The following is a 138,743-nucleotide window of genomic DNA, read 5'->3' as shown; positions in this document are numbered from 1 at the left end:
AGCCTTCCTCTGGGGGCACTTTTGGATGGGCGAATTAGGCTTTTAACGCATTTTCTGTGGCCCGAGTTTTCAGTCGACTGCCAGGCGGGCCAGGGCTATATTTAGGGTTGCTGTGAAAGAGTGAACACGGAGGGTCCAGTTGCATGTGGTGCTGCGTAAAGGCTCCCCTGGGGAGTTCAGATGTACCCAAAGCCTTCCTTTGGGGGCACTTTTGGATGGGCGAATGGGGCTCGTAACACATTTTCTGTGGCCCGAGTTTTCAGTCTTCTGCCATGCTGGCTAGGGTTATATTTAGGGTTGCTGTAAAGAGCGAACATGGAGGGTCCAGTTGCATGTGGGGCTGCATAAAGGCTCCCCTGGGGAGTTCAGATGTACCCAAAGCCTTCCTTTGGAGGCACTTTTGAAAGGGCGAATGGGGCTCGTAACACATTTTCTGTGGCACGAGCTCTCAGTCGACTGCCAGGCGTGCTAGGGTTATATTTAGGCTTGCGGTGAAAGAGTGAACCCGGAGGGTCCAGTTGCATGTGGGGCTGTATAAAGGCTCCCCTGGGGAGTTCACCTGTACCCAAAGCCTTCCTCTGGGGCACTTTTGGATGGGCGAATTAGGCTTGAAACGCATTTTCTGGGGCCCGAGTTTTCAGTCTTCTGCCATGGTGGCTAGGGGTATATTTAGGGTTGCTCGTAAACAGTGAACAAGGAGGGTCCAGTTGCATGTGGGGCTGCGTAAAGGCTCCCCTGGGGAGTTCAGTTGTACCCAAAGCCTTCCTCTGGGGGCACTTTTGGATGGGCGAATTAGGCTTTTAATGCATTTTCTGGGGCCCGAGTTTTCAGTCGACTGCCAGGCGGGCCAGGGCTATATTTAGGGTTGCTGTGAAAGAGCGAATACGGAGGGTCCAGTTGCATGTGGGGCTGCCTTAAGGCTCCCCTGGGGAGTCCAGTTGTACCCAAAGCCTTCCTTTGGGGGCACTTTTGGTTGGTCAAGGGGAATCTCAATGCGTTTTCTGAGGCCCGCTTTTTCAGTCTTCTCCCATTGCGCCGAGGGCTATATTTAGGCTTGCGGTGAAGGAGTGAACCCGGAGGGTCCAGTTGCATGTGGGGCTGCATAAAGGCTCCCCTGGGGAGTTCAGTTGTACCCAAAGCCTTCCTTTGGGGGCACTTCTGGATGGGTGAATGGGGCTTGAAACGCATTTTCTGGAGCCCGAGTTTTCAGTCGACTGCCATGGTGGCTAGGGGTATATTTAGGGTTGCTCGTAAACAGTGAACAAGGAGGGTCCAGTTGCATGTGGGGCTGCGTAAAGGCTCCCCTGGGGAGTTCACTTGTACCCAAAGCCTTCCTCTGGGGGCACTTTTGGATGGGCGAATTAGGCTTTTAACGCATTTTCTGGGGCCCGAGTTTTCAGTTGACTGCCAGGCGGGCCAGGGCTATATTTAGGGTTGCTGTGAAAGAGCAAATACGGAGGGTCCAGTTGCATGTGGGGCTGCGTAAAGGCTCCCCTGGGGAGTTCAGATGTACCCAAAGCCTTCCTCTGGGGGCACTTTTGGATGGTCGAAATGGCCTCGTAACACAATTTCTGTGGCCCGAACTTTCAGTCGACTGCCAGGTGTGCTAGGGCTATATTTAGGGTTGCTGTGAAAGAGTGAACCCGGAGGGTCCAGTTGCATGTGGGGCTGCGTTAAGGCTCCCCTGGGGAGTCCAGTTGTACCCAAAGCCTTCCTTTGGGGGCACTTTGGGATGGTCCAAGGGGAATCGCAATGCGTTTTCTGAGGCCCGCTTTTTCAGTCTTCTCCCATTGCGCCGAGGGCTATATTTAGGCTTGCGGTGAAAGAGTGAACCCGGAGGGTCCAGTTGCATGTGGGGCTGCATAAAGGCTCCCCTGGGGAGTTCAGTTGTACCCAAAGCCTTCCTCTGGGGGCACTTTTGGATGGGCGAATTAGGCTTTTAATGCATTTTCTGGGGCCCGAGTTTTCAGTCGACTGCCAGGCGGGCCAGGGCTATATTTAGGGTTGCTGTGAAAGAGTGAACACGGAGGGTCCAGTTGCATGTGGTGCTGCAAAATGGCTCCCCTGGGGAGTTCACTTGTACCCAAAGCCTTCCTTTGGGGACACTTTTGTATGTTCGAATTGGGCTTGTAGCACGTTTTATGGGGCCCGAGCTTTCAGTCGTCTGCCATGCGGGCCAGGGTTATATTTAGGGTTGCTGTAAAAGAGCGAATACGGAGGGTCCAGTTGCATGTGGGGCTGCATAAAGGCTCCCCTGGGGAGTTCACTTGTACCCAAAGCCTTCCTTTGGGGGCACTTCTGGATGGGCGAAAGGGGCTTGAAACGCTTTTCCTGTGGCCCGAGTTTTCAGTCTTCTGCCATGCTGGCTAGGGTTATATTTAGGGTTGCTGTAAAGAGCGAATACGGAGGGTCCAGTTGCATGTGGGGCTGCGTAAAGGCTCCCCTGGGGAGTTCAGATGCACACAAAGCCTTCCTCTGGGGGCACTTTTGGATGGGCTAATTAGGCTTTTATTGCATTTTCTGGGGCCCGAGTTTTCAGTCGACTGCCAGGAGGGCCCGGGCTATATTTAGGGTTGCTGTGAAAGAGCGAATACGGAGGGTCCAGTTGCATGTGGGGCTGCGTTAAGGCTCCCCTGGGGAGTCCAGTTGTACCCAAAGCCTTCCTTTGGGGGCACTTTGGGATGGTCCAAGGGGAATCGCAATGCGTTTTCTGAGGCCCGCTTTTTCAGTCTTCTCCCATTGCGCCGAGGGCTATATTTAGGCTTGCGCTGGAAGAGTGAACCCAAAGGGTCCAGTTGCATGTGGGGCTGCATAAAGGCTCCCCTGGGGAGTTCAGTTGTACCCAAAGCCTTCCTTTGGGGGCACTTCTGGATGGGTGAATGGGGCTTGAAACGCATTTTCTGGAGCCCGAGTTTTCAGTCTTCTGCCATGCTGGCTAAGGGTATATTTAGGGTTGCTCATAAACAGTGAACAAGGAGGGTCCAGTTGCATGTGGGGCTGCATAAAGGCTCCCCTGGAGAGTTCAGTTGTACCCAAAGCCTTCCTCTGGGGACACATTTGGATGGGCGAATTAGGCTTTTAATGCATTTTCAGGGGCCTGAGTTTTCAGTAGACTGCCAGGCGGGCCAGGGCTATATTTAGGGTTGTTGTGAAAGAGCGAATACGGAGGGTCCAGTTGCATGTGGGGCTGCATAAAGGCTCCCCTGGGGAGTTCACTTGTACCCAAAGCCTTCCTCTGGGGACACATTTGGATGGGCGAATTAGGCTTTTAATGCATTTTCAGGGGCCTGAGTTTTCAGTAGACTGCCAGGCGGGCCAGGGCTATATTTAGGGTTGCTGTGAAAGAGTGAACACGGAGGGTCCAGTTGCATGTGGTGCTGCGTAAAGGCTCCCCTGGGGAGTTCACTTGTACCCAAAGCCTTCCTTTGGGGGCACTTTTGTATGTTCGAATTGGGCTTGTACCACGTTTTCTGGGGCCCGAGCTTTCAGTCGTCTGCCATGCGGGCCAGGGTTATATTTAGGGTTGCTGTAAAAGAGCGAATACGGAGGGTCCAGTTGCATGTGGGGCTGCGTAAAGGCTCCCCTGGGGAGTTCACTTGTACCCAAAGCCTTCCTTTGGGGGCGCTTCTGGATGGGTGAATGGGGCTTGAAACGCATTTTCTGGAGCCCGAGTTTTCAGTCTTCTGCCATGGTGGCTAGGGGTATATTTAGGGTTGCTGTGAAAGAGTGAACCCGGAGGATCCAGTTGCATGTGGGGCTGCATAAAGGCTCCCCTGGGGAGTTCAGATGTACCCAAAGCCTTCCTTTGGAGGCACTTTTGGATGGGCGAATGGGGCTTGAAACGCTTTTTCTGTGGCCCGAGTTTTCAGTCTTCTGCCATGTTTGCTAGGGTTATATTTAGGGTTGCTGTAAAGAGCGAATACGGAGGGTCCAGTTGCATGTGGGGCTGCGTAAAGGCTCCCCTGGGGAGTTCACTTGTACCCAAAGCCTTCCTTTGGAGGCACTTCTGGATGGGCGAAAGGGGCTTGAAACGCTTTTTCTGTGGCCCGAGTTTTCAGTCTTCTGCCATGCTGGCTAGGGTTATATTTAGGGTTGCTGTAAAGAGCGAACACGGAGGGTCCAGTTGCATGTGGGGCTGCGTAAAGGCTCCCCTGGGGAGTTCAGATGTACCCAAAGCCTTCCTCTGGGAACACTTTTGGATGGGCGAATTAGGCTTTTAACGCATTTTCTGGGGCCCGAGTTTTCAGTCGACTGCCAGGCGGGCCAGGGCTATATTTAGGGTTCCTGTGAAAGAGCGAATACGGAGGGTCCAGTTGCATGTGGGGCTGCGTTAAGGCTCCCCTGGGGAGTCCAGTTGTACCCAAAGCCTTCCTTTGGGGGCACATTGGGATGGTCCAAGGGGAATCGCAATTCATTTTCTGAGGCCCGATTTTTCAGTCTTCTCCCTTTGCGCCGAAGGCTATATTTAGGCTTGCGGTGAAAGAGTGAACCCGGAGGGTCCAGTTGCATGTGGGGCTGCATAAAGGCTCCCCTGGGGAGTTCACTTATACCCAAAGCCTTCCTTTGGGGGCACTTCTGGATGGGTAAATGGGGCTTGAAACGCATTTTCTGGAGCCCGAGTTTTCAGTCTTCTGCCATGGTGGCTAGGGGTATATTTAGGGTTGCTGTAAAGAGCGAACACGGAGGGTCCAGTTGCATGTGGGGCTGCGTAAAGGCTCCCCTGGGGAGTTAGTTGTACCCAAAGCCTTCCTTTGGGGGCACTTCTGGATGGGTGAATGGGGCTTGAAACGCATTTTCTGGGGCCGGAGTTTTCAGTCGACTGCCAGGCGGGCCAGGGCTATATATAGGGTTGCTGTGAAAGAGTGACCACGGAGGGTCCAGTTGCATGTGGGGCTGTGTTAAGGCTCCCCTGGGGAGTTCACTTGTACCCAAAGCCTTCCTTTGGGGGCACCTTTGGATGGGCGAATGGGGTTTGTAGCACGTTTTCTGGGGCCCGATTTTTCAGTCGTCTGCCATGCGGGCCAGGGTTATATTTAGGGTTGCTGTGAAAGAGCGAATACGGAGGGTCCAGTTGCATGTGGGGCTGCATAAAGGCTCCCCTGGGGAGTTCACTTGTACCCAAAGCCTTCCTTTGGGGGCACTTCTGGATGGGCGAAAGGGGCTTGAAACGCTTTTTCTGTGGCCCGAGTTTTCAGTCTTCTGGCATGCTGGCTAGGGTTATATTTAGGGTTGCTGTAAAGAGCGAACATGGAGGGTCCAGTTGCATGTGGGCCTGCGTAAAGGCTCCCCTGGGGAGTTCAGATGTACCCAAAGCCTTCCTCTGGGGGCACTTTTGAATGGGCGAATTAGGCTTTTATTGCATTTTCTGGGGCCCGAGTTTTCAGTCGACTACCAGGCGGGCCAGGGCTGTATTTAAGGTTGCTGTGAAAGAGTGAACACGGAGGGTCCAGTTGCATGTGGTGCTGCATAAAGGCTCCCCTGGGGAGTTCACTTGTACCCAAAGCCTTCCTTTGAGGGCACTTTTGTATGTTCGAATTGGGCTTGTAGCACGTTTTCTGGGGCCCGAGCTTTCAGTCGTCTGCCATGCGGGCCAGCGTTATATTTAGGTTTACTGTAAAAGAGCGAATACGGAGGGTCCAGTTGCATGTGGGGCTGCATAAAGGCTCCCCTGGGGAATCCAGCTGTACCCAAAGCCTTCCTTTGGGGGCACTTTGGGATGGTCCAAGGGGAATCGCAATGCGTTTTCTGAGGCCCGCTTTTTCAGTCTTCTCCCATTGCGCCGAGGGCTATATTTAGGCTTGCGGTGAAAGAGTGAACCCGGAGGGTCAAGTTGCATGTGGGGCTGCATAAAGGCTCCCCTGGGGAGTTCACTTGTACCCAAAGCCTTCCTTTGGGGGCACTTCCGGATGGGTGAATGGGGCTTGAAACGCATTTTCTGGAGCCCGAGTTTTCAGTCTTCTGCCATGGTGGCTAGGGGTATATTTAGGGTTGCTCGTAAACAGTGAACAAGGAGGGTCCAGTTGCATGTGGGGCTGCATAAAGGCTCCCCTGGGGAGTTCACTTGTACCCAAAGCCTTCCTCTGGGGGCACTTTTGGATGGGCGAATTAGGCTTTTAATGCATTTTCAGGGGCCCGAGTTTTCAGTCGACTGCCAGGCGGGCCAGGGCTATATTTAGGGTTGCTGTGAAGGAGCGAATACGGGGGGTCCAGTTGCATGTGGGGCTGCATAAAGGCTCCCCTGGGGAGTTCACTTGTACCCAAAGCCTTCCTCTGGGGGCACTTCTGGATGGGAGAATTAGGCTTTTAACGCATTTTCTGGGGCCCGAGTTTTCAGTCGACTGCCAGGCGTGCTAGGGCTATATTTAGGGTTGCTATGAAAGAGCGAATACGGAGGGTCCAGTTGCATGTGTGGCTGCATAAAGGCTCCCCTGGGGAGTTCACTTGTACCCAAAGCCTTCCTTTGGGGGCACTTCTGGATGGGTGAATGGCGCTTGAAACACTTTTTCTGTGGCCCGAGTTTTCAGTTTTCAGCCAAGATGGCTAGTGTTATATTTAGGGTTGCTTGTAAACAGCGAACACGGGGGGTCCAGTTGCGTATGGGCCTGCATAAAGGCTCCCCTGGGGAGTTCAGTTGTACCCAAAGCCTTCCTTTGGGGGCACTTTGGGATGGTCGAATGGGGCTTGTAGCACGTTTTCTGGGGCCCGATTTTTCAGTCGTCTGCCATGCGGGCCAGGGCTATATTTAGGGTTGCTGTGAAAGAGTGAACCCGGAGGGTCCAGTTGCATGTGGGGCTGCATAAAGGCTCCCCTGGGGAGTTCACTTGTACCCAAAGCCTTCCTCTGGGGGCACTTTTCGATGGGCGAATTAGGCTTTTAACGCATTTTCTGGGGCCCGAGTTTTCAGTCGACTGCCAGGCGGGCCAGGGCTATATTTAGGGTTGCGGTGAAAGAGTGAACCCGGAGGGTCCAGTTGCATGTGGTGCTGCATAAAGGCTCCCCTGGGGAGTTCAGTTGTACCCAAAGCCTTCCTTTGGGGGCACTTCTGGATGGGTGAATGGGGCTTGAAACGCTTTTTCTGTGGCCCGAGTTTTCAGTTTTCTGCCATGCTGGCTAGTGTTATATTTAGGGTTGCTTGTAAACAGCGAACACGGGGGGTCCAGTTGCATGTGGGGCTGCATAAAGGCTCCCCTGGGGAGTTCAGTTGTACCCAAAGCCTTCCTTTGGGAGCACTTTTGGATGGTCGAATGGGGCTTGTAGCACGTTTTCTGGGGCCCGATTTTTCAGTCGTCTGCCATGCGGGCCAGGGTTATATTTAGGGTTGCTGTGAAAGAGCGAATACGGAGGGTCCAGTTGCATGTGGGGCTGCATAAAGGCTCCCCTGGGGAGTTCAGATGTACCCAAAGCCTTCCTCTGGGGGCACTTTTGGATGGGCGAATTAGGCTTTTAACGCATTTTCTGGGGCTTGAATTTTCATTCGACTTCCAGGCGGGCCAGGGATATATTTAGGGTTGCTATGAAAGAGCGAATACGGAAGGTCCAGTTGCATGTGGGGCTGCGTTAAGGCTCCCCTGGGGAGTTCAGTTGTACCCAAAGCCTTCTTCTGGGGGCACTTTTGGATGGGCGAATTAGGCTTTTAACGCATTTTCTGGGGCCCGAGTTTTCAGTCGACTGCCAGGCGGGCTAGGCCTATATTTAGGCTTGCGGTGAAAGAGTGAACCCGGAGGGTCCAGTTGCATGTGGGGCTGCATAAAGGCTCCCTTGGGGAGTTCACTTGTACCCAAAGCCTTCCTTTGGGGGCACTTCTAGATGGGTGAATGGGGCTTGAAACGCATTTTCTGTGGCCCGAGTTTTCAGTTTTCTGTCATGATGGCTAGTGTTATATTTAGGGTTGCTTGAAAACAGCGAACACGGGGGGTCCAGTTGCGTATGGGCCTGCATAAAGGCTCCCCTGGGGAGTTCAGTTGTACCCAAAGCCTTCCTTTGGGGGCACTTTTGGATGGTCGAATGGGGCTTGTAGCACGTTTTCTGGGGCCCGATTTTTCAGACGTCTGCCATCCGGGCCAGGGCTATATTTAGTGTTGCTGTGAAAGAGCGAATACGGAGGGTCCAGTTGCATGTGGGGCTGCATAAAGGCTCCCCTGGGGAGTTCACTTGTACCCAAAGCCTTCCTTTGGGGGCAATTCTGGATGGGTGAATGGGGCTTTTAACGCTTTTTCTGTGGCCCGAGTTTTCAGTTTTCTGCCATGCTGGCTAGTGTTATATTTAGGGTTGCTGTAAAGTGCGAACACGGAGGGTCCAGTTGCATGTGGGGCTGCGTAAAGGCTCCCCTGGGGAGTTCACTTGTACCCAAAGCCTTCCTCTGGGGGCACTTTTGGATGGGCGAATTAGGCTTTTAACGCATTTTCTGGGGCCGGAGTTTTCAGTCGACTGCCAGGCGGGCCAGGGCTATATTTAGGGTTGCTGTGAAAGAGCGAATACGGAGGGTCCAGTTGCATGTGGGGCTGCGTTAAGGCTCCCCTGGGGAGTTCAGTTGTACCCAAAGCCTTCCGTGGGGGGCACTTTTGGATGGGCGAATTAGGCTTTTAACGCATTTTCTGGGGCCTGAGTTTTCAGTCGACTGCCAGGCGGGCCAGGGCTATATTTAGGGTTGCTGTGAAAGAGTGAACACGGAGGGTCCAATTGCATGTGGGGCTGCATAAAGGCTCCCCTGGGGAGTTCACTTGTACCCAAAGCCTTCCTTTGGGGGCAATTCTGGATGGGTGAATGGGGCTTGAAACGCTTTTTCTGTGGCCCGAGTTTTCAGTCTTCTGCCATGGTGGCTAGTGTTATATTTAGGGTTGCTGTAAAGAGCGAACACGGAGGGTCCAGTTGCATGTGGGGCTGCGTAAAGGCTCCCCTGGGGAGTTCACTTGTACCCAAAGCCTTCCTCTGGGGGCACTTTTGGATGGGCGAATTAGGCTTTTAACGCATTTTCTGGGGCCCGAGTTTTCAGTCGACTGCCAGGCGGGCCAGGGCTATATTTAGGGTTGCTGTGAAAGAGCGAATACGGAGGGTCCAGTTGCATGTGGGGCTGCGTTAAGGCTCCCCTGGGGAGTTCAGTTGTACCCAAAGCCTTCCTCTGGGGACACTTTTGGATGGGCGAATTAGGCTTTTAACGCATTTTCTGGGGCCCGAGTTTTCAGTCGACTGCCAGGTGGGCCAGGGTTATATTTAGGGTTGCTGTGAAAGAGTGAACACGGAGGGTCCAGTTGCATGTGGTGCTGCATAAAGGCTCCCCTGGGGAGTTCACTTGTACCCAAAGCCTTCCTTTGGGGGCACTTTTGTATGTTCGAATTGGGCTTGTAGAACGTTTTCTGGGGCCGAGCTTTCAGTCGTCTGCCATGCGGGCCAGGGATATATTTAGGGTTGCTGTAAAAGAGCGAATACGGAGGGTCCAGTTGCATGTGGGGCTGCATAAAGGCTCCCCTGGGGAGTTCACTTGTACTCAAAGCCTTCCTTTGGGGGCACTTCTGGATTGGTGAATGGGGCTTGAAACGCTTTTTCTGTGGCCCGAGTTTTCAGTCTTCTGCCATGCTGGCTAGGGCTATATTTAGGGTTGCTGTGAAAGAGCGAATAAGGAGGGTCCAGTTGCATGTGGGGCTGCGTTAAGGCTCCCCTGGGGAGTTCAGTTGTACCCAAAGCCTTCCTTTGGGGGCACTTTTGGATGGTCCAAGGGGAATCGCAATGCGTTTTCAGAGGCCCGCTTTTTCAGTCTTCTCCCATTGCGCCGAGGGCTATATATAGGCTTGCGGTGAAAGAGTGAACCCGGAGGGTCCAGTTGCATGTGGGGCTGCGTTAAGGCTCCCCTGGGGAGTCCAGTTGTACCCAAACCCTTCCTTTGGGGGCACTTTGGGATGGTCCAAGGGGAATCGCAATGCGTTTTCTGAGGCGCGCTTTTTCAGTCTTCTCCCATTGCGCCGAGGGCTATATTTAGGCTTGCGGTGAAAGAGTGAACCCAAAGGGTCCAGTTGCATGTGGGGCTGCATAAAGGCTCCCCTGGGGAGTTCACTTGTACCCAAAGCCTTCCTTTGGAGGCACTTCTGGATGGGTAAATGGGGCTTGAAACGCATTTTCTGGAGCCCGAGTTTTCAGTCTTCTGCCATGGTGGCTAGGGGTATATTTAGGGTTGCTCGTAAACAGTGAACAAGGAGGGTCCAGTTGCATGTGGGGCTGCATAAAGGCTCCCCTGGGGAGTTCACTTGTACCCAAAGCCTTCCTTTGGGCGCACTTTTGGATGGACTTATTGGGCTTGTAACACGTTTTCTGTGGCCCGAGTTTTCAGTCTTCTGCCATGCTGGCTAGGGTTATATTTAGGGTTGCTGTAAAGAGCGAACACGGAGGGTCCAGTTGCATGTGGGGCTGCGTAAAGGCTCCCCTGGGGAGTTCAGATGTACCCAAAGCCTTCCTTTGGAGGCACTTTTGGTTGGGCGAATGGGGCTCGTAACACATTTTCTGTGGCCCAAGCTTTCAGTCGACTGCCGGGCGTGCTAGGGCTATTTTTAGGCTTGTGGTGAAAGAGTGAACCCGGAGGGTCCAGTTGCATGTGGGGCTGCATAAAGGCTCCCCTGGGGAGTTCAGTTGTACCCAAAGCCTTCCTTTGGGGGCACTTCTGTATGGGTGAATGGGGCTTGAAACGCATTTTCTGGAGCCCGAGTTTTCAGTCTTCTGCCAAGGTGGCTAGGGGTATATTTAGGGTTGCTCGTAAACAGTGAACAAGGAGGGTCCAGTTGCATGTGGGGCTGCGTAAAGGCTCCCCTGGGGAGTTCAGTTGTACCCAAAGCCTTCCTCTGGGGGCACTTTTGGATGGGCGAATTAGGCTTTTAACGCATTTTCTGTGGTCCGAGTTTTCAGTCGACTGCCATGCGGGCCAGGGCTATATTTAGGGTTGCTGTGAAAGAGCGAATACGGAGGGTCCAGTTGCATGTGGGGCTGCGTTAAGGCTCCCCTGGGGAGTTCAGTTGTACCCAAAGCCTTCCTCTGGGGACACTTTTGGATGGGCGAATTAGGCTTTTAACGCATTTTCTGGGGCCCGACTTTTCAGATGACTGCCAGGCGGGCCAGGGTTATATTTAGGGTTGCTGTGAAAGAGCGAACCCGGAGGGTCCAGTTGCATGTGGGGCTGCATAAAGGCTCCCCTGGGGAGTTCACTTGTACCCAAAGCCTTCCTCTGGGGGCACTTTTGGATGGGCGAATTAGGCTTTTAACACATTTTCTGGGGCCCGAGTTTTCAGTCGACTGCCAGGCGGGCCAGGGCTATATTTGGGTTGCTGTGAAAGAGTGAACCCGGAGGGTCCAGTTGCATGTGGTGCTTCATAAAGGCTCCCCTGGGGAGTTCAGTTGTACCCAAAGCCTTCCTTTGGGGGCACTTCTGGATGGGTGAATGGGGCTTGAAACGCTTTTTCTGTGGCCCGAGTTTTCAGTTTTCTGCCATGCTGGCTAGTGTTATATTTAGGGTTGCTTGTAAACAGCGAACACGGGGGGTCCAGTTGCATGTGGGGCTGCATAAAGGCTCCCCTGGGGAGTTCAGTTGTACCCAAAGCCTTCCTTTGGGAGCACTTTTGGATGGTCGAATAGGGCTTGTAGCACGTTTTCTGGGGCCCGATTTTTCAGTCGTCTGCCATGCGGGCCAGGGTTATATTTAGGGTTGCTGTGAAAGAGCGAATACGGAGGGTCCAGTTGCATGTGGGGCTGCGTAAAGGCTCCCCTGGGGAGTTCAGATGTACCCAAAGCCTTCCTCTGGGGGCACTTTTGGATGGGCGAATTAGGCTTTTAACGCATTTTCTGGGGCTTGAATTTTCAGTCGACTTCCAGGCGGGCCAGGGCTATATTTAGGGTTCCTATGAAAGAGCGAATACGGAGGGTCCAGTTGCATGTGGGGCTGCGTTAAGGCTCCCCTGGGGAGTTCAGTTGTACCCAAAGCCTTCCTCTGGGGACACTTTTGGATGGGCGAATTAGGCTTTTAACGCATTTTCTGGGGCCCGAGTTTTCAGTCGACTGCCAGGCGGGCCAGGGCTATATTTAGGGTTGCTGTGAAAGAGTGAACACGGAGGGTCCAATTGCATGTGGGGCTGCATAAAGGCTCCCCTGGGGAGTTCACTTGTACCCAAAGCCTTCCTTTGGGGGCAATTCTGGATGGGTGAATGGGGCTTGAAACGCATTTTCTGTGGCCCGAGTTTTCAGTCTTCTGCCATGGTGGCTAGTGTTATATTTAGGGGTGCTGTAAAGAGCGAACACGGAGGGTCCAGTTGCATGTGGGGCTGCGTAAAGGCTCCCCTGGGGAGTTCAGATGTACCCAAAGCCTTCCTTTGGAGGCACTTTTGGTTGGGCGAATGGGGCTCGTAACACATTTTCTGTGGCCCAAGCTTTCAGTCGACTGCCGGGCGTGCTAGGGCTATTTTTAGGCTTGTGGTGAAAGAGTGAACCCGGAGGGTCCAGTTGCATGTGGGGCTGCATAAAGGCTCCCCTGGGGAGTTCAGTTGTACCCAAAGCCTTCCTTTGGGGGCCCTTCTGTATGGGTGAATGGGGCTTGAAACGCATTTTCTGGAGCCCGAGTTTTCAGTCTTCTGCCAAGGTGGCTAGGGGTATATTTAGGGTTGCTCGTAAACAGTGAACAAGGAGGGTCCAGTTGCATGTGGGGCTGCATAAAGGCTCCCCTGGGGAGTTCAGTTGTACCCAAAGCCTTCCTCTGGGGGCACTTTTGGATGGGCGAATTAGGCTTTTAACGCATTTTCTGTGGCCCGAGTTTTCAGTCGACTGCCATGCGGGCCAGGGCTATATTTAGGGTTGCTGTGAAAGAGCGAATACGGAGGGTCCAGTTGCATGTGGGGCTGCATAAAGGCTCCCCTGGGGAGTTCAGTTGTACCCAAAGCCTTCCTCTGGGGACACTTTTGGATGGGCGAATTAGGCTTTTAACGCATTTTCTGGGGCCCGACTTTTCAGATGACTGCCAGGCGGGCCAGGGTTATATTTAGGGTTGCTGTGAAAGAGCGAACCCGGAGGGTCCAGTTGCATGTGGGGCTGCATAAAGGCTCCCCTGGGGAGTTCACTTGTACCCAAAGCCTTCCTCTGGGGGCACTTTTGGATGGGCGAATTAGGCTTTTAACACATTTTCTGGGGCCCGAGTTTTCAGTCGACTGCCAGGCGGGCCAGGGCTATATTTGGGTTGCTGTGAAAGAGTGAACCCGGAGGGTCCAGTTGCATGTGGTGCTGCATAAAGGCTCCCCTGGGGAGTTCAGTTGTACCCAAAGCCTTCCTTTGGGGGCACTTCTGGATGGGTGAATGGGGCTTGAAACGCTTTTTCTGTGGCCCGAGTTTTCAGTTTTCTGCCATGCTGGCTAGTGTTATATTTAGGGTTGCTTGTAAACAGCGAACACGGGGGGTCCAGTTGCATGTGGGGCTGCATAAAGGCTCCCCTGGGGAGTTCAGTTGTACCCAAAGCCTTCCTTTGGGAGCACTTTTGGATGGTCGAATAGGGCTTGTAGCACGTTTTCTGGGGCCCGATTTTTCAGTCGTCTGCCATGCGGGCCAGGGTTATATTTAGGGTTGCTGTGAAAGAGCGAATACGGAGGGTCCAGTTGCATGTGGGGCTGCGTAAAGGCTCCCCTGGGGAGTTCAGATGTACCCAAAGCCTTCCTCTGGGGGCACTTTTGGATGGGCGAATTAGGCTTTTAACGCATTTTCTGGGGCTTGAATTTTCAGTCGACTTCCAGGCGGGCCAGGGCTATATTTAGGGTTCCTATGAAAGAGCGAATACGGAGGGTCCAGTTGCATGTGGGGCTGCGTTAAGGCTCCCCTGGGGAGTTCAGTTGTACCCAAAGCCTTCCTCTGGGGACACTTTTGGATGGGCGAATTAGGCTTTTAACGCATTTTCTGGGGCCCGAGTTTTCAGTCGACTGCCAGGCGGGCCAGGGCTATATTTAGGGTTGCTGTGAAAGAGTGAACACGGAGGGTCCAATTGCATGTGGGGCTGCATAAAGGCTCCCCTGGGGAGTTCACTTGTACCCAAAGCCTTCCTTTGGGGGCAATTCTGGATGGGTGAATGGGGCTTGAAACGCTTTTTCTGTGGCCCGAGTTTTCAGTCTTCTGCCATGGTGGCTAGTGTTATATTTAGGGGTGCTGTAAAGAGCGAACACGGAGGGTCCAGTTGCATGTGGGGCTGCGTAAAGGCTCCCCTGGGGAGTTCACTTGTACCCAAAGCCTTCCTCTGGGGGCACTTTTGGATGGGCGAATTAGGCTTTTAACGCATTTTCTGGGGCCCGAATTTTCAGTCGACTGCCAGGCGGGCCAGGGCTATATTTAGGGTTGCTGTGAAAGAGCGAATACGGAGGGTCCAGTTGCATGTGGGGCTGCGTTAAGGCTCCCCTGGGGAGTTCAGTTGTACCCAAAGCCTTCCTCTGGGGACACTTTTGGATGGGCGAATTAGGCTTTTAACGCATTTTCTTGGGCCCGAGTTTTCAGTCGACTGCCAGGTGGGGCAGGGTTATATTTAGGGTTGCTGTGAAAGAGTGAACCCGGAGGGTCCAGTTGCATGTGGTGCTGCATAAAGGCTCCCCTGGGGAGTTCACTTGTACCCAAAGCCTTCCTTTGGGGACACTTTTGGATGGTCGAATTGGGCTTGTAGAACGTTTTCTGGGGCCCGAGCTTTCAGTCGTCTGCCATGCGGGCCAGGGATATATTTAGGGTTGCTGTAAAAGAGCGAATACGGAGGGTCCAGTTGCATGTGGGGCTGCATAAAGGCTCCCCTGGGGAGTTCACTTGTACTCAAAGCCTTCCTTTGGGGGCACTTCTGGATTGGTGAATGGGGCTTGAAACGCTTTTTCTGTGGCCTGAGTTTTCAGTCTTCTGCCATGCTGGCTAGGGCTATATTTAGGGTTGCTGTGAAAGAGCGAATAAGGAGGGTCCAGTTGCATGTGGGGCTGCGTTAAGGCTCCCCTGGGGAGTTCAGTTGTACCCAAAGCCTTCCTTTGGGGGCACTTTTGGATGGTCCAAGGGGAATCGCAATGCGTTTTCAGAGGCCCGCTTTTTCAGTCTTCTCCCATTGCGCCGAGGGCTATATATAGGCTTGCGGTGAAAGAGTGAACCCGGAGGGTCCAGTTGCATGTGGGGCTGCGTTAAGGCTCCCCTGGGGAGTCCAGTTGTACCCAAACCCTTCCTTTGGGGGCACTTTGGGATGGTCCAAGGGGAATCGCAATGCGTTTTCTGAGGCGCGCTTTTTCAGTCTTCTCCCATTGCGCCGAGGGCTATATTTAGGCTTGCGGTGAAAGAGTGAACCCAAAGGGTCCAGTTGCATGTGGGGCTACATAAAGGCTCCCCTGGGGAGTTCACTTGTACCCAAAGCCTTCCTTTGGAGGCACTTCTGGATGGGTAAATGGGGCTTGAAACGCATTTTCTGGAGCCCGAGTTTTCAGTCTTCTGCCATGGTGGCTAGGGGTATATTTAGGGTTGCTCGTAAACAGTGAACAAGGAGGGTCCAGTTGCATGTGGGGCTGCATAAAGGCTCCCCTGGGGAGTTCACTTGTACCCAAAGCCTTCCTTTGGGCGCACTTTTGGATGGACTTATTGGGCTTGTAACACGTTTTCTGTGGCCCGAGTTTTCAGTCTTCTGCCATGCTGGCTAGGGTTATATTTAGGGTTGCTGTAAAGAGCGAATACGGAGGGTCCAGTTGCATGTGGGGCTGCGTAAAGGCTCCCCTGGGGAGTTCAGATGTACCCAAAGCCTTCCTTTGGAGGCACTTTTGGTTGGGCGAATGGGGCTCGTAACACATTTTCTGTGGCCCAAGCTTTCAGTCGACTGCCGGGCGTGCTAGGGCTATTTTTAGGCTTGTGGTGAAAGAGTGAACCCGGAGGGTCCAGTTGCATGTGGGGCTGCATAAAGGCTCCCCTGGGGAGTTCAGTTGTACCCAAAGCCTTCCTTTGGGGGCACTTCTGTATGGGTGAATGGGGCTTGAAACGCATTTTCTGGAGCCCGAGTTTTCAGTCTTCTGCCAAGGTGGCTAGGGGTATATTTAGGGTTGCTCGTAAACAGTGAACAAGGAGGGTCCAGTTGCATGTGGGGCTGCGTAAAGGCTCCCCTGGGGAGTTCAGTTGTACCCAAAGCCTTCCTCTGGGGGCACTTTTGGATGGGCGAATTAGGCTTTTAACGCATTTTCTGTGGCCCGAGTTTTCAGTCGACTGCCATGCGGGCCAGGTCTATATTTAGGGTTGCTGTGAAAGAGCGAATACGGAGGGTCCAGTTGCATGTGGGGCTGCGTTAAGGCTCCCCTGGGAGTCCAGTTGTACCCAAAGCCTTCCTTTGGGGGCACTTTTGGATGGTCCAATGGGAATCGCAATGCCTTTTCTGAAGCCCGCTTTTTCTGTCTTCTCCCATTGCGCCGAGGGCTATATTTAGGCTTGCGGTGAAAGAGTGAACCCGGAGGGTCCAGTTGCATGTGGGGCTGCGTTAAGGCTCCCCTGGGGAGTCCAGTTGTACCCAAAGCCTTCCTTTGGGGGCACTTCTGGATGGGTAAATGGGGCTTGAAACGCATTTTCTGGAGCCAAAGTTTTCAGTCTTCTGCCATGGTGGCTAGGGGTATATTTAGGGTTGCTCGTAAACAGTGAACAAGGAGGGTCCAGTTGCATGTGGGGCTGCATAAAGGCTCCCCTGGGGAGTTCACTTGTACCCAAAGCCTTCCTTTGGGGGCACATCTGGATGGGCAAAAGGGGCTTGAAACGCTTTTTCTGTGGCCCGAGTTTTCAGTCTTCTGCCATGCTGGCTAGGGTTATATTTAGGGTTGCTGTAAAGAGCGAACACGGAGGGTCCAGTTGCATGTGGGGCTGCGTAAAGGCTCCCCTGGGGAGTTCAGTTGTACCCAAAGCCTTCCTCTGGGGGCACTTTTGGATGGGCGAATGGGGCTCGTAACACAATTTCTGTGGCCCGAGCTTTCAGTCGACTGCCAGGCGTGCTAGGGGTATATTTACGCTTGCGGTGAAAGAGTGAACCCGGAGGGTCCAGTTGCATGTGGGGCTGCATAAAGGCTCCCCTGGGGAGTTCAGTTGTACCCAAAGCCTTCCTTTGGGGGCACTTCTGGATGGTCGAATGGGGCTTGTATCACGTTTTCTGGGGCCCGATTTTTCAGTCGTCTGCCATGGTGGCTAGGGTTATATTTAGGGTTGCTGTGAAAGAGCGAATACGGAGGGTCCAGTTGCATGTGGGGCTGCATAAAGGTTCCCCTGGGGAGTTCACTTGTACGCAAAGCCTTCCTTTGGGGGTACTTCTGGATGGGCGAAAGGGGCCTGAAACGCATTTTCTGGATCCCAAGTTTTCAGTTTTCTGCCATGCTGGCTAGGGGTATATTTAGTGTTGCTCGAAAACAGTGAACAAGGAGGGTCCAGTTGCATGTGGGGCTGCGTAAAGGCTCCCCTGGGGAGTTCACTTGTACCCAAAGCCTTCCTCTGGGGGCACATTTGGATGGGCGAATTAGGCTTTTAATGCATTTTCTGGGGCACGAGTTTTCAGTCGACTGCCAGGCGGGCCAGGGCTATATTTAGGGTTGCTGTGAAAGAGCGAATACGGAGGGTCCAGTTGCATGTGGGGCTGCGTTAAGGCTCCCCTGGGGAGTTCACTTGTACCCAAAGCCTTCCTCTGGGGGCACTTTTGGATGGGCGAATTAGGCTTTTAAAGCATTTTCTGGGGCCCGATTTTTCAGTCGTCTGCCAGGCGGGCCAGGGCTATATTTAGGGTTGCTGTGAAAGAGCGAATACGGAGGGTCCAAGTGCATGTGGGGCTGCGTTAAGGCTCCCCTGGGGAGTCCAGTTGTACCCAAAGCCTTCCTCTGGGGACACTTTTGGATGGTCCAAGGGGAATCGCAATGCGTTTTCTGAGGCCCGCTTTTTCAGTCTTCTCCCATTGCGCCGAGGGCTATATTTAGGCTTGCGGTGAAAGAGTGAACCCGGAAGGTCCAGTTGCATGTGGGGCTGCATAAAGGCTCCCCTGGGGAGTTCACTTGTACCCAAAGCCTTCCTTTGGGGGCACTTCTGGATGTGTGAATGGTGCTTGAAATGCATTTTCTGGAGCCCGAGTTTTCAGTCTTCTGCCATGGTGGCTAGGGGTATATTTAGGGTTGCTCCTAAACAGAGAACAAGGAGGGTCCAGTTGCATGTGGGGCTGCATAAAGGCTCCCCTGGGGAGTTCACTTGTACCCAAAGCCTTCCTTTGGGGGCACTTCTGGATGGGTGAATGGGGCTTGAAACGCTTTTTCTGTGGCCCGAGTTTTCAGTTTTCTGCCATGCTGGCTAGTGTTATATTTAGGGTACTTGTAAACAGCGAACACGGGGGGTCCAGTTGCGTATGTGCCTGCATAAAGGCTCCCCTGGGGAGTTCACTTGTACCCAAAGCCTTCCTTTGGGGGCACTTTTGGATGGTCGAATGGGGCTTGTAGCACGTTATCTGGGGCCCGAGTTTTCAGTCGTCTGCCATGCGGGCTAGGGTTATATTTAGGGTTGCTGTGAAAGAGCGAATACGGAGGGTCCAGTTGCATGTGGGGCTGCATAAAGGCTCCCCTGGGGAGTTCAGTTGTACCCAAAGCCTTCCTCTGGGGGCACTTTTGGATGGGCAAATTAGGCTTTTAATGCATTTTCTGGGGCGGAGTTTTCAGTCGACTTCCAGGCGGGCCAGGGCTATATTTAGGGTTGCTGTGAAAGAGCGAATACGGAGGGTCCAGTTGCATGTGGGGCTGCGTTAAGGCTCCCCTGGGGAGTCCAGTTGTACCCAAAGCCTTCCTTCGGGAGCACTTTTGGATGGTCCAAGGGGAATCGCAATTCGTTTTCTGAGGTCCGCTTTTTCAGACTTCTCCCATTGCGCCGAGGGTTATATTTAGGGTTGCTGTGAAAGAGTGAACCCGGAGGGTCCAGTTGCATGTGGGGCTGCATAAAGGCTCCCCTGGGGAGTTAAGTTGTACCCAAAGCCTTCCTTTGGGGGCACTTCTGGATGGGCGAAAGGGGCTTGAAACGCATTTTCTGGAGCCCGAGTTTTCAGTCGTCTGCCATGGTGGCTAGGGGGATATTTAGGGTTTCTTGTAAACAGTGAACAAGGAGGGTCCAGTTGAATGTGGGGCTGCGTAAAGGCTCCCCTGGGGAGTTCAGATGTACCCAAAGCCTTCCTTTGGGGGCACTTTTGGATGGGCGAATGGGGTTCGTAACACATTTTCTGTGGCCCGAGCTTTCAGTCGACTGCCAGGCGGGCCAGGGCTATATTTAGGGTTGCTGTGAAAGAGCGAATACGGAGGGTCCAGTTGCATGTGGGGCTGCGTTAAGGCTCCCCTGGGGAGTTCAGTTGTACCCAAAGCCTTCCTCTGGGGGCACTTTTGGATGGGCGAATTAGGCTTTTAACGCATTTTCTGGGGCCCGAGTTTTCAGTCGACTGCCAGGCGGGCCAGGGCTATATTTAGGGTTGCTGTGAAAGAGCGAATACGGAGGGTCCAGTTGCATGTGGGGCTGCGTTAAGGCTCCCCTGGGGAGTTCAGTTGTACCCAAAGCCTTCCTTTGGGGGCACTTCTGGATGGGTGAATGGGGCTTGAAACGCATTTTCTGGAGCCCGAGTTTTCAGTCTTCTGCCATGGTGGCTAGGGGTATATTTAGGGTTGCTGTGAAAGAGCGAATACGAAGGGTCCAGTTGCATGTGGGGCTGCGTAAAGGCTCCCGTGGGGAGTTCAGTTGTACCCAAAGCCTTCCTCTGGGGGCACTTTTGGATGGGCGTATTAGGCTTTTAACGGATTTTCTGGGGCCCGAGTCTTCAGTCGACTGCCAGGCGGGCCAGTGCTATATTTAGGGTTGCTGTGAAAGAGCGAATACGGAGGGTCCAGTTGCATGTGGGGCTGCGTTAAGGCTCCCCTGGGGAGTCCAGTTGTACCCAAAGACTTCCTTTGGGGGCACTTTGCGATGGTCCAAGGGGAATCGCAATGCGTTTTCTGAGGCCCGCTTTTTCAGACTTCTCCCATTGCGCCGAGGGCTATATTTAGGCTTGCGGTGAAAGAGTGAACCCGGAAGGTCCAGTTGCATGTGGGGCTGCATAAAGGCTCCCCTGGGGAGTTCAGTTGTACCCAAAGCCTTCCTTTGGGGGCACTTCTGGATGGGTGAATGGGGCTTGAAACGCATTTTCTGGAGCCCGAGTTTTCAGTCTTCTGCCATGGTGGCTAGGGGTATATTTAGGGTTGCTCCTAAACAGAGAACAAGGAGGGTCCAGTTGCATGTGGGGCTGCATAAAGGCTCCCCTGGGGAGTTCACTTGTACCCAAAGCCTTCCTTTGGGGGCACTTCTGGATGGGTGAATGGGGCTTGAAACGCTTTTTCTGTGGCCCGAGTTTTCAGTTTTCTGCCATGCTGGCTAGTGTTATATTTAGGGTACTTGTAAACAGCGAACACGGGGGGTCCAGTTGCGTATGTGCCTGCATAAAGGCTCCCCTGGGGAGTTCACTTGTACCCAAAGCCTTCCTCTGGGGGCACTTTTGGATGGTCGAATGGGGCTTGTAGCACGTTATCTGGGGCCCGATTTTTCAGTCGTCTGCCATGCGGGCCAGGGTTATATTTAGGGTTGCTGTGAAAGAGCGAATACGGAGGGTCCAGTTGCATGTGGGGCTGCATAAAGGTTCCCCTGGGGAGTTCACTTGTACCCAAAGCCTTCCTCTGGGGGCACTTTTGGATGGGCAAATTAGGCTTTTAATGCATTTTCTGGGGCGGAGTTTTCAGTCGACTGCCAGGCGGGCCAGGGCTATATTTAGGGTTGCTGTGAAAGAGCGAATACGGAGGGTCCAGTTGCATGTGGGGCTGCGTTAAGGCTCCCCTGGGGAGTCCAGTTGTACCCAAAGCCTTCCTTTGGGAGCACTTTTGGATGGTCCAAGGGGAATCGCAATGCGTTTTCTGAGGTCCGCTTTTTCAGACTTCTCCCATTGCGCCGAGGGTTATATTTAGGCTTGCAGTGAAAGAGTGAACCCGGAGGGTCCAGTTGCATGTGGGGCTGCATAAAGGCTCCCCTGGGGAGTTCACTTGTACCCAAAGCCTTCCTTTGGGGGCACTTCTGGATGGGCGAATGGGGCTTGAAACGCATTTTCTGGAGCACGAGTTTTCAGTCTTCTGCCATGGTGGCTAGGGGTATATTTAGGGTTGCTCGTAAACAGTGAACAAGGAGGGTCAAGTTGCATGTGGGGCTGCGTAAAGGCTCCCCTGGGGAGTTCAGATGTACCCAAAGCCTTCCTTTGGGGGCACTTTTGGATGGGCGAATGGGGTTCGTAACACATTTTCTGTGGCCCGAGCTTTCAGTCGACTGCCAGGCGTGCTAGGGCTATATTTAGGCTTGCGGTGAAAGAGTGAACCCGGAGGGTCCAGTTGCATGTGGGGCTGCATAAAGGCTCCCCTGGGGAGTTCAGTTGTACCCAAAGCCTTCCTTTGGGGGCACTTCTAGATGGGTGAATGGGGCTTGAAACGCATTTTCTGGAGCCCGAGTTTTCAGTCTTCTGCCATGGTGGCTAGGGGTATATTTAGGGTTGCTCGTAAACAGTGAACAAGGAGGGTCCAGTTGCATGTGGGGCTGCGTAAAGGCTCCCCTGGGGAGTTCAGTTGTACCCAAAGCCTTCCTCTGGGGGCACTTCTGGATGGGCGAATTAGGCTTTTAACGCATTTTCTGGGGCCCGAGTTTTCAGTCGACTGCCAGGCGGGCCAGGGCTATATTTAGGGTTGCTGTGAAAGAGTGAACCCGGAAGGTCCAGTTGCATGTGGGGCTGCATAAAGGCTCCCCTGGGGAGTTCAGTTGTACCCAAAGCCTTCCTTTGGGGGCACTTCTGGATGGGTGAATGGGGCTTGAAACGCATTTTCTGGAGCCCGAGTTTTCAGTCTTCTGCCATGGTGGCTAGGGGTATATTTAGGGTTGCTCCTAAACAGAGAACAAGGAGGGTCCAGTTGCATGTGGGGCTGCATAAAGGCTCCCCTGGGGAGTTCACTTGTACCCAAAGCCTTCCTTTGGGGGCACTTCTGGATGGGTGAATGGGGCTTGAAACGCTTTTTCTGTGGCCCGAGTTTTCAGTTTTCTGCCATGCTGGCTAGTGTTATATTTAGGGTACTTGTAAACAGCGAACACGGGGGGTCCAGTTGCGTATGTGCCTGCATAAAGGCTCCCCTGGGGAGTTCACTTGTACCCAAAGCCTTCCTCTGGGGGCACTTTTGGATGGTCGAATGGGGCTTGTAGCACGTTATCTGGGGCCCGATTTTTCAGTCGTCTGCCATGCGGGCCAGGGTTATATTTAGGGTTGCTGTGAAAGAGCGAATACGGAGGGTCCAGTTGCATGTGGGGCTGCATAAAGGTTCCCCTGGGGAGTTCACTTGTACCCAAAGCCTTCCTCTGGGGGCACTTTTGGATGGGCAAATTAGGCTTTTAATGCATTTTCTGGGGCGGAGTTTTCAGTCGACTGCCAGGCGGGCCAGGGCTATATTTAGGGTTGCTGTGAAAGAGCGAATACGGAGGGTCCAGTTGCATGTGGGGCTGCGTTAAGGCTCCCCTGGGGAGTCCAGTTGTACCCAAAGCCTTCCTTTGGGAGCACTTTTGGATGGTCCAAGGGGAATCGCAATGCGTTTTCTGAGGTCCGCTTTTTCAGACTTCTCCCATTGCGCCGAGGGTTATATTTAGGCTTGCAGTGAAAGAGTGAACCCGGAGGGTCCAGTTGCATGTGGGGCTGCATAAAGGCTCCCCTGGGGAGTTCACTTGTACCCAAAGCCTTCCTTTGGGGGCACTTCTGGATGGGCGAATGGGGCTTGAAACGCATTTTCTGGAGCACGAGTTTTCAGTCTTCTGCCATGGTGGCTAGGGGTATATTTAGGGTTGCTCGTAAACAGTGAACAAGGAGGGTCAAGTTGCATGTGGGGCTGCGTAAAGGCTCCCCTGGGGAGTTCAGATGTACCCAAAGCCTTCCTTTGGGGGCACTTTTGGATGGGCGAATGGGGTTCGTAACACATTTTCTGTGGCCCGAGCTTTCAGTCGACTGCCAGGCGTGCTAGGGCTATATTTAGGCTTGCGGTGAAAGAGTGAACCCGGAGGGTCCAGTTGCATGTGGGGCTGCATAAAGGCTCCCCTGGGGAGTTCAGTTGTACCCAAAGCCTTCCTTTGGGGGCACTTCTAGATGGGTGAATGGGGCTTGAAACGCATTTTCTGGAGCCCGAGTTTTCAGTCTTCTGCCATGGTGGCTAGGGGTATATTTAGGGTTGCTCGTAAACAGTGAACAAGGAGGGTCCAGTTGCATGTGGGGCTGCGTAAAGGCTCCCCTGGGGAGTTCAGTTGTACCCAAAGCCTTCCTCTGGGGGCACTTCTGGATGGGCGAATTAGGCTTTTAACGCATTTTCTGGGGCCCGAGTTTTCAGTCGACTGCCAGGCGGGCCAGGGCTATATTTAGGGTTGCTGTGAAAGAGCGAATACGGAGGGTCCAGTTGCATGTGGGGCTGCGTTAAGGCTCCCCTGGGGAGTCCAGTTGTACCCAAAGCCTTCCTTTGGGGGCACTTTGGGATGGTCCAAGGGGAATCGCAATGCGTTTTCTGAGGCCCGCTTTTTCAGTCTTCTCCCATTGCGCCGAGGGCTATATTTAGGCTTGCGGTGAAAGAGCGAATACGGAGGGTCCAGTTGCATGTGGGGCTGCGTTAAGGCTCCCCTGGGGAGTCCAGTTGTACCCAAAGCCTTCCTTTGGGGGCACTTTGGGATGGTCCAAGGGGAATCGCAATGCGTTTTCTGAGGCCCGCTTTTTCAGTCTTCTCCCATTGCGCTGAGGGCTATATTTAGGCTTGCGGTGAAAGAGTGAACCCGGAAGGTCCAGTTGCATGTGGGGCAGCATAAAGGCTCCCCTGGGGAGTTCAGTTGTACCCAATGCCTTCCTTTGGGGGCACTTCTGGATGGGTGAATGGGGCTTGAAACGCATTTTCTGGAGCCCGAGTTTTCAGTCTTCTGCCATGGTGGCTAGGGGTATATTTAGGGTTGCTCCTAAACAGAGAACAAGGAGGGTCCAGTTGCATGTGGGGCTGCATAAAGGCTCCCCTGGGGAGTTCACTTGTACCCAAAGCCTTCCTTTGGGGGCACTTCTGGATGGGTGAATGGGGCTTGAAACGCTTTTTCTGTGGCCCGAGTTTTCAGTTTTCTGCCATGCTGGCTAGTGTTATATTTAGGGTACTTGTAAACAGCGAACACGGGGGGTCCAGTTGCGTATGTGCCTGCATAAAGGCTCCCCTGGGGAGTTCACTTGTACCCAAAGCCTTCCTTTGGGGGCACTTTTGGATGGTCGAATGGGGCTTGTAGCACGTTATCTGGGGCCCGATTTTTCAGTCGTCTGCAATGCGGGCCAGGGTTATATTTAGGGTTGCTGTGAAAGAGCGAATACGGAGGGTCCAGTTGCATGTGGGGCTGCATAAAGGCTCCCCTGGGGAGTTCAGTTGTACCCAAAGCCTTCCTTTGGGGGCACTTTTTTGATGGGCGAATGGGGCTTGTAGCATGTTTTCTGGGGCCCGATTTTTCAGTCGTCTGCCATGCGGACCAGGGTTATATTTAGGGTTGCTGTGACAGAGCGAATACGGATGGTCCAGTTGCATGTGGGGCTGCATAAATGCTCCCCTGGGGAGTTCACTTGTACCCAAAGCCTTCCTTTGGGGGCACTTTTGGATGGGCGAAAGGGGCTTGAAACGCTTTTTCTGTGGCCCGAGTTTTCAGTCTTCTGCCATGCTGGCTAGGGTTATATTTAGGGTTGCTGTAAAGAGCGAACACGGAGGGTCCAGTTGCATGTGGGGCTGCGTAAAGGCTCCCCTGGGGAGTTCAGTTGTACGCAAAGCCTTCCTTTGGGGGCACTTCTGGATGGGTGAATGGGGCTTGAAACGCATTTTCTGGAGCCCGAGTTTTCAGTCTTCTGCCATGGTGGCTAGGGGTATATTTAGGGTTGCTCGTAAACAGTGAACAAGGAGGGTCCAGTTGCATGTGGGGCTGCGTAAAGGCTCCCCTGGGGAGTTCAGTTGTACCCAAAGCCTTCCTCTGGGGGCACTTTTGGATGGGCGAATTAGGCTTTTAACACATTTTCTGGGGCCCGAGTTTTCAGTCGACTGCCAGGCGGGCCAGGGCTATATTTAGGGTTGCTGTGAAAGAGCGAACACGGAGGGTCCAGTTGCATGTGGGGCTGCGTTAAGGCTCCCCTGGGGAGTTCAGTTGTACCCAAAGCCTTCCTCTGGGGGCACTTTTGGATGGGCGAATTAGGCTTTTAATGCATTTTCTGGGGCCCGAGTTTTCAGTCGACTGCCAGGCAGGCTAGGGATATATTTAGGGTTGCTGTGAAAGAGCGAATACGGAGGGTCCAGTTGCATGTGGGGCTGCGTTAAGGCTCCCCTGGGGAGTCCAGTTGTACCCAAAGCCTTCCTTTGGGAGCACTTTTGGATGGTCCAAGGGGAATCGCAATGCGTTTTCTGAGGCCCGATTTTTCACTCTTCTCCCATTGCGCCGAGGGCTATATTTAGGCTTGCCGTGAAAGAGTGAACCCGGAGGGTCCAGTTGCATGTGGGGCTGCATAAAGGCTCCCCTGGGGAGTTCACTTGTACCCAAAGCCTTCCTTTGGGGGCACTTCTGGATGGGTGAATGGGGCTTGAAACGCATTTTCTGGAGCCCGAGTTTTCAGTCTTCTGCCATGGTGGCTAGGGGTATATTTAGGGTTGCTCGTAAACAGTGAACAAGGAGGGTCCAGTTGCATGTGGGGCTGCGTAAAGGCTCCCCTGGGGAGTTCAGATGTACCCAAAGCCTTCCTTTGGGGGCACTTCTGGATGGGCGAATGGGGCTCGTAACACATTTTCTGTGGCCCGAGCTTTCAGTCGACTGCCAGGCGTGCTAGGGTTATATTTAGGCTTACGGTGAAAGAGTGAACCCGGAGGGTCCAGTTGCATGTGGGGCTGCATAAAGGCTCCCCTGGGGAGTTCAGTTGTACCCAAAGCCTTCCTTTGGGGGCACTTCTGGATGGGTGAATGGGGCTTGAAACGCATTTTCTGGAGCCCGAGTTTTCAGTCTTCTGCCATGGTGGCTAGGGGTATATTTAGGGTTGCTCGTAAACAGTGAACAAGGAGGGTCCAGTTGCATGTGGGGCTGCGTAAAGGCTCCCCTGGGGAGTTCAGTTGTACCCAAAGCCTTCCTCTGGGGGCACTTTTGGATGGGCGAATTAGGCTTTTAACACATTTTCTGGGGCCCGAGTTTTCAGTCGACTGCCAGGCGGGCCAGGGCTATATTTAGGGTTGCTGTGAAAGAGCGAATACGGAGGGTCCAGTTGCATGTGGGGCTGCGTTAAGGCTCCCCTGGGGAGTTCAGTTGTACCCAAAGCCTTCCTCTGGGGGCACTTTTGGATGGGCGAATTAGGCTTTTAATGCATTTTCTGGGGCTCGAGTTTTCAGTCGACTGCCAGGCGGGCTAGGGCTATATTTAGTGTTGCTGTGAAAGAGCGAATACGGAGGGTCCAGTTGCATGTGGGGCTGCGTTAAGGCTCCCCTGGGGAGTCCAGTTGTACCCAAAGCCTTCCTTTGGGAGCACTTTTGGATGGTCCAAGGGGAATCGCAATGCGTTTTCTGAGGCCCGATTTTTCAGTCTTCTCCCATTGCGCCGAGGGCTATATTTAGGCTTGCGGTGAAAGAGTGAACCCGGAGGGTCCAGTTGCATGTGGGGCTGCATAAAGGCTCCCCTGGGGAGTTCACTTGTACCCAAAGCCTTCCTTTGGGGGCACTTCTGGATGGGTGAATGGGGCTTGAAACGCATTTTCTGGAGCCCGAGTTTTCAGTCTTCTGCCATGGTGGCTAGGGGTATATTTAGGGTTGCTCGTAAACAGTGAACAAGGAGGGTCCAGTTGCATGTGGGGCTGCGTAAAGGCTCCCCTGGGGAGTTCAGATGTACCCAAAGCCTTCCTTTGGGGGCACTTCTGGATGGGCGAATGGGGCTCGTAACACATTTTCTGTGGCCCGAGCTTTCAGTCGACTGCCAGGCGTGCTAGGGTTATATTTAGGCTTACGGTGAAAGAGTGAACCCGGAGGGTCCAGTTGCATGTGGGGCTGCATAAAGGCTCCCCTGGGGAGTTCAGTTGTACCCAAAGCCTTCCTTTGGGGGCACTTCTGGATGGGTGAATGGGGCTTGAAACGCATTTTCTGGAGCCCGAGTTTTCAGTCTTCTGCCATGGTGGCTAGGGGTATATTTAGGGTTGCTCGTAAACAGTGAACAAGGAGGGTCCAGTTGCATGTGGGGCTGCGTAAAGGCTCCCCTGGGGAGTTCAGTTGTACCCAAAGCCTTCCTCTGGGGGCACTTTTGGATGGGCGAATTAGGCTTTTAACACATTTTCTGGGGCCCGAGTTTTCAGTCGACTGCCAGGCGGGCCAGGGCTATATTTAGGGTTGCTGTGAAAGAGCGAATACGGAGGGTCCAGTTACATGTGGGGCTGCGTTAAGGCTCCCCTGGGGAGTTCAGTTGTACCCAAAGCCTTCCTCTCGGGGCACTTTTGGATGGGCGAATTAGGCTTTTAATGCATTTTCTGGGGCTCGAGTTTTCAGTCGACTGCCAGGCGGGCTAGGGCTATATTTAGTGTTGCTGTGAAAGAGCGAATACGGAGGGTCCAGTTGCATGTGGGGCTGCGTTAAGGCTCCCCTGGGGAGTCCAGTTGTACCCAAAGCCTTCCTTTGGGAGCACTTTTGGATGGTCCAAGGGGAATCGCAATGCGTTTTCTGAGGCCCGATTTTTCAGTCTTCTCCCATTGCGCCGAGGGCTATATTTAGGCTTGCGGTGAAAGAGTGAACCCGGAGGGTCCAGTTGCATGTGGGGCTGCATAAAGGCTCCCCTGGGGAGTTCACTTGTACCCAAAGCCTTCCTTTGGGGGCACTTCTGGATGGGTGAATGGGGCTTGAAATGCATTTTCTGGAGCCCGAGTTTTCAGTCTTCTCCCATGGTGGCTAGGGGTATATTTAGGGTTGCTCGTAAACAGTGAACAAGGAGGGTCCAGTTGCATGTGGGGCTGCGTAAAGGCTCCCCTGGGGAGTTCAGACATACCCAAAGCCTTCCTTTGGGGGCACTTTTGGATGGGCAAATGGGGCTCGAAACACATTTTCTGTGGCCCGAGCTTTCAGTCGACTGCCAGGCGTGCTAGGGCTATATTTAGGCTTGCGGTGAAAGAGTGAACCCGGAGGGTCCAGTTGCATGTGGGGCTGCATAAAGGCTCCCCTGGGGAGTTCAGTTGTACCCAAAGCCTTCCTTTGGGGGCACTTCTGGATGGGTGAATGGGGCTTGAAACGCATTTTCTGGAGCCCGAGTTTTCAGTCTTCTGCCATGGTGGCTAGGGGTATATTTAGGGTTGCTCGTAAACAGTGAACAAGGAGGGTCCAGTTGCATGTGGGGCTGCGTAAAGGCTCCCCTGGGGAGTTCAGTTGTACCCAAAGCCTTCCTCTGGGGGCACTTTTGGATGGGCGAATTAGGCTTTTAACACATTTTCTGGGGCCCGAGTTTTCAGTCGACTGCCAGGCGGGCCAGGGCTATATTTAGGGTTGCTGTGAAAGAGCGAATACGGAGGGTCCAGTTGCATGTGGGGCTGCGTTAAGGCTCCCCTGGGGAGTTCAGTTGTACCCAAAGCCTTCCTCTGGGGGCACTTTTGGATGGGCGAATTAGGCTTTTAATGCATTTTCTGGGGCCCGAGTTTTCAGTCGACTGCCAGGCGGGCTAGGGCTATATTTAGGGTTGCTGTGAAAGAGCGAATACGGAGGGTCCAGTTGCATGTGGGGCTGCGTTAAGGCTCCCCTGGGGAGTCCAGTTGTACCCAAAGCCTTCCTTTGGGGGCACTTCTGGATGGGCGAATGGGGCTTGAAACGCATTTTCTGGAGCCCGAGTTTTCAGTCTTCTGCCATGGTGGCTAGGGGTATATTTAGGGTTGCTCGTAAACAGTGAACAAGGAGGGTCCAGTTGCATGTGGGGCTGCGTAAAGGCTCCCCTGGGGAGTTCAGTTGTACCCAAAGCCTTCCTCTGGGGACACTTTTGGATGGGCGAATTAGGCTTTTAACGCATTTTCTGGGGTCCGAGTTTTCAGTCGACTGCCAGGCGGGCCAGGGCTATATTTAGGGTTGCTGTGAAGGAGCGAATACGGAGGGTCCAGTTGCATGTGGGGCTGCGTTAAGGCTCCCCTGGGGAGTTCAGTTGAACACAAAGCCTTCCTCTGGGGACACTTTTGGATGGGCGAATTAGGCTTTTAATGCATTTTCTGGGGCCCGACTTTTCAGTCGACTGCCAGGCGGGCTAGGGATATATTTAGGGTTGCTGTGAAAGAGCGAATACGGAGGGTCCAGTTGCATGTGGGGCTGCGTTAAGGCTCCCCTGGGGAGTTCAGTTGTACCCAAAGCCTTCCTTTGGGAGCACTTTTGGATGGTCCAAGGGGAATCGCAATGCGTTTTCTGAGACCCGCTTTTTCAGTCTTCTCCCATTGCGCCGAGGGCTATATTTAGGCTTGCGGTGAAAGAGTGAACCCGGAGGGTCCAGTTGCATGTGGGGCTGCATAAAGGCTCCCCTGGGGAGTTCAGTTGTACCCAAAGCCTTCCTTTGGGGGCACTTCTGGATGGGTGAATGGGGCTTGAAACGCATTTTCTGGAGCCCGAGTTTTCAGTCTTCTGCCATGGTGGCTAGGGGTATATTTAGGGTTGCTCGTAAACAGTGAACAAGGAGGGTCCAGTTGCAAATGGGGCTGCATAAAGGCTCCCCTGGGGAGTTCACTTGTACCCAAAGCCTTCCTTTGGGGGCACTTCTGGATGGGCGAAAGGGGCTTGAAACGCTTTTTCTGTGGCCGAGTTTTCAGTCTTCTGCCATGGTGGCTAGGGTTATATTTAGGGTTGCTGTAAAGAGCGAACACAGAGGGTCCAGTTGCATGTGAGGCTGCGTAAAGGCTCCCCTGGGGAGTTCAGATGTACCCAAAGCCTTCCTTTGGGGTAACTTTTGGATGGGCGAATGGGGCTCGTAACACATTTTCTGTGGCCCGAGCTTTCAGTCGACTGCCAGGCGTGCTAGGGCTATATTTAGGCTTGCGGTGAAAGAGTGAACCCGGAGGGTCCAGTTGCATGTGGGGCTGTAAAGGCTCCCCTGGGGAGTACAGTTGTACCCAAAGCCTTCCTTTGGGGGCACTTCTGGATCGGTGAATGGGGCTTGAAACGCTTTTTCTCTGGCCCGAGTTTTCAGTCTTCTGCCATGGTGGCTACGGGTATATCTAGGGTTCCTCGTAAACAGTGAACAAGGAGGGTCCAGTTGCATGTGGGGCTGCGTAAAGGCTCCCCTGGGGAGTTCAGTTGTACCCAAAGCCTTCCTCTGGGGGCACTTTTGGATGGGCGAATTAGGCTTTTAACGCATTTTCTGGGGCCCGAGTTTTCAGTCGACTGCCAGGAGGGCCAGGGCTATATTTAGGGTTGCTGTGAAAGAGCGAATATGGAGGGTCCAGTTGCATGTGGGGCTGCGTTAAGGCTCCCCTGGGGAGTTCAGTTGTACCCAAAGCCTTCCTCTGGGGGCACTTTTGGATGGGCGAATTAGGCTTTTAATGCATTTTCTGGGGCCCGAGTTTTCAGTCGACTGTCAGGCGGGCTAGGGCTATATTTAGGGTTGCTGTGAAAGAGCGAATACGGAGGGTCCAGTTGCATGTGGGGCTGCGTTAAGGCTCCCCTGGGGAGTCCAGTTGTACCCAAAGCCTTCCTTTGGGAGCACTTTTGGATGGTCCAAGGGGAATCGCAATGCGTTTTCTGAGGCCCGCTTTTTCAGTCTTCTCCCATTGCGCCGAGGGCTATATTTAGGCTTGCGGTGAAAGAGTGAACGCGGAGGGTCCAGTTGCATGTGGGGCTGCATAAAGGCTCCCCTGGGGAGTTCACTTGTACCCAAAGCCTTCCTTTGGGGGCACTTCTGGATGGGTGAATGGGGCTTGAAACGCATTTTCTGGAGCCCGAGTTTTCAGTCTTCTGCCATGGTGGCTAGGGGTATATTTAGGGTTGCTCGTAAACAGTGAACAAGGAGGGTCCAGTTGCATGTGGGGCTGCGTAAAGGCTCCCCTGGGGAGTTCAGTTGTACCCAAAGCCTTCCTCTGGGGGCACTTCTGGATGGGCGAATTAGGCTTTTAACGCATTTTCTGGGGCCCAAGTTTTCAGTCGACTGCCATGCGGGCCAGGGCTATATTTAGGGTTGCTCGTAAACAGTGAACAAGGAGGGTCCAGTTGCAAGTGGGGCTGCATAAAGGCTCCCCTGGGGAGTTCACTTGTACCCAAAGCCTTCCTTTGGGGGCACTTCTGGATGGGCGAAAGGGGCTTGAAACGCTTTTTCTGTGGCCCGAGTTTTCAGTCTTCTGCCATGGTGGCTACGGTTATATTTAGGGTTGCTGTAAAGAGCGAACACAGAGGGTCCAGTTGCATGTGAGGCTGCGTAAAGGCTCCCCTGGGGAGTTCAGATGTACCCAAAGCCTTCCTTTGGGGGCACTTTTGGATGGGCGAATGGGGCTCGTAACACATTTTCTGTGGCCCGAGCTTTCAGTCGACTGCCAGGCGTGCTAGGGCTATATTTAGGCTTGCGGTGAAAGAGCGAATACGGAGGGTCCAGTTGCATGTGGGGCTGCATAAAGGCTCCCCTGGGGAGTTCACTTGTACCCAAAGCCTTCCTTTGGGGGCTCTTCTGGATGGGTGAATGGGGCTTGAAACGCTTTTTCTGTGGCCCGAGTTTTCAGTTTTCTGCCATGGTGGCTAGGGGTATATTTAGGGTTGCTTGTAAACAGCGAACACGGAGGGTCCAGTTGCATGTGGGCCTGCATAAAGGCTCCCCTGGGGAGTTCAGATGTACCCAAAGCCTTCCTTTGGGGGCACTTTTGGATGGGCGAATGGGGCTCGTAACACATTTTCTGTGGCCCGAGCTTTCAGTCGACTGCCAGGCGTGCTAGGGCTATATTTAGGCTTGGGGTGAAAGAGTGAACCCGGAGGGTCCAGTTGCATGTGGGGCTGCATAAAGGCTCCCCTGGGGAGTTCACTTGTACCCAAAGCCTTCCTTTGGGGGCTCTTCTGGATGGGCGAAAGGGACTTGAAACGCTTTTTCTGTGGCCCGAGTATTCAGACTTCTGCCATGCTGGCTAGGGGTATATTTAGGGTTGCTCGTAAACAGTGAACAAGGAGGGTCCAGTTGCATGTGGGGCTGCGTTAAGGCTCCCCTGGGGAGTTCACTTTTACCCAAAGCCTTCCTTTGGGGGCTCTTCTGGATGGGCGAAAGGGGCTTGAAACGCTTTTTCTGTGGCCCGAGTTTTCAGACTTCTGCCATGCTGGCTAGGGTTATATTTAGGGTTGCTGTAAAGAGCGAACACGGAGGGTCCAGTTGCATGTGGGGCTGCATAAAGGCTCCCCTGGGGAGTTCAGTTGTACCCAAAGCCTTCCTTTGGGGGCACTTCTGGATGGGTGAATGGGGCTTGAAACGCATTTTCTGGAGCCCGAGTTTTCAGTCTTCTGCCATGGTGGCTAGGGGTATATTTAGGGTTGCTTGTAAACAGTGAACAAGGAGGGTCCAGTTGCATGTGGGGCTGCGTAAAGGCTCCCCTGGGGAGTTCAGTTGTACCCAAAGCCTTCCTCTGGGGGCACTTTTGGATGGGCGAATTACGCTTTTAATGCCTTTTCTGGAGCCCGAGTTTTCAATCGACTGCCAGGCGGGCTAGGGTTATATTTAGGGTTGCTGTAAAGAGCGAACACGGAGGGTCCTGTCGCATGTGGGGCTGCGTTAAGGCTCCCCTGGGGAGTCCAGTTGTATCCAAAGCCTTCCTTTGGGGGCACTTTTGCATGGTCCAATGGGAATCGCAATGCGTTTTCTGAGGCCCGCTTTTTCAGTCTTCTCCCATTGCGCCGAGGGCTACATTTAGGCTTGCTGTGAAAGAGTGAACCCGGAGGGTCCAGTTGCATGTGGGGCTGCATAAAGGCTCCCCTGGGGAGTTCAGTTGTACCCAAAGCCTTCCTTTGGGGGCACTTCTGGATGGGTGAATGGGGCTTTTAATGCATTTTCTGGGGCCTGAGTTTTCAGTCGACTGACAGGCGGGCCAGGGCTACATTTAGGGTTGCTGTAAACAGTGAACAAGGAGGGTCCAGTTGCATGTGGGGCTGCGTAAAGGCTCCCCTGGGGAGTTCAGTTGTACCCATAGCCTTCCTCTGGGGGCACCTTTGGATGGGCGAATTAGGCTTTTAATGCATTTTCTGTGGCCCGAGTTTTCAGACTTCTGCCATGCTGGCTAGGGTTGTATTTAGGGTTGCTGTAAAGAGCGAACACGGAGGGTCCAGTTGCATGTGGGGCTGCATAAAGGCTCCCCTGGGGAGTTCACTTGTACCCAAAGCCTTTCTTTGGGGGCACTTTTGGATGGGCGAATGGGGCTTGAAACGCTTTTTCTGTGGCCCGAGTTTTCAGTCTTCTGCCATGCTGGCTAGGGTTATATTTAGGGTTGCTGTAAAGAGCGAACACAGAGGGTCCAGTTGCATGTGGGGCTGCATAAAGGCTCCCCTGGGGAGTTCAGATGTACCCAAAGCCTTCCTCTGGGGGCACTTTTGGATGGGCGAATGGGGCTCGTAACACATTTTCTGTGGCCCGAGCTTTCAGTCGACTGCCAGGCGTGCTAGGGCTATATTTAGGCTTACGGTGAAAGAGTGAACCCGGAGGGTCCAGTTGCATGTGGGGCTGCATAAAGGCTCCCCTGGGGAGTTCAGTTGCATCCAAAGCCTTCCTTTGGGGGCACTTCTGGATGGGTGAATGGGGCTTGAAACGCATTTTCTGGAGCCCGAGTTTTCAGTCTTCTGCCATGCTGGCTAGGGGTATATTTAGGGTTGCTCGTAAACAGTGAACAAGGAGGGTCCAGTTGCATGTGGGGCTGCATAAAGGCTCCCCTGGGGAGTTCACTTGTACCCAAAGCCTTCCTCTGGGGGCACTTTTGGATGGGCGAATTAGGCTTTTAATGCATTTTCTGGGGCGGAGTTTTCAGTCGAATGCCAGGCGGGCCAGGGCTATATTTAGGGTTGCTGTGAAAGAGCGAATACGGAGGGTCCAGTTGCATGTGGGGCTGCGTTAAGGCTCCCCTGGGGAGTTCAGTTGTACCCAAAGCCTTCCTTTGGGGGCACTTCTGGATGGGTAAATGGGGCTTAAAACGCATTTTCTGGAGCCCGAGTTTTCAGTCTTCTGCCATGGTGGCTAGGGGTATATTTAGGGTTGCTCGTAAACAGTGAACAAGGAGGGTCCAGTTGCATGTGGGGCTGCATAAAGGCTCCCCTGGGGAGTTCAGTTGTACCCAAAGCCTTCCTTTGGGGCACTTCTGGATGGGTGAATGGGGCTTGAAACGCTTTTTCTGTGGCCCGAGTATTCAGACTTCTGCCATGCTGGCTAGGGTTATATTTAGGGTTGCTCGTAAACAGTGAACAAGGAGGGTACAGTTGCATGTGGGACTGCATAAAGGCTCCCCTGGTGAGTTCACTTGTACTCAAAGCCTTCCTTTGGGGGCTCTTCTGGATGGGCGAAAGGGGCTTGAAACGCTTTTTCTGTGGCCCGAGTTTTCAGACTTCTGCCATGCTGGCTAGGGTTATATTTAGGGTTGCTGTAAAGAGCGAACACGGAGGGTCCAGTTGCATGTGGGGCTGCATAAAGGCTCCCCTGGGGAGTTCACTTGTACCCAAAGCCTTCCTTTGGGGGCACTTCTGGATGGGTGAATGGGGCTTGAAACGCTTTTTCTGTGGCCCGAGTATTCAGTCTTCTGCCATGCTGGCTAGGGTTATATTTAGGGTTGCTGTAAAGAGCGAACACAGAGGGTCCAGTTGCATGTGGGGCTGCGTTAAGGCTCCCCTGGGGAGTTCAGATGTACCCAAAGCCTTCCTTTGGGGGCTCTTCTGGATGGGCGAAAGGGGCTTGAAACGCATTTTCTGGGGCCCGAGTATTCAGTCTTCTGCCATGCTGGCTAGGGGTATATTTAGGGTTGCTCGTAAACAGTGAACAAGGAGGGTCCAGTTGCATGTGGGGCTGCATAAAGGCTCCCCTGGGGTGTTCACTTGTACCCAAAGCCTTTCTTTGGGGGCACTTTTGGATGGGCGAATGGGGCTTGAAACACTTTTTCTGTGGCCCGAGTTTTCAGTCTTCTGCCATGCTGGCTAGGGTTATATTTAGGGTTGCTGTAAAGAGCGAACACAGAGGGTCCAGTTGCATGTGGGGCTGCGTAAAGGCTCCCCTGGGGAGTTCAGATGTACACAAAGCCTTCCTTTGGGGGCACTTTTGGATGGGCGAATGGGGCTCGTAACACATTTTCTGTGGCCCGAGCTTTCAGTCGACTGCCAGGCGTGCTAGGGCTATATTTAGGCTTGCGGTGAAAGAGTGAACCCGGAGGGTCCAGTTGCATGTGGGGCTGCATAAAGGCTCCCCTGGGGAGTTCAGTTGTATCCAAAGCCTTCCTTTGGGGGCACTTTTGGATGGGCGAATTAGGCTTTTAATGCATTTTCTGGGGCGAAGTTTTCAGTCGACTGCCAGGCGGGCCAGGGCTATATTTAGGGTTGCTGTGAAAGAGCGAATACGGAGGGTCCAGTTGCATGTGGGGCTGTGTAGAGGCTCCCCTGGGGAGTTCAGATGTACCCAAAGCCTTCCTTTGGGGGCACTTTTGGATGGGCGAATGGGGCTCGTAACACATTTTCTGTGGCCCGAGCTTTCAGTCGACTGCCAGGCGTGCTAGGGCTATATTTAGGCTTGGGGTGAAAGAGTGAACCCGGAGGGTCCAGTTGCATGTGGGGCTGCATAAAGGCTCCCCTGGGGAGTTCACTTGTACCCAAAGCCTTCCTTTGGGGGCTCTTCTGGATGGGCGAAAGGGACTTGAAACGCTTTTTCTGTGGCCCGAGTATTCAGACTTCTGCCATGCTGGCTAGGGGTATATTTAGGGTTGCTCGTAAACAGTGAACAAGGAGGGTCCAGTTGCATGTGGGGCTGCGTTAAGGCTCCCCTGGGGAGTTCACTTTTACCCAAAGCCTTCCTTTGGGGGCTCTTCTGGATGGGCGAAAGGGGCTTGAAACGCTTTTTCTGTGGCCCGAGTTTTCAGACTTCTGCCATGCTGGCTAGGGTTATATTTAGGGTTGCTGTAAAGAGCGAACACGGAGGGTCCAGTTGCATGTGGGGCTGCATAAAGGCTCCCCTGGGGAGTTCAGTTGTACCCAAAGCCTTCCTTTGGGGGCACTTCTGGATGGGTGAATGGGGCTTGAAACGCATTTTCTGGAGCCCGAGTTTTCAGTCTTCTGCCATGGTGGCTAGGGGTATATTTAGGGTTGCTTGTAAACAGTGAACAAGGAGGGTCCAGTTGCATGTGGGGCTGCGTAAAGGCTCCCCTGGGGAGTTCAGTTGTACCCAAAGCCTTCCTCTGGGGGCACTTTTGGATGGGCGAATTACGCTTTTAATGCCTTTTCTGGAGCCCGAGTTTTCAATCGACTGCCAGGCGGGCCAGGGCTATATTTAGGGTTGCTGTGAAAGAGCGAATACGGAGGGTCCTGTCGCATGTGGGGCTGCGTTAAGGCTCCCCTGGGGAGTCCAGTTGTATCCAAAGCCTTCCTTTGGGGGCACTTTTGGATGGTCCAAGGGGAATCGCAATGCGTTTTCTGAGGCCCGCTTTTTCAGTCTTCTCCCATTGAGCCGAGGGCTATATTTAGGGTTGCTCTATAGAGTGAACCCGGAGGGTCCAGTTGCATGTGGGGCTGCATAAAGGCTCCCCTGGGGAGTTCACTTGTACCCAAAGCCTTCCTTTGGGGGCACTTCTGGATGGGTGAATGGGGCTTGAAACGCTTTTTCTGGAGCCCGAGTTTTCAGTCTTCTGCCATGGTGGCTAGGGGTATATTTAGGGTTGCTCGTAAACAGTGAAAAAGGAGGGTCCAGTTGCATGTGGGGCTGCGTAAAGGCTCCCCTGGGGAGTTCAGTTGTACCCAAAGCCTTCCTCTGGGGGCACTTTTGGATGGGCGAATTAGGCTTTTAATGCATTTTCTGGGGCCCGAGCTTTCAGTCGACTGCCAGGCGTGCTAGGGTTATATTTAGGCTTGCGGTGAAAGAGTGAACCCGGAGGGTCCAGTTGCATGTGGGGCTGCATAAAGGCTCCCCTGGGGAGTTCACTTGTACCCAAAGCCTTCCTTTGGGGGCACTTCTGGATGGGTGAATGGGGCTTGAAACGCATTTTCTGGAGCCCGAGTTTTCAGTCTTCTGCCATGGTGGCTAGGGGTATATTTAGGGTTGCTCGTAAACAGTGAACAAGGAGGTTCCAGTTGCATGTGTTGCTGCATAAAGGCTCCCCTGGGGAGTTCACTTGTACCCAAAGCCTTCCTCTGGGGGCACTTTTGGATGGTCCAAGGGGAATCGCAATGCGTTTTCTGAGGCCCGCATTTTCAGTCTTCTCCCATTGCGCCGAGGGCTATATTTAGGGTTGCTCTAAAGAGTGAACCCGGAGGGTCCAGTTGCATGTGGGGCTGCCTAAAGGCTCCCCTGGGGAGTTCACTTGTACCCAAAGCCTTCCTTTGGGGGCACTTCTATATGGGAGAAAGGGGCTTGAAACGCTTTTTCTGTGGCCCGAGTTTTCAGTCTTCTGCCATGCTGGCTAGGGTTATATTTAGGTTTGCTGTAAAGAGCGAACACGGAGGGTCCACTTGCATGTGGGGCTGCGTAAAGGCTCTCCTGGGGAGTTCACTTGTACCCAAAGCCTTCCTCTGGGGGCACTTTTGGATGGGCGAATTAGGCTTTTAATGCATTTTCTGGGGCCCGAGTTTTCAGTCAACTGCCAGGCGGGCCAGGGCTCTATTTAGGGTTGCTGTGAAAGAGCGAATACGGAGGGTCCAGTTGCATGTGGGGCTGCGTTAAGGCTCCCCTGGGGAGTCCAGTTGTACCCAAAGCCTTCCTTTGGGGGCACTTTTGGATGGTCCAAGGGGAATCGCAATGCGTTTTCTGAGGCCCGCTTTTTCAGTCTTCTCCCATTGCGCCGAGGGATATATTTAGGGTTGCTGTGAAAGACTGAACTCGGAGGGTCCAATTGTATGTGGGGCTGCATAAAGGCTCCCCTGGGGAGTTCACTTGTACCCAAAGCCTTCCTTTGGGGGCTTTTCTGGATGGGTAAATTGGGCTTGAAACGCATTTTCTGGAGCCCGAGTTTTCAGTCTTCTGCCATGGTGGCTAGGGGTATATTTAGGGTTGCTCGTAAACAGTGAACAAGGAGGGTCCAGTTGCATGTGGGGCTGCATAAAGGCTCCCCTGGGGAGTTCAGTTGTACCCAAAGCCTTCCTTTGGGGGCACTTCTGGATGGGCGAAAGGGGCTTGAAACGCTTTTTCTGTGGCCCGAGTTTTAAGTCTTCTGCCATGCTGGATAGTGATATATTTAGGGTTGCTGTGAAAGAGCGAATACGGAGGGTCCAGTTGCATGTGGGGCTGCGTTAAGGCTCCCCTGGGGAGTCCAGTTGTACCCAAAGCCTTCCATTGGGGGCACTTTTGGATGGTCCAAGGGGAATCGCAATGCGTTTTCTGAGGCCCGCTTTTTCAGTCTTCTCCCATTGCGCCGAGGGCTATATTTAGGCTTGCGGTGAAAGAGTGAACCCGGAGGGTCCAGTTGCATGTGGGGCTGCATAAAGGCTCCCCTGGGGAGTTCAGTTGTACCCAAAGCCTTCCTTTGGGGGCACTTCTGGATGGGTGAATGGGGCTTGAAACGCATTTTCTGGAGCCCGAGTTTTCAGTCTTCTGCCATGGTGGCTAGGGGTATATTTAGGGTTGCTCGTAAACAGTGAACAAGGAGGGTCCAGTTGCATGTGGGGCTGCATAAAGGCTCCCCTGGGGAGTTCACTTGTACCCAAAGCCTTCCTCTGGGGGCACTTTTGGATGGGCGAATTAGGCTTTTAATGCATTTTCTGGGGCCCGAGTTTTAAGTCGACTGCCAGGCGGCCAGGGCTATATTTAGGGTTGCTGTGAAAGAGTGAACCCGGAGGGTCCAGTTGCATGTGGGGCTGCATAAAGGCTCCCCTGGGGAGTCCAGTTGTACCCAAAGCCTTCCTTTGGGGGCACTTTTGGATGGGTGAATGGGGCTTGAAACGCTTTTTCTGTGGCCCTACTTTTCAGTTTTCTGCCCTGCTGGCTAGTGTTATATTTAGGGTTGCTTGTAAACAGCGAACACGGGGGGTCCAGTTGCGTATGGGCCTGCATAAAGGCTCCCCTGGGGAGTTCAGTTGTACCCAAAGCCTTCCTTTGGGGGCACTTTTGGATGGTCGAATGGGGCTTGTAGCACGTTTTCTGGGGCCCGATTTTTCAGTCGTCTGCCATGCGGGCCAGGATTATATTTAGGGTTGCTGTGAAAGAGCGAATACGGACGGTCCAGTTGCATGTGGGGCTGCGTAAAGGCTCCCCTGGGGAGTTCACTTGTACCCAAAGCCTTCCTCTGGGGGCACTTTTGGATGGTCGAATGGGGCTTGTAGCACGTTTTCTGTGGCCCGAGTTTTCAGTCTTCTGCCATGCTGGCTAGGGTTATATTTAGGGTTGCTGTAAAGAGCGAACACGGAGGGTCCAGCTGCATGTGGGGCTGCATAAAGGCTCCCCTGGGGAGTTGAGATGTACCCAAAGCCTTCCTTTGGAGGCACTTTTGGATGGGCGAATGGGGCTCGTAACACATTTTCTGTGGCCCGAGCTTTCAGTCGACTGCCAGGCGTGCTAGGGATATATTTAGGCTTGCGGTGAAAGAGTGAACCCGGAGGGTCCAGTTGCATGTGGGGCTGCATAAAGGCTCCCCTGGGGAGTTCACTTGTACCCAAAGCCTTCCTTTGGGGGCACTTCTGGATGGGTGAATGGGGCTTGAAACGCTTTTTCTGTGGCCCGAGTATTCAGTCTTCTGCCATGCTGGCTAGGGTTATATTTAGGGTTGCTGTAAAGAGCGAACACAGAGGGTCCAGTTGCATGTGGGGCTGCGTTAAGGCTCCCCTGGGGAGTTCAGATGTACCCAAAGCCTTCCTTTGGGGGCTCTTCTGGATGGGCGAAAGGGGCTTGAAACGCATTTTCTGGGGCCCGAGTATTCAGTCTTCTGCCATGCTGGCTAGGGGTATATTTAGGGTTGCTCGTAAACAGTGAACAAGGAGGGTCCAGTTGCATGTGGGGCTGCATAAAGGCTCCCCTGGGGTGTTCACTTGTACCCAAAGCCTTCCTTTGGGGGCACTTCTGGATGGGTGAATGGGGCTTGAAACGCTTTTTCTGTGGCCCGAGTATTCAGTCTTCTGCCATGCTGGCTAGGGTTATATTTAGGGTTGCTGTAAAGAGCGAACACAGAGGGTCCAGTTGCATGTGGGGCTGCGTTAAGGCTCCCCTGGGGAGTTCAGATGTACCCAAAGCCTTCCTTTGGGGGCTCTTCTGGATGGGCGAAAGGGGCTTGAAACGCATTTTCTGTGGCCCGAGCTTTCAGTCGACTGCCAGGCGTGCTAGGGCTATATTTAGGCTTGCGGTGAAAGAGTGAACCCGGAGGGTCCAGTTGCATGTGGGGCTGCATAAAGGCTCCCCTGGGGAGTTCAGTTGTATCCAAAGCCTTCCTTTGGGGGCACTTTTGGATGGGCGAATTAGGCTTTTAATGCATTTTCTGGGGCGAAGTTTTCAGTCGACTGCCAGGCGGGCCAGGGCTATATTTAGGGTTGCTGTGAAAGAGCGAATAAGGAGGGTCCAGTTGCATGTGGGGCTGTGTAGAGGCTCCCCTGGGGAGTTCAGATGTACCCAAAGCCTTCCTTTGGGGGCACTTTTGGATGGGCGAATGGGGCTCGTAACACATTTTCTGTGGCCCGAGCTTTCAGTCGACTGCCAGGCGTGCTAGGGCTATATTTAGGCTTGGGGTGAAAGAGTGAACCCGGAGGGTCCAGTTGCATGTGGGGCTGCATAAAGGCTCCCCTGGGGAGTTCACTTGTACCCAAAGCCTTCCTTTGGGGGCTCTTCTGGATGGGCGAAAGGGACTTGAAACGCTTTTTCTGTGGCCCGAGTATTCAGACTTCTGCCATGCTGGCTAGGGGTATATTTAGGGTTGCTCGTAAACAGTGAACAAGGAGGGTCCAGTTGCATGTGGGGCTGCGTTAAGGCTCCCCTGGGGAGTTCACTTTTACCCAAAGCCTTCCTTTGGGGGCTCTTCTGGATGGGCGAAAGGGGCTTGAAACGCTTTTTCTGTGGCCCGAGTTTTCAGACTTCTGCCATGCTGGCTAGGGTTATATTTAGGGTTGCTGTAAAGAGCGAACACGGAGGGTCCAGTTGCATGTGGGGCTGCATAAAGGCTCCCCTGGGGAGTTCAGTTGTACCCAAAGCCTTCCTTTGGGGGCACTTCTGGATGGGTGAATGGGGCTTGAAACGCATTTTCTGGAGCCCGAGTTTTCAGTCTTCTGCCATGGTGGCTAGGGGTATATTTAGGGTTGCTTGTAAACAGTGAACAAGGAGGGTCCAGTTGCATGTGGGGCTGCGTAAAGGCTCCCCTGGGGAGTTCAGTTGTACCCAAAGCCTTCCTCTGGGGGCACTTTTGGATGGGCGAATTACGCTTTTAATGCCTTTTCTGGAGCCCGAGTTTTCAATCGACTGCCAGGCGGGCCAGGGCTATATTTAGGGTTGCTGTGAAAGAGCGAATACGGAGGGTCCTGTCGCATGTGGGGCTGCGTTAAGGCTCCCCTGGGGAGTCCAGTTGTATCCAAAGCCTTCCTTTGGGGGCACTTTTGGATGGTCCAAGGGGAATCGCAATGCGTTTTCTGAGGCCCGCTTTTTCAGTCTTCTCCCATTGAGCCGAGGGCTATATTTAGGGTTGCTCTATAGAGTGAACCCGGAGGGTCCAGTTGCATGTGGGGCTGCATAAAGGCTCCCCTGGGGAGTTCAGTTGTACCCAAAGCCTTCCTCTGGGGGCACTTTTGGATGGGCGAATTAGGCTTTTAATGCATTTTCTGGGGCCCGAGCTTTCAGTCGACTGCCAGGCGTGCTAGGGTTATATTTAGGCTTGCGGTGAAAGAGTGAACCCGGAGGGTCCAGTTGCATGTGGGGCTGCATAAAGGCTCCCCTGGGGAGTTCACTTGTACCCAAAGCCTTCCTTTGGGGGCACTTCTGGATGGGTGAATGGGGCTTGAAACGCATTTTCTGGAGCCCGAGTTTTCAGTCTTCTGCCATGGTGGCTAGGGGTATATTTAGGGTTGCTCGTAAACAGTGAACAAGGAGGTTCCAGTTGCATGTGTTGCTGCATAAAGGCTCCCCTGGGGAGTTCACTTGTACCCAAAGCCTTCCTCAGGGGGCACTTTTGGATGGTCCAAGGGGAATCGCAATGCGTTTTCTGAGGCCCGCAGTTTCAGTCTTCTCCCATTGCGCCGAGGGCTATATTTAGGGTTGCTCTAAAGAGTGAACCCGGAGGGTCCAGTTGCATGTGGGGCTGCCTAAAGGCTCCCCTGGGGAGTTCACTTGTACCCAAAGCCTTCCTTTGGGGGCACTTCTATATGGGAGAAAGGGGCTTGAAACGCTTTTTCTGTGGCCCGAGTTTTCAGTCTTCTGCCATGCTGGCTAGGGTTATATTTAGGTTTGCTGTAAAGAGCGAACACGGAGGGTCCACTTGCATGTGGGGCTGCGTAAAGGCTCTCCTGGGGAGTTCACTTGTACCCAAAGCCTTCCTCTGGGGGCACTTTTGGATGGGCGAATTAGGCTTTTAATGCATTTTCTGGGGCCCGAGTTTTCAGTCAACTGCCAGGCGGGCCAGGGCTCTATTTAGGGTTGCTGTGAAAGAGCGAATACGGAGGGTCCAGTTGCATGTGGGGCTGCGTTAAGGCTCCCCTGGGGAGTCCAGTTGTACCCAAAGCCTTCCTTTGGGGGCACTTTTGGATGGTCCAAGGGGAATCGCAATGCGTTTTCTGAGGCCCGCTTTTTCAGTCTTCTCCCATTGCGCCGAGGGATATATTTAGGGTTGCTGTGAAAGACTGAACTCGGAGGGTCCAATTGTATGTGGGGCTGCATAAAGGCTCCCCTGGGGAGTTCACTTGTACCCAAAGCCTTCCTTTGGGGGCTTTTCTGGATGGGTAAATTGGGCTTGAAACGCATTTTCTGGAGCCCGAGTTTTCAGTCTTCTGCCATGGTGGCTAGGGGTATATTTAGGGTTGCTCGTAAACAGTGAACAAGGAGGGTCCAGTTGCATGTGGGGCTGCATAAAGGCTCCCCTGGGGAGTTCAGTTGTACCCAAAGCCTTCCTTTGGGGGCACTTCTGGATGGGCGAAAGGGGCTTGAAACGCTTTTTCTGTGGCCCGAGTTTTAAGTCTTCTGCCATGCTGGATAGTGATATATTTAGGGTTGCTGTGAAAGAGCGAATACGGAGGGTCCAGTTGCATGTGGGGCTGCGTTAAGGCTCCCCTGGGGAGTCCAGTTGTACCCAAAGCCTTCCATTGGGGGCACTTTTGGATGGTCCAAGGGGAATCGCAATGCGTTTTCTGAGGCCCGCTTTTTCAGTCTTCTCCCATTGCGCCGAGGGCTATATTTAGGCTTGCGGTGAAAGAGTGAACCCGGAGGGTCCAGTTGCATGTGGGGCTGCATAAAGGCTCCCCTGGGGAGTTCAGTTGTACCCAAAGCCTTCCTTTGGGGGCACTTCTGGATGGGTGAATGGGGCTTGAAACGCATTTTCTGGAGCCCGAGTTTTCAGTCTTCTGCCATGGTGGCTAGGGGTATATTTAGGGTTGCTCGTAAACAGTGAACAAGGAGGGTCCAGTTGCATGTGGGGCTGCATAAAGGCTCCCCTGGGGAGTTCACTTGTACCCAAAGCCTTCCTCTGGGGGCACTTTTGGATGGGCGAATTAGGCTTTTAATGCATTTTCTGGGGCCCGAGTTTTAAGTCGACTGCCAGGCGGCCAGGGCTATATTTAGGGTTGCTGTGAAAGAGTGAACCCGGAGGGTCCAGTTGCATGTGGGGCTGCATAAAGGCTCCCCTGGGGAGTCCAGTTGTACCCAAAGCCTTCCTTTGGGGGCACTTTTGGATGGGTGAATGGGGCTTGAAACGCTTTTTCTGTGGCCCTACTTTTCAGTTTTCTGCCCTGCTGGCTAGTGTTATATTTAGGGTTGCTTGTAAACAGCGAACACGGGGGGTCCAGTTGCGTATGGGCCTGCATAAAGGCTCCCCTGGGGAGTTCAGTTGTACCCAAAGCCTTCCTTTGGGGGCACTTTTGGATGGTCGAATGGGGCTTGTAGCACGTTTTCTGGGGCCCGATTTTTCAGTCGTCTGCCATGCGGGCCAGGATTATATTTAGGGTTGCTGTGAAAGAGCGAATACGGACGGTCCAGTTGCATGTGGGGCTGCGTAAAGGCTCCCCTGGGGAGTTCACTTGTACCCAAAGCCTTCCTCTGGGGGCACTTTTGGATGGTCGAATGGGGCTTGTAGCACGTTTTCTGTGGCCCGAGTTTTCAGTCTTCTGCCATGCTGGCTAGGGTTATATTTAGGGTTGCTGTAAAGAGCGAACACGGAGGGTCCAGCTGCATGTGGGGCTGCATAAAGGCTCCCCTGGGGAGTTGAGATGTACCCAAAGCCTTCCTTTGGAGGCACTTTTGGATGGGCGAATGGGGCTCGTAACACATTTTCTGTGGCCCGAGCTTTCAGTCGACTGCCAGGCGTGCTAGGGATATATTTAGGCTTGCGGTGAAAGAGTGAACCCGGAGGGTCCAGTTGCATGTGGGGCTGCATAAAGGCTCCCCTGGGGAGTTCAGTTGTACCCAAAGCCTTCCTTTGGGGGCACTTTTGGATGATCGAATGGGGTGTGTAGCACGTTTTCTGCGGCCCGATTTTTCAGTCGTCTGCCATGCGGGCCAGGGTTATATTTAGGGTTGCTGTGAAAGAGCGAACAAGGAGGGTCCAGTTGCATGTGGGGCTGCGTTAAGGCTCCCCTGGGGAGTCCAGTTGTACCCAAAGCCTTCCTCTGGGGGCACTTTTGGATGGTCCAAGGGGAATCGCAATGCGTTTTCTGAGGCCCGCATTTTTAGTCGTCTCCCATTGCGCCGAGGGCTATATTTAGGCTTGCGGTGAAAGAGTGAACGCGGAGTGTCCAGTTGCATGTGGAGCTGCATAAAGGCTCCCCTGGGGAGTTCACGTGTACCCAAAGCCTTCCTTTGGGGGCATTTCTAGATGGGTGAATGGGGCTTGAAACGCATTTTCTGGAGCCCGATTTTTCAGTCTTCTGCCATGGTGGCTAGGGGTATATTTAGGTTTCCTCGTAAACAGTGAACAAGGAGGGTCCAGTCGCATGTGGGGCTACATAAAGGCTCCCCTGGGGAGTTCAGATGTACCCAAAGCCTTCCTTTGGGGGCACTTCTGGATGGGCGAATTAGGCTTTTAATGCATTTTCTCGGGCCCGAGTTTTCAGTCAACTGCCAGGCGGGCCAGGGCTATATTTAGGGTTGCTGTGAAAGAGCGAATACGGAGGGTCCAGTTGCATGTGGGGCTGCGTTAAGGCTCCCCTGGGGAGTTCAGTTGTACCCAAAGCCTTCCTTTGGGGGCACTTTTGGATGATCGAATGGGGTGTGTAGCACGTTTTCTGTGGCCCGATTTTTCAGTCGTCTGCCATGCGGGCCAGGGTTATATTTAGGGTTGCTGTGAAAGAGCGAACAAGGAGGGTCCAGTTGCATGTGGGGCTGCGTTAAGGCTCCCCTGGGGAGTCCAGTTGTACCCAAAGCCTTCCTCTGGGGGCACTTTTGGATGGTCCAAGGGGAATCGCAATGCGTTTTCTGAGGCCCGCATTTTTAGTCGTCTCCCATTGCGCCGAGGGCTATATTTAGGCTTGCGGTGAAAGAGTGAACGCGGAGTGTACAGTTGCATGTGGAGCTGCATAAAGGCTCCCCTGGGGAGTTCACTTGTACCCAAAGCCTTCCTTTGGGGGCATTTCTAGATGGGTGAATGGGGCTTGAAACGCATTTTCTGGAGCCCGATTTTTCAGTCTTCTGCCATGGTGGCTAGGGGTATATTTAGGTTTCCTCGTAAACAGTGAACAAGGAGGGTCCAGTCGCATGTGGGGCTACATAAAGGCTCCCCTGGGGAGTTCAGATGTACCCAAAGCCTTCCTTTGGGGGCACTTCTGGATGGGCGAATTAGGCTTTTAATGCATTTTCTCGGGCCCGAGTTTTCAGTCAACTGCCAGGCGGGCCAGGGCTATATTTAGGGTTGCTGTGAAAGAGCGAAATCGGAGGGTCCAGTTGCATGTGGGGCTGCGTTAAGGCTCCCATGGGGAGTCCAGTTGTACCCAAAGACTTCCTTTGGGGGCACTTCTGGATGGGTGAAGCGGGCTTGAAACGCATTTTCTGGAGCCCGAGTTTTCAGTCTTCTGCCATGCTGGCTAGGGGTATATTTAGGGTTGCTCGTAAACAGTGAACAAGGAGGGTCCAGTTGCATGTGGGGCTGCATAAAGACTCCCCTGGGGAGTTCAGTTGTACCCAAAGCCTTCCTTTGGGGGCACTTTTGGATGGTCAAATGGGGCTTGTAGCACGTTTTCTGTGGCCCGATTTTTCAGTCGTCTGCCATGCGGGCCTGGGTTATATTTAGGGTTGATGTGAAAGAGCGAATACGGAGGGTCCAGTTGCATGTGGGGCTGCATAAAGGCTCCCCTAGGGAGTTCAGTTGTACCCAAAGCCTTCCTGTGGGGCACTTCTGGATGGGCGAATGGGGCTTGAAACGCTTTTTCTGTGGCCCGAGTTTTCAGTTTTCTGCCATGCTGGCTAGTGTTATATTTAGGGTTGCTTGTAAACAGCGAACATGAGGGGTCCAGTTGCGTATGGGCCTGCATAAAGGCTCCCCTGGGGAGTTCACTTGTACCCAAAGCCTTCCTGTGGGGCACTTTTGGATAGTCGAATGGGGCTTGTAACACGTTTTCTGTGGCCCGAGTTTTCAGTCTTCTGCCATGCTGGCTAGGGTTATATTTAGGGTTGCTGTAAAGAGCGAACACGGAGGGTCCAGCTGCATGTGGGGCTGCGTAAAGGCTCCCCTGGGGAGTTCAGTTGTACCCAAAGCCTTCCTCTGGGGGCACTTTTGGATGGGCGAATTAGGCTTTTAACGCATTTTCTGGGGCCCGAGTTTTCAGTCGACTGCCAGGCGGGCCAGGGGTATATTTAGGGTTGCTGTGAAAGAGTGAACCCGGAGGGTCCAGTTGCATGTGGTGCTGCATAAAGGCTCCCCTGGGGAGTTCACTTGTACCCAAAGCCTTCCTTTGGGGGCACTTTTGGATGGTCGAATGGGGTTTGTAGCACGTTTTCTGCGGCCCGATTTTTCAGTCGTCTGCCATGCGGGCCAGGGTTATATTTAGGGTTGCTGTGAAAGAGCGAACAAGAAGGGTCCAGTTGCATGTGGGGCTGCGTTAAGGCTCCCCTGGGGAGTCCAGTTGTACCCAAAGCCTTCCTCTGGGGGCACTTTTGGATGGTCCAAGGGGAATCGCAATGCGTTTTCCGAGGCCCGCATTTTCAGTCTTCTCCCAGTGCGCCTAGGGCTATATTTAGGCTTGCGGTGAAAGAGTGAACGCGGAGGGTCCAGTTGCATGTGGGGCTGCATAAAGGCTCCCCTGGGGAGTTCAGTTGTACCCAAAGCCTTCCTTTGGGGGCATTTCTGGATGGGTGAATGGGGCTTGAAACGCATTTTCTGGAGCCCGATTTTTCAGTCTTCTGCAATGGTGGCTAGGGGTATATTTAGGGTTCCTCGTAAACAGTGAACAAGGAGGGTCCAGTCGCATGTGGGGCTACATAAAGGCTCCCCTGGGGAGTTCATTTGTACCCAAAGCCTTTTTTTGGGGGCACTTTTGGATGGGCGAAAGGGGCTTGAAACGCTTTTTCTGTGGCCCGAGATTTCAGTCTTCTACCATGCTGGCTAGGGTTATATTTAGCGTTGCTCGTAAACAGTGAACAAGGAGGGTCCAGTTGCATGTGGGGCTACTAAAAGGCTCCCCTGGGGAGTTCATTTGTACCCAAAGCCTTCCTTTGGGGGCACTTTTGGATGGGCGAATTAGGCTTTTAATGCATTTTCTGGGGCCAGAGTTTTCAGACAACTGCCAGGCGGGCCAGGGCTATATTTGGGTTGCTGTGAAAGAGCGAATACGGAGGGTCCAGTTGCATGTGGGGCTGCGTTAAGGCTCCCCTGGGGAGTCCAGTTGTACCCAAAGCCTTCCTTTGGGGGCACTTTTTGATGGTCCAAGGGGAATCGCATTGCGTTTTCAGAGGCCCGCATTTTCAGTCTTCTCCCATTGCGCCGAGGGCTATATTTAGGCTTGCGGTGAAAGAGTGAACGCGGAGGGTCCAGTTGCATGTGGGGCTGCATAAAGGCTCCCCTGGGGAGTTCATTTGTACCCAAAGCCTTCCTTTGGGGGCACTTCTGGATGGGCGAAAGGGGCTTGAAACGCTTTTTCTGTGGCCCGAGTTTTCAGTCTTCTGCCATGCTGGCTAGGGTTATATTTAGGGTTGCTGTAAAGAGCGAACACGGAGGGTCCAGTTGCATGTGGGGCTGCATAAAGGCTCCCCTGGGGAGTTCATTTGTACCCAAAGCCTTCCTTTGGGGGCACTTTTGGATGGGCGAATGGGGCTCGTAACACATTTTCTGTGGCCCGAGCTTTCAGTTGACTGCCAGGCGTGCTAGGGCTATATTTAGGCTTGCGGTGAAAGAGTGAACCCGGAGGGTCCAGTTGCATGTGGGGCTGCATAAAGGCTCCCCTGGGGAGTTCACTTGTACCCAAAGCCTTCCTTTGGGGGCACTTCTGGATGGGTGAATGGGGCTTGAAACGCATTTTCTGGAGCCCAAGTTTTCAGTCTTCTGCCATGGTGGCTAGGGGTATATTTAGGGTTGCTCGTAAACAGTGAACAAGGAGGGTCCAGTTGCATGTGGGGCTGCATAAAGGCTCCCCTGGGGAGTTCACTTGTACCCAAAGCCTTCCTCTGGGGGCACTTTTGGATGGGCGAATTAGGCTTTTAACGCATTTTCTGGGGCCCGAGTTTTCAGTCGACTGCCAGGCGGGCCAGGGGTATATTTAGGGTTGCTGTGAAAGAGTGAACACGGAGGGTCCAGTTGCATGTGGTGCTGCATAAAGGCTCCCCTGGGGAGTTCACTTGTACCCAAAGCCTTCCTTTGGGAGCACTTTTGGATGGTCGAATGGGGTTTGTAGCACGTTTTCAGCGGCCCGATTTTTCAGTCGTCTGCCATGCGGGCCAGGGTTATATTTAGGGTTGCTGTGAAAGAGCGAACAAGGAGGGTCCAGTTGCATGTGGGGCTGCGTTAAGGCTCCCCTGGGGAGTTCAGCTGTACCCAAAGCCTTCCTCTGGGGGCACTTTTGGATGGTCCAAGGGGAATCGCAATGCGTTTTCCGAGGCCCGCATTTTCAGTCTTCTCCCATTGCGCCGAGGGCTATATTTAGGCTTGCGGTGAAAGAGTGAACACGGAGGGTCCAGTTGCATGTGGGGCTGCATAAAGGCTCCCCTGGGGAGTTCAGTTGTACCCAAAGCCTTCCTTTGGGGGCATTTCTGGATGGGTGAATGGGGCTTGAAACGCATTTTCTGGAGCCCTATTTTTCAGTCTTCTGCCATGGTGGCTAGGGGTATATTTAGGGTTCCTCGTAAACAGTGAACAAGGAGGGTCCAGTCGCATGTGGGGCTACATAAAGGCTCCCCTGGGGAGTTCACTTGTACCCAAAGCCTTCCTTTGGGGGCACTTCTGGATGGGCGAAAGGGGCTTGAAACGCTTTTTCTGTGGCCCGAGATTTCAGTCTTCTACCATGCTGGCTAGGGTTATATTTAGTGTTGCTCGTAAACAGTGAACAAGGAGGGTCCAGTTGCATGTGGGGCTACTAAAAGGCTCCCCTGGGGAGTTCATTTGTACCCAAAGCCTTCCTTTGGGGGCACTTTTGGATGGGCGAATTAGGCTTTTAACGCATTTTCTGGGGCCAGAGTTTTCAGTCGACTGCCAGGCGGGCTAGGGCTATATTTAGGCTTGCGGTGAAAGAGCGAATACGGAGGATCCAGTTGCATGTGGGGCTGCGTTAAGGCTCCCCTGGGGAGTCCAGTTGTACCCAAAGCCTTCCTTTGGGGGCACTTTTGGATGGTCCAAGGGGAATCGCATTGCGTTTTCTGAGGCCCGCATTTTCAGTCTTCTCCCATTGCGCCGAGGGATATATTTAGGCTTGCGGTGAAAGAGTGAACGCGGAGGGTCCAGTTGCATGTGGGGCTGCATAAAGGCTCCCCTGGGGAGTTCATTTGTACCCAAAGCCTTCCTTTGGGGGCACTTCTGGATGGGCGAAAGGGGCTTGAAACGCTTTTTCTGTGGCCCGAGTTTTCAGTCTTCTGCCATGCTGGCTAGGGTTATATTTAGGGTTACTGTAAAGAGCGAACACGGAGGGTCCAGTTGCATGTGGGGCTGCATAAAGGCTCCCCTGGGGAGTTCATATGCACCCAAAGCCTTCCTTTGGGGGCACTTTTGGATGGGCGAATGGGGCTCGTAACACATTTTCTGTGGCCCGAGCTTTCAGTCGACTGCCAGGCGTGCTAGGGCTATATTTAGGCTTGCGGTGAAAGAGTGAACCCGGAGGGTCCAGTTGCATGTGGGGCTGCATAAAGGCTCCCCTGGGGAGTTCACTTGTACCCAAAGCCTTCCTTTGGGGGCACTTCTGGATGGGTGAATGGGGCTTGAAACGCATTTTCTGGAGCCCGAGTTTTCAGTCTTCTGCCATGCTGGCTAGGGGTATATTTAGGGTTGCTGTGAAAGAGCGAATACGGAGGGTCCAGTTGCATGTGGGGCTGCATAAAGGCTCCCCTGGGGAGTTCACTTGTACCCAAAGCCTTCCTTTGGGGGCACTTTTGGATGGTCGAATGGGGTTTGTAGCAAGTTTTCAGCGGCCCGATTTTTCAGTCGTCTGCCATGCGGGCCAGGGTTATATTTAGGGTTGCTGTGAAAGAGCGAACAAGGAGGGTCCAGTTGCATGTGGGGCTGCGTAAAGGCTCCCCTGGGGAGTTCAGTTGTACCCAAAGCCTTCCTCTGGGGGCACTTTTGGATGGTCCAAGGGGAATCGCAATGCGTTTTCCGAGGCCCGCATTTTCAGTCTTCTCCCATTGCGCCGAGGCCTATATTTAGGCTTGCGGTGAAAGAGTGAACGCGGAGGGTCCAGTTGCATGTGGGGCTGCATAAAGGCTCCCCTGGGGAGTTCAGTTGTACCCAAAGCCTTCCTTTGGGGGCATTTCTGGATGGGTGAATGGGGCTTGAAACGCATTTTCTGGAGCCCGATTTTTCAGTCTTCTGCCATGGTGGCTAGGGGTATATTTAGGGTTGCTCGTAAACAGTGAACAAGGAGGGTCCAGTTGCATGTGCGGCTGCGTAAAGGCTCCCCTGGGGAGTTCACTTGTACCCAAAGCCTTCCTCTGGGGGCACTTTTGGATGGGCGAATTAGGCTTTTAACGCATTTTCTGGGGCCCGAGTTTTCAGTCGACTGCCAGGCGGGCCAGGGTTATATTTAGGCTTGCTGTGAAAGAGCGAATACGGAGGGTCCAGTTGCATGTGGGGCTGCGTTAAGGCTCCCCTGGGGAGTTCACTTGTACCCAAAGCCTTCCTCTGGGGGCACTTCTGGATGGGTGAATGGGGCTTGAAACGCATTTTCTGGAGCCCGAGTTTTCAGTCTTCTGCCATGGTGGCTAGGGGTATATTTAGGGTTTCTCGTAAACAGTGAACAAGGAGGGTCCAGTTGCATGTGGGGCTGCATAAAGGCTCCCCTGGGGAGTTCACTTGTACCCAAAGCCTTCCTTTGGGGGCACTTCTGAATGGTCAAATGGGGCTTGTAGCACGTTTTCTGGGGCCCGATTTTTCAATCGTCTGCCATGCGGACCAGGGTTATATTTAGGGTTGCTGTGAAAGAGGGAATACGGAGGGTCCAGTTGCATGTGGGGCTGCATAAAGGCTCCCCTGGGGAGTTCACTTGTACCCAAAGCCTTCCTTTGGGGGCACTTCTGGATGGGCGAATGGGGCTTGAAACGCTTTTTCTGTGGCCCGAGTTTTCAGTTTTCTGCCATGCTGGCTAGTGTTATATTTAGGGTTGCTTGTAAACAGCGAACACGGGGGGGCCAGTTGCGTATGGGCCTGCATAAAGGCTCCCCTGGGGAGTTCACTTGTACCCAAAGCCTTCCTGTGGGGGCACTTTTGGATGGTCGAATGGGGCTTGAAACGCTTTTTCTGTGGCCCGAGTTTTCAGTTTTCTACCATGCTGGCTAGTGTTATATTTAGGGTTGCTTGTAAACAGCGAACACGGAGGGTCCGGTTGCATGTGGGGCTGCGTAAAGGCTCCCCTGGGGAGTTCAGATGTACCCAAAGCCTTCCTTTGGGGGCACTTCTGGATGGGCGAATGGGGCTTGAAACGCATTTTCTGGAGCCCGAATTTTCAGTCTTCTGCCATGGTGGCTAGGGGTATATTTAGGGTTGCTCCTAAACAGTGAACAAGTAGGGTCCAGTTGCATGTGGGGCTGCGTAAAGGCTCCCCTGGGGAGTTCACTTGTACCCAAAGCCTTCCTCTGGGGGCACTTTTGGATGGTCAAATGGGGCTTGTAGCACGTTTTCTGTTGCCCGATTTTTCAGTCGTCTGCCATGAGGGCCAGGGTTATATTTAGGGTTGCTGTGAAAGTGCGAATACGTAGGGTCCAGTTGCATGTGGGGCTGCATAAAGGCTCCCCTGGGGAGTTCACTTGTACCCAAAGCCTTCCTTTGGGGGCACTTTTGGATGGGCGAATTAGGCTTTTAACGCATTTTCTGGGGCCCGAGTTTTCAGTCGGCTGCCAGGCGTGCTAGGGCTATATTTAGGCTTGCGGTGAAAGAGTGAACCCGGAGGGTCCAGTTGCATGTGGGGCTGCGTTAAGGCTCCCCTGGGGAGTTCAGTTGTACCGAAAGCCTTCCTTTGGGTGCACTTCTGGATGGGTGAATGGGGCTTGAAACGCTTTTTCTGTGGCCCAAGTTTTCAGTTTTCTGCCATGGTGGCTAGGGTTATATTTAGGGTTGCTTGTAAACAGCGAACACGGGGGGTCCAGTTGCATGTGGGGCTGCATAAAGGCTCTCCTGAGGAGTTCAGTTGTACCCAAAGCCTTCCTTTTGGTGGCACTTTTGGATGGTCAAATGGGGCTTGTAGCACGTTTTCTGGGGCCCGATTTTTCAATCGTCTGCCATGCGGGCCAGGGTTATATTTAGGGTTGCTGTGAAAGAGCGAATACGAAGGGTCCAGTTGCATGTGGGGCTGCATAAAGGCTCCCCTGGGGAGTTCACTTGTACCCAAAGCCTTCCTTTGGGGGCACTTCTGTATGGGCGAAAGGGGCTTGAAACGCTATTTCTGTGGCCCGAGTTTTCAGTCTTCTGCCATGCTGGCTAGGGTTATATTTAGGGTTGCTGTAAAGAGCGAACACGGAGGGTCCAGTTGCATGTGGGGCTGCGTAAAGGCTCCCCTGGGGAGTTCACTAGTACCCAAAGCCTTCCTCTGGGGGCACTTTTGGATGGGCGAATTAGGCTTTTAATGCATTTTCTGGGGCCCGAGTTTTCAGTCGACTGCCAGGCGGGCCAGGGCTATATTTAGGGTTGCTGTGAAAGAGCGAATACGGAGGGTCCAGTTGCATGTGGGGCTGCGTTAAGGCTCCCCTGGGGAGTCCAGTTGTACCCAAAGCCTTCCTTTGGGGGCACTTTTGCATGATCCCAGGGGAATCGCAATGCGTTTTCTGAGGCCCGTTTTTCAGTCTTCTCCCATTACGCCGAGGGCTATATTTAGGCTTGCGGTGAAAGAGTGAACCCGGAGGGTCCAGTTGTATGTGGGGCTGCATAAAGGCTCCCCTGGGGAGTTCAGTTGTACCGAAAGCCTTCCTTTGGGGGCACTTCTGGATGGGTGAATGGGGCTTGAAACGCATTTTCTGGAGCCCGAGTTTTCAGTCTTCTGCCATGGTGGCTAGGGGAATATTTAGGGTTGCTCGTAAACAGTGAACAAGGAGGGTCCAGTTGCATGTGGGGCTGCATAAAGGCTCCCCTGGGGAGTTCACTTGTACCCAAAGCCTTTTTTTGGGGGCACTTCTGAATGGTCAAATTGGGCTTGTAGCACGTTTTCTGGGGCCCGATTTTTCAGTCGTCTGCCATGCGGGCCAGGGTTATATTTAGGGTTGCTGTGAAAGAGCGAATACGGAGGGTCCAGTTGCATGTGGGGCTGCTTAAAGGCTCCCCTGGGGAGTTCACTTGTACCCAAAGCCTTCCTTTGGGGGCACTTCTGGATTGGCGAATGGGGCTTGAAACGCTTTTTCTGTGGCCCGAATTTTCAGTTTTCTGTCATGCTGGCTAGTGTTATATTTAGGGTTGCTTGTAAACAGCGAACACGGGGGATCCAGTTGCGTATGGGCCTGCATAAAGGCTCCCCTGGGGAGTTCAGATGTACCCAAAGCCTTCCTTGGGAGGCACTTTTGGATGGGCAAATAGGGCTCGTAACACATTTTCTGTGGCCCGAGCTTTCAGTCGGCTGCCAGGCGTGCTAGGGCTATATTTAGGCTTGCGGTGAAAGAGTGAACCCGGAGGGTCCAGTTGCATGTGGGGCTGCATAAAGGTTCCCTGGGGAGTTCACTTGTACCCAAAGCCTTCCTTTGGGGGCACTTCTGGATGGGCGAATGGGGCTTGAAACGCATTTTCTGGAGCCCGAATTTTCAGTCTTCTGCCATGGTGGCTAGGGGTATATTTAGGGTTGCTCGTAAACAGTGAACAAGGAGGGTCCAGTTGCATGTGGGGCTGCGTAAAGGCTCCCCTGGGGAGTTCATTTGTACCCAAAGCCTTCCTTTGGGGGCACTTCTGGATGGGTGAATGGGGCTTGAAACGCTTTTTCTGTGGCCCGAGTTTTCAGTTTTCTGCCATGCGTGCTAGTGTTATATTTAGGGTTGCTTGTAAACAGCGAACACGGGTGGTCCAGTTGCGTATGGGCCTGCATAAAGGCTCCCCTGGGGAGTTCAGTTGTACCCAAAGCCTTCCTTTGGTGGCACTTTTGGATGGTCAAATGGGGCTTGTAGCACGTTTTCTGGGGTCCGATTTTTCAGTCGTCTGCCATGTGGGCCAGGGTTATATATAGGGTTGCTGTGAAAGAGCGAATACGGAGGGTCCAGTTGCATGTGGGGCTGCATAAAGGCTCCCCTGGGGAGTTCAGTTGTACCCAATGCCTCCCTTTGGGGGCACTTTTGGATGGGCGAATGGGGCTCGTAACACATTTTCTGTGGCCCGAGTTTTCAGTCTTCTGCCATGCTGGCTAGGGTTATATTTAGGGTTGCTGTAAAGAGCGAACACGGAGGGTCCAGTTGCATGTGGGGCTGCGTAAAGGCTCCCCTGGGGAGTTCACTTGTACCCAAAGCCTTCCTCTGGGGGCACTTTTGGATGGGCGAATTAGGCTTTTAATGCATTTTCTGGGGCCCGAGTTTTCAGTCGACTGCCAGGCGGGCCAGGGCTATATGTAGGGTTGCTGTGAAAGAGTGAACCCGGAGGGTCCAGTTGCATGTGGGGCTGCGTTAAGGCTCCCCTGGGGAGTCCAGTTGTACCCAAAGCCTTCCTTTCGGGGCACTTCTGGATGGGCGAATGGGGCTTGTAGCACGTTTTCTGAGGCCCAATTTTTCAGTCGTCTTCCTTGCGGGCCAGGGTTATATTTAGGGTTGCTGTGAAAGAGCGAATACGGAGGGTCCAGTTGCATGTGGGGCTGCATAAAGGCTCCCCTGGGGAGTTCACTTGTACCCAAAGCCTTCCTTTGGGGGCACTTCTGGATGGGCGAAAGGGGCTTGAAACGCTTTTTCTGTGGCCCGAGTTTTCAGTCTTCTGGCATGCTGGCTAGGGTTATATTTAGGGTTGCTGTAAAGAGCGAACACGGAGGGTCCAGTTGCATGTGGGGCTGCGTAAAGGCTCTCCTGGGGAGTTCAGATGTACCCAAAGCCTTCCTCTGGGGGCACTTTTGGATGGGCGAATTAGGCTTTTAACGCATTTTCTGGGGCCCGAATTTTCAGTCGACTGCCAGGCGGGCTAGGGCTATATTTAGGTTGCGGTGAAAGAGTGAATCGGAGGATCCAGTTGCATGTGGGGCTGCATAAAGGCTCCCCTGGGGAGTTCACTTGTACCCAAAGCCTTCCTTTGGGGGCACTTCTGGATGGGTGAATGGGGCTTGAAACGCATTTTCTGGAGCCCGAGTTTTCAGTCTTCTGCCATGGTGGCTAGGGGTATATTTGGGGTTGCTCGTAAACAGTGAACAAGGAGGGTCCAGTTGCATGTGCGGCTGCGTAAAGGCTCCCCTGGGGAGTTCAGTTGTACCCAAAGCCTTCCTCTGGGGGCACTTTTGGATGGGCGAATTAGGCTTTTAACGCATTTTCTGGGGCCCGACTTTTCAGTCGACTGCCAGGCGGGCCAGGGCTATATTTAGGGTTGCGGTGAAAGAGTGAACCCGGAGGGTCCAGTTGCATGTGGGGCTGCATAAAGGCTCTCCTGAGGAGTTCAGTTGTACCCAAAGCCTTCCTTTGGTGGCACTTTTGGATGGTCAAATGGGGCTTGTAGCACGTTTTCTGGGGCCCGATTTTTCAGTCGTCTGCCATGTGGGCCAGGGTTATATTTAGGGTTGCTGTGAAAGAGCGAATACGAAGGGTCCAGTTGCATGTGGGGCTGCATAAAGGCTCCCCTGGGGAGTTCAGTTGTACCCAAAGCCTTCCTTTGGGGGCACTTCTGTATGGGCGAAAGGGGCTTGAAACGCAATTTCTGTGGCCCGAGTTTTCAGTCTTCTGCCATGCTGGCTAGGGTTATATTTAGGGTTGCTGTAAAGAGCGAACACGGAGGGTCCAGTTGCATGTGGGGCTGCGTAAAGGCTCCCCTGGGGAGTTCACTTGTACCCAAAGCCTTCCTCTGGGGGCACTTTTGGATGGGCGAATTAGGCTTTTAATGCATTTTCTGGGGCCCGAGTTTTCAGTCGACTGCCAGGCGGGCCAGGGCTATATTTAGGGTTGCTGTGAAAGAGCGAATACGGAGGGTCCAGTTGCATGTGGGGCTGCGTTAAGGCTCCCCTGGGGAGTCCAGTTGTACCCAAAGCCTTCCTTTGGGGGCACTTTTGCAAGATCCCAGGGGAATCGCATTGCGTTTTCTGAGGCCCGTTTTTCAGTCTTCTCCCATTACGCCGAGGGCTATATTTAGGCTTGCGGTGAAAGAGTGAACCCGGAGGGTCCAGTTGTATGTGGGGCTGCATAAAGGCTCCCCTGGGGAGTTCAGTTGTACCGAAAGCCTTCCTTTGGGGGCACTTCTGGATGGGTGAATGGGGCTTGAAACGCATTTTCTGGAGCCCGAGTTTTCAGTCTTCTGCCATGGTGGCTAGGGGAATATTTAGGGTTGCTCGTAAACAGTGAACAAGGAGGGTCCAGTTGCATGTGGGGCTGCATAAAGGCTCCCCTGGGGAGTTCACTTGTACCCAAAGCCTTTTTTTGGGGGCACTTCTGAATGGTCAAATGGGGCTTGTAGCACGTTTTCTGGGGCCCGATTTTTCAGTCGTCTGCCATGCGGGCCAGGGTTATATTTAGGGTTGCTGTGAAAGAGCGAATACGGAGGGTCCAGTTGCATGTGGGGCTGCTTAAAGGCTCCCCTGGGGAGTTCACTTGTACCCAAAGCCTTCCTTTGGGGGCACTTCTGGATGGGCGAATGGGGCTTGAAACGCTTTTTCTGTGGCCCGAGTTTTCAGTTTTCTGCCATGCTGGCTAGTGTTATATTTAGGGTTGCTTGTAAACAGCGAACACGGGGGATCCAGTTGCGTATGGGCCTGCATAAAGGCTCCCCTGGGGAGTTCAGATGTACCCAAAGCCTTCCTTGGGAGGCACTTTTGGATGGGCGAATAGGGCTCGTAACACATTTTCTGTGGCCCGAGCTTTCAGTCGGCTGCCAGGCGTGCTTGGGCTATATTTAGGCTTGCGGTGAAAGAGTGAACCCGGAGGGTCCAGTTGCATGTGGGGCTGCATAAAGGTTCCCTGGGGAGTTCACTTGTACCCAAAGCCTTCCTTTGGGGGCACTTCTGGATGGGCGAATGGGGCTTGAAACGCATTTTCTGGAGCCCGAATTTTCAGTCTTCTGCCATGGTGGCTAGGGGTATATTTAGTGTTGCTCGTAAACAGTGAACAAGGAGGGTCCAGTTGCATGTGGGGCTGCGTAAAGGCTCCCCTGGGGAGTTCAGTTGTACCCAAAGCCTTCCTTTGGGGGCACTTCTGGATGGGTGAATGGGGCTTGAAACGCTTTTTCTGTGGCCCGAGTTTTCAGTTTTCTGCCATGCTGGCTAGTGTTATATTTAGGGTTGCTTGTAAAAAGCGAACACGGGGGGTCCAGTTGCGTATGGGCCTGCATAAAGGCTCCCCTGGGGAGTTCAGTTGTACCCAAAGCCTTCCTTTTGTGGCACTTTTGGATGGTCAAATGGGGCTTGTAGCACGTTTTCTGGGGCCCGATTTTTCAGTCGTCTGCCATGTGGGCCAGGGTTATATATAGGGTTGCTGTGAAAGAGCGAATACGGAGGGTCCAGTTGCATGTGGGGCTGCATAAAGGCTCCCCTGGGGAGTTCAGTTGTACCCAATGCCTTCCTTTGGGGGCACTTTTGGATGGGCGAATGGGGCTCGTAACACATTTTCTGTGGCCCGAGTTTTCAGTCTTCTGCCATGCTGGCTAGGATTATATTTAGGGTTGCTGTAAAGAGCGAACACGGAGGGTCCAGTTGCATGTGGGGCTGCGTAAAGGCTCCCCTGGGGAGTTCACTTGTACCCAAAGCCTTCCTCTGGGGGCACTTTTGGATGGGCGAATTAGGCTTTTAATGCATTTTCTGGGGCCCGAGTTTTCAGTCGACTGCCAGGCGGGCCAGGGCTATATGTAGGGTTGCTGTGAAAGAGTGAACCCGGAGGGTCCAGTTGCATGTGGGGCTGCGTTAAGGCTCCCCTAGGGAGTCCAGTTGTACCCAAAGCCTTCCTTTGGGGGCACTTCTGGATGGGTGAATGGGGCTTGAAACGCTTTTTCTGTGGCCCGAGTTTTCAGTTTTCTGCCATGGTGGCTAGGGTTATATTTAGGGTTGCTTGTAAACAGCGAACACGGAGGGATCCAGTTGCATATGGGCCTGCATAAAGGCTCCCCTGGGGAGTTCAGTTGTACCCAAAGCCTTCCTTTGGGGGCACTTCTGGATGGGTGAATGGGGCTTGTAGCACGTTTTCTGAGGCCCGATTTTTCAGTCGTCTTCCTTGCGGGCCAGGGTTATATTTAGGGTTGCTGTGAAAGAGCGAATACGGAGGGTCCAGTTGCATGTGGGGCTGCATAAAGGCTCCCCTGGGGAGTTCACTTGTACCCAAAGCCTTCCTTTGGGGGCACTTCTGGATGGGCGAAAGGGGCTTGAAACGCTTTTTCTGTGGCCCGAGTTTTCAGTCTTCTGCCATGGTGGCTAGGGTTATATTTAGGGTTGCTGTAAAGAGCGAACACGGAGGGTCCAGTTGCATGTGGGGCTGCGGAAAGGCTCTCCTGGGGAGTTCAGATGTACCCAAAGCCTTCCTCTGGGGGCACTTTTGGATGGGCGAATTAGGCTTTTAACGCATTTTCTGGGGCCCGAGTTTTCAGTCGACTGCCAGGCTGGTTAGGGCGATATTTAGGTTGCGGTGAAAGAGTGAATACGGAGGGTCCAGTTGCATGTGGGGCTGCATAAAGGCTCCCCTGGGGAGTTCAGTTGTACCCAAAGCCTTCCTTTGGGGGCACTTCTGGATGGGTGAATGGGGCTTGAAACGCATTTTCTGGAGCCCGAGTTTTCAGTCTTCTGCCATGCTGGCTAGGGGTATATTTAGGGTTGCTCGTAAACAGTGAACAAGGAGGGTCCAGTTGCATGTGCGGCTGCGTAAAGGCTCCCCTGGGGAGTTCAGTTGTACCCAAAGCCTTCCTTTGGGGGCACTTTTTGATGGGCGAATTAGGCTTTTAATGCATTTTCTGGGGCCCGACTTTTCAGTCGACTGCCAGGCGGGCCAGGGCTATATTTAGGGTTGCTGTGAAAGAGCGAATACGGAGGGTCCAGTTGCATGTGGGGCTGCGTTAAGGCTCCCCTGGGGAGTCCAGTTGTACCCAAAGCCTTCCTTTGGGGGCACTTTTGGATGGTCCAAGGGGAATCGCATTGCGTTTTCTGAGGCCCAATTTTTCAGTCATCTTCCTTGCGGGCCAGGGTTATATTTAGGGTTGCTGTGAAAGAGCGAATACGGAGGGTCCAGTTGCATGTGGGGCTGCATAAAGGCTCCCCTGGGGAGTTCATTTGTACCCAAAGCCTTCCTTTGGGGGCACTTCTGGATGGGCGAAAGGGGCTTGAAACGCTTTTTCTGTGGCCCGAGTTGTCAGTCTTCTGCCATGCTGGCTAGGGTTATATTTAGGGTTGCTGTAAAGAGCGAACACGGAGGGTCCAGTTGCATGTGGGGCTGCGTAAAGGCTCCCCTGGGGAGTTCATTTGTACCCAAAGCCTTCCTTTGGGGGCACTTCTGGATGGGCGAATGGGGCTTGTAGCACGTTTTCTGAGGCCCAATTTTTCAGTCGTCTTCCTTGCGGGCCAGGGTTATATTTAGGGTTGCTGTGAAAGAGCGAATACGGAGGGTCCAGTTGCATGTGGGGCTGCATAAAGGCTCCCCTGGGGAGTTCACTTGTACCCAAAGCCTTCCTTTGGGGGCACTTCTGGATGGGCGAAAGGGGCTTGAAACGCTTTTTCTGTGGCCCGAGTTTTCAGTCTTCTGCCATGGTGGCTAGGGTTATATTTAGGGTTGCTGTAAAGAGCGAACACGGAGGGTCCAGTTGCATGTGGGGCTGCGGAAAGGCTCTCCTGGGGAGTTCAGATGTACCCAAAGCCTTCCTCTGGGGGCACTTTTGGATGGGCGAATTAGGCTTTTAACGCATTTTCTGGGGCCCGAGTTTTCAGTCGACTGCCAGGCGGGCTAGGGCTATATTTAGGTTGCGGTGAAAGAGTGAATCGGAGGATCCAGTTGCATGTGGGGCTGCATAAAGGCTCCCCTGGGGAGTTCACTTGTACCCAAAGCCTTCCTTTGGGGGCACTTCTGGATGGGTGAATGGGGCTTGAAACGCATTTTCTGGAGCCCGAGTTTTCAGTCTTCTGCCATGCTGGCTAGGGGTATATTTGGGGTTGCTCGTAAACAGTGAACAAGGAGGGTCCAGTTGCATGTGCGGCTGCATAAAGGCTCCCCTGGGGAGTTCACTTGTACCCAAAGCCTTCCTCTGGGGGCACTTTTGGATGGGCGAATTAGGCTTTTAACGCATTTTCTGGGGCCCGAGTTTTCAGTCGACTGCCAGGCGGGCCAGGGCTATATTTAGGGTTGCGGTGAAAGAGTGAACCCGGAGGGTCCAGTTGCATGTGGGGCTGCATAAAGGCTCTCCTGAGGAGTTCAGTTGTACCCAAAGCCTTCCTTTGGTGGCACTTTTGGATGGTCAAATGGGGCTTGTAGCACGTTTTCTGGGGCCCGATTTTTCAGTCGTCTGCCATGTGGGCCAGGGTTATATATAGGGTTGCTGTGAAAGAGCGAATACGAAGGGTCCAGTTGCATGTGGGGCTGCATAAAGGCTCCCCTAGGGAGTTCAGTTGTACCCAAAGCCTTCCTTTGGGGGCACTTCTGTATGGGCGAAAGGGGCTTGAAACGCTTTTTCTGTGGCCCGAGTTTTCAGTCTTCTGCCATGCTGGCTAGGGTTATATTTAGGGTTGCTGTAAAGAGCGAACACGGAGGGTCCAGTTGCATGTGGGGCTGCGTAAAGGCTCCCCTGGGGAGTTCACTTGTACCCAAAGCCTTCCTCTGGGGGCACTTTTGGATGGGCGAATTAGGCTTTTAATGCATTTTCTGGGGCCCGAGTTTTCAGTCGACTGCCAGGCGGGCCAGGGCTATATTTAGGGTTGCTGTGAAAGAGCGAATACGGAGGGTCCAGTTGCATGTGGGGCTGCATAAAGGCTCCCCTGGGGAGTTCACTTGTACCCAAAGCCTTCCTTTGGGGGCACTTCTGGATGGGCGAAAGGGGCTTGAAACGCTTTTTCTGTGGCCCGAGTTTTCAGTCTTCTGCCATGGTGGCTAGGGTTATATTTAGGGTTGCTGTAAAGAGCGAACACGGAGGGTCCAGTTGCATGTGGGGCTGCGGAAAGGCTCTCCTGGGGAGTTCAGATGTACCCAAAGCCTTCCTCTGGGGGCACTTTTGGATGGGCGAATTAGGCTTTTAACGCATTTTCTGGGGCCCGAGTTTTCAGTCGACTGCCAGGCGGGTTAGGGCGATATTTAGGTTGCGGTGAAAGAGTGAACCGGAGGATCCAGTTGCATGTGGGGCTGCATAAAGGCTCCCCTGGGGAGTTCACTTGTACCCAAAGCCTTCCTTTGGGGGCACTTCTGGATGGGTGAATGGGGCTTGAAACGCATTTTCTGGAGCCCGAGTTTTCAGTCTTCTGCCATGCTGGCTAGGGGTATATTTAGGGTTGCTCGTAAACAGTGAACAAGGAGGGTCCAGTTGCATGTGCGGCTGCGTAAAGGCTCCCCTGGGGAGTTCAGTTGTACCCAAAGCCTTCCTTTGGGGGCACTTTTTGATGGGCGAATTAGGCTTTTAATGCATTTTCTGGGGCCCGACTTTTCAGTCGACTGCCAGGCGGGCCAGGGCTATATTTAGGGTTGCTGTGAAAGAGCGAATACGGAGGGTCCAGTTGCATGTGGGGCTGCGTTAAGGCTCCCCTGGGGAGTCCAGTTGTACCCAAAGCCTTCCTTTGGGGGCACTTTTGGATGGTCCAAGGGGAATCGCATTGCGTTTTCTGAGGCCCGCATTTTCAGTCTTCTCCCATTGCGCCGAGGGCTATATTTAGGCTTGCGGTGAAAGAGTGAACGCGGAGGGTCCAGTTGCATGTGGGGCTGCATAAAGGCTCCCCTGGGGAGTTCATTTGTACCCAAAGCCTTCCTTTGGGGGCACTTCTGGATGGGCGAAAGGGGCTTGAAACGCTTTTTCTGTGGCCCGAGTTGTCAGTCTTCTGCCATGCTGGCTAGGGTTATATTTAGGGTTGCTGTAAAGAGCGAACACGGAGGGTCCAGTTGCATGTGGGGCTGCGTAAAGGCTCCCCTGGGGAGTTCATTTGTACCCAAAGCCTTCCTTTGGGGGCACTTCTGGATGGGCGAATGGGGCTTGTAGCACGTTTTCTGAGGCCCAATTTTTCAGTCGTCTTCCTTGCGGGCCAGGGTTATATTTAGGGTTGCTGTGAAAGAGCGAATACGGAGGGTCCAGTTGCATGTGGGGCTGCATAAAGGCTCCCCTGGGGAGTTCACTTGTACCCAAAGCCTTCCTTTGGGGGCACTTCTGGATGGGCGAAAGGGGCTTGAAACGCTTTTTCTGTGGCCCGAGTTTTCAGTCTTCTGCCATGGTGGCTAGGGGTATATTTAGGGTTGCTGTAAAGAGCGAACACGGAGGGTCCAGTTGCATGTGGGGCTGCGGAAAGGCTCTCCTGGGGAGTTCAGATGTACCCAAAGCCTTCCTCTGGGGGCACTTTTGGATGGGCGAATTAGGCTTTTAACGCATTTTCTGGGGCCCGAGTTTTCAGTCGACTGCCAGGCGGGCTAGGGCTATATTTAGGTTGCGGTGAAAGAGTGAATCGGAGGATCCAGTTGCATGTGGGGCTGCATAAAGGCTCCCCTGGGGAGTTCACTTGTACCCAAAGCCTTCCTTTGGGGGCACTTCTGGATGGGTGAATGGGGCTTGAAACGCATTTTCTGGAGCCCGAGTTTTCAGTCTTCTGCCATGCTGGCTAGGGGTATATTTGGGGTTGCTCGTAAACAGTGAACAAGGAGGGTCCAGTTGCATGTGCGGCTGCGTAAAGGCTCCCCTGGGGAGTTCAGTTGTACCCAAAGCCTTCCTCTGGGGGCACTTTTGGATGGGCGAATTAGGCTTTTAACGCATTTTCTGGGGCCCGACTTTTCAGTCGACTGCCAGGCGGGCCAGGGCTATATTTAGGGTTGCGGTGAAAGAGTGAACCCGGAGGGTCCAGTTGCATGTGGGGCTGCATAAAGGCTCTCCTGAGGAGTTCAGTTGTACCCAAAGCCTTCCTTTGGTGGCACTTTTGGATGGTCAAATGGGGCTTGTAGCACGTTTTCTGGGGCCCGATTTTTCAGTCGTCTGCCATGTGGGCCAGGGTTATATTTAGGGTTGCTGTGAAAGAGCGAATACGAAGGGTCCAGTTGCATGTGGGGCTGCATAAAGGCTCCCCTAGGGAGTTCAGTTGTACCCAAAGCCTTCCTTTGGGGGCACTTCTGTATGGGCGAAAGGGGCTTGAAACGCAATTTCTGTGGCCCGAGTTTTCAGTCTTCTGCCATGCTGGCTAGGGTTATATTTAGGGTTGCTGTAAAGAGCGAACACGGAGGGTCCAGTTGCATGTGGGGCTGCGTAAAGGCTCCCCTGGGGAGTTCACTTGTACCCAAAGCCTTCCTCTGGGGGCACTTTTGGATGGGCGAATTAGGCTTTTAATGCATTTTCTGGGGCCCGAGTTTTCAGTCGACTGCCAGGCGGGCCAGGGCTATATTTAGGGTTGCTGTGAAAGAGCGAATACGGAGGGTCCAGTTGCATGTGGGGCTGCGTTAAGGCTCCCCTGGGGAGTCCAGTTGTACCCAAAGCCTTCCTTTGGGGGCACTTTTGCAAGATCCCAGGGGAATCGCAATGCGTTTTCTGAGGCCCGTTTTTCAGTCTTCTCCCATTACGCCGAGGGCTATATTTAGGCTTGCGGTGAAAGAGTGAACGCGGAGGGTCCAGTTGTATGTGGGGCTGCATAAAGGCTCCCCTGGGGAGTTCAGTTGTACCGAAAGCCTTCCTTTGGGGGCACTTCTGGATGGGTGAATGGGGCTTGAAACGCATTTTCTGGAGCCCGAGTTTTCAGTCTTCTGCCATGGTGGCTAGGGGAATATTTAGGGTTGCTCGTAAACAGTGAACAAGGAGGGTCCAGTTGCATGTGGGGCTGCATAAAGGCTCCCCTGGGGAGTTCACTTGTACCCAAAGCCTTCCTTTGGGGGCACTTCTGAATGGTCAAATGGGGCTTGTAGCACGTTTTCTGGGGCCCGATTTTTCAGTCGTCTGCCATGCGGGCCAGGGTTATATTTAGGGTTGCTGTGAAAGAGCGAATACGGAGGGTCCAGTTGCATGTGGGGCTGCTTAAAGGCTCCCCTGGGGAGTTCACTTGTACCCAAAGCCTTCCTTTGGGGGCACTTCTGGATGGGCGAATGGGGCTTGAAACGCTTTTTCTGTGGCCCGAGTTTTCAGTTTTCTGCCATGCTGGCTAGTGTTATATTTAGGGTTGCTTGTAAACAGCGAACACGGGGGATCCAGTTGCGTATGGGCCTGCATAAAGGCTCCCCTGGGGAGTTCAGATGTACCCAAAGCCTTCCTTGGGAGGCACTTTTGGATGGGCGAATAGGGCTCGTAACACATTTTCTGTGGCCCGAGCTTTCAGTCGGCTGCCAGGCGTGCTTGGGCTATATTTAGGCTTGCGGTGAAAGAGTGAACCCGGAGGGTCCAGTTGCATGTGGGGCTGCATAAAGGTTCCCTGGGGAGTTCACTTGTACCCAAAGCCTTCCTTTGGGGGCACTTCTGGATGGGCGAATGGGGCTTGAAACGCATTTTCTGGAGCCCGAATTTTCAGTCTTCTGCCATGGTGGCTAGGGGTATATTTAGTGTTGCTCGTAAACAGTGAACAAGGAGGGTCCAGTTGCATGTGGGGCTGCGTAAAGGCTCCCCTGGGGAGTTCAGTTGTACCCAAAGCCTTCCTTTGGGGGCACTTCTGGATGGGTGAAAGGGGCTTGAAACGCTTTTTCTGTGGCCCGAGTTTTCAGTTTTCTGCCATGCTGGCTAGTGTTATATTTAGGGTTGCTTGTAAACAGCGAACACGGGGGGTCCAGTTGCGTATGGGCCTGCATAAAGGCTCCCCTGGGGAGTTCAGTTGTACCCAAAGCCTTCCTTTGGTGGCACTTTTGGATGGTCAAATGGGGCTTGTAGCACGTTTTCTGGGGCCCGATTTTTCAGTCGTCTGCCATGTGGGCCAGGGTTATATATAGGGTTGCTGTGAAAGAGCGAATACGGAGGGTCCAGTTGCATGTGGGGCTGCATAAAGGCTCCCCTGGGGAGTTCAGTTGTACCCAATGCCTTCCTTTGGGGGCACTTTTGGATGGGCGAATGGGGCTCGTAACACATTTTCTGTGGCCCGAGTTTTCAGTCTTCTGCCATGCTGGCTAGGATTATATTTAGGGTTGCTGTAAAGAGCGAACACGGAGGGTCCAGTTGCATGTGGGGCTGCGTAAAGGCTCCCCTGGGGAGTTCACTTGTACCCAAAGCCTTCCTCTGGGGGCACTTTTGGATGGGCGAATTAGGCTTTTAATGCATTTTCTGGGGCCCGAGTTTTCAGTCGACTGCCAGGCGGGCCAGGGCTATATGTAGGGTTGCTGTGAAAGAGTGAACCCGGAGGGTCCAGTTGCATGTGGGGCTGCGTTAAGGCTCCCCTAGGGAGTCCAGTTGTACCCAAAGCCTTCCTTTGGGGGCACTTCTGGATGGGTGAATGGGGCTTGAAACGCTTTTTCTGTGGCCCGAGTTTTCAGTTTTCTGCCATGGTGGCTAGGGTTATATTTAGGGTTGCTTGTAAACAGCGAACACGGAGGGATCCAGTTGCATATGGGCCTGCATAAAGGCTCCCCTGGGGAGTTCAGTTGTACCCAAAGCCTTCCTTTTGGGGCACTTCTGGATGGGTGAATGGGGCTTGTAGCACGTTTTCTGAGGCCCGATTTTTCAGTCGTCTTCCTTGCGGGCCAGGGTTATATTTAGGGTTGCTGTGAAAGAGTGAACGCGGAGGGTCCAGTTGCATGTGGGGCTGCATAAAGGCTCCCCTGGGGAGTTCACTTGTACCCAAAGCCTTCCTTTGGGGGCACTTCTGGATGGGCGAAAGGGGCTTGAAACGCTTTTTCTGTGGCCCGAGTTTTCAGTCTTCTGCCATGGTGGCTAGGGTTATATTTAGGGTTGCTGTAAAGAGCGAACACGGAGGGTCCAGTTGCATGTGGGGCTGCGTAAAGGCTCTCCTGGGGAGTTCAGATGTACCCAAAGCCTTCCTCTGGGGGCACTTTTGGATGGGCGAATTAGGCTTTTAACGCATTTTCTGGGGCCCGAGTTTTCAGTCGACTGCCAGGCGGGCTAGGGCTATATTTAGGTTGCGGTGAAAGAGTGAACCGGAGGATCCAGTTGCATGTGGGGCTGCATAAAGGCTCCCCTAAGGAGTTCACTTGTACCCAAAGCCTTCCATTGGGGGCACTTCTGGATGGGTGAATGGGGCTTGAAACGCATTTTCTGGAGCCTGAGTTTTCAGTCTTCTGCCATGCTGGCTAGGGGTATATTTAGGGTTGCTCGTAAACAGTGAACAAGGATGGTCCAGTTGCATGTGCGGCTGCGTAAAGGCTCCCCTGGGGAGTTCAGTTGTACCCAAAGCCTTCCTTTGGGGGCACTTTTGGATGGGCGAATTAGGCTTTTAATGCATTTTCTGGGGCCCGACTTTTCAGTCGACTGCCAGGCGGGCCAGGGCTATATTTAGGGTTGCTGTGAAAGAGCGAATACGGAGGGTCCAGTTGCATGTGGGGCTGCGTTAAGGCTCCCCTGGGGAGTCCAGTTGTACCCAAAGCCTTCCTTTGGGGGCACTTTTGGATGGTCCAAGGGGAATCGCATTGCGTTTTCTGAGGCCCGCATTTTCAGTCTTCTCCCATTGCGCCGAGGGCTATATTTAGGCTTGCGGTGAAAGAGTGAACGCGGAGGGTCCAGTTGCATGTGGGGCTGCGTAAAGGCTCCCCTGGGGAGTTCACTTGTACCCAAAGCCTTCCTTTGGGGGCACTTCTGGATGGGCGAAAGGGGCTTGAAACGCTTTTTCTGTGGCCCGAGTTTTCAGTCTTCTGCCATGCTGGCTAGGGTTATATTTAGGGTTGCTGTAAAGAGCGAACACGGAGGGTCCAGTTGCATGTGGGGCTGCGTAAAGGCTCCCCTGGGGAGTTCACTTGTACCCAAAGCCTTCCTTTGGGGGCACTTCTGGATGGGCGAATGGGGCTCGTAACACATTTTCTGTGGCCCGAGCTTTCAGTCGACTGCCAGGCGTGCTAGGGTTATATTTAGGGTTGCGGTGAAAGAGTGAACCCGGAGGGTCCAGTTGCATGTGGGGCTGCATAAAGGCTCCCCTGGGGAGTTCACTTGTACCCAAAGCCTTCCTTTGAGGGCACTTCTGGATGGGTGAATGGGGCTTGAAACGCATTTTCTGGAGCCCGAGTTTTCAGTCTTCTGCCATGGTGGCTAGGGGTATATTTAGGGTTGCTCGTAAACAGTGAACCGGAGGATCCAGTTGCATGTGGGGCTGCGTAAAGGCTCCCCTGGGGAGTTCACTTGTACCCAAAGCCTTCCTCTGGGGGCACTTTTGGATGGGCGAATTAGGCTTTTAACGCATTTTCTGGGGCCCGAGTTTTCAGTCGACTGCCAGGTGGGCCAGGGTAATATTTAGGGTTGCTGTGAAAGAGCGAATACGGAGGGTCCAGTTGCATGTGGGGCTGCGTTAAGGCTCCCCTGGGGAGTTCAGTTGTACCCAAAGCCTTCCTCTGGGGGCACTTCTGGATGGGTGAATGGGGCTTGAAACGCATTTTCTGGAGCCCGAGTTTTCAGTCTTCTGCCATGGTAGCTAGGGGTATATTTAGGCTTGCGGTGAAAGAGTGAACCCGGAGGGTCCAGTTGCATGTGGGGCTGCATAAAGGCTCCCCTGGGGAGTTCAGTTGTACCCAAAGCCTTCCTTTGGGGGCACTTCTGGATGGGTGAATGGGGCTTGAAACGCTTTTTCTGTGGCCCGAGTTTTCAGTTTTCTGCCATGCTGGCTAGGGTTATATTTAGGGTTGCTTATAAACAGCGAACACGGGGGGTCCAGTTGTGTATGGGCCTGCATAAAGGCTCCCCTGGGGAGTTCAGTTGTACCCAAAGCCTTCCTTTGGGGGCACTTTTGGATGGGTGAATGGGGCTTGAAACGCATTTTCTGGAGCCCGAGTTTTCAGTCTTCTGCCATGGTGGCTAGGGGTATATTTAGGGTTTCTCGTAAACAGTGAACAAGGAGGGTCCAGTTGCATGTGGGGCTGCATAAAGGCTCCCCTGGGGAGTTCACTTGTACCCAAAGCCTTCCTCTGGGGGCACTTCTGAATGGTCAAATGGGGCTTGTAGCACGTTTTCTGGGGCCCGATTTTTCAATCGTCTGCCATGCGGACCAGGGTTATATTTAGGGTTGCTGTGAAAGAGCGAATACGGAGGGTCCAGTTGCATGTGGGGCTGCTTAAAGGCTCCCCTGGGGAGTTCAGTTGTACCCAAAGCCTTCCTTTGGGGGCACTTCTGGATTGGCGAATGGGGCTTGAAACGCTTTTTCTGTGGCCCGAGTTTTCAGTTTTCTGCCATGCTGGCTAGTGTTATATTTAGGGTTGCTTGTAAACAGCGAACACGGGGGGTCCAGTTGCGTATGGGCCTGCATAAAGGCTCCCCTGGGGAGTTCACTTGTACCCAAAGCCTTCCTGTGGGGGCACTTCTGGATGGGCGAATGGGGCTTGAAACGCTTTTTCTGTGGCCCGAGTTTTCAGTTTTCTACCATGATGGCTAGTGTTATATTTAGGGTTGCTTGTAAACAGCGAACACGGAGGGTCCAGTTGCATGTGGGGCTGCGTAAAGGCTCCCCTGGGGAGTTCAGATGTACCCAAAGCCTTCCTTTGGGGGCACTTCTGGATGGGCGAATGGGGCTTGAAACGCATTTTCTGGAGCCCGAATTTTAAGTCTTCTTCCATGGTGGCTAGGGGTATATTTAGGGTTGCTCGTAAACAGTGAACAAGTAGGGTCCAGTTGCATGTGGGGCTGCGTAAAGGCTCCCCTGGGGAGTTCACTTGTACCCAAAGCCTTCCTCTGGGGGCACTTTTGGATGGGCGAATTAGGCTTTTAACAGTTTTTCTGTGGCCCGAGTTTTCAGTTTACTGCCATGCTGGCTAGGGGTATATTTAGGGTTGCTTGTAAACAGCGAACACGGGGGGTCCAGTTGCGTATGGGCCTGCATAAAGGCTCCCCTGGGGAGTTCACTTGTACCCAAAGCCTTCCTCTGGGGACACTTTTGGATGGGCGAATTAGGCTTTTAACGCATTTTCTGGGGCCCGAGTTTTCAGTGGACTGCCAGGCGGGCCAGGGCTATATTTAGGCTTGCGGTGAAAGAGTGAACCCGGAGGGTCCAGTTGCATGTGGGGCTGCATAAAGGCTCCCCTGGGGAGTTCAGTTGTACCCAAAGCCTTCCTTTGGGGGCACTTTTGGATGGGCGAATTAGGCTTGAAACGCATTTTCTGGAGCCCGAGTTTTCAGTCTTCTGCAATGGTGGCTAGGGGTATATTTAGGTTTGCTCGTAAACAGTGAACAAGGAGGGTCCAGTTGCATGTGGGGCTGCATAAAGGCTCCCCTGGGGAGTTCAGTTGTACCCAAAGCCTTCCTCTGGGGGCACTTTTGGATGGTCAAATGGGGCTTGTAGCACGTTTTCTGGGGCCCGATTTTTCAGTCGTCTGCCATGCGGGCCTGGGTTATATTTAGGGTTGCTGTGAAAGAGCGAATACGGAGGGTCCAGTTGCATGTGGGGCTGCATAAAGGCTCCCCTGGGGAGTTCACTTGTACCCAAAGCCTTCCTGTGGGGCACTTTTGGATGGTCGAATGGGGCTTGTAGCACGTTTTCTGTGGCCCGAGTTTTCAGTCTTCTGCCATGCTGGCTAGGGTTATATTTAGGGTTGCTGTAAAGAGCGAACACGGAGGGTCCAGTTGCATGTGGGGCTGCGTAAAGGCTCCCCTGGGGAGTTCAGTTGTACCCAAAGCCTTCCTTTGGGGGCACTTTTGGATGGGCGAATGGGGCTTGTAGCACGTTTTCTGTTGCCCGATTTTTCAGTCGTCTGCCATGCGGGCCAGGGTTATATTTAGGGTTGCTGTGAAAGTGCGAATACGGAGGGTCCAGTTGCATGTGGGGCTGCATAAAGGCTCCCCTGGGGAGTTCACTTGTACCCAAAGCCTTCCTTTGGGGGCACTTCTGGATGGGCGAATTAGGCTTGAAACGCATTTTCTGGAGCCCGAGTTTTCAGTCTTCTGCAATGGTGGCTAGGGGTATATTTAGGTTTGCTCGTAAACAGTGAACAAGGAGGGTCCAGTTGCATGTGGGGCTGCATAAAGGCTCCCCTGGGGAGTTCAGTTGTACCCAAAGCCTTCCTCTGGGGGCACTTTTGGATGGTCAAATGGGGCTTGTAGCACGTTTTCTGGGGCCCGATTTTTCAGTCGTCTGCCATGCGGGCCTGGGTTATATTTAGGGTTGCTGTGAAAGAGCGAATACGGAGGGTCCAGTTGCATGTGGGGCTGCATAAAGGCTCCCCTGGGGAGTTCACTTGTACCCAAAGCCTTCCTGTGGGGCACTTTTGGATGGTCGAATGGGGCTTGTAGCACGTTTTCTGTGGCCCGAGTTTTCAGTCTTCTGCCATGCTGGCTAGGGATATATTTAGGCTTGCGGTGAAAGAGTGAACCCGGTGGGTCAAGTTGCATGTGGGGCTGCATGAAGGTTCCCCTGGGGAGTTCAGTTGTACCCAAAGCCTTCCTTTGGGGGCACTTTTGGATGGGCGAATGGGGCTTGTAGCACGTTTTCTGTTGCCCGATTTTTCAGTCGTCTGCCATGCGGGCCAGGGTTATATTTAGGGTTGCTGTGAAAGTGCGAATACGGAGGGTCCAGTTGCATGTGGGGCTGCATAAAGGCTCCCCTGGGGAGTTCACTTGTACCCAAAGCCTTCCTTTGGGGGCACTTCTGGATGGGCGAAAGGGGCTTGAAACGCATTTTCTGGAGCCCGAGTTTTCAGTCTTCTGCCATGGTGGCTAGGGGTATATTTGGGGTTGCTCGTAAACAGTGAACAAGGAGGGTCCAGTTGCATGTGCGGCTGCGTAAAGGCTCCCCTGGGGAGTTCAGTTGTACCCAAAGCCTTCCTTTGGGGGCACTTTTGGATGGGCGAATTAGGCTTTTAACGCATTTTCTGGGGCCCGAGTTTTCAGTCGACTGCCAGGCGGGCCAGGGCTATATTTAGGGTTGCTGTGAAAGAGCTAATACGGAGGGTCCAGTTGCATGTGGGGCTGCGTTAAGGCTCCCCTGGGGAGTTCAGTTGTACCCAAAGCCTTCCTCTGGGGGCACTTTTGGATGGGCGAATTAGGCTTTTAACGCATTTTCTGGGGCCCGACTTTTCAGTCGACTGCCAGGCGGGCCAGGGCTATATTTAGGCTTGCGGTGAAAGAGTGAACCCGGAGGGTCCAGTTGCATGTGGGGCTGCATAAAGGCTCCCCTGGGGAGTTCAGTTGTACCCAAAGCCTTCCTTTGGGGGCACTTCTGGATGGGTGAATGGGGCTTGAAACGCTTTTTCTGTGGCCAGAGTTTTCAGTTTTCTGCCATGCTGGCTAGTGTTATATTTAGGGTTGCTTGTAAACAGCGAACACGGGGGGGCCAGTTGCATGTGGGGCTGCATAAAGGCTCTCCTGAGGAGTTCAGTTGTACCCAAAGCCTTCCTTTGGTGGCACTTTTGGATGGTCAAATGGGTCTTGTAGCACGTTTTCTGGGGCCCGATTTTTCAGTCGTCTGCCATGTGGGCCAGGGTTATATTTAGGGTTGCTGTGAAAGAGCGAATACGAAGGGTCCAGTTGCATGTGGGGCTGCATAAAGGCTCCCCTGGGGAGTTCAGTTGTACCCAAAGCCTTCCTTTGGGGGCACTTCTGTATCGGCGAAAGGGGCTTGAAACGCTATTTCTGTGGCCCGAGTTTTCAGTCTTCTGCCATGCTGGCTAGGGTTATATTTAGGGTTGCTGTAAAGAGCGAACACGGAGGGTCCAGTTGCATGTGGGGCTGCGTAAAGGCTCCCCTGGGGAGTTCACTTGTACCCAAAGCCTTCCTCTGGGGGCACTTTTGGATGGGCGAATTAGGCTTTTAATGCATTTTCTGGGGCCCGACTTTTCAGTCGACTGCCAGGCGGGCCAGGGCTATATTTAGGGTTGCTGTGAAAGAGCGAATACGGAGGGTCCAGTTGCATGTGGGGCTGCGTTAAGGCTCCCCTGGGGAGTCCAGTTGTACCCAAAGCCTTCCTTTGGGGGCACTTTTGCATGATCCCAGGGGAATCGCAATGCGTTTTCTGAGGCCCGTTTTTCAGTCTTCTCCCATTACGCCGAGGGCTATATTTAGGCTTGCGGTGAAAGAGTGAACGCGGAGGGTCCAGTTGTATGTGGGGCTGCATAAAGGCTCCCCTGGGGAGTTCAGTTGTACCGAAAGCCTTCCTTTGGGGGCACTTCTGGATGGGTGAATGGGGCTTGAAACGCATTTTCTGGAGCCCGAGTTTTCAGTCTTCTGCCATGGTGGCTAGGGGTATATTTAGGGTTGCTCGTAAACAGTGAACAAGGAGGGTCCAGTTGCATGTGGGGCTGCATAAAGGCTCCCCTGGGGAGTTCACTTGTACCCAAAGCCTTTTTTTGGGGGCACTTCTGAATGGTCAAATGGGGCTTGTAGCACGTTTTCTGGGGCCCGATTTTTCAGTCGTCTGCCATGCGGACCAGGGTTATATTTAGGGTTGCTGTGAAAGAGCGAATACGGAGGGTCCAGTTGCATGTGGGGCTGCTTAAAGGCTCCCCTGGGGAGTTCACTTGTACCCAAAGCCTTCCTTTGGGGGCACTTCTGGATGGGCGAATGGGGCTTGAAACGCTTTTTCTGTGGCCCGAGTTTTCAGTTTTCTGCCATGCTGGCTAGTGTTACCTTTAGGGTTGCTTGTAAACAGCGAACACGGGGGATCCAGTTGCATATGGGCCTGCATAAAGGCTCCCCTGGGGAGTTCAGATGTACCCAAAGCCTTCCTTGGGAGGCACTTTTGGATGGGCGAATAGGGCTCGTAACACATTTTCTGTGGCCCGAGCTTTCAGTCGGCTGCCAGGCGTGCTAGGGCTATATTTAGGCTTGCGGTGAAAGAGTGAACCCGGAGGGTCCAGTTGCATGTGGGGCTGCATAAAGGTTCCCTGGGGAGTTCACTTGTACCCAAAGCCTTCCTTTGGGGGCACTTCTGGATGGGCGAATGGGGCTTGAAACGTATTTTCTGGAGCCCGAATTTTCAGTCTTCTGCCATACTGGCTAGGGGTATATTTAGGGTTGCTCGTAAACAGTGAACAAGGAGGGTCCAGTTGCATGTGGGGCTGCGTAAAGGCTCCCCTGGGGAGTTCAGTTGTACCCAAAGCCTTCCTTTTGGGGCACTTCTGGATGGGTGAATGGGGCTTGAAACGCTTTTTCTGTGGCCCGAGTTTTCAGTTTTCTGCCATGGTGGCTAGGGGTATATTTAGGGTTGCTCGTAAACAGCGAACACGGGGGGTCCAGTTGCGTATGGGCCTGCATAAAGGCTCCCCTGGGGAGTTCAGTTGTACCCAAAGCCTTCCTTTGGTGGCACTTTTGGATGGTCAAATGGGTCTTGTAGCACGTTTTCTGGGGCCCGATTTTTCAGTCGTCTGCCATGTGGGCCAGGGTTATATATAGGGTTGCTGTGAAAGAGCGAATACGGAGGGTCCAGTTGCATGTGGGGCTGCATAAAGGCTCCCCTGGGGAGTTCAGTTGTACCCAATGCCTTCCTTTGGGGGCACTTTTGGATGGGCGAATGGGGCTCGTAACACATTTTCTGTGGCCCGAGTTTTCAGTCTTCTGCCATGCTGGCTAGGGTTATATTTAGGGTTGCTGTAAAGAGCGAACACGGAGGGTCCAGTTGCATGTGGGGCTGCGTAAAGGCTCCCCTGGGGAGTTCACTTGTACCCAAAGCCTTCCTTTGGGGGCACTTCTGGATGGGCGAAAGGGGCTTGAAACGCATTTTCTGGAGCCCGAGTTTTCAGTCTTCTGCCATGGTGGCTAGGGGTATATTTGGGGTTGCTCGTAAACAGTGAACAAGGAGGGTCCAGTTGCATGTGCGGCTGCGTAAAGGCTCCCCTGGGGAGTTCAGTTGTACCCAAAGCCTTCCTTTGGGGGCACTTTTGGATGGGCGAATTAGGCTTTTAACGCATTTTCTGGGGCCCGAGTTTTCAGTCGACTGCCAGGCGGGCCAGGGCTATATTTAGGGTTGCTGTGAAAGAGCTAATACGGAGGGTCCAGTTGCATGTGGGGCTGCGTTAAGGCTCCCCTGGGGAGTTCAGTTGTACCCAAAGCCTTCCTCTGGGGGCACTTTTGGATGGGCGAATTAGGCTTTTAACGCATTTTCTGGGGCCCGACTTTTCAGTCGACTGCCAGGCGGGCCAGGGCTATATTTAGGCTTGCGGTGAAAGAGTGAACCCGGAGGGTCCAGTTGCATGTGGGGCTGCATAAAGGCTCCCCTGGGGAGTTCAGTTGTACCCAAAGCCTTCCTTTGGGGGCACTTCTGGATGGGTGAATGGGGCTTGAAACGCTTTTTCTGTGGCCAGAGTTTTCAGTTTTCTGCCATGCTGGCTAGTGTTATATTTAGGGTTGCTTGTAAACAGCGAACACGGGGGGGCCAGTTGCATGTGGGGCTGCATAAAGGCTCTCCTGAGGAGTTCAGTTGTACCCAAAGCCTTCCTTTGGTGGCACTTTTGGATGGTCAAATGGGGCTTGTAGCACGTTTTCTGGGGCCCGATTTTTCAGTCGTCTGCCATGTGGGCCAGGGTTATATATAGGGTTGCTGTGAAAGAGCGAATACGGAGGGTCCAGTTGCATGTGGGGCTGCATAAAGGCTCCCCTGGGGAGTTCAGTTGTACCCAATGCCTTCCTTTGGGGGCACTTTTGGATGGGCGAATGGGGCTCGTAACACATTTTCTGTGGCCCGAGTTTTCAGTCTTCTGCCATGCTGGCTAGGGTTATATTTAGGGTTGCTGTAAAGAGCGAACACGGAGGGTCCAGTTGCATGTGGGGCTGCGTAAAGGCTCCCCTGGGGAGTTCACTTGTACCCAAAGCCTTCCTCTGGGGGCACTTTTGGATGGGCGAATTAGGCTTTTAATGCATTTTCTGGGGCCCGACTTTTCAGTCGACTGCCAGGCGGGCCAGGGCTATATTTAGGGTTGCTGTGAAAGAGCGAATACGGAGGGTCCAGTTGCATGTGGGGCTGCGTTAAGGCTCCCCTGGGGAGTCCAGTTGTACCCAAAGCCTTCCTTTGGGGGCACTTTTGCATGATCCCAGGGGAATCGCAATTCGTTTTCTGAGGCCCGTTTTTCAGTCTTCTCCCATTACGCCGAGGGCTATATTTAGGCTTGCGGTGAAAGAGTGAACGCGGAGGGTCCAGTTGTATGTGGGGCTGCATAAAGGCTCCCCTGGGGAGTTCAGTTGTACCGAAAGCCTTCCTTTGGGGGCACTTCTGGATGGGTGAATGGGGCTTGAAACGCATTTTCTGGAGCCCGAGTTTTCAGTCTTCTGCCATGGTGGCTAGGGGTATATTTAGGGTTGCTCGTAAACAGTGAACAAGGAGGGTCCAGTTGCATGTGGGGCTGCATAAAGGCTCCCCTGGGGAGTTCACTTGTACCCAAAGCCTTTTTTTGGGGGCACTTCTGAATGGTCAAATGGGGCTTGTAGCACGTTTTCTGGGGCCCGATTTTTCAGTCGTCTGCCATGCGGACCAGGGTTATATTTAGGGTTGCTGTGAAAGAGCGAATACGGAGGGTCCAGTTGCATGTGGGGCTGCTTAAAGGCTCCCCTGGGGAGTTCACTTGTACCCAAAGCCTTCCTTTGGGGGCACTTCTGGATGGGCGAATGGGGCTTGAAACGCTTTTTCTGTGGCCCGAGTTTTCAGTTTTCTGCCATGCTGGCTAGTGTTATATTTAGGGTTGCTTGTAAACAGCGAACACGGGGGATCCAGTTGCATATGGGCCTGCATAAAGGCTCCCCTGGGGAGTTCAGATGTACCCAAAGCCTTCCTTGGGAGGCACTTTTGGATGGGCGAATAGGGCTCGTAACACATTTTCTGTGGCCCGAGCTTTCAGTCGGCTGCCAGGCGTGCTAGGGCTATATTTAGGCTTGCGGTGAAAGAGTGAACCCGGAGGGTCCAGTTGCATGTGGGGCTGCATAAAGGTTCCCTGGGGAGTTCACTTGTACCCAAAGCCTTCCTTTGGGGGCACTTCTGGATGGGCGAATGGGGCTTGAAACGCATTTTCTGGAGCCCGAATTTTCAGTCTTCTGCCATGCTGGCTAGGGGTATATTTAGGGTTGCTCGTAAACAGTGAACAAGGAGGGTCCAGTTGCATGTGGGGCTGCGTAAAGGCTCCCCTGGGGAGTTCAGTTGTACCCAAAGCCTTCCTTTTGGGGCACTTCTGGATGGGTGAATGGGGCTTGAAACGCTTTTTCTGTGGCCCGAGTTTTCAGTTTTCTGCCATGGTGGCTAGGGGTATATTTAGGGTTGCTCGTAAACAGCGAACACGGGGGGTCCAGTTGCGTATGGGCCTGCATAAAGGCTCCCCTGGGGAGTTCAGTTGTACCCAAAGCCTTCCTTTGGTGGCACTTTTGGATGGTCAAATGGGTCTTGTAGCACGTTTTCTGGGGCCCGATTTTTCAGTCGTCTGCCATGTGGGCCAGGGTTATATATAGGGTTGCTGTGAAAGAGCGAATACGGAGGGTCCAGTTGCATGTGGGGCTGCATAAAGGCTCCCCTGGGGAGTTCAGTTGTACCCAATGCCTTCCTTTGGGGGCACTTTTGGATGGGCGAATGGGGCTCGTAACACATTTTCTGTGGCCCGAGTTTTCAGTCTTCTGCCATGCTGGCTAGGGTTATATTTAGGGTTGCTGTAAAGAGCGAACACGGAGGGTCCAGTTGCATGTGGGGCTGCGTAAAGGCTCCCCTGGGGAGTTCACTTGTACCCAAAGCCTTCCTCTGGGGGCACTTTTGGATGGGCGAATTAGGCTTTTAATGCATTTTCTGGGGCCCGAGTTTTCAGTCGACTGCCAGGCGGGCCAGGGCTATATTTAGGGTTGCTGTGAAAGAGCGAATACGGAGGGTCCAGTTGCATGTGGGGCTGCGTTAAGGCTCCCCTGGGGAGTCCAGTTGTACCCAAAGCCTTCCTTTGGGGGCACTTTTGCATGATCCCAGGGGAATCGCAATGCGTTTTCTGAGGCCCGCTTTTTCAGTCTTCTCCCATTACGCCGAGGGCTATATTTAGGCTTGCGGTGAAAGAGTGAACCCGGAGGGTCCAGTTGTATGTGGGGCTGCATAAAGGCTCCCCTGGGGAGTTCAGTTGTACCCAAAGCCTTCCTTTGGGGGCACTTCTGGATGGGTGAATGGGGCTTGAAACGCATTTTCTGGAGCCCGAGTTTTCAGTCTTCTGCCATGGTGGCTAGGGGTATATTTAGGGTTGCTCGTAAACAGTGAAAAAGGAGGGTCCAGTTGCATGTGGGGCTGCGTAAAGGCTCCCCTGGGGAGTTCACTTGTACCCAAAGCCTTCCTCTGGGGGCACTTTTGGATGGGCGAATTAGGCTTTTAACGCATTTTCTGGGGCCCGAGTTTTAAGTCGACTGCCAGGCGGGCCAGGGCTATATTTAGGCTTGCGGTGAAAGAGTGAACCCGGAGAATCCAGTTGCATGTGGGGCTGCATAAAGGCTCCCCTGGGGAGTTCACTTGTACCCAAAGCCTTCCTCTGGGGGCACTTTTGGATGGGCGAATTAGGCTTTTAACAGTTTTTCTGTGGTCCGAGTTTTCAGTTTTCTGCCATGCTGGCTAGTGTTATATTTAGGGTTGCTTGTAAACAGCGAACACGGGGGGTCCAGTTGCGTATGGGCCTGCATAAAGGCTCCCCTGGGGAGTTCACTTGTACCCAAAGCCTTCCTTTGGGGGCACTTCTGGATGGGCGAAAGGGGCTTGAAACGCATTTCTGTGGTTCGAGTTTTCAGTCTTCTGCCATGCTGGCTAGGGTTATATTTAGGGTTGCTGTAAAGAGCGAACACGGAGGGTCCAGTTGCATGTGGGGCTGCGTAAAGGCTCCCCTGGGGAGTTCAGATGTACCCAAAGCCTTCCTTGGGAGGCACTTTTGGATGGGCGAATGGGGCTCGTAACACATTTTCTGTGGCCCGAGCTTTCAGTAGACTGCCAGGCGTGCTAGGGCTATATTTAGGCTTGCGGTGAAAGAGTGAACCCGGAGGGTCCAGTTGCATGTGGGGCTGCATAAAGGCTCCCCTGGGGAGTTCAGATGTACCCAAAGCCTTCCTTTGGGGGCACTTCTGGATGGGTGAATGGGGCTTGAAACGCATTTTCTGGAGCCCGAGTTTTCAGTCTTCTGCCATGGTGGCTAGGGGTATATTTAGGGTTGCTCGTAAACAGTGAACAAGGAGGGTCCAGTTGCATGTGGGGCTGCGTAAAGGCTCCCCTGGGGAGTTCACTTGTACCCAAAGCCTTCCTGTGGGGGCACTGTTGGATGGGCGAATTAGGCATTTAACGCCTTTTCTGGGGCCCGAGTTTTCAGTCGACTGCCAGGCGGGCCAGGGCTATATTTAGGGTTGCTGTAAAAGAGCGAATACGGAGGGTCCAGTTGTATGTGGGGCTGCATAAAGGCTCCCCTGGGGAGTTCACTTGTACCCAAAGCCTTCCTTTGGGGGCACTTTTGCATGGTCCAAAGGGAATCGCAATGCGTTTTCTAAGGCCCGCTTTTTCAGTCTTCTCCCATTTCGCCGAGGGCTATATTTAGGCTTGCGGTGAAAGAGTGAACCCGGAGGGTCCAGTTGCATGTGGGGCTGCATAAAGGCTCCCCTGGGGAGTTCACTTGTACCCAAAGCCTTCCTTTGGGGGCACTTCTGGATGGGCGAATGGGGCTTGAAACGCTTTTTCTGTGGCCCGAGTTTTCAGTTTTCTGCCATGCTGGCTAGTGTTATATTTAGGGTTGATTGTAAACAGCGAACACGGTGGGTCCAGTTGCATATGACCCTGCATAAAGGCTCCCCTGGGGAGTTCAGTTGTACCCAAAGCCTTCCTGTGGGGGCACTTTTGGATGGGCGAATGGGGCTTGTAGCACGTTTTCTGGGGCCCGATTTTTCAGTCGTCTGCCATGCGGGCCAGGGCTATATTTAGGGTTGCTGTGAAAGAGTGAACCCGGAGGGTCCAGTTGCATGTGGGGCTGCATAAAGGCTCCCCTGGGGAGTTCAGTTGTACCCAAAGCCTTCCTCTGGGGGCACTTTTGGATGGGCGAATTAGGCTTTTAACAGTTTTTCTGGGGCCCGAGTTTTCATTCGACTGCCAGGCGGGCCAGGGCTATATTTAGGGTTGCTGTGAAAGAGCGAATACGGAGGGTCCAGTTGCATGTGGGGCTGCGTTAAGGCTCCCCTGGGGAGTTCAGTTGTACCCAAAGCCTTCCTCTGGGGGCACTTTTGGATGGTCGAATGGGGCTTGTAGCACGTTTTCTGTGGCCCGAGTTTTCAGTCTTCTGCCATGCTGGCTAGGGATATATTTAGGCTTGCGGTGAAAGAGTGAACCCGGTGGGTCAAGTTGCATGTGGGGCTGCATGAAGGTTCCCCTGGGGAGTTCAGTTGTACCCAAAGCCTTCCTTTGGGGGCACTTTTGGATGGGCGAATGGGGCTTGTAGCACGTTTTCTGTTGCCCGATTTTTCAGTCGTCTGCCATGCGGGCCAGGGTTATATTTAGGGTTGCTGTGAAAGTGCGAATACGGAGGGTCCAGTTGCATGTGGGGCTGCATAAAGGCTCCCCTGGGGAGTTCACTTGTACCCAAAGCCTTCCTTTGGGGGCACTTCTGGATGGGCGAAAGGGGCTTGAAACGCATTTTCTGGAGCCCGAGTTTTCAGTCTTCTGCCATGGTGGCTAGGGGTATATTTGGGGTTGCTCGTAAACAGTGAACAAGGAGGGTCCAGTTGCATGTGCGGCTGCGTAAAGGCTCCCCTGGGGAGTTCAGTTGTACCCAAAGCCTTCCTTTGGGGGCACTTTTGGATGGGCGAATTAGGCTTTTAACGCATTTTCTGGGGCCCGAGTTTTCAGTCGACTGCCAGGCGGGCCAGGGCTATATTTAGGGTTGCTGTGAAAGAGCTAATACGGAGGGTCCAGTTGCATGTGGGGCTGCGTTAAGGCTCCCCTGGGGAGTTCAGTTGTACCCAAAGCCTTCCTCTGGGGGCACTTTTGGATGGGCGAATTAGGCTTTTAACGCATTTTCTGGGGCCCGACTTTTCAGTCGACTGCCAGGCGGGCCAGGGCTATATTTAGGCTTGCGGTGAAAGAGTGAACCCGGAGGGTCCAGTTGCATGTGGGGCTGCATAAAGGCTCCCCTGGGGAGTTCAGTTGTACCCAAAGCCTTCCTTTGGGGGCACTTCTGGATGGGTGAATGGGGCTTGAAACGCTTTTTCTGTGGCCAGAGTTTTCAGTTTTCTGCCATGCTGGCTAGTGTTATATTTAGGGTTGCTTGTAAACAGCGAACACGGGGGGGCCAGTTGCATGTGGGGCTGCATAAAGGCTCTCCTGAGGAGTTCAGTTGTACCCAAAGCCTTCCTTTGGTGGCACTTTTGGATGGTCAAATGGGTCTTGTAGCACGTTTTCTGGGGCCCGATTTTTCAGTCGTCTGCCATGTGGGCCAGGGTTATATTTAGGGTTGCTGTGAAAGAGCGAATACGAAGGGTCCAGTTGCATGTGGGGCTGCATAAAGGCTCCCCTGGGGAGTTCAGTTGTACCCAAAGCCTTCCTTTGGGGGCACTTCTGTATCGGCGAAAGGGGCTTGAAACGCTATTTCTGTGGCCCGAGTTTTCAGTCTTCTGCCATGCTGGCTAGGGTTATATTTAGGGTTGCTGTAAAGAGCGAACACGGAGGGTCCAGTTGCATGTGGGGCTGCGTAAAGGCTCCCCTGGGGAGTTCACTTGTACCCAAAGCCTTCCTCTGGGGGCACTTTTGGATGGGCGAATTAGGCTTTTAATGCATTTTCTGGGGCCCGACTTTTCAGTCGACTGCCAGGCGGGCCAGGGCTATATTTAGGGTTGCTGTGAAAGAGCGAATACGGAGGGTCCAGTTGCATGTGGGGCTGCGTTAAGGCTCCCCTGGGGAGTCCAGTTGTACCCAAAGCCTTCCTTTGGGGGCACTTTTGCATGATCCCAGGGGAATCGCAATGCGTTTTCTGAGGCCCGTTTTTCAGTCTTCTCCCATTACGCCGAGGGCTATATTTAGGCTTGCGGTGAAAGAGTGAACGCGGAGGGTCCAGTTGTATGTGGGGCTGCATAAAGGCTCCCCTGGGGAGTTCAGTTGTACCGAAAGCCTTCCTTTGGGGGCACTTCTGGATGGGTGAATGGGGCTTGAAACGCATTTTCTGGAGCCCGAGTTTTCAGTCTTCTGCCATGGTGGCTAGGGGTATATTTAGGGTTGCTCGTAAACAGTGAACAAGGAGGGTCCAGTTGCATGTGGGGCTGCATAAAGGCTCCCCTGGGGAGTTCACTTGTACCCAAAGCCTTTTTTTGGGGGCACTTCTGAATGGTCAAATGGGGCTTGTAGCACGTTTTCTGGGGCCCGATTTTTCAGTCGTCTGCCATGCGGACCAGGGTTATATTTAGGGTTGCTGTGAAAGAGCGAATACGGAGGGTCCAGTTGCATGTGGGGCTGCTTAAAGGCTCCCCTGGGGAGTTCACTTGTACCCAAAGCCTTCCTTTGGGGGCACTTCTGGATGGGCGAATGGGGCTTGAAACGCTTTTTCTGTGGCCCGAGTTTTCAGTTTTCTGCCATGCTGGCTAGTGTTACCTTTAGGGTTGCTTGTAAACAGCGAACACGGGGGATCCAGTTGCATATGGGCCTGCATAAAGGCTCCCCTGGGGAGTTCAGATGTACCCAAAGCCTTCCTTGGGAGGCACTTTTGGATGGGCGAATAGGGCTCGTAACACATTTTCTGTGGCCCGAGCTTTCAGTCGGCTGCCAGGCGTGCTAGGGCTATATTTAGGCTTGCGGTGAAAGAGTGAACCCGGAGGGTCCAGTTGCATGTGGGGCTGCATAAAGGTTCCCTGGGGAGTTCACTTGTACCCAAAGCCTTCCTTTGGGGGCACTTCTGGATGGGCGAATGGGGCTTGAAACGTATTTTCTGGAGCCCGAATTTTCAGTCTTCTGCCATACTGGCTAGGGGTATATTTAGGGTTGCTCGTAAACAGTGAACAAGGAGGGTCCAGTTGCATGTGGGGCTGCGTAAAGGCTCCCCTGGGGAGTTCAGTTGTACCCAAAGCCTTCCTTTTGGGGCACTTCTGGATGGGTGAATGGGGCTTGAAACGCTTTTTCTGTGGCCCGAGTTTTCAGTTTTCTGCCATGGTGGCTAGGGGTATATTTAGGGTTGCTCGTAAACAGCGAACACGGGGGGTCCAGTTGCGTATGGGCCTGCATAAAGGCTCCCCTGGGGAGTTCAGTTGTACCCAAAGCCTTCCTTTGGTGGCACTTTTGGATGGTCAAATGGGTCTTGTAGCACGTTTTCTGGGGCCCGATTTTTCAGTCGTCTGCCATGTGGGCCAGGGTTATATATAGGGTTGCTGTGAAAGAGCGAATACGGAGGGTCCAGTTGCATGTGGGGCTGCATAAAGGCTCCCCTGGGGAGTTCAGTTGTACCCAATGCCTTCCTTTGGGGGCACTTTTGGATGGGCGAATGGGGCTCGTAACACATTTTCTGTGGCCCGAGTTTTCAGTCTTCTGCCATGCTGGCTAGGGTTATATTTAGGGTTGCTGTAAAGAGCGAACACGGAGGGTCCAGTTGCATGTGGGGCTGCGTAAAGGCTCCCCTGGGGAGTTCACTTGTACCCAAAGCCTTCCTTTGGGGGCACTTCTGGATGGGCGAAAGGGGCTTGAAACGCATTTTCTGGAGCCCGAGTTTTCAGTCTTCTGCCATGGTGGCTAGGGGTATATTTGGGGTTGCTCGTAAACAGTGAACAAGGAGGGTCCAGTTGCATGTGCGGCTGCGTAAAGGCTCCCCTGGGGAGTTCAGTTGTACCCAAAGCCTTCCTTTGGGGGCACTTTTGGATGGGCGAATTAGGCTTTTAACGCATTTTCTGGGGCCCGAGTTTTCAGTCGACTGCCAGGCGGGCCAGGGCTATATTTAGGGTTGCTGTGAAAGAGCTAATACGGAGGGTCCAGTTGCATGTGGGGCTGCGTTAAGGCTCCCCTGGGGAGTTCAGTTGTACCCAAAGCCTTCCTCTGGGGGCACTTTTGGATGGGCGAATTAGGCTTTTAACGCATTTTCTGGGGCCCGACTTTTCAGTCGACTGCCAGGCGGGCCAGGGCTATATTTAGGCTTGCGGTGAAAGAGTGAACCCGGAGGGTCCAGTTGCATGTGGGGCTGCATAAAGGCTCCCCTGGGGAGTTCAGTTGTACCCAAAGCCTTCCTTTGGGGGCACTTCTGGATGGGTGAATGGGGCTTGAAACGCTTTTTCTGTGGCCAGAGTTTTCAGTTTTCTGCCATGCTGGCTAGTGTTATATTTAGGGTTGCTTGTAAACAGCGAACACGGGGGGGCCAGTTGCATGTGGGGCTGCATAAAGGCTCTCCTGAGGAGTTCAGTTGTACCCAAAGCCTTCCTTTGGTGGCACTTTTGGATGGTCAAATGGGGCTTGTAGCACGTTTTCTGGGGCCCGATTTTTCAGTCGTCTGCCATGTGGGCCAGGGTTATATATAGGGTTGCTGTGAAAGAGCGAATACGGAGGGTCCAGTTGCATGTGGGGCTGCATAAAGGCTCCCCTGGGGAGTTCAGTTGTACCCAATGCCTTCCTTTGGGGGCACTTTTGGATGGGCGAATGGGGCTCGTAACACATTTTCTGTGGCCCGAGTTTTCAGTCTTCTGCCATGCTGGCTAGGGTTATATTTAGGGTTGCTGTAAAGAGCGAACACGGAGGGTCCAGTTGCATGTGGGGCTGCGTAAAGGCTCCCCTGGGGAGTTCACTTGTACCCAAAGCCTTCCTCTGGGGGCACTTTTGGATGGGCGAATTAGGCTTTTAATGCATTTTCTGGGGCCCGACTTTTCAGTCGACTGCCAGGCGGGCCAGGGCTATATTTAGGGTTGCTGTGAAAGAGCGAATACGGAGGGTCCAGTTGCATGTGGGGCTGCGTTAAGGCTCCCCTGGGGAGTCCAGTTGTACCCAAAGCCTTCCTTTGGGGGCACTTTTGCATGATCCCAGGGGAATCGCAATTCGTTTTCTGAGGCCCGTTTTTCAGTCTTCTCCCATTACGCCGAGGGCTATATTTAGGCTTGCGGTGAAAGAGTGAACGCGGAGGGTCCAGTTGTATGTGGGGCTGCATAAAGGCTCCCCTGGGGAGTTCAGTTGTACCGAAAGCCTTCCTTTGGGGGCACTTCTGGATGGGTGAATGGGGCTTGAAACGCATTTTCTGGAGCCCGAGTTTTCAGTCTTCTGCCATGGTGGCTAGGGGTATATTTAGGGTTGCTCGTAAACAGTGAACAAGGAGGGTCCAGTTGCATGTGGGGCTGCATAAAGGCTCCCCTGGGGAGTTCACTTGTACCCAAAGCCTTTTTTTGGGGGCACTTCTGAATGGTCAAATGGGGCTTGTAGCACGTTTTCTGGGGCCCGATTTTTCAGTCGTCTGCCATGCGGACCAGGGTTATATTTAGGGTTGCTGTGAAAGAGCGAATACGGAGGGTCCAGTTGCATGTGGGGCTGCTTAAAGGCTCCCCTGGGGAGTTCACTTGTACCCAAAGCCTTCCTTTGGGGGCACTTCTGGATGGGCGAATGGGGCTTGAAACGCTTTTTCTGTGGCCCGAGTTTTCAGTTTTCTGCCATGCTGGCTAGTGTTATATTTAGGGTTGCTTGTAAACAGCGAACACGGGGGATCCAGTTGCATATGGGCCTGCATAAAGGCTCCCCTGGGGAGTTCAGATGTACCCAAAGCCTTCCTTGGGAGGCACTTTTGGATGGGCGAATAGGGCTCGTAACACATTTTCTGTGGCCCGAGCTTTCAGTCGGCTGCCAGGCGTGCTAGGGCTATATTTAGGCTTGCGGTGAAAGAGTGAACCCGGAGGGTCCAGTTGCATGTGGGGCTGCATAAAGGTTCCCTGGGGAGTTCACTTGTACCCAAAGCCTTCCTTTGGGGGCACTTCTGGATGGGCGAATGGGGCTTGAAACGCATTTTCTGGAGCCCGAATTTTCAGTCTTCTGCCATGCTGGCTAGGGGTATATTTAGGGTTGCTCGTAAACAGTGAACAAGGAGGGTCCAGTTGCATGTGGGGCTGCGTAAAGGCTCCCCTGGGGAGTTCAGTTGTACCCAAAGCCTTCCTTTTGGGGCACTTCTGGATGGGTGAATGGGGCTTGAAACGCTTTTTCTGTGGCCCGAGTTTTCAGTTTTCTGCCATGGTGGCTAGGGGTATATTTAGGGTTGCTCGTAAACAGCGAACACGGGGGGTCCAGTTGCGTATGGGCCTGCATAAAGGCTCCCCTGGGGAGTTCAGTTGTACCCAAAGCCTTCCTTTGGTGGCACTTTTGGATGGTCAAATGGGTCTTGTAGCACGTTTTCTGGGGCCCGATTTTTCAGTCGTCTGCCATGTGGGCCAGGGTTATATATAGGGTTGCTGTGAAAGAGCGAATACGGAGGGTCCAGTTGCATGTGGGGCTGCATAAAGGCTCCCCTGGGGAGTTCAGTTGTACCCAATGCCTTCCTTTGGGGGCACTTTTGGATGGGCGAATGGGGCTCGTAACACATTTTCTGTGGCCCGAGTTTTCAGTCTTCTGCCATGCTGGCTAGGGTTATATTTAGGGTTGCTGTAAAGAGCGAACACGGAGGGTCCAGTTGCATGTGGGGCTGCGTAAAGGCTCCCCTGGGGAGTTCACTTGTACCCAAAGCCTTCCTCTGGGGGCACTTTTGGATGGGCGAATTAGGCTTTTAATGCATTTTCTGGGGCCCGAGTTTTCAGTCGACTGCCAGGCGGGCCAGGGCTATATTTAGGGTTGCTGTGAAAGAGCGAATACGGAGGGTCCAGTTGCATGTGGGGCTGCGTTAAGGCTCCCCTGGGGAGTCCAGTTGTACCCAAAGCCTTCCTTTGGGGGCACTTTTGCATGATCCCAGGGGAATCGCAATGCGTTTTCTGAGGCCCGCTTTTTCAGTCTTCTCCCATTACGCCGAGGGCTATATTTAGGCTTGCGGTGAAAGAGTGAACCCGGAGGGTCCAGTTGTATGTGGGGCTGCATAAAGGCTCCCCTGGGGAGTTCAGTTGTACCCAAAGCCTTCCTTTGGGGGCACTTCTGGATGGGTGAATGGGGCTTGAAACGCATTTTCTGGAGCCCGAGTTTTCAGTCTTCTGCCATGGTGGCTAGGGGTATATTTAGGGTTGCTCGTAAACAGTGAAAAAGGAGGGTCCAGTTGCATGTGGGGCTGCGTAAAGGCTCCCCTGGGGAGTTCACTTGTACCCAAAGCCTTCCTCTGGGGGCACTTTTGGATGGGCGAATTAGGCTTTTAACGCATTTTCTGGGGCCCGAGTTTTAAGTCGACTGCCAGGCGGGCCAGAGGGCTATATTTAGGCTTGCGGTGAAAGAGTGAACCCGGAGAATCCAGTTGCATGTGGGGCTGCATAAAGGCTCCCCTGGGGAGTTCACTTGTACCCAAAGCCTTCCTCTGGGGGCACTTTTGGATGGGCGATTAGGCTTTTAACAGTTTTTCTGTGGTCCGAGTTTTCAGTTTTCTGCCATGCTGGCTAGTGTTATATTTAGGGTTGCTTGTAAACAGCGAACACGGGGGGTCCAGTTGCGTATGGGCCTGCATAAAGGCTCCCCTGGGGAGTTCACTTGTACCCAAAGCCTTCCTTTGGGGGCACTTCTGGATGGGCGAAAGGGGCTTGAAACGCATTTCTGTGGTTCGAGTTTTCAGTCTTCTGCCATGCTGGCTAGGGTTATATTTAGGGTTGCTGTAAAGAGCGAACACGGAGGGTCCAGTTGCATGTGGGGCTGCGTAAAGGCTCCCCTGGGGAGTTCAGATGTACCCAAAGCCTTCCTTGGGAGGCACTTTTGGATGGGCGAATGGGGCTCGTAACACATTTTCTGTGGCCCGAGCTTTCAGTAGACTGCCAGGCGTGCTAGGGCTATATTTAGGCTTGCGGTGAAAGAGTGAACCCGGAGGGTCCAGTTGCATGTGGGGCTGCATAAAGGCTCCCCTGGGGAGTTCAGATGTACCCAAAGCCTTCCTTTGGGGGCACTTCTGGATGGGTGAATGGGGCTTGAAACGCATTTTCTGGAGCCCGAGTTTTCAGTCTTCTGCCATGGTGGCTAGGGGTATATTTAGGGTTGCTCGTAAACAGTGAACAAGGAGGGTCCAGTTGCATGTGGGGCTGCGTAAAGGCTCCCCTGGGGAGTTCACTTGTACCCAAAGCCTTCCTGTGGGGGCACTGTTGGATGGGCGAATTAGGCATTTAACGCCTTTTCTGGGGCCCGAGTTTTCAGTCGACTGCCAGGCGGGCCAGGGCTATATTTAGGGTTGCTGTAAAAGAGCGAATACGGAGGGTCCAGTTGTATGTGGGGCTGCATAAAGGCTCCCCTGGGGAGTTCACTTGTACCCAAAGCCTTCCTTTGGGGGCACTTTTGCATGGTCCAAAGGGAATCGCAATGCGTTTTCTAAGGCCCGCTTTTTCAGTCTTCTCCCATTTCGCCGAGGGCTATATTTAGGCTTGCGGTGAAAGAGTGAACCCGGAGGGTCCAGTTGCATGTGGGGCTGCATAAAGGCTCCCCTGGGGAGTTCACTTGTACCCAAAGCCTTCCTTTGGGGGCACTTCTGGATGGGCGAATGGGGCTTGAAACGCTTTTTCTGTGGCCCGAGTTTTCAGTTTTCTGCCATGCTGGCTAGTGTTATATTTAGGGTTGATTGTAAACAGCGAACACGGTGGGTCCAGTTGCATATGACCCTGCATAAAGGCTCCCCTGGGGAGTTCAGTTGTACCCAAAGCCTTCCTGTGGGGGCACTTTTGGATGGCGAATGGGGCTTGTAGCACGTTTTCTGGGGCCCGATTTTTCAGTCGTCTGCCATGCGGGCCAGGGCTATATTTAGGGTTGCTGTGAAAGAGTGAACCCGGAGGGTCCAGTTGCATGTGGGGCTGCATAAAGGCTCCCCTGGGGAGTTCAGTTGTACCCAAAGCCTTCCTCTGGGGGCACTTTTGGATGGGCGAATTAGGCTTTTAACAGTTTTTCTGGGGCCCGAGTTTTCATTCGACTGCCAGGCGGGCCAGGGCTATATTTAGGGTTGCTGTGAAAGAGCGAATACGGAGGGTCCAGTTGCATGTGGGGCTGCGTTAAGGCTCCCCTGGGGAGTTCAGTTGTACCCAAAGCCTTCCTCTGGGGGCACTTTTGGATGGGCGAATTAGGCTTTTAACTCCTTTTCTGGGGCCCGAGTTTTCAGTCGACTGCCAGGCGGGCCAGGGCTATATTTAGGGTTGCGGTAAAAGAGTGAACCCGGAGGGTCCAGTTGCATGTGGGGCTGCATAAAGGCTCCCCTGGGGAGTTCACTTGTACCCAAAGCCTTCCTTTGGGGGCACTTCTGGATGGGCGAAAGAGGCTTGAAACGCATTTCTGTGGCCCGAGTTTTCAGTCTTCTGCCATGCTGGCTAGGGTTATATTTAGGGTTGCTGTAAAGAGCGAACACGGAGGGTCCAGTTGCATGTGGGGCTGCGTAAAGGCTCCCCTGGGGAGTGCAGATGTACCCAAAGCCTTCCTTTGGAGGCACATTTGGATGGGCGAATGGGGCTCGTAACACATTTTCTGTGGCCCGAGCTTTCAGTCGACTGCCAGGCGTGCTAGGGCAATATTTAGGCTTGCGGTGAAAGAGTGAACCCGGAGGGTCCAGTTGCATGTGGGGCTGCATAAAGGCTCCCCTGGGGAGTTCACTTGTACCCAAAGCCTTCCTTTGGGGGCACTTCTGGATGGGTGAATGGGGCTTGAAACGCATTTTCTGGAGCCCGAGTTTTCAGTCTTCTGCCATGGTGGCTAGGGGTATATTTAGGGTTGCTCGTAAACAGTGAACAAGGAGGGTCCAGTTGCATGTGGGGCTGCGTAAAGGCTCCCCTGGGGAGTTCAGATGTACCCAAAGCCTTCCTGTGGGGGCACTGTTGGATGGGCGAATTAGGCATTTAACGCCTTTTCTGGGGCCCGAGTTTTCAGTCGACTGCCAGGCGGGCCAGGGCTATATTTAGGGTTGCTGTGAAAGAGTGAACCCGGAGGGTCCAGTTGCATGTGGGGCTGCGTTAAGGCTCCCCTGGGGAGTTCACTTGTACCCAAAGCCTTTTTTTGGGGGCACTTCTGAATGGTCAAATGGGGCTTGTAGCACGTTTTCTGGGGCCCGATTTTTCAGTCGTCTGCCATGCGGGCCAGGGTTATATTTAGGGTTGCTGTGAAAGAGCGAATACGGAGGGTCCAGTTGCATGTGGGGCTGCTTAAAGGCTCCCCTGGGGAGTTCACTTGTACCCAAAGCCTTCCTTTGGGGGCACTTCTGGATGGGCGAATGGGGCTTGAAACGCTTTTTCTGTGGCCCGAGTTTTCAGTTTTCTGCCATGCTGGCTAGTGTTATATTTAGGGTTGCTTGTAAACAGCGAACACGGGGGATCCAGTTGCGTATGGGCCTGCATAAAGGCTCCCCTGGGGAGTTCAGATGTACCCAAAGCCTTCCTTGGGAGGCACTTTTGGATGGGCGAATAGGGCTCGTAACACATTTTCTGTGGCCCGAGCTTTCAGTCGGCTGCCAGGCGTGCTAGGGCTATATTTAGGCTTGCGGTGAAAGAGTGAACCCGGAGGGTCCAGTTGCATGTGGGGCTGCATAAAGGTTCCCTGGGGAGTTCACTTGTACCCAAAGCCTTCCTTTGGGGGCACTTCTGGATGGGCGAATGGGGCTTGAAACGCATTTTCTGGAGCCCGAATTTTCAGTCTTCTGCCATGGTGGCTAGGGGTATATTTAGGGTTGCTCGTAAACAGTGAACAAGGAGGGTCCAGTTGCATGTGGGGCTGCGTAAAGGCTCCCCTGGGGAGTTCAGTTGTACCCAAAGCCTTCCTTTTGGGGCACTTCTGGATGGGTGAATGGGGCTTGAAACGCTTTTTCTGTGGCCCGAGTTTTCAGTTTTCTGCCATGCTGGCTAGTGTTATATTTAGGGTTGCTTGTAAACAGCGAACACGGGGGGTCCAGTTGCGTATGGGCCTGCATAAAGGCTCCCCTGGGGAGTTCAGTTGTACCCAAAGCCTTCCTTTGGTGGCACTTCTGGATGGTCAAATGGGGCTTGTAGCACGTTTTCTGGGGCCCGATTTTTCAGTCGTCTGCCATGTGGGCCAGGGTTATATATAGGGTTGCTGTGAAAGAGCGAATACGGAGGGTCCAGTTGCATGTGGGGCTGCATAAAGGCTCCCCTGGGGAGTTCAGTTGTACCCAATGCCTTCCTTTGGGGGCACTTTTGGATGGGCGAATGGGGCTCGTAACACATTTTCTGTGGCCCGAGTTTTCAGTCTTCTGCCATGCTGGCTAGGGTTATATTTAGGGTTGCTGTAAAGAGCGAACACGGAGGGTCCAGTTGCATGTGGGGCTGCGTAAAGGCTCCCCTGGGGAGTTCACTTGTACCCAAAGCCTTCCTCTGGGGGCACTTTTGGATGGGCGAATTAGGCTTTTAATGCATTTTCTGGGGCCCGAGTTTTCAGTCGACTGCCAGGCGGGCCAGGGCTATATTTAGGGTTGCTGTGAAAGAGCGAATACGGAGGGTCCAGTTGCATGTGGGGCTGCGTTAAGGCTCCCCTGGGGAGTCCAGTTGTACCCAAAGCCTTCCTTTTGGGGCACTTTTGCATGATCCCAGGGGAATCGCAATGCGTTTTCTGAGGCCCGCTTTTTCAGTCTTCTCCCATTACGCCGAGGGCTATATTTAGGCTTGCGGTGAAAGAGTGAACCCGGAGGGTCCAGTTGTATGTGGGGCTGCATAAAGGCTCCCCTGGGGAGTTCAGTTGTACCCAAAGCCTTCCTTTGGGGGCACTTCTGGATGGGTGAATGGGGCTTGAAACGCATTTTCTGGAGCCCGAGTTTTCAGTCTTCTGCCATGGTGGCTAGGGGTATATTTAGGGTTGCTCGTAAACAGTGAAAAAGGAGGGTCCAGTTCCATGTGGGGCTGCGTAAAGGCTCCCCTGGGGAGTTCACTTGTACCCAAAGCCTTCCTCTGGGGGCACTTTTGGATGGGCGAATTAGGCTTTTAACGCATTTTCTGGGGCCCGAGTTTTCAGTCGACTGCCAGGCGGGCCAGGGCTATATTTAGGCTTGCGGTGAAAGAGTGAACCCGGAGGGTCCAGTTGCATGTGGGGCTGCATAAAGGCTCCCCTGGGGAGTTCACTTGTACCCAAAGCCTTCCTCTGGGGGCACTTTTGGATGGGCGAATTAGGCTTTTAACAGTTTTTCTGTGGTCCGAGTTTTCAGTTTTCTGCCATGCTGGCTTCTGTTATATTTAGGGTTGCTTGTAAACAGCGAACACGGGGGGTCCAGTTGCGTATGGGCCTGCATAAAGGCTCCCCTGGGGAGTTCACTTGTACCCAAAGCCTTCCTTTGGGGGCACTTCTGGATGGGCGAAAGGGGCTTGAAACGCATTTCTCTGGTTCGAGTTTTCAGTCTTCTGCCATGCTGGCTAGGGTTATATTTAGGGTTGCTGTAAAGAGCGAACACGGAGGGTCCAGTTGCATGTGGGGCTGCGTAAAGGCTCCCCTGGGGAGTTCAGATGTACCCAAAGCCTTCCTTTGGAGGCACTTTTGGATGGGCGAATGGGGCTCGTAACACATTTTCTGTGGCCCGAGCTTTCAGTCGACTGCCAGGCGTGCTAGGGCTATATTTAGGCTTGCGGTGAAAGAGTGAACCCGGAGGGTCCAGTTGCATGTGGGGCTGCATAAAGGCTCCCCTGGGGAGTTCAGATGTACCCAAAGCCTTCCTTTGGGGGCACTTCTGGATGGGTGAATGGGGCTTGAAACGCATTTTCTGGAGCCCGAGTTTTCAGTCTTCTGCCATGGTGGCTAGGGGTATATTTAGGGTTGCTCGTAAACAGTGAACAAGGAGGGTCCAGTTGCATGTGGGGCTGCGTAAAGGCTCCCCTGGGGAGTTCACTTGTACCCAAAGCCTTCCTGTGGGGGCACTGTTGGATGGGCGAATTAGGCATTTAACGCCTTTTCTGGGGCCCGAGTTTTCAGTCGACTGCCAGGCGTTCCAGGGCTATATTTAGGGTTGCTGTGAAAGAGTGAACCCGGAGGGTCCAGTTGCATGTGGGGCTGCATAAAGGCTCCCCTGGGGAGTTCAGTTGTACCCAAAGCCTTCCTCTGGGGGCACTTTTGGATGGGCGAATTAGGCTTTTAACAGTTTTTCTGTGGCCCGAGTTTTCAGTTTTCTGCCATGCTGGCTAGTGTTATATTTAGGGTTGCTTGTAAACAGCGAACACGGGGGGTCCAGTTGCGTATGGGCCTGCATAAAGGCTCCCCTGGGGAGTTCACTTGTACCCAAAGCCTTCCTTCGGGGCACTTTTGGATGGGCGAATGGGGCTTGTAGCTCGTTTTCTGTGGCCCGATTTTTCAGTCGTCTGCCATGCGGGCCAGGGTTATATTTAGGGTTGCTGTAAAAGAGCGAATACGGAGGGTCCAGTTGCATGTGGGGCTGCATAAAGGCTCCCCTGGGGAGTTCACTTGTACCCAAAGCCTTCCTTTGGGGGCACTTTTGCATGGTCCAAAGGGAATCGCAATGCGTTTTCTAAGGCCCGCTTTTTCAGTCTTCTCCCATTTCGCCGAGGGCTATATTTAGGCTTGCGGTGAAAGAGTGAACCCGGAGGGTCCAGTTGCATGTGGGGCTGCATAAAGGCTCCCCTGGGGAGTTCAGTTGTACCCAAAGCCTTCCTTTGGGGGCACTTCTGGATGGGCGAATGGGGCTTGAAACGCTTTTTCTGTGGCCCGAGTTTTCAGTTTTCTGCCATGCTGGCTAGTGTTATATTTAGGGTTGCTTGTAAACAGCGAACACGGGGGGTCCAGTTGCATATGAGCCTGCATAAAGGCTCCCCTGGGGAGTTCACTTGTACCCAAAGCCTTCCTGTGGGGGTACTTTTGGATGGGCGAATGGGGCTTGTAGCACGTTTTCTGGGGCCCGATTTTTCAGTCGTCTGCCATGCGGGCCAGGGCTATATTTAGGGTTGCTGTGAAAGAGTGAACCCGGAGGGTCCAGTTGCATGTGGGGCTGCATAAAGGCTCCCCTGGGGAGTTCAGTTGTACCCAAAGCCTTCCTCTGGGGGCACTTTTGGATGGGCGAATTAGGCTTTTAACAGTTTTTCTGTGGCCCGAGTTTTCAGTCGACTGCCAGGCGGGCCAGGGCTATATTTAGGGTTGCTGTGAAAGAGCGAATACGGAGGGTCCAGTTGCATGTGGGGCTGCGTTAAGGCTCCCCTGGGGAGTTCAGTTGTACCCAAAGCCTTCCTCTGGGGGCACTTTTGGATGGGCGAATTAGGCTTTTAACTCCTTTTCTGGGGCCCGAGTTTTCAGTCGACTGCCAGGCGGGCCAGGGCTATATTTAGGGTTGCGGTAAAAGAGTGAACCCGGAGGGTCCAGTTGCATGTGGGGCTGCATAAAGGCTCCCCTGGGGAGTTCAGTTGTACCCAAAGCCTTCCTTTGGGGGCACTTCTGGATGGGCGAAAGAGGCTTGAAACGCATTTCTGTGGCCCGAGTTTTCAGTCTTCTGCCATGCTGGCTAGGGTTATATTTAGGGTTGCTGTAAAGAGCGAACACGGAGGGTCCAGTTGCATGTGGGGCTGCGTAAAGGCTCCCCTGGGGAGTTCAGATGTACCCAAAGCCTTCCTTTGGAGGCACTTTTGGATGGGCGAATGGGGCTCGTAACACATTTTCAGTGGCCCGAGCTTTCAGTCGACTGCCAGGCGTGCTAGGGCAATATTTAGGCTTGCGGTGAAAGAGTGAACCCGGAGGGTCCAGTTGCATGTGGGGCTGCATAAAGGCTCCCCTGGGGAGTTCACTTGTACCCAAAGCCTTCCTTTGGGGGCACTTCTGGATGGGTGAATGGGGCTTGAAACGCATTTTCTGGAGCCCGAGTTTTCAGTCTTCTGCCATGGTGGCTAGGGGTATATTTAGGGTTGCTCGTAAACAGTGAACAAGGAGGGTCCAGTTGCATGTGGGGCTGCGTAAAGGCTCCCCTGGGGAGTTCACTTGTACCCAAAGCCTTCCTGTGGGGGCACTGTTGGATGGGCGAATTAGGCATTTAACGCCTTTTCTGGGGCCCGAGTTTTCAGTCGACTGCCAGGCGGGCCAGGGCTATATTTAGGGTTGCTGTGAAAGAGTGAACCCGGAGGGTCCAGTTGCATGTGGGGCTGCGTTAAGGCTCCCCTGGGGAGTTCAGTTGTACCCAAAGCCTTCCTCTGGGGGCACTTTTGGATGGGAGAATTAGGCTTTTAACGCATTTTCTGTGGCCCGAGTTTTCAGTCGTCTGCCATGCGGGCCAGGGCTATATTTAGGGTTGCTGTGAAAGAGTGAACCCGGAGGGTCCAGTTGCATGTGGGGCTGCATAAAGGCTCCCCTGGGGAGTTCAGTTGTACCCAAAGCCTTCCTTTGGGGGCACTTTTGGATGGGCGAATTAGGCTTTTAACAGTTTTTCTGTGGCCCGAGTTTTCAGTTTTCTGCCATGCTGGCTAGTGTTATATTTAGGGTTGCTTGTAAACAGCGAACACGGGGGGTCCAGCTGCGTATGGGCCTGCATAAAGGCTCCCCTGGGGAGTTCACTTGTACCCAAAGCCTTCCTTCGGGGCACTTTTGGATCGGCGAATGGGGCTTGTAGCACGTTTTCTGTGGCCCGATTTTTCAGTCGTCTGCCATGCGGGCCAGGGTTATATTTAGGGTTGCTGTAAAAGAGCGAATACGGAGGGTCCAGTTGCATGTGGGGCTGCATAAAGGCTCCCCTGGGGAGTTCACTTGTACCCAAAGCCTTCCTTTGGGGGCACTTTTGCATGGTCCAAAGGGAATCGCAATGCGTTTTCTGAGGCCCGCTTTTTCAGTCTTCTCCCAATTCGCCGAGGGCTATATTTAGGCTTGCGGTGAAAGAGTGAACCCGGAGGGTCCAGTTGCATGTGGGGCTGCATAAAGGCTCTCCTGGGGAATTCAGTTGTACCCAAAGCCTTCCTTTGGGGGCACTTCTGGATGGGTGAATGGGGCTTGAAACGCATTTTCTGGAGCCCGAGTTTTCAGTTTTCTGCCATGGTGGCTTGGGGTATATTTAGGGTTGCTAGTAAACAGTGAACAAGGAGGGTCCAGTTGCATGTGGGGCTGCATAAAGGCTCCCCTGGGGAGTTCAGTTGTACCCAAAGCCTTCCTTTGGGGGCACTTTTGGATGGTCAAATGGGGCTTGTAGGACGTTTTCTGGGGCCCGATTTTTCAGTCGTCTGCCATGCGGGCCAGGGTTATATTTAGGGTTGCTGTGAAAGAGCGAATACGGAGGGTCCAGTTGCATGTGGGGCTGCATAAAGGCTCCCCTGGGGAGTTCACTTGTACCCAAAGCCTTCCTTTGGGGGCACTTTTGGATGGTCGAATGGGGCTTGTAGCACGTTTTCTGTGGCCCGAGTTTTCAGTCTTCTGCCATGCTGGCTAGGGTTATATTTAGGGTTGCTGTAAAGAGCGAACACGGAGGGTCCAGTTGCATGTGGGGCTGCATAAAGGCTCCCCTGGGGAGTTCAGATGTACCCAAAGCCTTCCTTTGGGGGCACTTCTGGATGGGCGAATGGGGCTCGTAACACATTTTCTGTGGCCCGAGCTTTCAGTCGACTGCCAGGCGTGCTAGGGCTATATTTAGGCTTGCGGTGAAAGAGTGAACCCGGAGGGTCCAGTTGCATGTGGGGCTGCATAAAGGCTCCCCTGGGGAGTTCACTTGTACCCAAAGCCTTCCTTTGGGGGCACTTCTGGATGGGTGAATGGGGCTTGAAACGCATTTTCTGGAGCCCGAGTTTTCAGTCTTCTGCCATGGTGGCTAGGGGTATATTTAGGGTTGCTCGTAAACAGTGAAAAAGGAGGGTCCAGTTCCATGTGGGGCTGCGTAAAGGCTCCCCTGGGGAGTTCACTTGTACCCAAAGCCTTCCTCTGGGGGCACTTTTGGATGGGCGAATTAGGCTTTTAACGCATTTTCTGGGGCCCGAGTTTTCAGTCGACTGCCAGGCGGGCCAGGGCTATATTTAGGGTTGCTGTGAAAGAGTGAACCCGGAGGGTCCAGTTGCATGTGGGGCTGCATAAAGGCTCCCCTGGGGAGTTCAGTTGTACCCAAAGCCTTCCTCTGGGGGCACTTTTGGATGGGCGAATTAGGCTTTTAACAGTTTTTCTGTGGTCCGAGTTTTCAGTTTTCTGCCATGGTGGCTAGGGGTATATTTAGGGTTGCTTGTAAACAGCGAACACGGGGGGTCCAGTTGCGTATGGGCCTGCATAAAGGCTCCCCTGGGGAGTTCACTTGTACCCAAAGCCTTCCTTTGGGGGCACTTTTGGATGGGCGAAAGGGGTTTGAAACGCATTTTCTGGAGCCCGAGTTTTCAGTCTTCTGCCATGCTGGCTAGGGGTATATTTAGGGTTGCTCGTAAACAGTGAACAAGGAGGGTCCAGTTGCATGTGGGGCTGCGTAAAGGCTCCCCTGGGGAGTTCACTTGTACCCAAAGCCTTCCTTTGGGGGCACTTTTGGATGGCCGAATTAGGCTTTTAACAGTTTTTCTGTGGCCCGAGTTTTCAGTCGACTGCCAGGCGGGCCAGGGCTATATTTAGGGTTGCTGTGAAAGAGCGAATACGGAGGGTCCAGTTGCATGTGGGGCTGCGTTAAGGCTCCCCTGGGGAGTTCAGTTGTACCCAAAGCCTTCCTCTGGGGGCACTTTTGGATGGGCGAATTAGGCTTTTAACAGTTTTTCTGGGGCCCGAGTTTTCAGTCGACTGCCAGGCGGGCCAGGGGTATATTTAGCGTTGCTGTGAAAGAGTGAACCCGGAGGGTCCAGTTGCATGTGGGGCTGCGTTAAGGCTCCCCTGGGGAGTTCAGTTGTACCCAAAGCCTTCCTTTGGAGGCACTTTTGGATGGGCGAATGGGGCTCGTAACACATTTTCTGTGGCCCGAGCTTTCAGTCGACTGCCAGGCGTGCTAGGGCAATATTTAGGCTTGCGGTGAAAGAGTGAACCCGGAGGGTCCAGTTGCATGTGGGGCTGCATAAAGGCTCCCCTGGGGAGTTCACTTGTACCCAAAGCCTTCCTCTGGGGGCACTTCTGGATGGGTGAATGGGGCTTGAAACGCATTTTCTGGAGCCCGAGTTTTCAGTCTTCTGCCATGGTGGCTAGGGGTATATTTAGGGTTGCTCGTAAACAGTGAACAAGGAGGGTCCAGTTGCATGTGGGGCTGCGTAAAGGCTCCCCTGGGGAGTTCACTTGTACCCAAAGCCTTCCTCTGGGGGCACTTTTGGATGGGAGAATTCGGCTTTTAACGCATTTTCTGGGGCCCGAGTTTTCAGTCGACTGCCAGGCGGGCCAGGGCTATATTTAGGGTTGCTGTGAAAGAGTGAACCCGGAGGGTCCAGTTGCATGTGGGGCTGCGTTAAGGCTCCCCTGGGGAGTTCAGTTGTACCCAAAGCCTTCCTCTGGGGGCACTTTTGGATGGGCGAATTAGGCTTTTAACGCATTTTCTGGGGCCCGAGTTTTAAGTCGACTGCGAGGCGGGCCAGGGCTATATTTAGGGTTGCTGTGAAAGAGTGAACCCGGAGGGTCCAGTTGCATGTGGGGCTGCGTTAAGGCTCCCCTGGGGAGTTCAGTTGTACCCAAAGCCTTCCTTTGGGGGCACTTTTGGATGGGCGAATGGGGCTCGTAACACATTTTCTGCGGCCCGAGCTTTCAGTCGACTGCCAGGCGTGCTAGGGCTATATTTAGGCTTGCGGTGAAAGAGTGAACCCGGAGGGTCCAGTTGCATGTGGGGCTGCATAAAGGCTCCCCTGGAGAGTTCAGTTGTACCCAAAGCCTTCCTTTGGGGACACTTCTGGATGGGTGAATGGGACTTGAAACGCATTTTCTGGAGCCCGAGTTTTCAGTCTTCTGCCATGGTTGCTAGGGGTATATTTAGGGTTGCTCGTAAACAGTGAACAAGGAGGGTCCAGTTGCATGTGGGGCTGCATAAAGGCTCCCCTGGGGAGTTCAGATGTACACAAAGCCTTCCTTTGGGGGCACTTTTGGATGGTCGAATGGGGCTCGTAACACATTTTCTGTGGCCCGAGCTTTCAGTCGACTGCCAGGCGTGCTAGGGCTATATTTAGGGTTGCTGTGAAAGAGTGAACCCGGAGGGTCCAGTTGCATGTGGGGCTGCGTAAAGGCTCCCCTGGGGAGTTCACTTGTACCCAAAGCCTTCCTTTGGGGACACTTCTGGATGGGTGAATGGGGCTTGAAACGCATTTTCTGGAGCCCGAGTTTTCAGTCTTCTGCCATGGTGGCTAGGGGTATATTTAGGGTTGCTCGTAAACAGTGAACAAGGAGGGTCCAGTTACATGTGGGGCTGCGTAAAGGCTCCCCTGGGGAGTTCAGTTGTACCCAAAGCCTTCCTCTGGGGGCACTTTTGGATGGGCGAATTAGGCTTTTAACGCATTTTCTGGGGCCCGAGTTTTCAGTGGACTGCCGGGCGGGCCAGGGCTATATTTAGGGTTGCTGTGAAAGAGTGAACCCGGAGGGTCCAGTTGAATGTGGGGCTGCATAAATGCTCCCCTGGGGAGTTCAGTTGTACCCAAAGCCTTCCTCTGGGGGCACTTTTGGATGGGCGAATTAGGCTTTTAACAGTTTTTCTGGGGCCCGAGTTTTCAGTCGACTGCCTGGCGGGCCAGGGCTATATTTAGGGTTGCTGTGAAAGAGCGAATACGGAGGGTCCAGTTGCATGTGGGGCTGCATAAAGGCTCCCCTGGGGAGTTCAGTTGTACCCAAAGCCTTCCTCTGGGGGCACTTTTGGATGGGCGAATTAGGCTTTTAACAGTTTTTCTGGGGCCCGAGTTTTCAGTCGACTGCCAGGCGGGCCAGGGCTATATTTAGGGTTGCTGTGAAAGAGTGAATACAGAGGGTGCAGTTGCATGTCGGGCTGCGTAAAGGCTCCCCTGGGGAGTTCAGTTGTACCCAAAGCCTTCCTTTGGGGGCACTTTTGGATGGCCGAATTAGGCTTTTAACAGTTTTTCTGGGGCCCGAGTTTTCAGTCGACTGCCAGGCGGGCCAGGGCTATATTTAGGGTTGCGGTGAAAGAGCGAATACGGAGGGTCCAGTTGCATGTGGGGCTGCGTTAAGGCTCCCCTGGGGAGTTCACTTGTACCCAAAGCCTTCCTCTGGGGGCACTTTTGGATGGGCGAATTAGGCTTTTAACAGTTTTTCTGGGGCCCGAGTTTTCATTCGACTGCCAGGCGGGCCAGGGCTATATTTAGGGTTGCTGTGAAAGAGTGAACCCGGAGGGTCCAGTTGCATGTGGGGCTGCATAAAGGCTCCCCTGGGGAGTTCACTTGTACCCAAAGCCTTCCTTTGGGGGCACTTCTGGATGGGCGAAAGGGGCTTGAAACGCTTTTTCTGTGGCCCGAGTTTTCAGTCTTCTGCCATGCTGGCTAGGGTTATATTTAGGGTTGCTGTAAAGAGCGAACACGGAGGGTCCAATTGCATGTGGGGCTGCGTAAAGGCTCCCCTGGGGAGTTCAGATGTACCCAAAGCCTTCCTTTGGAGGCACTTTTGGATGGGCGAATGGGGCTCGTAACACATTTTCTGTGGCCCGAGCTTTCAGTCGACTGCCAGGCGTGCTAGGGCTATATTTAGGCTTGCGGTGAAAGAGTGAACCCGGAGGGTCCAGTTGCATGTGGGGCTGCATAAAGGCTCCCCTGGGGAGTTCAGTTGTACCCAAAGCCTTCCTTTGGGGGCACTTCTGGATGGGTAAATGGGGCTTGAAACGCATTTTCTGGAGCCCGAGTTTTCAGTCTTCTGCCATGGTGGCTAGGGGTATATTTAGGGTTGCTCGTAAACAGTGAACAAGGAGGGTCCAGTTGCATGTGGGGCTGCATAAAGGCTCCCCTGGGGAGTTCAGATGTACACAAAGCCTTCCTCTGGGGGCACTTTTGGATGGGCGAATTCGGCTTTTAACGCATTTTCTGGGGCCCGAGTTTTCAGTCTTCTGCCATGGTGGCTAGGGTTATATTTAGGGTTGCTGTGAAAGAGCGAACAAGGAGGGTCCAGTTGCATGTGGGGCTGCGTAAAGGCTCCCCTGGGGAGTTCAGATGTACACAAAGCCTTCCTCTGGGGGCACTTTTGGATGGGCGAATTAGGCTTTTAACGCATTTTATGGGGCCCGATTTTTAAGTCGACTGCCAGGCGGGCCAGGGCTATATTTAGGGTTGCTGTGAAAGAGTGAACCCAGAGGGTCCAGTTGCATGTGGGGCTGCGTTAAGGCTCCCCTGGGGAGTTCACTTTTACCCAAAGCCTTCCTCTGGGGGCACTTTTGGATGGGCGAATTAGGCTTTTAACGCATTTTCTGGGGCCCGAGTTTTAAGTCGACTGCCAGGCGGGCCAGGGCTATATTTAGGGTTGCTGTGAAAGAGTGAACCCGGAGGGTCCAGTTGCATGTGGGGCTGCGTTAAGGCTCCCCTGGGGAGTTCAGTTGTACCCAAAGCCTTCCTTTGGGGGCACTTTTGGATGGGCGAATGGGGCTCGTAACACATTTTCTGCGGCCCGAGCTTTCAGTCGACTGCCAGGCGTGCTAGGTCTATATTTAGGCTTGCGGTGAAAGAGTGAACCCGGAGGGTCCAGTTGCATGTGCGGCTGCATAAAGGCTCCCCTGGGGAGTTCAGTTGTACACAAAGCCTTCCTTTGGGGGCACTTCTGGATGGGTGAATGGGGCTTGAAACGCATTTTCTAGAGCCTGAGTTTTCAGTCTTCTGCCATGGTGGCTAGGGGTATATTTAGGGTTGCTCGTAAACATTGAACAAGGAGGGTCCAGTTGCATGTGGGGCTGCGTAAAGGCTCCCCTGGGGAGTTCAGATGCACACAAAGCCTTCCTCTGGGGGCACTTTTGGATGGGCGAATGGGGCTCGTAACACATTTTCTGTGGCCCGAGCTTTCAGTCGACTGCCATGGTGCTAGGTCTATATTTAGGCTTGCGGTGAAAGAGTGAACCCGGAGGGTCCAGTTGCATGTGGGGCTGCATAAAGGCTCCCCTAGGGAGTTCAGTTGTACCAAAGGCCTTCCTTTGGGGGCACTTCTGGATGGGTGAATGGGGCTTGAAACGCATTTTCTGGAGCCCGAGTTTTCAGTCTTCTGCCATGGTGGCTAGGGGTATATTTAGGGTTGCTCGTAAACAGTGAACAAGGAGGGTCCAGTTGCATGTGGGGCTGCGTAAAGGCTCCCCTGGGGAGTTCAGATGTACCCAAAGCCTTCCTTTGGGGGCACTTTTGGATGGGCGAATGGGGCTCGTAACACATTTTCTGTGGCCCAAGCTTTGAGTCGACTGCCAGGCCTGCTAGGGCTATATTTAGGCTTGCTGTGAAAGAGTGAACCCGGAGGGTCCAGTTGCATGTGGGGCTGCATAAAGGCTCCCCTGGGGAGTTCAGTTGTACCCAAAGCCTTCCTTTGGGGGCACTTCTGGATGGGTGAATGGGGCTTGAAACGCATTTTCTGGAGCCCTAGTTTTCAGTCTTCTGCCATGGTGGCTAGGGGTATATTTAGGGTTGCTCGTAAACAGTGAACAAGGAGGGTCCAGTTGCATGTGGGACTGCGTAAAGGCTCCCCTGGGGAGTTCACTTGTACCCAAAGCCTTCCTCTGGGGGCACTTTTGGATGGGTGAATTAGGCTTCTAACAGTTTTTCTGTGGCCCGAGTTTTCAGTTTTCTGCCATGCTGGCTAGTGTTATATTTAGGGTTGCTTGTAAACAGCGAACACGGGGGGTCCAGTTGCATATGGGCCTGCATAAAGGCTCCCCTGGGGAGTTCATTTGTACCCAAAGCCTTCCTGTGGGGGCACTTCTGGATGGGCGAATGGGGCTTGAAACGCTTTTTCTGTGGCCCGAGTTTTCAGTTTTCTGCCATGCTGGCTAGGGTTACCTTTAGGGTTGCTTGTAAACAGCGAACACGGGGGGTCCAGTTGCGTATGGGCCTGCATAAAGGCTCCCCTGGGGATTTCAGATGTACCCAAAGCCTTCCTTTGGGGGCACTTTTGGATGGTCGAATGGGGCTTGTAGCACGTTTTCTGTGGCCCGAGTTTTCAGTCTTCTGCCATGGTGGCTAGGGGTATATTTAGGGTTGCTCGTAAACAGTGAACAAGGAGGGTCCAGTTGCATGTGGGGCTGCGTAAAGGCTCCCCTGGGGAGTTCACTTGTACCCAAAGCCTTCCTCTGGGGGCACTTTTGGATGGGCGAATTAGGCTTTTAATGCATTTTCTGGGGCCCGACTTTTCAGTCGACTTCCAGGCGGGCCAGGGTTATATTTAGGGTTGCTGTGAAAGAGCGAATACGGAGGGTCCAGTTGCATGTGGGGCTGCGTTAAGGCTCCCCTGGGGAGTTCACTTGTACCCAAAGCCTTCCTCTGGGGGCACTTTTGGATGGGCGAATTAGGCTTTTAACGCATTTTCTGGGGCCCGAGTTTTCAGTCGACTGCCAGGCGGGCCAGGGCTATATTTAGGGTTGCTGTGAAAGAGTGAACCCGGAGGGTCCAGTTGCATGTGGGGCTGCATAAAGGCTCCCCTGGGGAGTTCACTTGTACCCAAAGCCTTCCTTTGGGGACACTTCTGGATGGGCGAAAGGGGCTTGAAACGCTTTTTCTGTGGCCCGAGTTTTCAGTCTTCTGCCATGCAGGCTAGGGTTATATTTAGGGTTGCTGTAAAGAGCGAACACGGAGGGTCCAATTGCATGTGGGGTTGCGTAAAGGCTCCCCTGGGGAGTTCAGATGTACCCAAAGCCTTCCTTTGGGGGCACTTTTGGATGGGCGAATTAGGCTTTTAACGCATTTTCTGTGGCCCAAGCTTTCAGTCGACTGCCAGGCGTGCTAGGGCTATATTTAGGCTTGCGGTGAAAGAGTGAACCCAAAGGGTCCAGTTGCATGTGGGGCTGCATAAAGGCTCCCCTGGGGAGTTCAGTTGTACCCAAATCCTTCCTTTGGGGGCACTTCTGGATGGGTGAATGGGGCTTGAAACGCATTTTCTGGAGCCCGAGTTTTCAGTCTTCTGCCATGGTGGCTAGGGGTATATTTAGGGTTGCTCGTAAACAGTGAACAAGGAGGGTCCAGTTGCATGTGGGGCTGCATAAAGTCTCCCCTGGGGAGTTCAGATGTACACAAAGCCTTCCTCTGGGGGCACTTTTGGATGGGCGAATTCGGCTTTTAACGCATTTTCTGGGGCCCGAATTTTCAGTCTTCTGCCATGGTGGCTAGGGGTATATTTAGGGTTGCTCGTAAACAGTGAACAAGGAGGGTCCAGTTGCATGTGGGGCTGCGTAAAGGCTCCCCTGGGGAGTTCAGATGTACACAAAGCCTTCCTCTGGGGGCACTTTTGGATGGGCGAATTAGGCTTTTAACGCATTTTATGGGACCCGATTTTTAAGTCGACTGCCAGGCGGGCCAGGGCTATATTTAGGGTTGCTGTGAAAGAGTGAACCCAGAGGGTCCAGTTGCATGTGGGGCTGCGTTAAGGCTCCCCTGGGGAGTTCACTTGTACCCAAAGCCTTCCTCTGGGGGCACTTTTGGATGGGTGAATTAGGCTTCTAACAGTTTTTCTGTGGCCCGAGTTTTCAGTTTTCTGCCATGCTGGCTAGTGTTATATTTAGGGTTGCTTGTAAACAGCGAACACGGGGGGTCCAGTTGCGTATGGGCCTGCATAAAGGCTCTCCTGTGGAGTTCACTTGTACCCAAAGCCTTCCTTTGGGGGCACTTCTGGATGGGCGAATGGGGCTTGAAACGCTTTTTCTGTGGCCCGAGTTTTCAGTTTTCTGCCATGCTGGCTAGTGTTACCTTTAGGGTTGCTTGTAAACAGCGAACACGGGGGGTCCAGTTGCGTATGGGCCTGCATAAAGGCTCCCCTGGGGATTTCAGATGTACCCAAAGCCTTCCTGTGGGGGCACTTTTGGATGGTCGAATGGGGCTTGTAGCACGTTTTCTGTGGCCCGAGTTTTCAGTCTTCTGCCATGGTGGCTAGGGGTATATTTAGGGTTGCTCGTAAACAGTGAACAAGGAGGGTCCAGTTGCATGTGGGGCTGCGTAAAGGCTCCCCTGGGGAGTTCACTTGTACCCAAAGCCTTCCTCTGGGGGCACTTTTGGATGGGCGAATTAGGCTTTTAATGCATTTTCTGGGGCCCGACTTTTCAGTCGACTTCCAGGCGGGCCAGGGTTATATTTAGGGTTGCTGTGAAAGAGCGAATACGGAGGGTCCAGTTGCATGTGGGGCTGCGTTAAGGCTCCCCTGGGGAGTTCAGTTGTACCCAAAGCCTTCCTCTGGGGGCACTTTTGGATGGGCGAATTAGGCTTTTAACGCATTTTCTGGGGCCCGAGTTTTCAGTCGACTGCCAGGCGGGCCAGGGCTATATTTAGGGTTGCTGTGAAAGAGTGAACCCGGAGGGTCCAGTTGCATGTGGGGCTGCATAAAGGCTCCCCTGGGGAGTTCACTTGTACCCAAAGCCTTCCTTTGGGGACACTTCTGGATGGGCGAAAGGGGCTTGAAACGCTTTTTCTGTGGCCCGAGTTTTCAGTCTTCTGCCATGCAGGCTAGGGTTATATTTAGGGTTGCTGTAAAGAGCGAACACGGAGGGTCCAATTGCATGTGGGGTTGCGTAAAGGCTCCCCTGGGGAGTTCAGATGTACCCAAAGCCTTCCTCTGGGGGCACTTTTGGATGGGCGAATTAGGCTTTTAACGCATTTTCTGTGGCCCAAGCTTTCAGTCGACTGCCAGGCGTGCTAGGGCTATATTTAGGCTTGCGGTGAAAGAGTGAACCCGGAGGGTCCAGTTGCATGTGGGGCTGCATAAAGGCTCCCCTGGGGAGTTCAGTTGTACCCAAATCCTTCCTTTGGGGGCACTTCTGGATGGGTGAATGGGGCTTGAAACGCATTTTCTGGAGCCCGAGTTTTCAGTCTTCTGCCATGGTGGCTAGGGGTATATTTAGGGTTGCTCGTAAACAGTGAACAAGGAGGGTCCAGTTGCATGTGGGGCTGCGTAAAGGCTCCCCTGGGGAGTTCAGATGTACACAAAGCCTTCCTCTGGGGGCACTTTTGGATGGGCGAATTAGGCTTTTAACGCATTTTATGGGGCCCGATTTTTAAGTCGACTGCCAGGCGGGCCAGGGCTATATTTAGGGTTGCTGTGAAAGAGTGAACCCAGAGGGTCCAGTTGCATGTGGGGCTGCGTTAAGGCTCCCCTGGGGAGTTCACTTGTACCCAAAGCCTTCCTCTGGGGGCACTTTTGGATGGGTGAATTAGGCTTCTAACAGTTTTTCTGTGGCCCGAGTTTTCAGTTTTCTGCCATGCTGGCTAGTGTTATATTTAGGGTTGCTTGTAAACAGCGAACACGGGGGGTCCAGTTGCGTATGGGCCTGCATAAAGGCTCCCCTGGGGAGTTCACTTGTACCCAAAGCCTTCCTCTGGGGGCACTTCTGGATGGGCGAATGGGGCTTGAAACGTTTTTTCTGTGGCTCGAGTTTTCAGTTTTCTGCCATGCTGGCTAGTGTTACCTTTAGGGTTGCTTGTAAACAGCGAACACGGGGGGTCCAGTTGCGTATGGGCCTGCATAAAGGCTCCCCTGGGGATTTCAGATGTACCCAAAGCCTTCCTGTGGGGGCACTTTTGGATGGTCGAATGGGGCTTGTAGCACGTTTTCTGTGGCCCGAGTTTTCAGTCTTCTGCCATGGTGGCTAGGGGTATATTTAGGGTTGCTCGTAAACAGTGAACAAGGAGGGTCCAGTTGCATGTGGGGCTGCGTAAAGGCTCCCCTGGGGAGTTCACTTGTACCCAAAGCCTTCCTCTGGGGGCACTTTTGGATGGGCGAATTAGGCTTTTAATGCATTTTCTGGGGCCCGACTTTTCAGTCGACTTCCAGGCGGGCCAGGGCTATATTTAGGGTTGCTGTGAAAGAGCAAATACGGAGGGTCCAGTTGCATGTGGGGCTGCGTAAAGGCTCCCCTGGGGAGTTCACTTGTACCCAAAGCCTTCCTTTGGGGGCACTTCTGGATGGGCGAAAGGGGCTTGAAACGCTTTTTCTGTGGCCCGAGTTTTCAGTCTTCTGCCATGCAGGCTAGGGTTATATTTAGGGTTGCTGTAAAGAGCGAACACGGAGGGTCCAATTGCATGTGGGGCTGCGTAAAGGCTCCCCTGGGGAGTTCAGATGTACCCAAAGCCTTCCTTTGGAGGAACTTTTGGATGGGCGAATGGGGCTCGTAACACATTTTCTGTGGCCCGAGCTTTCAGTCGACTGCCAGGCGGGCTAGGGCTATATTTAGGCTTGCGGTGAAAGAGTGAACCCGGAGGGTCCAGTTGCATGTGGGGCTGCATAAAGGCTCCCCTGGGGAGTTCACTTGTACCCAAAGCCTTCCTTTGGGGGCACTTCTGGATGGGTAAATGGGGCTTGAAACGCATTTTCTGGAGCCCGAGTTTTCAGTCTTCTGCCATGGTGGCTAGGGGTATATTTAGGGTTGCTCGTAAACAGTGAACAAGGAGGGTCCAGTTGCATGTGGGGCTGCATAAAGGCTCCCCTGGGGAGTTCAGATGTACACAAAGCCTTCCTCTGGGGGCACTTTTGGATGGGCGAATTCGGCTTTTAACGCATTTTCTGGGGCCCGAGTTTTCAGTCTTCTGCCATGGTGGCTAGGGGTATATTTAGGGTTGCTCGTAAACAGTGAACAAGGAGGGTCCAGTTGCATGTGGGGCTGCGTAAAGGCTCCCCTGGGGAGTTCAGATGCACACAAAGCCTTCCTCTGGGGGCACTTTTGGATGGGCGAATGGGGCTCGTAACACATTTTCTGTGGCCCGAGCTTTCAGTCGACTGCCATGGTGCTAGGTCTATATTTAGGCTTGCGGTGAAAGAGTGAACCCGGAGGGTCCAGTTGCATGTGGGGCTGCATAAAGGCTCCCCTAGGGAGTTCAGTTGTACCCAAAGCCTTCCTTTGGGGGCACTTCTGGATCGGTGAATGGGGCTTGAAACGCATTTTCTAGAGCCCGAGTTTTCAGTCTTCTGCCATGGTGGCTAGGGGTATATTTAGGGTTGCTCGTAAACAGTGAACAAGGAGGGTCCAGTTGCATGTGGGGCTGCGTAAAGGCTCCCCTGGGGAGTTCAGATGTACCCAAAGCCTTCCTTTGGGGGCACTTTTGGATGGGCGAATGGGGCTCGTAACACATTTTCTGTGGCCCAAGCTTTGAGTCGACTGCCAGGCCTGCTAGGGCTATATTTAGGCTTGCTGTGAAAGAGTGAACCCGGAGGGTCCAGTTGCATGTGGGGCTGCATAAAGGCTCCCCTGGGGAGTTCACTTGTACCCAAAGCGTTCCTTTGGGGGCACTTCTGGATGGGTGAATGGGGCTTGAAACGCATTTTCTGGAGCCCGAGTTTTCAGTCTTCTGCCATGGTGGCTAGGGGTATATTTAGGGTTGCTCGTAAACAGTGAACAAGGAGGGTCCAGTTGCATGTGGGACTGCGTAAAGGCTCCCCTGGGGAGTTCACTTGTACCCAAAGCCTTCCTCTGGGGGCACTTTTGGATGGGTGAATTAGGCTTCTAACAGTTTTTCTGTGGCCCGAGTTTTCAGTTTTCTGCCATGCTGGCTAGTGTTATATTTAGGGTTGCTTGTAAACAGCGAACACGGGGGGTCCAGTTGCGTATGGGCCTGCATAAAGGCTCCCCTGGGGAGTTCACTTGTACCCAAAGCCTTCCTTTGGGGCACTTCTGGATGGGCGAATGGGGCTTGAAACGCTTTTTCTGTGGCCCGAGTTTTCAGTTTTCTGCCATGCTGGCTAGTGTTACCTTTAGGGTTGCTTGTAAACAGCGAACACGGGGGGTCCAGTTGCGTATGGGCCTGCATAAAGGCTCCCCTGGGGATTTCAGATGTACCCAAAGCCTTCCTGTGGGGGCACTTTTGGATGGTCGAATGGGGCTTGTAGCACGTTTTCTGTGGCCCGAGTTTTCAGTCTTCTGCCATGGTGGCTAGGGGTATATTTAGGGTTGCTCGTAAACAGTGAACAAGGAGGGTCCAGTTGCATGTGGGGCTGCGTAAAGGCTCCCCTGGGGAGTTCACTTGTACCCAAAGCCGTCCTCTGGGGGCACTTTTGGATGGGCGAATTAGGCTTTTAACGCATTTTCTGGGGCCCGAGTTTTCAGTCGACTGCCAGGCGGGCCAGGGCTATATTTAGGGTTGCTGTGAAAGAGTGAACCCGGAGGGTCCAGTTGCATGTGGGGCTGCATAAAGGCTCCCCTGGGGAGTTCACTTGTACCCAAAGCCTTCCTTTGGGGGCACTTCTGGATGGGCGAAAGGGGCTTGAAACGCTTTTTCTGTGGCCCGAGTTTTCAGTCTTCTGCCATGCAGGCTAGGGTTATATTTAGGGTTGCTGTAAAGAGCGAACACGGAGGGTCCAATTGCATGTGGGGTTGCGTAAAGGCTCCCCTGGGGAGTTCAGATGTACCCAAAGCCTTCCTTTGGGGGCACTTTTGGATGGGCGAATGGGGCTCGTAACACATTTTCTGTGGCCCAAGCTTTCAGTCGACTGCCAGGCGTGCTAGGGCTATATTTAGGCTTGCGGTGAAAGAGTGAACCCGGAGGGTCCAGTTGCATGTGGGGCTGCATAAAGGCTCCCCTGGGGAGTTCACTTGTACCCAAATCCTTCCTTTGGGGGCACTTCTGGATGGGCGAATGGGGCTTGAAACGCATTTTCTGGAGCCCGAGTTTTCAGTCTTCTGCCATGGTGGCTAGGGGTATATTTAGGGTTGCTCGTAAACAGTGAACAAGGAGGGTCCAGTTGCATGTGGGGCTGCGTAAAGGCTCCCCTGGGGAGTTCAGATGTACACAAAGCCTTCCTCTGGGGGCACTTTTGGATGGGCGAATTAGGCTTTTAACGCATTTTATGGGGCCCGATTTTTAAGTCGACTGCCAGGCGGGCCAGGGCTATATTTAGGGTTGCTGTGAAAGAGTGAACAAGGAGGGTCCAGTTGCATGTGGGGCTGCGTTAAGGCTCCCCTGGGGAGTTCACTTGTACCCAAAGCCTTCCTCTGGGGGCACTTTTGGATGGGTGAATTAGGCTTCTAACAGTTTTTCTGTGGCCCGAGTTTTCAGTTTTCTGCCATGCTGGCTAGTGTTATATTTAGGGTTGCTTGTAAACAGCGAACACGGGGGGTCCAGTTGCGTATGGGCCTGCATAAAGGCTCCCCTGGGGAGTTCACTTGTACCCAAAGCCTTCCTCTGGGGGCACTTCTGGATGGGCGAATGGGGCTTGAAACGCTTTTTCTGTGGCTCGAGTTTTCAGTTTTCTGCCATGCTGGCTAGTGTTACCTTTAGGGTTGCTTGTAAACAGCGAACACGGGGGGTCCAGTTGCGTATGGGCCTGCATAAAGGCTCCCCTGGGGATTTCAGATGTACCCAAAGCCTTCCTGTGGGGGCACTTTTGGATGGTCGAATGGGGCTTGTAGCACGTTTTCTGTGGCCCGAGTTTTCAGTCTTCTGCCATGGTGGCTAGGGGTATATTTAGGGTTGCTCGTAAACAGTGAACAAGGAGGGTCCAGTTGCATGTGGGGCTGCGTAAAGGCTCCCCTGGGGAGTTCACTTGTACCCAAAGCCTTCCTCTGGGGGCACTTTTGGATGGGCGAATTAGGCTTTTAATGCATTTTCTGGGGCCCGACTTTTCAGTCGACTGCCAGGCGGGCCAGGGCTATATTTAGGGTTGCTGTGAAAGAGCGAATACGGAGGGTCCAGTTGCATGTGGGGCTGCGTTAAGGCTCCCCTGGGGAGTTCAGTTGTACCCAAAGCCTTCCTCTGGGGGCACTTTTGGATGGGCGAATTAGGCTTTTAACGCATTTTCGGGGGCCCGACTTTTCAGTCGACTGCCAGGCGGGCCAGGGCTATATTTAGGGTTGCTGTGAAAGAGTGAACCCGGAGGGTCCAGTTGCATGTGGGGCTGCATAAAGGCTCCCCTGGGGAGTTCACTTGTACCCAAAGCCTTCCTCTGGGGGCACTTCTGGATGGGCGAAAGGGGCTTGAAACGCATTTTCTGTGGCCCGAGTTTTCAGTCTTCTGCCATGCAGGCTAGGGTTATATTTAGGGTTGCTGTAAAGAGCGAACACGGAGGGTCCAATTGCATGTGGGGCTGCGTAAAGGCTCCCCTAGGGAGTTCAGTTGTACCCAAAGCCTTCCTTTGGGGGCACTTCTGGATGGGTGAATGGGGCTTGAAACGCATTTTCTGGAGCCCGAGTTTTCAGTCTTCTGCCATGGTGGCTAGGGGTATATTTAGGGTTGCTCGTAAACAGTGAACAAGGAGGGTCCAGTTGCATGTGGGGCTGCATAAAGGCTCCCCTGGGGAGTTCAGATGTACACAAAGCCTTCCTCTGGGGGCACTTTTGGATGGGCGAATTCGGCTTTTAACGCATTTTCTGGGGCCCGAGTTTTCAGTCTTCTGCCATGGTGGCTAGGGGTATATTTAGGGTTGCTCGTAAACAGTGAACAAGGAGGGTCCAGTTGCATGTGGGGCTGCGTAAAGGCTCCCCTGGGGAGTTCACTTGTACCCAAAGCCTTCCTTTGGGGGCACTTCTGGATGGGTGAATGGGGCTTGAAACGCATTTTCTAGAGCCCGAGTTTTCAGACTTCTGCCATGGTGGCTAGGGGTATATTTAGGGTTGCTCGTAAACAGTGAACAAGGAGGGTCCAGTTGCATGTGGGGCTGCGTAAAGGCTCCCCTGGGGAGTTCACTTGTACCCAAAGCCTTCCTTTGGGGGCACTTCTGGATGGGCGAAAGGGGCTTGAAACGCTTTTTCTGTGGCCCGAGTTTTCAGTCTTCTGCCATGCAGGCTAGGGTTATATTTAGGGTTGCTGTAAAGAGCGAACACGGAGGGTCCAATTGCATGTGGGGCTGCGTAAATGCTCCCCTGGGGAGTTCAGATGTACCCAAAGCCTTCCTTTGGAGGCACTTTTGGATGGGCGAATGGGGCTCCTAACACATTTTCTGTGGCCCGAGCTTTCAGTCGACTGCCAGGCGTGCTAGGGCGATATTTAGGCTTGCGGTGAAAGAGTGAACCCGGAGGGTCCAGTTGCATGTGGGGCTGCATAAAGGCTCCCCTGGGGAGTTCAGTTGTACCCAAATCCTTCCTTTGGGGGCACTTCTGGATGGGTAAATGGGGCTTGAAACGCATTTTCTGGAGCCCGAGTTTTCAGTCTTCTGCCATGGTGGCTAGGGGTATATTTAGGGTTGCTCGTAAACAGTGAACAAGGAGGGTCCAGTTGCATGTGGGGCTGCATAAAGGCTCCCCTGGGGAGTTCAGATGTACACAAAGCCTTCCTCTGGGGGCACTTTTGGATGGGCGAATTCGGCTTTTAACGCATTTTCTGTGGCCCGAGTTTTCAGTCTTCTGCCATGGTGGCTAGGGGTATATTTAGGGTTGCTCGTAAACAGTGAACAAGGAGGGTCCAGTTGCATGTGGGACTGCGTAAAGGCTCCCCTGGGGAGTTCACTTGTACCCAAAGCCTTCCTCTGGGGGCACTTTTGGATGGGTGAATTAGGCTTCTAACAGTTTTTTTGTGGCCCGAGTTTTCAGTTTTCTGCCATGCTGGCTAGTGTTATATTTAGGGTTGCTTGTAAACAGCGAACACGGGGGGTCCAGTTGCGTATGGGCCTGCATAAAGGCTCCCCTGGGGAGTTCACTTGTACCCAAAGCCTTCCTTTGGGGGCACTTCTGGATGGGCGAATGGGGCTTGAAACGCTTTTTCTGTGGCCCGAGTTTTCAGTTTTCTGCCATGCTGGCTAGTGTTACCTTTAGGGTTGCTTGTAAACAGCGAACACGGGGGGTCCAGTTGCGTATGGGCCTGCATAAAGGCTCCCCTGGGGATTTCAGATGTACCCAAAGCCTTCCTGTGGGGGCACTTTTGGATGGTCGAATGGGGCTTGTAGCACGTTTTCTGGGGCCCGAGTTTTCAGTCTTCTGCCATGGTGGCTAGGGGTATATTTAGGGTTGCTCGTAAACAGTGAACAAGGAGGGTCCAGTTGCATGTGGGGCTGCGTAAAGGCTCCCCTGGGGAGTTCACTTGTACCCAAAGCCTTCCTCTGGGGGCACTTTTGGATGGGCGAATTAGGCTTTTAATGCATTTTCTGGGGCCCGACTTTTCAGTCGACTGCCAGGCGGGCCAGGGCTATATTTAGGGTTGCTGTGAAAGAGCGAATACGGAGGGTCCAGTTGCATGTGGGGCTGCGTTAAGGCTCCCCTGGGGAGTTCAGTTGTACCCAAAGCCTTCCTCTGGGGGCACTTTTGGATGGGCGAATTAGGCTTTTAACGCATTTTCTGGGGCCCGAGTTTTCAGTCGACTGCCAGGCGGGCCAGGGCTATATTTAGGGTTGCTGTGAAAGAGTGAACCCGGAGGGTCCAGTTGCATGTGGGGCTGCATAAAGGCTCCCCTGGGGAGTTCACTTGTACCCAAAGCCTTCCTTTGGGGGCACTTCTGGATGGGCGAAAGGGGCTTGAAACGCTTTTTCTGTGGCCCGAGTTTTCAGTCTTCTGCCATGCAGGCTAGGGTTATATTTAGGGTTGCTGTAAAGAGCGAACACGGAGGGTCCAATTGCATGTGGGGCTGCGTAAAGGCTCCCCTGGGGAGTTCAGATGTACCCAAAGCCTTCCTTTGGGGGCACTTTTGGATGGGCGAATGGGGCTCGTAACACATTTTCTGTGGCCCAAGCTTTCAGTCGACTGCCAGGCGTGCTAGGGCTATATTTAGGCTTGCGGTGAAAGAGTGAACCCGGAGGGTCCAGTTGCATGTGGGGCTGCATAAAGGCTCCCCTGGGGAGTTCAGTTGTACCCAAATCCTTCCTTTGGGGGCACTTCTGGATGGGTGAATGGGGCTTGAAACGCATTTTCTGGAGCCCGAGTTTTCAGTCTTCTGCCATGGTGGCTAGGGGTATATTTAGGGTTGCTCGTAAACAGTGAACAAGGAGGGTCCAGTTGCATGTGGGGCTGCATAAAGTCTCCCCTGGGGAGTTCAGATGTACACAAAGCCTTCCTCTGGGGGCACTTTTGGATGGGCGAATTCGACTTTTAACGCATTTTCTGGGGCCCGAGTTTTCAGTCTTCTGCCATGGTGGCTAGGGGTATATTTAGGGTTGCTCGTAAACAGTGAACAAGGAGGGTCCAGTTGCATGTGGGGCTGCGTAAAGGCTCCCCTGGGGAGTTCAGATGTACACAAAGCCTTCCTCTGGGGGCACTTTTGGATGGGCGAATTAGGCTTTTAACGCATTTTATGGGGCCCGATTTTTAAGTCGACTGCCAGGCGGGCCAGGGCTATATTTAGGGTTGCTGTGAAAGAGTGAACCCAGAGGGTCCAGTTGCATGTGGGGCTGCGTTAAGGCTCCCCTGGGGAGTTCACTTGTACCCAAAGCCTTCCTCTGGGGGCACTTTTGGATGGGTGAATTAGGCTTCTAACAGTTTTTCTGTGGCCCGAGTTTTCAGTTTTCTGCCATGCTGGCTAGTGTTATATTTAGGGTTGCTTGTAAACAGCGAACACGGGGGGTCCAGTTGCGTATGGGCCTGCATAAAGGCTCCCCTGGGGAGTTCAGTTGTACCCAAAGCCTTCCTGTGGGGGCACTTCTGGATGGGCGAATGGGGCTTGAAACGCTTTTTCTGTGGCCCGAGTTTTCAGTTTTCTGCCATGCTGGCTAGTGTTACCTTTAGGGTTGCTTGTAAACAGCGAACACGGGGGGTCCAGTTGCGTATGGGCCTGCATAAAGGCTCCCCTGGGGATTTCAGATGTACCCAAAGCCTTCCTGTGGGGGCACTTTTGGATGGTCGAATGGGGCTTGTAGCACGTTTTCTGTGGCCCGAGTTTTCAGTCTTCTGCCATGGTGGCTAGGGGTATATTTAGGGTTGCTCGTAAACAGTGAACAAGGAGGGTCCAGTTGCATGTGGGGCTGCGTAAAGGCTCCCCTGGGGAGTTCACTTGTACCCAAAGCCTTCCTCTGGGGGCACTTTTGGATGGGCGAATTAGGCTTTTAATGCATTTTCTGGGGCCCGACTTTTCAGTCGACTGCCAGGCGGGCCAGGGCTATATTTAGGGTTGCTGTGAAAGAGCGAATACGGAGGGTCCAGTTGCATGTGGGGCTGCGTTAAGGCTCCCCTGGGGAGTTCAGTTGTACCCAAAGCCTTCCTCTGGGGGCACTTTTGGATGGGCGAATTAGGCTTTTAACGCATTTTATGGGGCCTGAGTTTTCAGTCGACTGCCCGGCGGGCCAGGGCTATATTTAGGGTTGCTGTGAAAGAGTGAACCCGGAGGGTCCAGTTGCATGTGGGGCTGCATAAAGGCTCCCCTGGGGAGTTCACTTGTACCCAAAGCCTTCCTTTGGGGGCACTTCTGGATGGGCGAAAGGGGCTTGAAACGCTTTTTCTGTGGCCCGAGTTTTCAGTCTTCTGCCATGCAGGCTAGGGTTATATTTAGGGTTGCTGTAAAGAGCGAACACGGAGGGTCCAATTGCATGTGGGGCTGCGTAAAGGCTCCCCTGGGGAGTTCAGATGTACCCAAAGCCTTCCTTTGGAGGCACTTTTGGATGGGCGAATGGGGCTCGTAACACATTTTCTGTGGCCCGAGCTTTCAGTCGACTGCCAGGCGTGCTAGGGCGATATTTAGGCTTGCGGTGAAAGAGTGAACCCGGAGGGTCCAGTTGCATGTGGGGCTGCATAAAGGCTCCCCTGGGGAGTTCAGTTGTACCCAAATCCTTCCTTTGGGGGCACTTCTGGATGGGTAAATGGGGCTTGAAACGCATTTTCTGGAGCCCGAGTTTTCAGTCTTCTGCCATGGTGGCTAGGGGTATATTTAGGGTTGCTTGTAAACAGTGAACAAGGAGGGTCCAGTTGCATGTGGGGCTGCATAAAGGCTCCCCTGGGGAGTTCAGATGTACACAAAGCCTTCCTCTGGGGGCACTTTTGGATGGGCGAATTCGGCTTTTAACGCATTTTCTGGGGCCCGAGTTTTCAGTCTTCTGCCATGGTGGCTAGGGGTATATTTAGGGTTGCTCGTAAACAGTGAACAAGGAGGGTCCAGTTGCATGTGGGGCTGCGTAAAGGCTCCCCTGGGGAGTTCAGATGCACACAAAGCCTTCCTTTGGGGGCATTTTTGGATGGGCGAATGGGGCTCGTAACACATTTTCTGTGGCCCGAGCTTTCAGTCGACTGCCATGGTGCTAGGTCTATATTTAGGCTTGCGGTGAAAGAGTGAACCCGGAGGGTCCAGTTGCATGTGGGGCTGCATAAAGGCTCCCCTAGGGAGTTCAGTTGTACCCAAAGCCTTCCTTTGGGGGCACTTCTGGATGGGTGAATGGGGCTTGAAACGCATTTTCTAGAGCCCGAGTTTTCAGTCTTCTGCCATGGTGGCTAGGGGTATATTTAGGGTTGCTCGTAAACAGTGAACAAGGAGGGTCCAGTTGCATGTGGGGCTGCGTAAAGGCTCCCCTGGGGAGTTCACTTGTACCCAAAGCCTTCCTTTGGGGGCACTTCTGGATGGGCGAAAGGGGCTTGAAACGCTTTTTCTGTGGCCCGAGTTTTCAGTCTTCTGCCATGCAGGCTAGGGTTATATTTAGGGTTGCTGTAAAGAGCGAACACGGAGGGTCCAATTGCATGTGGGGCTGCGTAAAGGCTCCCCTGGGGAGTTCAGATGTACCCAAAGCCTTCCTTTGGAGGCACTTTTGGATGGGCGAATGGGGCTCGTAACACATTTTCTGTGGCCCGAGCTTTCAGTCGACTGCCAGGCGTGCTAGGGCTATATTTAGGCTTGCGGTGAAAGAGTGAACCCGGAGGGTCTAGTTGCATGTGGGGCTGCATAAAGGCTCCCCTGGGGAGTTCAGTTGTACCCAAATCCTTCCTTTGGGGGCACTTCTGGATGGGTAAATGGGGCTTGAAACGCATTTTCTGGAGCCCGAGTTTTCAGTCTTCTGCCATGGTGGCTAGGGGTATATTTAGGGTTGCTCGTAAACAGTGAACAAGGAGGGTCCAGTTGCATGTGGGGCTGCATAAAGGCTCCCCTGGGGAGTTCAGATGTACACAAAGCCTTCCTCTGGGGGCACTTTTGGATGGGCGAATTCGGCTTTTAACGCATTTTCTGGGGCCCGAGTTTTCAGTCTTCTGCCATGGTGGCTAGGGGTATATTTAGGGTTGCTCGTAAACAGTGAACAAGGAGGGTCCAGTTGCATGTGGGGCTGCGTAAAGGCTCCCCTGGGGAGTTCAGATGTACCCAAAGCCTTCCTTTGGGGGCACTTTTGGATGGGCGAATGGGGCTCGTAACACATTTTCTGTGGCCCAAGCTTTGAGTCGACTGCCAGGCCTGCTAGGGTTATATTTAGGCTTGCTGTGAAAGAGTGAACCCGGAGGGTCCAGTTGCATGTGGGGCTGCATAAAGGCTCCCCTGGGGAGTTCACTTGTACCCAAAGCCTTCCTTTGGGGGCACTTCTGGATGGATGAATGGGGCTTGAAACGCATTTTCTGGAGCCCGAGTTTTCAGTCTTCTGCCATGGTGGCTAGGGGTATATTTAGGGTTGCTCGTAAACAGTGAACAAGGAGGGTCCAGTTGCATGTGGGACTGCGTAAAGGCTCCCCTGGGGAGTTCACTTGTACCCAAAGCCTTCCTCTGGGGGCACTTTTGGATGGGTGAATTAGGCTTCTAACAGTTTTTCTGTGTCCCGAGTTTTCAGTTTTCTGCCATGCTGGCTAGTGTTATATTTAGGGTTGCTTGTAAACAGCGAACACGGGGGGTCCAGTTGCGTATGGGCCTGCATAAAGGCTCCCCTGGGGAGTTCACTTGTACCCAAAGCCTTCCTTTGGGGGCACTTTTGGATGGGCGAATGGGGCTTGAAACGCTTTTTCTGTGGCCCGAGTTTTCAGTTTTCTGCTATGCTGGCTAGTGTTACCTTTAGGGTTGCTTGTAAACAGCGAACACGGGGGGTCCAGTTGCGTATGGGCCTGCATAAAGGCTCCCCTGGGGATTTCAGATGTACCCAAAGCCTTCCTGTGGGGGCACTTTTGGATGGTCGAATGGGGCTTGTAGCACGTTTTCTGTGGCCCGAGTTTTCAGTCTTCTGCCATGGTGGCTAGGGGTATATTTAGGGTTGCTCGTAAACAGTGAACAAGGAGGGTCCAGTTGCATGTGGGGCTGCGTAAAGGCTCCCCTGGGGAGTTCACTTGTACCCAAAGCCTTCCTCTGGGGGCACTTTTGGATGGGCGAATTAGGCTTTTAATGCATTTTCTGGGGCCCGACTTTTCAGTCGACTGCCAGGTGGGCCAGGGCTATATTTAGGGTTGCTGTGAAAGAGCGAATACGGAGGGTCCAGTTGCATGTGGGGCTGCGTTAAGGCTCCCCTGGGGAGTTCAGTTGTACCCAAAGCCTTCCTCTGGGGGCACTTTTGGATGGGCGAATTAGGCTTTTAACGCATTTTCTGGGGCCCGAGTTTTCAGTCGACTGCCAGGCGGGCCAGGGCTATATTTAGGGTTGCTGTGAAAGAGTGAACCCGGAGGGTCCAGTTGCATGTGGGGCTGCATAAAGGCTCCCCTGGGGAGTTCACTTGTACCCAAAGCCTTCCTTTGGGGGCACTTCTGGATGGGCGAAAGGGGCTTGAAACGCTTTTTCTGTGGCCCGAGTTTTCAGTCTTCTGCCATGCAGGCTAGGGTTATATTTAGGGTTGCTGTAAAGAGCGAACACGGAGGGTCCAATTGCATGTGGGGCTGCGTAAAGGCTCCCCTGGGGAGTTCAGATGTACCCAAAGCCTTCCTTTGGAGGCACTTTTGGATGGGCGAATGGGGCTCGTAACACATTTTCTGTGGCCCGAGCTTTCAGTCGACTGCCAGGCGTGCTAGGGCTATATTTAGGCTTGCGGTGAAAGAGTGAACCCGGAGGGTCCAGTTGCATGTGGGGCTGCATAAAGGCTCCCCTGGGGAGTTCAGTTGTACCCAAATCCTTCCTTTGGGGGCACTTCTGGATGGGTGAATGGGTCTTGAAACGCATTTTCTGGAGCCCGAGTTTTCAGTCTTCTGCCATGGTGGCTAGGGGTATATTTAGGGTTGCTCGTAAACAGTGAACAAGGAGGGTCCAGTTGCATGTGGGGCTGCATAAAGTCTCCCCTGGGGAGTTCAGATGTACACAAAGCCTTCCTCTGGGGGCACTTTTGGATGGGCGAATTCGGCTTTTAACGCATTTTCTGGGGCCCGAGTTTTCAGTCTTCTGCCATGGTGGCTAGGGGTATATTTAGGGTTGCTCGTAAACAGTGAACAAGGAGGGTCCAGTTGCATGTGGGGCTGCGTAAAGGCTCCCCTGGGGAGTTCAGATGTACACAAAGCCTTCCTCTGGGGGCACTTTTGGATGGGCGAATTAGGCTTTTAACGCATTTTATGGGGCCCGATTTTTAAGTCGACTGCCAGGCGGGCCGGGGCTATATTTAGGGTTGCTGTGAAAGAGTGAACCCAGAGGGTCCAGTTGCATGTGGGGCTGCGTTAAGGCTCCCCTGGGGAGTTCACTTGTACCCAAAGAATTCCTCTGGGGGCACTTTTGGATGGGCGAATTAGGCTTTTAACGCATTTTATGGGGCCCGATTTTTAAGTCGACTGCCAGGCGGGCCAGGGCTATATTTAGGGTTGCTGTGAAAGAGCGAATACGGAGGGTCCAGTTGCATGTGGGGCTGCGTTAAGGCTCCCCTGGGGAGTTCAGTTGTACCCAAAGCCTTCCTCTGGGGGCACTTTTGGATGGGCGAATGGGGCTCGTAACACATTTTCTGCGGCCCGAGCTTTCAGTCGACTGCCAGGCGTGCTAGGGCTATATTTAGGCTTGCGGTGAAAGAGTGAACCCGGAGGGTCCAGTTGCATGTGCGGCTGCATAAAGGCTCCCCTGGGGAGTTCAGTTGTACACAAAGCCTTCCTTTGGGGGCACTTCTGGATGGGTGAATGGGGCTTGAAACGCATTTTCTAGAGCCCGAGTTTTCAGTCTTCTGCCATGGTGGCTAGGGGTATATTTAGGGTTGCTCGTAAACAGTGAACAAGGAGGGTCCAGTTGCATGTGGGGCTGCGTAAAGGCTCCCCTGGGGAGTTCAGATGCACACAAAGCCTTCCTCTGGGGGCACTTTTGGATGGGCGAATGGGGCTCGTAACACATTTTCTGTGGCCCGAGCTTTCAGTCGACTGCCATGGTGCTAGGTCTATATTTAGGCTTGCGGTGAAAGAGTGAACCCGGAGGGTCCAGTTGCATGTGGGGCTGCATAAAGGCTCCCCTAGGGAGTTCGGTTGTACCCAAAGCCTTCCTTTGGGGGCACTTCTGGATGGGTGAATGGGGCTTGAAACGCATTTTCTGGAGCCCGAGTTTTCAGTCTTCTGCCATGGTGGCTAGGGGTATATTTAGGGTTGCTCGTAAACAGTGAACAAGGAGGGTCCAGTTGCATGTGGGGCTGCGTAAAGGCTCCCCTGGGGAGTTCAGATGTACCCAAAGCCTTCCTTTGGGGGCACTTTTGGATGGGCGAATGGGGCTCGTAACACATTTTCTGTGGCCCAAGCTTTGAGTCGACTGCCAGGCCTGCTAGGGCTATATTTAGGCTTGCTGTGAAAGAGTGAACCCGGAGGGTCCAGTTGCATGTGGGGCTGCATAAAGGCTCCCCTGGGGAGTTCACTTGTACCCAAAGCCTTCCTTTGGGGGCACTTCTGGATGGGTGAATGGGGCTTGAAACGCATTTTCTGGAGCCCGAGTTTTCAGTCTTCTGCCATGGTGGCTAGGGGTATATTTAGGGTTGCTCGTAAACAGTGAACAAGGAGGGTCCAGTTGCATGTGGGACTGCGTAAAGGCTCCCCTGGGGAGTTCACTTGTACCCAAAGCCTTCCTCTGGGGGCACTTTTGGATGGGTGAATTAGGCTTCTAACAGTTTTTCTGTGGCCCGAGTTTTCAGTTTTCTGCCATGCTGGCTAGTGTTATATTTAGGGTTGCTTGTAAACAGCGAACACGGGGGGTCCAGTTGCGTATGGGCCTGCATAAAGGCTCCCCTGGGGAGTTCACTTGTACCCAAAGCCTTCCTTTGGGGGCACTTCTGGATGGGCGAATGGGGCTTGAAACGCTTTTTCTGTGGCCCGAGTTTTCAGTTTTCTGCCATGCTGGCTAGTGTTACCTTTAGGGTTGCTTGTAAACAGCGAACACGGGGGGTCCAGTTGCGTATGGGCCTGCATAAAGGCTCCCCTGGGGATTTCAGATGTACCCAAAGCCTTCCTGTGGGGGCACTTTTGGATGGTCGAATGGGGCTTGTAGCACGTTTTCTGTGGCCCGAGTTTTCAGTCTTCTGCCATGGTGGCTAGGGGTATATTTAGGGTTGCTCGTAAACAGTGAACAAGGAGGGTCCAGTTGCATGTGGGGCTGCGTAAAGGCTCCCCTGGGGAGTTCACTTGTACCCAAAGCCTTCCTCTGGGGGCACTTTTGGATGGGCGAATTAGGCTTTTAATGCATTTTCTGGGGCCCGACTTTTCAGTCGACTGCCAGGCGGGCCAGGGCTATATTTAGGGTTGATGTGAAAGAGCGAATACGGAGGGTCCAGTTGCATGTGGGGCTGCGTTAAGGCTCCCCTGGGGAGTTCAGTTGTACCCAAAGCCTTCCTGTGGGGGCACTTCTGGATGGGCGAATGGGGCTTGCAGCACGTTTTCTGGGGCCCGATTTTTCAGTCGTCTCCAATGCGGGCCAGGGTTATATTTAGGGTTGCTGTGAAAGAGCGAATACGGAGGCTCCAGTTGCATGTGGGGCTGCATAAAGGCTCCCCTGGGGAGTTCAGTTGTACCCAAAGCCTTCCTTGGGAGCACTTTTGGATGGTCAAATGGGTCTTGTAGCACGTTTTCTGGGGCAGGATTTTTCAGTCTTCTGCCAAGCGGGCCAGGGTTATATTTAGGGTTGCTGTGAAAGAGCGAATACGGAGGGTCCAGTTGCATGTGGGGCTGCATAAAGGCTCCCCTGGGGAGTTCACTTGTACCCAAAGCCTTCCTTTGGGGGCACTTCTGGATGGGTGAATGGGGCTTGAAACGCTTTTTCTGTGGCCCGAGTTTTCAGTCTTCTGCCATGCTGGCTAGGGTTATATTTAGGGTTGCTGTAAAGAGCGAACACGGAGGGTCCAGTTGCATGTGGGGCTGCGTAAAGGCTCCCCTGGGGAGTTCAGATGTACCCAAAGCCTTCCTTTGGGGGCACTTTTGGATGGGCGAATGGGGCTCGTAACACATTTTCTGTGGCCCGAGCTTTCAGTCGACTGCCAGGCGTGCTAGGGCTATATTTAGGCTTGCGGTGAAAGAGTGAACCCGGAGGGTCCAGTTGCATGTGGGGCTGCATAAAGGCTCCCCTGGGAGTTCAGTTGTACACAAAGCCTTCCTTTGGGGGCACTTCTGGATGGGTGAATGGGGCTTGAAACGCATTTTCTAGAGCCCGAATTTTCAGTCTTCTGCCATGGTGGCTAGGGGTATATTTAGGGTTGCTCGTAAACAGTGAACAAGGAGGGTCCAGTTGCATGTGGGGCTGCGTAAAGGCTCCCCTGGGGAGTTCAGATGTACACAAAGCCTTCCTTTGGGGGCACTTTTGGATGGGCGAATGCGGCTCGTAACACATTTTCTGTGGCCCGAGCTTTCAGTCGACTGCAATGGTGCTAGGGCTATATTTAGGGTTGCTGTGAAAGAGTGAACCCGGAGGGTCCAGTTGCATGTGGGGCTGCATAAAGGCTCCCCTGGGGAGTTCACTTGTACCCAAAGCCTTCCTTTGGGGGCACTTCTGGATGGGTGAATGGGGCTTGAAACGCATTTTCTGGAGCCCGAGTTTTCAGTCTTCTGCCATGGTGGCTAGGGGTATATTTAGGGTTGCTCGTAAACAGTGAACAAGGAGGGTCCAGTTGCATGTGGGGCTGCGTAAAGGCTCCCCTGGGGAGTTCACTTGTACCCAAAGCCTTCCTCTGGGGGCACTTTTGGATGGGCGAATTAGGCTTTTAATGCATTTTCTGGGGCCCGACTTTTCAGTCGACTGCCAGGCGGGCCAGGGCTATATTTAGGGTTGCTGTGAAAGAGTGAACCCGGAGGGTCCAGTTGCATGTGGGGCTGCGTTAAGGCTGCCCTGGGGAGTTCAGTTGTACCCAAAGCCTTCCTCTGGGGGCACTTTTGGATGGGTGAATTAGGCTTATAACAGTTTTTCTGTGGCCCGAGTTTTCAGTTTACTGCCATGCTGGCTAGTGTTATATTTAGGGTTGCTTGTAAACAGCGAACACGGGGGGTCCAGTTGCGTATGGGCCTGCATAAGGCTCCCCTGGGGAGTTCACTTGTACCCAAAGCCTTCCTCTGGGGGCACTTTTGGATGGTCGAATGGGGCTTGTAGAACGTTATCTGGGGCCCGATTTTTCAGTCGTCTCCCATGCGGGCCAGGGTTGTATTTAGGGTTGCTGTGAAAGAGCGAATACGGAGGGTCCAGTTGCATGTGGGGCTGCATAAAGGCTCCCCTGGGGAGTTCACTTGTACCCAAAGCCTTCCTTTGGGGGCACTTCTGGATGGGCGAATGGGGCTTGAAACGCTTTTTCTGTGGCCCGAGTTTTCAGTTTTCTGCCATGCTGGCTAGTGTTATATTTAGGGTTGCTTGTAAACAGCGAACACGGGGGGTCCAGTTGCGTATGGGCCTGCATAAAGGCTCCCCTGGGGAGTTCACTTGTACCCAAAGCCTTCCTGTGGGGGCACTTTTGGATGGTCGAATGGGGCTTGTAGCACGTTTTCTGTGGCCCGTGTTTTCAGTCTTCTGCCATGCTGGCTAGGGTTATATTTAGGGTTGCTGTAAAGAGCGAACACGGAGGGTCCAGTTGCATGTGGGGCTGCGTAAAGGCTCCCCTGGGGATTTCAGATGTACCCAAAGCCTTCCTTTGGAGGCACTTTTGGATGGGTGAATGGGGCTCGTAACACATTTTCTGTGTCCCCAGCTTTCAGTCGGCTGCCAGGTGTGCTAGGGCTATATTTAGGCTTGCGGTGAAAGAGTGAACCCGGAGGGTCCAGTTGCATGTGGGGCTGCATAAAGGCTCCCCTGGGGAGTTCAGTTGTACCCAAAGCCTTCCTTTGGGGGCACTTCTGGATGGGCGAATGGGGCTTGAAACGCATTTTCTGGAGCCCGAGTTTTCAGTCTTCTGCCATGGTGGCTAGGGGTATATTTAGGGTTGCTCGTAAACAGTGAACAAGGAGGGTCCAGTTGCATGTGGGGCTGCATAAAGGCTCCCCTGGGGAGTTCAGTTGTACCCAAAGCCTTCCTCTGGGGGCACTTCTGGATGGGCGAATGGGGCTTGAAACGCATTTTCTGGGGCCCGAGTTTTCAGTCGACTGCCAGGCGGGCCAGGGCTATATTTAGGGTTCCTGTGAAAGAGTGAACCCGGAGGGTCCAGTTGCATGTGGGGCTGCGTTAAGGCTCCCCTGGGGAGTTCAGTTGTACCCAAAGCCTTCCTCTGGGGGCACTTTTGGATGGGCGAATTAGGCTTTTAACGCATTTTCTGGGGCCCGAGTTTTCAGTCGACTGCCAGGCGGGCCAGGGCTATATTTAGGGTTGCTGTGAAAGAGTGAACCCGGAGGGTCCAGTTGCATGTGGGGCTGCATAAAGGCTCCCCTGGGGAGTTCAGTTGTATTCAAAGCCTTCCTCTGGGGGCACTTTTGGATGGGCGAATTAGGCTTTTAACAGTTTTTCTGTGGCCCGAGTTTTCAGTTTTCTGCCATGCTGGCTAGTGTTATATTTAGGGTTGCTTGTAAGCAGCGAACACGGGGGGTCCAGTTGCGTATGGGCCTGCATAAAGGCTCCCCTGGGGAGTTCAGTTGTACCCAAAGCCTTCCTTTGTGGGCACATTTGGATGGGCGAATGGGGCTTGTATCACGTTTTCTGGGGCCCGATTTTTCAGTCGTCTGCCATGCGGGCCAAGGTTATATTTAGGGTTGCTGTGAAAGAGCGAATACGGAGGGTCCAGTTGCATGTGTGGCTGCATAAAGGCTCCCCTGGGGAGTTCAGTTGTACCCAAAGCCTTCCTTTGGGGGCACTTCTGGATGGGCGAAAGGGGCTTGAAACGCATTTTCTGGAGCCCGAGTTTTCAGTCTTCTGCCATGCTGGCTAGGGTTATATTTAGGGTTGCTGTAAAGAGCGAACACGGAGGGTCCAGTTGCTTGTGGGGCTGCGTAAAGGCTCCCCTGGGGAGTTCAGATGTACCCAAAGCCTTCCTCTGGGGGCACTTTTGGATGGGCGAATTAGGCTTTTAATGCATTTTCTGGGGCCCGAGTTTTCAGTCGACTGCCAGGCGGGCCAGGGCTATATTTAGGGTTGCTGTGAAAGAGCGAATACGGAGGGTCCAGTTGCATGTGGGGCTGCGTTAAGGCTACCCTGGGGAGTTCACTTGTACCCAAAGCCTTCCTCTGGGGGCACTTTTGGATGGGCGAATTAGGCTTTTAACGCATTTTATGGGGCCCGACTTTTCAGTCGACTGCCAGGCGGGCCAGGGCTATATTTAGGGTTGCTGTGAAAGAGTGAACCCGGAGGGTCCAGTTGCATGTGGGGCTGCATAAAGGCTCCCCTGGGGAGTTCACTTGTACCCAAAGCCTTCCTCTGGGGGCACTTCTGGATGGGCGAAAGGGGCTTGAAACGCTTTTTCTGGAGCCCGAGTTTTCAGTCTTCTGCCATTGTGGCTAGGGGTATATTTAGGGTTGCTCGTAAACAGTGAACAAGGAGGGTCCAGTTGCATGTGGGGCTGCGTAAAGGCTCCCCTGGGGAGTTCAGTTGTACCCAAAGCCTTCCTTTGGGGGCACTTTTGGATGGTCCAAGGGGAATCGCAATGCGTTTTCTGAGGCCCGCATTTTCAGACTTTTCCCATTGCGCCGAGGGCTATATTTAGGCTTGCGGTGAAAGAGTGAACCCGGAGGGTCCAGTTGCATGTGGGGCTGCATAAAGGCTCCCCTGGGGAGTTCAGTTGTACCCAAAGCCTTCCTTTGGGGGCACCTTTCGATGGGCGAATTAGGATTTTAATGCATTTTCTGGGGCCCGAGTTTTCAGTCGACTGCCAGGCGGGCCAGGGCTATATTTAGGGTTGCTGTGAAAGAGTGGACCCGGAGGGTCCAGTTGCATGTGGGGCTGCATAAAGGCTCCCCTGGGGAGTTCACTTGTACCCAAAGCCTTCCTTTGGAGGCACTTCTGGATGGGTGAATGGGGCTTGAAACGCTTTTTCTGTGGCCCGAGTTTTCAGTCTTCTGCCATGGTGGCTAGGGGTATATTTAGGGTTGCTTGTAAACAGCGAACACGGGGGGTCCAATTGCGTATGGGCCTGCATAAAGGCTCCCCTGGGGAGTTCAGATGTACCCAAAGCCTTCCTTTGGGGGCACTTTTGGATGGTCGAATGGGGCTTGTAGCACGTTTTCTGGGGCCCGATTTTTCAGTCGTCTGCCATGCGGGCCAGGGATATTTTTAAGGTTGCTGTGAAAGAGCGAATACGGAATGTCCAGTTGCATGTGGGGCTGCATAAAGGCTCCCCTGGGGAGTTCACTTGTACCCAAAGCCTTCCTCTGGGGGCACTTTTGGTTGGGCGAGTTAGGCTTTTAACGCATTTTCTGGGGCCCGAGTTTTCAGTCGACTGCCAGGCGGGCCAGGGCTATATTTCGGGTTGCTGTGAAAGAGTGAACCCGGAGGGTCCAGTTGCATGTGGGGCTGCATAAAGGCTCCCCTGGGGAGTTCACTTCTACCCAAAGCCTTCCTTTGGAGGCACTTCTGGATGGGTGAATGGGGCTTGAAACGCTTTTTCTGTGGCCCGAGTTTTCAGTTTTCTGCCATTGTGGCTAGGGGTATATTTAGAGTTGCTCGTAAACAGTGAACAAGGAGGGTCCAGTTGCATGTGGGGCTGCATAAAGTCTCCCATGGGGAGTTCACTTGTACCCAAAGCCTTCCTCTGGGGGCACTTTTGGATGGGCGAATTAGGCTTTTAATGCATTTTCTGGGGCCCGAGTTTTCAGTCGACTGCCAGGCGGGCCAGGGCTATATTTAGGGTTGCTGTGAAAGAGCGAATACGGAGGGTCCAGTTGCATGTGGGGCTGCGTTAAGGCTCCCCTGGGGAGTCCAGTTGTACCCAAAGCCTTCCTTTGGGGGCACTTTTGCATGGTCCAAGGGGAATCGCAATGCGTTTTCTGAGGCTTGATTTTTCAGTCTTCTCCCATTGCGCCGAGGGCTATATTTAGGGTTGCTGTGAAAGAGTGAACCCGGAGGGTCCAGTTGCATGTGGGGCTGCATAAAGGCTCCCCTGGGGAGTTCAGTTGTACCCAAAGCCTTCCTATGGGGGCACTTCTGGATGGGTGAATGGGGCTTGAAACGCATTTTCTGGAGCCCGAGTTTTCAGTCTTCTGCCATGGTGGCTAGGGGTATATTTAGGGTTGCTCGTAAACAGTGAACAAGGAGGGTCCAGTTGCATGTGGGGCTGTGTAAAGGCTCCCCTGGGGAGTTCAGATGTACCCAAAGCCTTCCTTTGGGGGCACTTTTGGATGGGCGAATGGGGCTCGTAACACATTTTCTGTGGCCCGAGCTTTCAGTCGACTGCCAGGCGTGCTAGGGCTATATTTAGGCTTGCGGTGAAAGAGTGAACCCGGAGGGTCCAGTTGCATGTGGGGCTGCATAAAGGCTCCCCTGGGGAGTTCACTTGTACCCAAAGCCTTCCTTTGGGGGCTCTTCTGGATGGGCGAAATGGGCTTGAAACGCTTTTTCTGTGGCCCGACTATTCAGTCTTCTGCCATGGTGGCTAGGGGTATATTTAGGGTTGCTCGTAAACCGTGAACAAGGAGGGTCCAGTTGCATGTGGGGCTGCGTAAAGGCTCCCCTGGGGAGTTCACTTGTACCCAAAGCCTTCCTTTGGGGGCTCTTCTGGATGGGCGAAAGGGGCTTGAAACGCTTTTTCTGTGGCCCGAGCTTTCAGTCGACTGCCATGCTGGCTAGGGTTATATTTAGGGTTGCTGTAAAGAGCGAATACGGAGGGTCCAGTTGCATGTGGGGCTGCATAAAGGCTCCCCTGGAGAGTTCACTTGTACCCAAAGCCTTTCTTTGGGGGCACTTCTGGATGGGCGAATGGGGCTTGAAACGCTTTTTCTGTGGCCCGAGTTTTCAGTCTTCTGCCATGCTGGCTAGGGTTATATTTAGGGTTGCTGTAAAGAGCGAACACAGAGGGTCCAGTTGCATGTGGGGCTGCGTAAAGGCTCCCCTGGGGAGTTCAGATGTACCCAAAGCCTTCCTTTGGGGGCACTTTTGGATGGGCGAATGGGGCTCGTAACACATTTTCTGTGGCCCGATCTTTCAGTCGACTGCCAGGCGTGCTAGGGCTATATTTAGGCTTGCGGTGAAAGAGTGAACCCGGAGGGTCCAGTTGCATGTGGGGCTGCATAAAGGCTCCCCTGGGGAGTTCAGTTGTACCCAAAGCCTTCCTTTGGGGGCACTTCTGGATGGGTGAATGGGGCTTGAAACGTATTTTCTGGAGCCCGAGTTTTCAGTCTTCTGCCATGGTGTCTAGGGGTATATTTAGGGTTGCTCGTAAACAGTGAACAAGGAGGGTCCAGTTGCATGTGGGGCTGCGTAAAGGCTCCCCTGGGGAGTTCAGTTGTACCCAAAGCCTTCCTTTGGGGGCACTTTTGGATGGGCGAATTAGGCTTTTAATGCATTTTCTGCGGCGGAGTTTTCAGTCGACTGCCAGGCGGGCCAGGGCTATATTTAGGGTTGCTGTGAAAGAGCGAATACGGAGGGTCCAGTTGCATGTGTTGCTGTGTAAAGGCTCCCCTGGGGAGTTCAGATGTACCCATAGCCTTCCTTTGGGGGCACTTTTGGATGGGCGAATGGGGCTCGTAACACATTTTCTGTGGCCCGAGCTTTCAGTCGACTGCCAGGCGTTCTAGGGCTATATTTAGGCTTGAGGTGAAAGAGTGAACCCGGAGGGTCCAGTTGCATGTGGGGCTGCATAAAGGCTCCCCTGGGGAGTTCACTTGTACCCAAAGCCTTCCTCTGGGGGCTCTTCTGGATGGGCGAAAGGGGCTTGAAACGCTTTTTCTGTGGCCCGACTATTCAGTCTTCTGCCATGCTGGCTACGGGTATATTTAGGGTTGCTCGTAAACAGTGAACAAGGAGGGTCCAGTTGCATGTGGGGCTGCATAAAGGCTCCCCTGGGGAGTTCACTTGTACCCAAAGCCTTTCTTTGGGGGCACTTCTGGATGGGCGAATGGGTCTTGAAACGCTTTTTCTGTGGCCCGAGTTTTCAGTCTTCTGCCATGCTGGCTAGGGTTATATTTAGGGTTGCTGTAAAGAGCGAACACAGAGGGTCCAGTTGCATGTGGGGCTGCGTAAAGGCTCCCCTGGGGAGTTCAGATGTACCCAAAGCCTTTCTTTGGGGACACTTTTGGATGGGCGAATGGAGCTCGTAACACATTTTCTGTGGCCCGAGCTTTCAGTCGACTGCCAGGCGTGCTAGGGCTATATTTAGGCTTGCGGTGAAAAAGTGAACCCGGAGGGTCCAGTTGCATGTGGGGCTGCATAAAGGCTCCCCTGGGGAGTTCACTTGTACCCAAAGCCTTCCTTTGGGGGCACTTCTGGATGGGTGAATGGGGCTTGAAATGCATTTTATGGAGCCCGAGTTTTCAGTCTTCTGCCATGGTGGCTAGGGGTATATTTAGGGTTGCTCCTAAACAGTGAACAAGGAGGGTCCAGTTGCATGTGGGGCTGCGTAAAGGCTCCCCTGGGGAGTTCACTTGTACCCAAAGCCTTCCTCTGGGGGCACTTTTGGATGGGCGAATTAGGCTTTTAACGAATTTTCTGGGGCCCGAGTTTTCAGTCGACTGCCAGGCGGGCCAGGGCTATATTTAGGGTTGCTGTGAAAGAGCGAATACGGAGGGTCCAGTTGCATGTGGGGCTGCATAAAGGCTCCCCTGGGGAGTTCACTTGTACCCAAAGCCTTCCTTTGGAGGCACTTCTGGATGGGTGAATGGGGCTTGAAACGCTTTTTCTGTGGCCCGAGTTTTCAGTTTTCTGCCATGGTGGCTAGGGGTATATTTAGGCTTGCTTGTAAACAGCGAACACGGGGGGTCCAATTGCGTATGGGCCTGCATAAAGGCTCCCCTGGGGAGTTCAGATGTACCCAAAGCCTTCCTTTGGGGGCACTTTTGGATGGTCGAATGGGGCTTGTAGCACGTTTTCTGGGGCCCGATATTTCAGTCGTCTGCCATGCGGGCCAGGGATATTTTTAGGGTTGCTGTGAAAGAGCGAATACGGAGGGTCCAATTGCATGTGGGGCTGCATAAAGGCTCCCCTGGGGAGTTCAGTTGTTCCCAAAGCCTTCCTTTGGGGGCACTTCTGGATGGGTGAATGGGGCTTGAAACGCATTTTCTGGAGCCCGAGTTTTCAGTCTTCTGCCATGGTGTCTAGGGGTATATTTAGGGTTGCTCGTAAACAGTGAACAAGGAGGGTCCAGTTGCATGTGGGGCTGCGTAAAGGCTCCCCTGGGGAGTTCAGTTGTACCCAAAGCCTTCCTTTGGGAGCACTTTTGGATGGGCGAATTAGGCTTTTAATGCATTTTCTGGGGCCCGAGTTTTCAGTCGACTGCCAGGCGGGCCAGGGCTATATTTAGGGTTGCTGTGAAAGAGTGAACCCGGAGGGTCCAGTTGCATGTGGGGCTGCATAAAGGCTCCCCTGGGGAGTTCAGTTGTACCCAAAGCCTTCCTTTGGGGGCACTTTTGGATGGGCGAATTAGGCTTTTAATGCATGTTCTGTGGCCAGAGTTTTCAGTCTTCTGCCAGGCGTGCTAGGGCTATATTTAGGCTTGCGGTGAAAGAGTGAACCCGGAAGGTCCAGTTGCATGTGGGGCTGCATAAAGGCTCCCCTGGGGAGTTCAGTTGTACCCAAAGCCTTCCTTTGGGGGCACTTCTGGATGGGTGAATGGGGCTTGAAACGCATTTTCTGGAGCCCGAGTTTTCAGTCTTCTGCCATGGTGGCTAGGGGTATATTTAGGGTTGCTCGTAAACAGTGAACAAGGAGTGTCCAGTTGCATGTGGGGCTGCGTTAAGGCTCCCCTGGGGAGTTCAGTTGTACCCAAAGCCATCCTCTGGGGGCACTTTTGGATGGGCGAATTAGGCTTTTAATGCATTTTCTGGGGCGGAGTTTTCAGTCGACTGCCAGGCGGGCCAGGGCTATATTTAGGGTTGCTGTGAAAGAGTGAACCCGGAGGGTCCAGTTGCATGTGTTGCTGTGTAAAGGCTCCCCTGGGGAGTTCAGATGTACCCAAAGCCTTCCTTTGGGGGCACTTTTGGATGGGCGAATGGGGCTCGTAACACATTTTCTGTGGCCCGAGCTTTCAGTCGACTGCCAGGCGTGCTAGGGCTATATTTAGGCTTGAGGTGAAAGAGTGAACCCGGAGGGTCCAGTTGCATGTGGGGCTGCATAAAGGCTCCCCTGGGGAGTTCACTTGTACCCAAAGCCTTCCTCTGGGGGCTCTTCTGGATGGGCGAAAGGGGCTTGAAACGCTTTTCTGTGGCCCGACTATTCAGTCTTCTGCCATGCTGGCTAGGGGTATATTTAGGGTTGCTCGTAAACAGTGAACAAGGAGGGTCCAGTTGCATGTGGGGCTGCGTAAAGGCTCCCCTGGGGAGTTCACTTGTACCCAAAGCCTTCCTTTGGGGGCTCTTCTGGATGGGCGAAAGGGGCTTGAAACGCTTTTTCTGGGGCCCGAGTTTTCAGTCTTCTGCCATGCTGGCTAGGGTTATATTTAGGGTTGCTGTAAAGAGCGAACAAGGAGGGTCCAGTTGCATGTGGGGCTGCATAAAGGCTCCCCTGGGGAGTTCACTTGTACCCCAAGCCTTTCTTTGGGGGCACTTCTGGATGGGCGAATGGGTCTTGAAACGCTTTTTCTGTGGCCCGAGTTTTCAGTCTTCTGCCATGCTGGCTAGGGTTATATTTAGGGTTGCTGTAAAGAGCGAACACAGAGGGTCCAGTTGCATGTGGGGCTGCGTAAAGGCTCCCCTGGGGAGTTCACTTGTACCCAAAGCCTTCCTCTGGGGGCACTTTTGGATGGGCGAATTAGGCTTTTAACGCATTTTCTGGGGCCCGAGTTTTCAGTCGACTGCCAGGCGGGCCAGGGCTATATTTAGGGTTGCTGTGAAAGAGTGAACCCGGAGGGTCCAGTTGCATGTGGGGCTGCATAACGGCTCCCCTGGGGAGTTCACTTGTACCCAAAGCCTTCCTTTGGAGGCACTTCTGGATGGGTGAATGGGGCTTGAAACGCTTTTTCTGTGGCCCGAGTTTTCAGTTTTCTGCCATGGTGGCTAGGGGTATATTTAGGCTTGCTTGTAAACAGCGAACACGTGGGGTCCAATTGCGTATGGGCCTGCATAAAGTCTCCCCTGGGGAGTTCAGATGTACCCAAAGCCTTCCTTTGGGGGCACTTTTGGATGGTCGAATGGGGCTTGAAATGCATTTTATGGAGCCCGAGTTTTCAGTCTTCTGCCATGGTGGCTAGGGGTATATTTAGGGTTGCTCGTAAACAGTGAACAAGGAGGGTCCAGTTGCATGTGGGGCTGCGTAAAGGCTCCCCTGGGGAGTTCACTTGTACCCAAAGCCTTCCTCTGGGGGCACTTTTGGATGGGCGAATTAGGCTTTTAATGCATTTTCTGGGGCGGAGTTTTCAGTCGACTGCCAGGCGGGCCAGGGCTACATTTAGGGTTGCTGTGAAAGAGCGAGTACGGAGGGTCCAGTTGCATGTGGGGCTGCATAAAGGCTCCCCTGGGGAGTTCAGTTGTACCTAAAGCCTTCCTTTGGGGCACTTCTGGATGGGTAAATGGGGCTTAAAACGCATTTTCTGTGGCCCGAGTTTTCAGTCTTCTGCCATGTTGGCTAGGGGTATATTTAGGGTTGCTCGTAAACAGTGAACAAGGAGGGTCCAGTTGCATGTGGGGCTGCGTTAAGGCTCCCCTGGGGAGTTCACTTGTACCCAAAGCCTTCCTTTGGGGCACTTCTGGATGGGCGAATTAGGATTTAACGCATTTTCTGGAGCCCGAGTTTTCAGTCTTCTGCCATGCTGGCTAGGGTTATATTTAGGGTTGCTGTAAAGAGCGAATACGGAGGGTCCAGTTGCATGTGTTGCTGTGTAAAGGCTCCCCTGGGGAGTTCAGATGTACCCAAAGCCTTCCTTTGGGGGCACTTTTGGATGGGCGAATGGGGCTCGTAACACATTTTCTGTGGCCCGAGCTTTCAGTCGACTGCCAGGCGTGCTAGGGCTATATTTAGGCTTGCGGTGAAAGAGTGAACCCGGAGGGTCCAGTTGCATGTGGGGCTACATAAATGCTCCCCTGGGGAGTTCAGTTGTACCCAAAGCCTTCCTGTGGGGGCTCTTCTGGATGGGCGAAAGAGGCTTGAAACGCTTTTTCTGTGGCCCAAGTTTTCAGTCTTCTGCCATGCTGGCTAGGGTTATATTTAGGGTTGCTGTAAAGAGCGAACCCGGAGGGTCCAGTTGCATGTGGGGCTGCATAAAGGCTCCCCTGGGGAGTTCACTTGTACCCAAAGCCTTTCTTTGGGGGCACTTCTGGATGGGCGAATGGGGCTTGAAACGCTTTTTCTGTGGCCCGAGTTTTCAGTCTTCTGCCATGCTGGCTAGGGTTATATTTAGGGTTGCTGTAAAGAGCGAATACGGAGGGTCCAGTTGCATGTGGGGCTGCGTAAAGGCTCCCCTGGGGAGTTCAGATGTACCCAAAGCCTTCCTTTGGGGGCACTTTTGGATGGGTGAATGGGGCTTGTAACACATTTTCTGTGGCCCGAGTATTCAGTCGACTGCCAGGCGGGCCAGGGCTATATTTAGGGTTGCTGTGAAAGAGCGAATACGGAGGGTCCAGTTGCATGTGGGGCTGCGTTAAGGCTCCCCTGGGGAGTTCACTTTTACCCAAAGCCTTCCTTTGGGGGCTCTTCTGGATGGGAGAAAGGGGCTTGAAACGCTTTTTCTGTGGCCCGAGTATTCAGTCGACTGCCAGGCGGGCCAGGGCTATATTTAGGGTTGCTGTGAAAGAGCGAATACGGAGGGTCCAGTTGCATGTGGGGCTGCATAAAGGCTCCCCTGGGGAGTTCAGATGTACCCAAAGCCTTCCTTTGGGGGCACTTCTGGATGGGTAAATGGGGCTTAAAACGCATTTTCTGGAGCCCGAGTTTTCAGTCTTCTGCCATGGTGGCTAGGGGTATATTTAGGGTTGCTCGTAAACAGTGAACAAGGAGGGTCCAGTTGCATGTGGGGCTGCATAAAGGCTCCCCTGGGGAGTTCAGTTGTACCCAAAGCCTTCCTTTGGGGCACTTCTGGAAGGGCGAAAGGGGCTTGAAACACTTTTTCTGTGGCCCTAGTTTTCAGTCTTCTGCCATGCTGGCTAGGGTTATATTTAGGGTTGCTGTAAAGAGCGAATACGGAGGGTCCAGTTGCATGTGTTGCTGTGTAAAGGCTCCCCTGGGGAGTTCAGATGTACACAAAGCCTTCCTTTGGGGGCACTTTTGGATGGGCGAATGGGGCTCGTAACACATTTTCTGTGGCCCGAGCTTTCAGTCGACTGCCAGGCGTGCTAGGGTTATATTTAGGCTTGCGGTGAAAGAGTGAACCCGGAGGGTCCAGTTGCATGTGGGGCTGCATAAAGGCTCCCCTGGGGAGTTCACTTGTACCCAAAGCCTTCCTCTGGGGGCACTTTTGGATGGGCGAATTAGGCTTTTAATGCATTTTCTGGGGCCCGAGTTTTCAGTCGACTGCCAGGCGGGCCAGGGCTATATTTAGGGTTGCTGTGAAAGAGCGAATACGGAGGGTCCAGTTGCATGTGGGGCTGCGTTAAGGCTCCCCTGGGGAGTCCAGTTGTACCCAAAGCCTTCCTTTGGGGGCACTTCTGCATGGCCAAGGGGAATCGCAATGCGTTTTCTGAGGCTTTCTTTTTCAGTCTTCTCCCATTGCGCCGAGGGCTATATTTAGGCTTGCGGTGAAAGAGTGAACCCGGAGGGTCCAGTTGCATGTGGGGCTGCATAAAGGCTCCCCTGGGGAGTTCAGTTGTACCCAAAGCCTTCCTTTGGGGGCACTTCTGGATGGGTGAATGGGGCTTGAAACGCATTTTCTGGAGCCCGAGTTTTCAGTTTTCTGCCATGGTGGCTAGGGTTATATTTAGGGTTGCTCGTAAACAGTGAACAAGGAGGGTCCAGTTGCATGTGGGGCTGCATAAAGGCTCCCCTGGGGAGTTCACTTGTACCCAAAGCCTTTCTTTGGGGGCACTTCTATATGGGCGAAAGGGGCTTGAAACGCTTTTTCTGTGGCCCGAGTTTTCAGTCTTCTGCCATGCTGGCTAGGGTTATATTTAGGGTTGCTGTAAAGAGCGAACACGGAGGGTCCAGTTGCATGTGGGGCTGCGTAAAGGCTCCCCTGGGGAGTTCAGATGTACCCAAAGCCTTCCTTTGGGGGCACTTTTGGATGGGCGAATGGGGTTCGTAACACATTTTCTGTGGCCCGAGCTTTCAGTCGACTGCCAGGCGTGCTAGGGCTATATTTAGGCTTGCGGTGAAAGAGTGAACCCGGAGGGTCCAGTTGCATGTGGGGCTGCGTAAAGGCTCCCCTGGGGAGTTCACTTGTACCCAAAGCCTTCCTTTGGGGGCACTTTTGGATGGGTGAATTAGGCTTTTAACAGTTTTTCTGGGGGCCGAGTTTTCAGTCGACTGCCAGGCGGGCCAGGGCTATATTTAGGGTTGCTGTGAAAGAGTGAACCCGGAGGGTCCAGTTGCATGTGGGGCTGCATAAAGGCTCCCCTGGGGAGTTCAGTTGTACCCAAAGCCTTCCTTTGGGGGCACTTTTGGATGGTCCAAGGGGAATCGCAATGCGTTTTCTGAGGCCCGCTTTTTCAGTCTTCTCCCATTGCGCCGAGGGCTATATTTAGGCTTGCGGTGAAAGAGTGAACGCGGAGGGTCCAGTTGCATGTGGGGCTGCATAAAGGCTCCCCTGGGGAGTTCAGTTGTACCCAAAGCCTTCCTCTGGGGGCACTTCTGGATGGGTGAATGGGGCTTGAAACGCTTTTTCTGTGGCCTGAGTTTTCAGTTTTCTGCCATGCTGGCTAGTGTTATATTCAGGGTTGCTTCTAAATAGCGAACACGGAGGGTCCTGTTGCATGTGGGGCTGCGTTAAGGCTCCCCTGGGGAGTTCAGATGTACCCAAAGCCTTCCTTTGGGGGCACTTTTGGATGGTCGAATGGGGCTTGTAGCACGTTTTCTGGGGCCCGATTTTTCAGTCGTCTGCCATGCGGCCCAGGGTTATATTTAGGGTTGCTGTGAAAGAGCGAATACGGAGGGTCCAGTTGCATGTGGGGCTGCATAAAGGCTCCCCTGGGGAGTTCACTTGTACCCAAAGCCTTCCTTTGGGGGCACTTCTGGATGGGCGAAAGGGGCTTGAAACGCTTTTTCTGTGGCCCGAGTTTTCAGTCTTCTGCCATGCTGGCTAGGGTTATATTTAGGGTTGCTGTAAAGATCGAACACGGAGGGTCCAGTTGCATGTGGGGCTGCATAAAGGCTCCCCTGGGGAGTTCAGATGTACCCAAAGCCTTCCTTTGGGGGCACTTTTGGATGGGCGAATGGGGCTTGTAACACATTTTCTGTGGCCCGAGCTTTCAGTCGACTGCCAGGCGTGCTAGGGCTATATTTAGGGTTGCTGTGAAAGAGCTAATACGGAGGGTCCAGTTGCATGTGGGGCTGCGTAAAGGCTCCCCTGGGGAGTTCACTTGTACCCAAAGCCTTCCTCTGGGGGCACTTTTGGATGGGCGAATTAGGCTTTTAACGCATTTTCTGAGGCCCGAGTTTTCAGTCGACTGCCAGGCGGGCCAGGGCTATATTTAGGCTTGCGGAGAAAGAGTGAACCCGGAGGATCCAGTTGCATGTGGGGCTGCATAAAGGCTCCCCTGGGGAGTTCACTTGTACCCAAAGCCTTCCTTTGGGGGCACTTCTGGATGGGTGAATGGGGCTTGAAACGCATTTTCTGGAGCCCGAGTTTTCAGTCTTCTGCCATGGTGGCTAGGGGTATATTTAGGGTTGCTCGTAAACAGTGAACAAGGAGGGTCCAGTTGCATGTGGGGCTGCATACAGACTCCGCTGGGGAGTTCAGTTGTACCCAAAGCCTTCCTTTGGGGGCACTTCTGGATGGGAGAAAGGGGCTTGAAACGCTTTTTCTGTGGCCCGAGTTTTCAGTCTTCTTCCATGCTGGCTAGGGTTATATTTAGGGTTGCTGTAAAGAGCGAATACGGAGGGTCCAGTTGCATGTGGGGCTGCGTAAAGGCTCCCCTGGGGAGTTCACTTGTACCCAAAGCCTTCCTCTGGGGGCACTTTTGGATGGGCGAATTAGGCTTTTAATGCATTTTCTGTGGCCCGAGTTTTCAGTCGACTGCCAGGCGGGCCAGGGCTATATTTAGGGTTGCTGTGAAAGAGCGAATACGGAGGGTCCAGTTGCATGTGGGGCTGCGTTAAGGCTCCCCTGGGGAGTCCAGTTGTACCCAAAGCCTTCCTTTGGGGGCACTTTTGCATGGTCCAAGGGGAATCGCAATGCGTTTTCTGAGGCCCGCTTTTTCAGTCTTCTCCTATTGCGATGAGGGCTATATTTAGGCTTGCGGTGAAAGAGTGAACGCGGAGGGTCCAGTTGCATGTGGGGCTGCGTTAAGGCTCCCCTGGGGAGTTCAGTTGTACCCAAAGCCTTCCTTTGGGGGCACTTCTGCATGGGTGAATGGGGCTTGAAACGCTTTTTCTGTGGCCCGGGTTTTCAGTCTTCTGCCATGCTGGCTAGGGTTGTATTTAGGGTTGCTGTAAAGAGCGAACACGGAGGGTTCAGTTGCATGTGGGGCTGCGTACAGGCTCCCCTGGGGAGTTCACTTGTACCCAAAGCCTTCCTTTGGGGGCACTTTTGGATGGGCGAAAGGGGCTTGAAACGCATTTTCTGGAGACCGAGTTTTCAGTCTTCTGCCATGGTGGCTAGGGGTATATTTAGGGTTGCTCGTAATCAGTGAACAAGGAGGGTCCAGTTGCATGTGGGGCTGCGTAAAGGCTCCCCTGGGGATTTCACTTGTACCCAAAGCCTTCCTTTGGGGGCACTTCTGGATGGGCGAATGGGGCTTGAAACGCTTTTTCTGTGGCCCGAGTTTTCAGTCTTCTGCCATGCTGGCTAGGGTTATATTTAGGGCTGCTGTAAAGAGCGAACACGGAGGGTCCAGTTGCATGTGGGGCTGCGTAAAGGCTCCCCTGGGGAGTTCAGTTGTACCCAAAGCCTTCCTTTGGGGGCACTTCTGCATGGGTGAATGGGGCTTTTAACGCATTTTCTGGAGCCCGAGTTTTCAGTCTTCTGCCATGGTGGCTAGGGGTATATTTAGGGTTGCTCGTAAACAGTGAACAAGGAGGGTCCAGTTGCGTATGGGCCTGCATAAAGGCTCCCCTGGGGAGTTCACTTGTACCCAAAGCCTTTTTTTGGGGGCACTTCTAAATG

Source organism: Anas acuta, chromosome 10 (genome assembly GCF_963932015.1).
Source record: "Anas acuta chromosome 10, bAnaAcu1.1, whole genome shotgun sequence".
NCBI classification, from domain to species: Eukaryota; Metazoa; Chordata; class Aves; order Anseriformes; family Anatidae; genus Anas; species Anas acuta.
Note: the sequence above shows the minus strand (reverse complement) of the source record.